General features: G+C 46.5%; 5 protein-coding genes across 19 annotated transcripts; 1 reads left to right on the top strand and 4 right to left on the bottom strand.

Moving 5' to 3' along the window:
- Positions 1-10,891: 10,891 nt before the first annotated feature.
- Positions 10,892-20,714, bottom strand: LOC113928040 (zinc finger protein with KRAB and SCAN domains 4-like). 6 transcript variants are annotated; one of them, XM_035728398.1, is made up of 7 exons: positions 20,461-20,714; positions 18,184-18,354; positions 17,211-17,659; positions 15,725-15,869; positions 14,565-14,647; positions 13,407-13,530; positions 10,892-12,509 (listed from the first exon to the last, which is right to left on the bottom strand). In XM_035728398.1, exons 3-7 carry the CDS (start codon positions 17,595-17,597, stop codon positions 11,647-11,649), a joined length of 1,602 nt encoding a protein of 533 aa, XP_035584291.1. In that variant the 5' UTR covers positions 17,598-17,659; positions 18,184-18,354; positions 20,461-20,714; the 3' UTR covers positions 10,892-11,646. The 6 variants fall into 6 exon arrangements, with proteins under 6 accessions (XP_035584291.1, XP_035584294.1, XP_035584290.1 ...); XM_035728401.1 differs by lacking the exon at positions 17,211-17,659; XM_035728397.1 differs by lacking the exon at positions 18,184-18,354.
- A 40,067-nt stretch (positions 20,715-60,781) lies between these two features.
- On the bottom strand, positions 60,782-79,776 carry PGBD1 (piggyBac transposable element derived 1). Of its 9 annotated transcripts, none has more exons than XM_035728386.1 (6): positions 79,573-79,776; positions 76,828-77,304; positions 75,499-75,648; positions 66,639-66,690; positions 64,858-64,954; positions 60,782-63,182 (listed from the first exon to the last, which is right to left on the bottom strand). In XM_035728386.1, the coding sequence occupies exons 2-6, from the start codon at positions 77,221-77,223 to the stop codon at positions 61,628-61,630; spliced, it is 2,250 nt and encodes a 749-aa protein (XP_035584279.1). In that variant the 5' UTR covers positions 77,224-77,304; positions 79,573-79,776; the 3' UTR covers positions 60,782-61,627. The 9 variants fall into 9 exon arrangements, with proteins under 9 accessions (XP_035584279.1, XP_035584280.1, XP_035584281.1 ...); XM_035728387.1 differs by having other exon boundaries at positions 76,828-77,228; XM_035728388.1 differs by having other exon boundaries at positions 76,828-77,224.
- A 4,417-nt stretch (positions 79,777-84,193) lies between these two features.
- On the bottom strand, positions 84,194-137,222 carry LOC113928037. Its single transcript, XM_027604123.2, has 15 exons — positions 137,101-137,222; positions 136,478-136,575; positions 135,545-136,037; positions 135,236-135,380; positions 130,181-130,791; positions 105,521-105,661; positions 104,883-105,438; positions 98,499-98,998; positions 98,020-98,412; positions 97,286-97,689; positions 92,400-92,811; positions 89,025-89,504; positions 88,605-88,722; positions 85,268-86,527; positions 84,194-84,323 (listed from the first exon to the last, which is right to left on the bottom strand). Exons 3-14 carry the CDS (start codon positions 135,962-135,964, stop codon positions 85,626-85,628), a joined length of 5,082 nt encoding a protein of 1,693 aa, XP_027459924.2. The 5' UTR covers positions 135,965-136,037; positions 136,478-136,575; positions 137,101-137,222; the 3' UTR covers positions 84,194-84,323; positions 85,268-85,625.
- Positions 95,934-98,556, bottom strand: LOC113926840 (NKAP-like protein). The gene has a single exon (XM_027602211.2). The coding sequence runs from the start codon at positions 98,443-98,445 to the stop codon at positions 97,282-97,284; it is 1,164 nt and encodes a 387-aa protein (XP_027458012.1). The 5' UTR covers positions 98,446-98,556; the 3' UTR covers positions 95,934-97,281.
- On the top strand, positions 105,026-112,592 carry LOC113926823 (zinc finger protein with KRAB and SCAN domains 4-like). Of its 2 annotated transcripts, none has more exons than XM_035728395.1 (5): positions 105,026-105,682; positions 107,183-107,327; positions 108,683-108,765; positions 109,722-109,845; positions 110,743-112,592. In XM_035728395.1, exons 1-5 carry the CDS (start codon positions 105,245-105,247, stop codon positions 111,603-111,605), a joined length of 1,653 nt encoding a protein of 550 aa, XP_035584288.1. In that variant the 5' UTR covers positions 105,026-105,244; the 3' UTR covers positions 111,606-112,592. The 2 variants fall into 2 exon arrangements, with proteins under 2 accessions (XP_035584288.1, XP_035584289.1); XM_035728396.1 differs by having other exon boundaries at positions 105,613-105,747; positions 110,743-112,590.
- Positions 137,223-142,047: the final 4,825 nt, after the last annotated feature.

Genomic DNA, 142,047 nt, shown 5'->3' with positions numbered 1-142,047 from the left:
AGGAGCACCTTTTATGGATTTTCTTTTTAGATTCATTTATCACCTTTCAGTTTTATGGTGATAAAACTTTGTATGCGTAACTTTTTTTAAAATTCTATTTCCCTTGGGGCGCCTGGGTGGCTCAGTTAAGTGTCTGCCTTGGGCTCAGGTCATGGTCTCAGGGTCCTGGGTTTGAGACCTGCGTCAGGCTCCCTGCTCGGCGGGGAGTCTGCTTCACCCTCTCCCTCTGCCTCTGCCTCTGCCCTCCGCTCGTGCCCTCCCCTGCCGCCTCTCACGTAAATAAATGAATACATAAAGTCTTCTTTAAAAATTCTGTTTCCCTCAAAACACACACATATATAGGTATAGGAGACCCACATTCACAATGACCTCCTTTTAACTCTTTCCCTGCTTTTACCCCTGGAAGGGCAGCCATCTTGCTCATTTAGTACCTGTTTGCCTTTTTCACCCCCTCTTCCTCTTTCCTCCCTCCTCCATCTAGTTATTCCTAAATGATAGTCCTCACTGCAGACCACAACTGCTTTCTTTCCTTCAGTTATTTGGCCTGAAGTGTAGTGAAAGTCATGAATTTTGGATTTGGAGACCTACATTTAGATAAAAAAACTTTAGGGCGCCTGGGGGGCTCAGTTGGTTAAGCGACTGCCTTTGGCTCAGGTCATGATCCCGGAGTCCCGGGATCGAGTCCCGCATCGGGCTCCCTGCTCGGCGGGGAGTCTGCTTCTCCCTCTGACCCTCCCCCCTCTCATGCACTCGCTATCTCATTCTCTCTCAAATAAATAAAATCTTCAAAAAAAAGAAAAGATAAAAAACTTTAGTTTCTTCCTTTTTTCTTGTATATGCCACTGAACTATTCTGAACTTGAATTTCCTCATTTGTAAACAGATTATAAGCCCAAAATTGGTCATTTGTAGGAATTAGATCATCAATATAAGCACCATAAATATAAGCCCAGCACAGTGCCTGCCACATAGAGAATATTCAATAAATATTTGTACCTGTCTCTTCATCTACTTCCCTTCCCATTAGATGTCTAGCAGCACCCAACCTTTACCAATGGCCATTTCTTTACATGTTTACCTAAAGGCCATCTAAGTCAAATCCAGCTTTGGCTCACTACTCCCTAAAATAACCCAAACTTTCCAGACTCACCCTTTGAGTAGGTTGGGTTATAGCCCCTTTTAGTGCTCGTTTAGGAAGTAAAAACTTCCACATAATAGAGCATATCCAGAACTGTCAGTGGTAGATAGAGATGTTTCCTAAAAACATTGGAAGATCCCAGTGCAATCTCTATCAAAACACTAAGCATTTTTCACAAAGCTAGAACAAACCTAAAATTTATATGGAGTCACAAAAGATCCTGAATAGCCATAGCAACTTTGGAGGGAAAAAAAAAAAAAAAAAAGCTGGAGGCATCACAATTCTGACTTCAAGTTCTATTACAAAGCTGTAGTATTCAAAACAGTATAGTGCTGGCACAGAAATAGACACGTAGATCAGTAGAACAGAATAGAAAACCTAGACATGAAACCACAACTCTAAGGTCAATTAATCTTTGACAAAGCAGGAAAGAATATCCAATGGGAAAAAGTCTCTTCAACAAATGGTGTTGGGAAAACTGTACAGTAACTTGTGAAAGAATGAAACCAGACCACTTTCTTACACCACACACGAATATAAATTCAAAATGGATTAAGAATCTAAATGTGAGACCTGAAACCATAAAGTCCTAGAAGAGAACACAGGCAGTAACTTCTTTAACATCAGCCATAGCAACTTCTTTCTAGATACGTCTCCTGAGGCAGGGGAAACAAAAGCAAAAATAAACTATTGGGACTTCATCAAAATAAAAAGCTTATGCACAGCAAAGGAAACAATCTACAAAAGTAAAAGGCAACCTATGGAATGGGAGAAGATATTTGCAAATGACATACCTGATAAAAGGTTGGTATGCAAAATATGTAAAGAACTTATACAACTCAACGCCCCAAAACCAAATAATCCAGTTAAAAAATGGGCAGAAGACATGAATAGACATTTCTCAAAGAAGACATCCCGATGGCAACCAGACACATGAAAAGGTGTTCAACATCGCTCACCGTCAGGGAAATGCAAATCAAAACTACAGTATCACCTCACACCAGTCAGAATGGCTAAAATCAACAGCACAAGAAACAGCAGGTGTTGGAAAGGATGTGAAGAAAGGGGAACCCTCTTGCACTGCTAGTGGGAATGCAAGCTGGTACAGCCCCCCTGGAGAACAGTTTCCTCAAAAAGCTAAAAATAGAACCACCATATAGTGCAATTCAGTAATTGCACTACTAGGTATTTACCCAAAGAATACAAAAATACTAATTCAAAGGGACACATGCACCCTGATGTTTATAGCAGCATTATCTACAATATCCAAATTATGAAAACAGCCCAAGTGTCCAACTGAAGAATGGATAAAGATCTAGTGTATATATACCACAGAATATTACTCAGCCATCAAAAAAATGAAATCTTGCCATTTGCAACAACATGGATGGAGCTAGAGAGTATTATGCTAAGTGAAATAAGAGAAACAAAATACCATATGATTTCACTCACATGTGGAATTTAAGAAACAAGACAAAGGAGCAAAGGGGGAAAAGAGAGGCAAACCGAGAAACAGACTCAACTTCAGAGAACCAGCTCATGGTTACCAGAGGAGGTGGGTGGGTGGGGGGAATGGGTTAAATAGGTGATAAGGAGTAAGGAGTGCACCTGTGGTGAGCACTGGGTGTTGTATGGAAGTGTTGAAACATTACATTGTACACCTGAAACCAGTAGTACATTGTGTTAACTAACTGAAATTTAAATAAAAACTTAAAAAAAAAAAACATTGGCAGATCTCTGTAGGTTAATCACAGAAGAGACCCTTAGGATTTTGGAGCAGAGCCATGCCATTCTCTTCAAATAATTACTTTCCTTTTGAGAAATAGCTTTTGGCTTGCTACTGGACCTTAATAGAGAATAAATGTGTGGCCATGGACCATTAAGTTACCATGTGACCTGATCTGCTCATCATGAATTGGATGTTGTCTGGTATACCAAGCCATAAAATTGGGTGTGCACAGCACCTTCATTAATAAGTGGAAGTTGTATATATATTGTCAGGCTTGAGCAGGCTTGCAGACACAATTAAGTTACATGAGGAAGTGATCCAAGTACTCCAGGCCTTTACTCCTACTACATTACTTCCTATCTGCCTGAACCTGTGGCCTCATGGGGGAGTTCTCTATGACCAGTTGAATGAGGAAGAAATAAACTGGGGCCTGGCTTACAGATGATTCTGCATGACATCTACGAAAGTAGACTGTTGCAGCAGTATGTTACTGGCCTACTCTGGGACGGTCCTGAAAGACGGTGATAAAATGAAATCCTCCTAGGAGACAGAACTTCAAGCATTGCACCTGGTTGTTCATTTTGTTTAGGGGAGAGGTGGCCAGAAGGATGAGTCTAACAATTCACAGGCTGTGCCTCTTAGTTTGGCTGAATGGTCAAGGTACCATTGGAAGGATTAGAATATTGGAAACAAGGAGGTTTGGGGAAAACTGTGAGTAGACCTCTCCAAGTAAACAAAAATGTGAAGTTACATGTGTGCCATTGAATGTTTACCAAAGGGTGACCTCAGCAGAGGAGGATTTTTATAATCGGGTGGAGAGGATGACCTGTTCAGTGGCTATCAGTCAGCCCGTTTCCCCAGACACTCCTGTCCTTGCTTAACAGGATCCTGAACAAAGCGGCCGTGGACGCAGGGAATCAGTTTAGGCACGGTCTAACTTCCGCTCAGCAAGGCCAGCCTGGTTAGAGCCACTGCTGAGTACCCAGTCTGTCAACAGCAGAAACCAACAGTGAACTCTCAGTATGCATCATTTCTCAGTGTGATCAGCCAGCTACTTGACTGAAGTACACTGGACCACTTCCACCATGGGAGGGGAAGTGTTTTTGTTCACACTAGAATACACACTTATTCTGGATATGGTTTGCCTTCTGGGCCTACAGTGAGTGCTTCTGCCACAACTGCCTTCTGTGGACTTACCATTTCCTGTATTCCACACAGCATCACTTCTGGCCAAGGAACCCATTTCAAAGCCAGTGAAGTGGGCATTGGACCTGTATTCATGGAGTTCACTAGTCTTGCCATAGTCATCGTCATCCTAAAGCACTTGGGTTGATAAAACAGTAAAATGACCTTTAGAGACTCAGTTACGGCACAGCTAAGTGGACTTAGAGACTCAGTTACGGCACAGCTAAGTGGACGTGCAGAGTTGGTACTGCCTTCCAGGGTGCGGTATATGCTCGAAATCAACATCTAATATATCATGCCATTTCTCCCATAGCCAGGATTCAAAAGTCCAGAAATCAAGGGGTAGAAATAAAAGTTACTTCACTCACTCTTACCGCTACAAGAAATCCACTAGCAATATTTTTATTTCCAGTACTGAGCTTAGTTTCTGCTGGTCTAGGGAGGGACATCCCCCTAGATGTCCCCACGTGACACAAGGATTCCATTGAACTGGAAGTTGAGACTGATGGCTGACTGCTTTGGGCTCCCTAATGCCCCTGAATCAACAAAGGACCACTGTACTGGCGGGGGTGACTGACCACCCCAAGGGGAAAGTGGGTTGTTACTAGTCTACAGTACCTGTGGGTAATGCTGGTGGACAACTGTGACAACCCAGTGCAGGCCTGAGACTGCTAATGGCTCAGACGCTTTGCGAATGAAGGCTTGGGTCACTCCACCAAGCAAAGAACCACAACCAGCTGAGATGCTTGCTGGATCGATGGGAATATGGAATGGATAGTGAAAGAAGGTTGTTATAAATAACAGTCATGACCATGCGACTAGTTGCAAAAAAAAGGACAATAGTTGTGATTGTTTTATTGTTTTGATATGAATGTTTATATCAACCAGAGTTTTTGTTTTCTCTCTCGTCCTCTTATCGTATAAAATATGTCAATGATAGTTAACTTTATACTTCAGTATTTAGGTTAAGCGGTTTCAAAAGGAGTGTGAATCAGGTAGGAGATGAATGAACATCAGTAAAGACATTTTTTAAAAGGTGGGGGAAGGGCAATGAGAGGCAGAGGACGTATCCTCTCCTGAGAAAAGAGTTAGTGTGGTCCTGGTTTTATGGGGATCCTGGTATCATTTAGATGGAAGTACAGTTTTGTTTTGTTTTGTTTTTAAAGATTTTATTTATTTATTTGACAGAGAGAGACACTGAGAGAGGGAACACAAGCAGGGGGAGTGGGAGAGGGAGAAGCAGGCTTCCCGCTGAGCAGGGAGCCCGATGCGGGGCTCAATCCGGAGACCCTGGGATCAGGACCTGGAGCCGAAGGCAGACGCTTAACGACTGAGCCACCCAGGCGCCCCGGAAGTACAGTTTTGTAACTGTCTGTATTAGGCAATTAAGTATGGTTAAGGAGATGTGTATTGGTACCAAGTTGACAAGGGTTGGATTGTGATGGCTTATGATGTGCCTACTTGCCCAAGCTGAACTACATTCCCCAGAATTCTCATTCTAGTGTGTTGCAGTTAGGGTGGGTTGCGCGAAGATTGTCTCCTGAGAGTTACTGGGCAGAAGGGGGTTACAACCATTATGTAGCATACATACATTGTTGCTAATCAGCTCACCTGGTTGGTGTGAGGCAGCACCTGGGCTTGCAGTTGCTCTCTTCCCCTGGACCTTCCCTGTGGTTTGACTCCTGGCCCGCTGTGTGTGTTTAACTCCACAGTGAAGGGCTCCATTTTCACAGGATACCTTTGTCACAGAAGTCAGAGGCAACAGAAATGGACACAGGTACTAGACGGCTTGTGATCTTCCTTTCCTGACTACCTGCTTGTGGGCTCTGGAGCCTCATGAAGACTGGTTAGCCAGCCCCCAAATGCATAAGCCTAGTGACAGATACCTAGATGGTAGGTAGGTAGGTAGGTATCATTTGTTCTGTGGTTGAACTCTGACTGATTCAGGGGAAAATAGGACTCTCTGAACCCAGAATCTTTGGCCCACACCCCCTCTGTGGTGTTTTCTTTACTTTTTTTCTTCTGGTCCTTAAAATTTGTGGCTTTGGCTTTCTTTGAAGCACATGCAAACATGGGTTCTTTTTCTTTGTCCCACTTCCACAGCAAAGTATTACCAGTGATTTTCAAAAATGAGTGTAAGCAAATCACCTGGGGATCTTGTTAAATGTAGGTTCAGATTCTATGGGTATGGATCTTAATTTTTAATAATTTTCCAGGTCGGGAGCCTGGGTGGCTCAGATGGTTAAGCGTCTGCCTTTGGCTCAGGTCATGATCCCGGGGTCCTGGGATCGACTCCCACATCGGGCTCCCTGCTCAGCGGGAGCCTGCTTCTCCCTCTGCCTCTGCCTCTCTCTCTCTCTCTCTCTGACTCTCATGAATAAATAAATAAAAAAAAGTTAAAAAAAATAATTTTCCAGGTGATGCCTATAATATTACTTGTATTCATTTTCTGTTGCCACCTTAACAGATTACCACAAAGTCAGTGGTTTAAAACAACACTTCTTTAAGTCAGAAATCCCAGTTAACTCAGCTGGTTTCTCTACTCCAGGTTCCACAAGGCCAGAATCAAGGTGTTAGCCATTTGGGTTCTTCTCGGTAGGCACTTGGAAAGAATCTGATTCCACGCTCATTCAGGTTGTTGGTGGAATTCAGTTCAGCACTAAGTTGCCCATATTCTGATGAAAGAAAGCAAAGATTTGAATCAATGGAGGCACACTGTGTTCATGAATTACAAGACACAACATAGTAAAGATATCGGTTCTCTCTACACTGATTTATGGGTTTAATACAGATCCTATCAAAATCTCACCAGGAATTTTCTGTAGATAAACTTATTCTAAAATTTATATGGAAAGGCAAGGGACCTTGAAAAAACTAAAGTTTGAGCAAGAATAAAGTGGGAGGAATCACTATTTCCAATGTCAGGGCTTACCGTCTATCTACAGTGATCAAGAGAGGGTGGTGGTGTAGACATTCAGAGATACAGAGTTCAGTATAACAGATTGGAGTACCCAGGAGCAGATCCACACAGAAAAGCCCAACTGATTCTTCACAAAGGTGCAGAAACAATTCAGTGGAGGAAGGATAGTCTTTTCAGAAAATGGTGCTGGCGCAGTTGGGCATCCACAGGCAAAATAAAATAAAAATAGCCTACATTTCACACCTTATACAAAAATCAGCTCAAAATGAATCATGGACTAAAATATATGACCTAAAACTATAAAGTTTTAGAAGAAAAGATAGGAAATCATTAGGACCTAGATTTAGGCAAAGATTCTTAGAATTGATATCAAAAGCATGGTTGATTAAAGGAAAAATTAATAATTTGGTCTTCATCAAAATTTAAAAATGTTGCTCTGTTAAAGACTGCTAAGGATTAAAAGACAAGCTACAGGGGCGCCTGGGTAGCTTAGTTGGTTAAGTGTCTGCCTTCGGCTCAGGTTATGATCCCAGGGTCCTGGGACCGAGTCCCGCATTGGGCTCCCTGCTCTGCAGGGAGCTTGCTTCTCCCTCTGCCTCTCTCTGTCTCTCATGAATAAATAAATAAAATCTTTAAAAAAAATAAAAGACAAGCTACAGATAGGGGAAAATACTTGCAAACCATATCTCTAACAGAGGACTTGTGTCTAGAATATAGAAGAACTCATAAAATCTCAAGCAACAAACAATTCAGTTAGCCCTGGGCAAAAGTCCCATACAGGCACTTGACTGAAGAACACCCAACCACGGGCAGGCTCCATTCATGCTCCACATCACTTCTCAGGCACCTTCACTCACAGGGTTACTTTAACTTTCTTCTCTTCATTGCAAGTTTTTCTCAAATTCTGTCTGATGAATTTAGACACTTTTCTCTTTTTTATAGAAATACCAAGACACTTGAAGGGTTACAACTGCCAGGAGAGGACACTGTGTGATTGGCTGGCAGCTCAGGGAGCACGGGAGTGATGTGGACGAGTCCATCGCAGAGGTGGCTGGAGCATTAGGGAGCCTTGTTTCCTTACCGGAAGTGAGGCTGGGGTGTAGGGCAGGGAAGGCTCAGAGGCACGGAAGGATCAGCTCCACACCAGTAAGCTTAGATTTATACTGACTTTCATTTTTAAGTGGCTATCCACTCAGCCTCAAGAGACAAACTTTAGTGACAGTTATGGCATGGGGCACCTGGATTCAGTCCTACGTTTGGTGACAGCCTCTGAACGTTCATGAGCAGGTAGCACATGCTACGTTGTTCTGTAACTTAGCCAGGGCAATACCGGTACAACAGTGGGAAGACTCTTCCTTGGACTCTCTCGCCCACCACAGAGTCAAGAACGTGTGCTGCCAGATCCCAGGAATTCTTAACGCATATGCTATCCTGTTGTGTGTGGCCATGTCCTTCTTCAAAAAAGGGCACTGTGCCCTTAATGGCCCCATGTTTGGCACCAGATTTTTTTAAAGAAAGGCCGACAGATTTGGTCAGAAAACAAATAGCCCCTTTTAGATTGAAGCAATGTTTAAGAAAGAATTTTTTTTAAAGGTTTATTTGAGAGAGCATGTAAGCAGGGGGAGGGGTAGAGGGAGAGAGAATCTCAAGCAGACTCCACGCTCAGCATGGAGCCCAACGTGGGGCTGAATCTCACAACCCTGGGATCATGACCTGAGCCACGATCAAGTCCGCCACTTAGCCGACGGGGCTACCCAGGCGCCCCAGCAATTTTTGAATCTGTGTAAACAGCAAAAGCAGTAATAGGCGAATGTATTCGCTCCCTGTGTCCCACAGGATGGCGCCAAAGAAGCCATGTGATAGCAGTGCATACAGTGGAACAGACTGCTGCCGAGGAGCTGGTATGGCTGCCGCTGAGTGGGCCTTACTCCACGGGAGAGGAGACCCCTCATGACAGTCTCCGTGCTGGCCAGGGGAGGGGCAGGTGGCCTTGTACAGGCTGCGCCCCGTGCTCGCCCAGTCTCACATGCTGGGTGGACCCCAGGCCTAGAGCAGCTGCTGCTGAGTCCTGGTCTGTGCAGCACCTGTGTGGACATGGGGGTTGCCAGGCCGACTCACAAAATGAGAACAGGCATGGACAGAACACCGTAAAAGAGAGTTTAGTTCTCCTGCTCTTCAAAGGAAGAGACAACTGTTCATCTTCGATTCCTTAGTGTGTGACCTAACACTGTGAGATTTGCTGACTGAATGGCTGTAAACAGAGTTTGTTTAGAAATAGGGAAGGAAAGTTTATTTCTGGAAATAAGGCTGTGAACACTGTGCTCTCTAGCAGTAGGGATTTTATGTTACTAGGAGAGAGCAAGTAGAATCAACCCATCTTCAGAATCATTCATTCGTCAGGTCTGCCAGGTGCTGAGCATACAGTAGAGAGCCAGTCATTCACCTCTGTCTCAGCTTCGTGGCAGCCCTCTTCTCTATCCTGATCTGTAAGCAGGGGATGGAGGCACAGACGTTATTTCCTAGGTTCTTACTATCAGTTGTAATAACTGCAATCAAAAGGTGGGGGGGAGTGGGGAGGAGCATGGTTAAAAGTTTCAATTCTGTAGTGAATACCCCAAACTACAGTTTTATAATGATCAGTTTTATGGGTCAACATGACCAGGCCACGGGGTGCCCAGACATATTCTGGGTGTGACTGTGAGGATGTTTGGGAAGACACTAACATCTGAACTGGTATATGCGTAAAGCAGAATCTCTTCCCTAATGTGGGAGGCACAAACATTATTCCTAGGTTTTTACTATCAGTTGTAATAACTGGAAATCAATTCTGTAGTGAATACCCCGATTACTAATAGCCTACTGTTGACCAGGAAACTTACCAATAAAGTTGACTAACATGTATTTTTTGTTATATGTATTACATACTATATATTTGAAGTAAACTAGAGAAAAAATGTTATTAATAATAAGATATACTTACAGTACTGCATTTGTTGAAAAAAATCTGCATATAAGCAGACATGTGCAGTTCAGACCAGTGTTGTTCAATGGTCACTGTTCTATAATGGTGACTTAAAGTCTTCTCACAAAACTGAAACTTTGACTATCATGAAGGAAAAAAAAGATGGTCTACGAAGTGTGCTTAAGAAAAGTAAATAGCAGGGCGCCTCGTTGGCTCAGCTGGGTAAGCATCTGACTCTTGATTTCAGCGTAGGTCATGATCTCAGGGTCCTGGGATTGAGCCCCACATTGGGCTCCACTCAGCACAGAGTTTGCTTGAGATTCTCTCTCCCTCTGCCCCTCCCGCTCATGCTCTCTCTCTCAAATAAATCTTTAAAAAAGAAAAAGGAAAGAAAGAAGATAGCCTGAGGAATTAACTTAATGGCTAAAACTGTCATCATGAATAATTGAGATGGTACCACATTGGTGACCTAGAAATTAATATGTAAGACCAAAATAGGGCACCTGGGTGGCTCAGTCAGTTAAGCGTCTGCCTTCGGCTCAGGTCATGATCTCAGGGTCCTGGGATCGAGCCCTGCGTTGGGCTCCCTGTTCAGGGGGAGTCTGCTTCTCCCTCTCCCTCTGCCTCTCCCCCCAGCTTGTGCGCTCGCTCTCTTACTTTCTCTCTCTCTCCCAAATAAAATCTTTTAAAAATAAAATAAAACCTTAAAAAAAAAAAAAAAAAGACCAAGATGGTTGCACACTAATAATGGAGTTTTGAAACCATACGTGATACTTGCTTTAAATATCTGGTATGAATCTACTGACCTGAAGGAAGTTTGAACTTAGCAGGCATAAGTTGTGATTCAGTCTACCACACTTTCCAGTGGAGTGGGTTGTGGGCAGCATAGTGTCTGTGGCTGTAGCGAGCACATGGGTTAGGCCCAAGAGGACCGAAAGCTGAGAACCAAGAGGCTAAGCATTAGCAAATTTATCATTTTATTCTGATTTGATTAATTTTCACACTGTCTGCGTAGGAATCTTTTCTCTGCAGAGAGTAGTAATATTAAAGAATGGCATTCCATGCCTGGCATACCTTTACAGTGATTTCATGATGAAGAACCTAAGGTATTCACATTGGAATGCCTAGTCTGGTCAAGAAATCTGAATTCTTTCTATCACAGTAACCTCACCCCCAACCTGCCAATCTTATGTGATCTGCAAAAAATGTGCTAGATTAACTCAGAATCTAGAGCCTCAGAATTAGACACAAGCTCAAAAGGCTATGGTGAGAAGCTCCTCAGAAGTCTAGATGATGTCATATCCAGAGCTACAGGGTCAGGCACAGTGGGCAGTGTAAGTAAGATGTCACGGATCGGACCAGCTGATGGAGGATTCTTTATAGGCAGAGCCTTCTGCCCACGAGACATCATAAAGTGCTGGCCGGCGGTGGTGAGCCAGTCTGGAAGCCCGTTTCAGTCCAGTAGGTGAGAGTAAACATTTCAGGTCCTACCCCTTCCAGACAACTCTCCTGTAACCTCCTATCAAATAAGCTGTTCCTCAGCCACCCTCCAGAACGTAGAAGAGAATCCATCTCAGCCAGACTCCGCGTCTTCTAACACAAGGTGATGGGAATGGTCAGTAAAGCCCAGCCCAGTTTCTGTGGTCAGGAAGGGCTGCGGGTGGCTTCGGTTCAATGAGGAACGAGCACGAACTCTGCCACATAGGACGTGGGTCACTGCGATAGGACTTTTTTTCCGACGTGGCTTCTCTGATGTTGAACAAGGTATGAAGTCCGGGTGAAGCCTTTTCCACAGGTTTCGCACTGATAGGGTTTCTCACCAGTGTGGATTTTTTGGTGTTCGATAAGGCTTCTGTTCCGAGTGAAACTTCTCTCACACTCGTTACATTTGTAAGACAGGGGGGCCTCGACGTTTCCCCACTGGCCTTCCGCCCTCCCCTGGCTCTCCCAGAGCTCTCCACGTCCGGGATCCTGCACGTTTCTATCGCCATGGATCCTCTGGTGTCTCAGGAGGTGTGAATTCCGCCTGAAAGCTTTACCACACATGCTGCACTGGTACGGTTTCTCCCCCGTGTGGATTTTGTGATGTTCTAGGAGGCTGCAGCTCTGGCTGAAGGTCTTCCCACAGTCCTCACACTCATAGGGCTTCTCCCCAGTGTGGGTTCTCTGGTGTTTGATAAGGTCTGAGCTGTGACTGAAGGCCTTGCCACATTCTTCACACTCATAGGGTTTCTCCCCAGTGTGGACTCTCTGATGGATGACAAGGGCAGAGCTCCCGATGAAGGTCTTGCCACAGTCTTCACATTCATAGGGTTTCTCACCAGTGTGGATTCTCCTGTGTTTAGTCAGGCCCGAACTCTGAGCAAAACTCTTTCCACATTCATGACAATAGTGCCGCCTACTTCCCGTGGCATTTTTCTGCTTTCTTGGTAACCTGCCCTCCTGTTCACCAGCTTCTAGACAGGCAGGAGTCTGGGCAACGTCTTCACGCAAGTGGCACGGTACTTCCCCAGGCTCTTGTCTTGGATGTTGCTCATCTGGGGGCAGGTCCGTGATCCCGGCCTGCATGTTACCACCTGAAATAACAAGTGGCCAGACGTGGTCACTTACGCCCTGCCACAGGGTTCCACAGACGCTGGGATGAGGCTTTCCGTGAAAGGGTAAGGGTGGAATAATGGGGGACCACGGGTGCCGGGGAGGAAGGAGACCGGAGAACAGGCATGGGGCCATCGGGAGCAGGGCGCACACGGGGAGCGGAGGAAGGTGGTGAGGACTGTGCTGGGGACACACACAGGGGCTCCAAGTCCTCGGGACGAAGGCAGGGCCCTGCGCTGGGGCTGGACGCTAGGAGGGCTGGGCAGAAGGCAGCAGGAAGCAGGCAAGTGTAAGGACTTGCAACACGTTCTGTGAGAAACGGGGCAAGTGGGAACTCAGAAAGTGACCCCTAATCAGGGATACGAGCAGTCACTCTGATCGCAGACAAGGACTGGCCTCGGTGCTGACAGATGTGAGCTGGGGCTCCCACTGTACCGGACGGGGCGGCGTGAGCCCAGACGCGTCAAGCTGTTGCCCTGTGCCCTGTCCCCTGATCTCTAGGTCAGCTCTGCTATCCATTCCAGGCCGCTTCTTGCTCTCCTGCTGTGTGGGCCCACGGCCCATTTCCTGAAGAGGACCCAGCTCTCCTCTGTCGAGGCTGGCAACGGGGAGGGGATCAACACTGCGCACCTCCTGGGAGCGAGGCCTGTGCTGGGGGTTGCATGGGCTGCATCCCACTTCACCAGAACACTGGCCGACGGGGAAGGAGGCAAGGTCACAGGGGTTAAGGAGCTGGTCACACGTGTGGGTAGGAGCTGGGGTTCAGAAATGGTGGCTCTGAATGCAAACACTTCAAACAGGTTCTCACAGCCCGGTAGGTTCTGACTGATAAAGGAAGCCCCGAAAGCCTAGGAGAAACCAGCACCCCTCCGTCTTACCCAGGGGGGTCAGGCCGCCACAGTTCTCCTGCCTCTCATCTCTGTGGAAGCTCCCCCGAGGTGAATCCAGCTGTGTCCATGCAGGGGAGAAAGCCAGGGCCACATCTTCCGTTTTCAGCAGGCCCTGAAACGGCACACGATCCCACCTAGCGCCTCTTCCCCAGTGTCACGCCCACAGCGGGGCACAGGAGAGTGAACGTGCCCCTAAAGGCTCTGCAGACGACGCCAGTGCAGCACCTTAGTACCTATTTCACCCGGTCAACAGAACAACCATGGAAGTAAACCATCAGCGAACACATGAGGACAAGTGTCTTCACGTCAGTATCTAGACAAAATAAAGGCCAACCCAGTGAAAGGACTGGAACCAAACCGAAACCTCTCAGAAGATTCGTGGGGTGATTTTCAGCAAAGTAGTGATGGGGGCTCATTGACATGAATGATTATTAAAATACAATGAAATGTAGGTCTGAAGTGAGAACAGTCAGGGAAGAAAGGGGGGCTGTACAGAGTCTCAAGGACATGAAGAACTGGATAAGAAAAGTAAAATCCAGTTTAAGTAGAGACTGTTCGGACTGTACTATTAGTTGAGATAAACGGACATGGCTCATCTGTCCTCTCAACTTTTAAGTTCCCTTGAGAGCCAGAGACCGTGTGTTTATACCCTAGTAACAGCATTAAAAAAACACAAAACTTGGGGCGCCTGAGTGGCTCACCTCTAACTTTAGCTCAGGTCATGATCTCCGCATCGGGCTCCCTGCTCAGCGGGGAGCCTGCTTCTCCCTTTCCCTCTGCCTCTCCCCTCTTCTCATACACTCTCTCTAATAAATAAATAAAATCTTTAAAAAAAAAAAACCACTTCAAAAGCACCATCACAAAAACTTCTGCTTGCATTTGCTGAATTGTACTTATTGAAGGAAATCCCACTGAAGCAGGGGCTGAGCAGAGAGACGGAGTAGGGAGGATGTGGGAAGTACAGCACCCAAGCTAGTCATAAAATAGGAAAAGGCTCTTAACTAGGCACCAAGAAGTTAGACCATGACAAACGAAACTGGCATACATGAGAAAATTAAAATCCCATCTAGGACTTGGATGGGTGTAGGATGTAGGGTGGGAGGGAGGGCCGGGCACAGGATGCACAACAGGGGGGCTCCAGCTCACCTGGGCCTCTGAGGGCAGCCTGGCAGCCACCACTGCGTCCCGTCGGCAGCGCCCTCCCGGGGCCAGCCCAGGAACCTGGAGAACTAAGAAGGAAAGACGCTCTGGATGAGATGGACCCTGGCACCCAGCCTCCCTGGCCTGTGGATTCCAAGTTCAAAAACTGGGCTAGTAAATTCCTGCCAGGAAGTTCATACAGAATGTGCTCCGTTCCCCAGTGCCTGGTCCCTACCAGCTCCAACCCTAGGGCCTGGAGAGGCGTGGTGTGCTGTCAATATACAAAAACTATACAAAAAGGGCAGGATCCTTGGAAGGAATGGTGAATTTAAGGAACATAAAACAAGCTTTTCATCTGAAGATCCTCTGAATTTTGCTTGGGAGGGGGAGAAAAATAAGATTTTGGTTAAAATGCCTTTAGTGGTTGTTAAGGGCCTTCTTTGGTTTTGAAAAACCAGAGTCAAAGAAGGCTAGAACCAGAAACGCACAGGCATCTGGTTGTATAGAACTTGCTCAGAGTCAAGAGAGAAAAGCAAGAACTTCAGGTTTCCCTGCAGGAGGCAGACTTTAGAAGGGCCCAGAACAGTTGGTTTAGGCTAGAACCTGTGTTGAGAAATGAAGACTGTGGTGGCTTCCATGTCTTGGTGCTGTGTCCTGGGAACCCACACACACGTTCGGGACATATGGTCATGTCCTGTGGAGTGATTCATGCTCTTTTAACAACAGACCCAGGGTTGAGAAGATTTATACTCTCATTTGCAATAGTCCTATAATCTGTGGGATATTCCTACTGACTTTACAGATTCTGGTCATTTTCTTCTTCGCACTTACCACTGTCTGAAACTATACTGTTGTGTTTATCTACTGTCGTCCCCACTAGAACATAAGCTCTGTGGCAGCCAGTACTGTCTCACCAACAACACTGGGCTACCATGTAGGAGGCCTTCACAATTATGTGTGAAATGAATGGAGAACCAATTCTTTCCAAACCAAGTTTTACTTATTTAGCTTTTTATTATGTCCGGGCTTGATTAGGAAAGCTTTCCACCACTGTTTAAGAGTCAGTCAGTGATGGCCAAAGTAGCAGTCAATGGACCTATTAGGTGATCCTTAATGAAGCTGGATGAAGTCTGTAGAATTCAAACTGCCCAGAAGATAACACTCACCTCTATCTGCGGAGGCCTGGGATCCCAGAGATTCGTGCTTGAGCAGAGGCTTCACTGGCTGGAACTGGGTACTCCATGGCCTCTGAGCTGGTGTCAACACCGCCATCTTGCAACGGAGTAGCTGCCTCTGGTCACCACCTGGGACCTGGAAGTCATTCACGTATTGATTCATCAAAACTTCTATTATGTTTTCTATGTGCTAGTAACTTTCTATTTTCCAGGCACTGTTTCTAAGAGCCTTATGAATATTAATTCACTGAATGCAGATAACAATTCTATGAGAAAAAAAACAACTCTATGAGCTAGGGACTATTATTACCTGTATTTTTGTACGAGGAAATGGAGGTCCAGAGTTGAAGCAACTTGCCCAAGGTCACCCAGCTAATAAGTGGTGATGCTAGGATGGGGGGTCTGGCAGAGAGACCCCGGAGCCCATGCTCTTAACCACTACCAATGCTCCCTTGTTATATACATTGTGCTCTAAGTGAAAACTCTTTGGGAACTAGTGTTCTCAGAATACTGTGTCTTTTCTTATCTGAAAAGTGAGGGCAATCATTTCTCACTTACAGGGTTTTGGGACCAATAAGATGACAATATGTACAATCACCTAACTCAGGATCCCGTACATGGTCTGTCCCCACGAAAAGCAGGCTTCCTTTTAGACATTTATAGTTAAACTACATTTTCCAAGTTACTTTCTCACACGCAGTTCAGACTTAACCACTTCTGTGAAGAATGAGGAGGCTGAAGCTAAGAGCCTTGAAACGACTGCTCAAGGGCTGGTGGGCAGCAGATCCCAGTCCAGAGCCCTGGGCTCCCGGTCAGTGCTTGGAACGCTCTGCCACATGTCCTCTGAAGGAACATTCACAAGGTGGTACACAGACGACACAATCTCATAAAAGATTGGCGAGGCAAGAAGATGCAGGGGCGTTTTTGAGCCTGAGGTTCTTGGACTCCTTCCCAAGTGGTCCAGGAAAAAAGTATTTTAATGCTTACTAGCCTCTAAGAGAAATTTGGCATTTCCTTCCATTGTAAATGGAAGCAACAAACCAATGTGGCATAAGCCACAGGACTTAGTCACCAATAGAAATTACAGATGTTTTCACACCACATCACAGCCAGGCAAACATTGTCAAGAGTCATTCATGCTTATAACAACTTTGAAACTCTACCAGTTACTGGGCCTGTCCCTAGGTCTTACTATTTGGTGCATTAATTTTAAAGAACATATAGATAATTTTATCACTAATTTGTTTCATGCTGTTAACCGTGTTTCCATATAATTGAGTTCTTTGGTAATCCTTCATGTTCTTAAAAATGCTAGTATGAGGAGGGGTCCAGGGACTTCTCCGGAGGGGCAAAGAGGTTCATGATACAAAAAGAGATTGAGAACTTCTGGATCTTACAGAAACGCCCCTCACCCCGATCTTGAGGCTTCAGGAAGAGACAGAGCTCGGCTCTCAGATACTAAGCCCTTTGCCTCTACCTGCGGCCCTGGCTCCTCCAGCTGCCTCTGCAAATACTCCAGGAGCACCACCGCCTGCTCCCCGGTCTCGGGGTGCTGCTCCCGCACCCAGGCCTGCAGCTCCTCGGGCAGGATGGTCAGGAACTGCTCCAGCACCAGCAGCTCCACGATCTGCTCCTTGCTGTGCGTCTCGGGCCGCAGCCACTGACGGCACAGCTCCCGGAGCCGGCTCAGCGCCTCGCGGGGCCCGTCGGCCTCGGGGCAGCGGAAGCCCCGGAAGCGCCGGCGGGAGTTTTCTGAACCCTGAACAGGGCTGGCCTCGTCTTCCACTTTTACGACCAGAAGCCCGATCTGGTTCTCTGCAGATTGGTCGTCCAAGGCTGTGCCTTCCTTGGATTCTCTAGCCATCCTGGGCCAAGGCGGTACTTGGGCCTCTCTCTAGTGGGCAGCTGTATCTCTGCAGAAGATGCCTGCAAGTGGGAAATCACTATTAACCCATCAAGTGCTAGCAGCCTCCCTCGGGCCCACGAGTCGAGGACATTACCAGGGAGATCTGGGGCACTGTTATGTGAACAAATACTGCCAAAGTCAGTGAATCAGTGTCATCAAGTCTCTAGATCCAAATACCAGCAAACAGGTGAAATACAAAAGCAAATTAAATTACAGGTTTTCAAACTTTGCTACACATTAGAATCATTAGGGAACTTTTAAAATATCCTGATACCTTGGCTGAACCAAGATCAATTGTATTATTAGTCTGTGGGGGAGATGCCTGGGTGTTTAATAACTTAAATTTTTCTAGATGATTCCAACATGCAGCTGGGTTTGAAAAGTAATAATTTAAAGATACTAAAAATAAGCAATCAGCTAAGTTTAGAATGTGAAACATTTTATAGACAGAAGACTGAAGCTGTTCCCTAAATAAATGTTTAAAAAAAAGGGGGGGGAAGAGAAGGAAAACTGTCATACACTAAAAGGGACTGAGTTGGGGCACCTGGGTGGCTCAGTCGGGTGCACGGCTGCCTTCAGCTCAGGTCACCATCTCCGGGTGCTGGGATCGAGCCCTGTGACGGTCTCCACGCTCAGCCCACAGTCTGCTTCTCCCTCTTCCTCTTCTTCTCCCCCGCCTCCCCTGCTCACATGCCCTCTCTCTGATAAGTAAAATCTTTAAAATAAATAAATAAAAGAGACTGAGTAGACAAGTCAACGAAATGCAAATGGTAAATTATATCTGGATCCAATAGGGAAAAACAGCTGTAAAAAGATGTATTTCAGGGGCACCTGGCTGGCTCAGTCCATAGAACATGCAACTCTTGATCTCAGAGTCATGGGTTCCGGACCCACTTTGGGTACTTAAAAATGAAATCTTAAAAAAAAAAAAAGACATTTCAAATAATTAGGAAAACTCGAACACAGTGATATTAAGGAATTACTGTTGATTTTGTTGAGTCTAATAAGACTATGATCACATTAAGGACCTTGTTAGAAATTCACACTTAAGCATCTGTATTTACGGGTGAACAGATATGATTGCTGGAGTTTTCTTTAGTAAAAGAAAGGGGAATGAGGGAAGGAAAGATGGAAGGGAGGGGAAGAAGGGAAAGGGAAAGAAAGGGGATAGAAGAATGAAAGAAAATGGCCAAAAGACAGTATTTGTTGAAGTTCAGGGACAGGCATATTGAGGTTCATGCTGAGATGTTTGAAATCCCTCCTCCCACCCCATTTAAAAACTAAAATCCTGGACACCTGGGGGGCTCAGTCATTAAGCGTCTGCCTTCGGCTCAGGTCATGGTCCCAGGGTCCTGGGATCGAGCCCCGCATCGGGCTCCCTGCTCGGCGGGGAGTCTGCTTCTCCCCCTTCCTCTGCCACTCCCCCTGCTTGTGCTCTCTCTTGCTGTCAAATAAATAAAATCTAAAAAAACAAACCACACTAAAATCCGACCTTCTTTCCTTCCTGAATAACACAGCATAAAAGCATTTAGGTGGGGTCATGGGAGGTGGGAGAGCGCCACAGCTCAGCCACTTTGGAGCCCAGGTGGTGTGAGGAGGGTGTCATGGTGGTGGGGAGGCAGGAATGACAGGAAAACCACCACCACCTATTCCACGTCCCCATGCACGTGTCACCACCTGTCCTGTTTGGGGTTTTAGCCCAAGGGAATGGGGTGAGAAGGCACTGGATTGGGAGACTTGTTATAAACAGGAAGTGTTGATCAAATAAGGAAATGTATGGAAGTGAATGAGAGCAAAGTTGCTCATGATCAGAGAAGAGAGTTACAAATAGGGAAAAAAGCAATCTGATGTGAACCCTGTAATTTGGATTGGAGTTACCGGTGTCAGTATGAACTCAGTTTCCCACACTTAGGGTAACACGTGGAAACACAGAAGTTAAGTCCTGAAATACATCAGGCTGGGACTCAGGACTCTCCTGGAGCTCAAACACTGGCACGTGTCCAGCACTGGGCCGGGCCCTGATTTATAACACCTGGGGCCCTAGACCTTCACTGTTAAAAACCATCCTTGCTCCTGCTAAATCCAGGCGGCCCCAAGGAAAAGGCATCCCCAGATTGTAAGGCCTTGGGGAGCTTAAGCGTCACAACACACAACACAAGCCAGTTTGGGTCTTTGCTTAGGGACAGGCTCCTTTCCCTCCTAAAATAGAGAAATCATCCATTACAAAGAGAACTGATGAAAGATAAGATTTAAAGAAACGTCAGAAAAGCCAAGACCACTCATTAAAAATAAATGTGCTGTCATAATTAGAACCACAGCAATAATCATGGCAAAACTTTTTTTTAAGATTTTATTTACTTACGTATTTAATTGACAGAGAGAGACCCAGCGAGAGCGGGAACACAAGCAGGGGGAGCAGCAGAGGAGGGAGAGGCAGGCCTCCCGCGGAGCGGGGAGCCCGATGCGGGGCTCGATCCCAGGACCCCGGGACCATGACCTGAGCCGAAGGCAGACGCTTAACGACTGAGCCAGCCAGGCGCCCCAATCATGGCAAATCTTGAAACCGTCCTTACGCTGTGCCTGGCACTATTTTAGGGGCCTCACGCAGAGTAACTCGCGGAATGCTCACAAGCCCGTGAGTTAGGTGACCTCATTCTTCCCATTTTACAGAGCAGTCAACTGAGGCACAGAGAGGTGAAGGGACCAGCCCAAAGCCACACAGCCAGGACGTGGCAGGGGCAGGAATGGAACGAGGCAGGCCGACTGCGAAGAGCGGCTCCAGTCCAGTACCACAGGGGAACTCAGAGACCTCGCCACTGACCTTGTCCACAGACGGAGCCAAACTGCGCGGCCCCCATCCTGGCGGCTGGCGTGTGCGTGTGACCCGAGTATCCCGTCCGCAAACGCGGGGAGGCGGCGGCCCGAGCCCGGAGGCGGGCACGGCCGCCCCGGGGAGGGGAGGGGGCACTTCCGCACCCCGAGCCAGACGCAGGGCCGCCGCACTGGCGACCGGAGCCCCCGAGGGACGCTCCGTGGACACCCGCACACGCCCTGAAACTAGCCGCCCGGCGCCAGGGGCGGGGCCGGCCCGGCCGGGCTGCGGCTGCGCAGACGACTCCCGGGCCGCTCTAGCCGCCGCCGGGCCGGCCCTCGGTGGTCTCCCCGCCACCTGTGCGCCTCGCGCCCTGGCCGTGCTGCGGGCGCGAAGCCGGTGTCCGGCGGTCGGCGAGGGACCTCCGGCTGCAGCTGGCTGCATTGGCAAATAGAAGGAAGGAAAGAGGACTTGTATTTTCCTGTGCAGTCAGAAAGAAACCCTGGGAAAATACGTAAGAAAATTAATAATTGGTTACCTGGGAGAGGTGAATGGTTAGAAACTGAGTGAAAAGGAGGACGAGGGTGAGACCTGGAGTCTTGCTGTTTTTAATGTATTTTAAGTTTTAGAGCTGATTGTGTTGCGTAACGAAAGCATGAATTATACATGATTGTTAAGCAGCACGCTGAATTGTTTGCAGAGAAAAGTTAATCTAATACTCAAATTATAATGATTAATAAGAGAGTATGGCAAGGTCGTGTAGTTTTGTTTTGTTTTACCTTTTTAAAGATTTTATTTCTTTATTTGTCAGAAAGAGACTGAGCACAAGCAAGGGGAGCGGCAGGCAGAGGGAGAGCCAGGCTCCCCGCGGAGCAGGGAGCCCGATGCGGGGCTCGATCCCAGGACCCTGGGATCATGACCCGAGCCCAAGGCAGACGCTTAACTGACGGAGCCACCCAGGCGCCCCGAGGTGGTGTAATTTTTAAAAATGTATAATCATAATTTCATTTCCTATCCCCAGCACAAGTTAGGAAACACGATTGTAAAAGACAGCAGTTGCGTGAAGGGCAGTAGGAGGTACTGCTTCCAGTTACGGAATCAAGAAGCGAAGGGAATCAAAGGCACAAGGCAGAGAATATGGTCAATGGTATTGTAGTAGTGATGTGTGGGGACACATGGCAGCCACACTTGTGGTAAGCACAGCCGCATGTATAAAGTTGTACTATGTTGTACACCTGAAACTAATGTAACAGTCTGTGTCAGCTACACTCAAATTTAAAAATGGGGGGGGGGGGAAGACAGCTAGTACAGGAGTGAAGAAATACATGAGGTACCTTAATGGAAACATTTTATAAACTTTTATTTATTAAGTGTAGGTAATGGAGTTATATATCATGTCTGTGTATAGAAGGACTCAGTATCATAAAGATGTCATTATGATATTCCTAAGTTAGTATACAAATTCAATGCAAAGTCAAGCAAAATCCCAAGAATGTGTTCCATGGAAATTAACTGTTCTTTTTAATTTTACTTCTTTTTTTTTTAAAGATTTTATTTATTTGAGAGAGAGTGAGCAACCAAGCGAGACAGAGAAAGAGAGAGAGCGTGCACATGAGCAGGGGTAGAGGCAGAGGGAAAGGGAGAAGTAGACTCTCCTGATGAGCAGGGAGACCAACTAGGGGCTCTATCTCGGGACCCCAAGATCATGACTTGAGTGGAAGGCAGACACTTAACCGACTGAGCCACCTAGGTGCCCCAAGAGTAAAGTCTTAAAAGTCAAAAAGTGAAACTTTAATACTTTTTTTTTAAAAAAGATTTTATGTATTTATTTGAGAGAGGGAACACAAGCACGGTAGGAGCAGAGGGAGAGGGACAAGGAGACTCTCTGCTGAACATGGAGCCCATCTTGGGCCTCCATCCCACAACCCTGAGATGGTGACCTGAGCTGAAATCATGAGTTGGATGCTCAACCGAGTTACGCAGGTGCCCCAAAACTTTAATACTTTTAAAAGAAAACTTAGGATCATTTCTTTGTGACCTCAAGTAGAGCAGGATTTGCTTTAAAATGCATAGACTGTGAAGGAGTAATAGATAATAAATAAATTTGGCCTTATTAAAAATTAAAACTATATTTAAAAACACCAGAAACTAGTGGGAAAGTTAAGCAAATGACTGAGAGAAGATATTTGCAACATGTGTAACCAACAAAGTTTCAGTACACTGAATATATAATGAATATCCATAAATAAATAAGGGGAAAAAAGCCCGCAACCAAACAAAAAAAATGACAAAAAAAGTGCACAGGCAATTCACAGAGGTGGAATCTTGCATGACCAGTAAACATAGGCAAATACGCTGAATCATTAGTAATTAAGGAAAGGCCAGTTTAAAACCATATCATACCCACACCTTAACAATAACATTTGTGGAAAAAAATGGAATGCTCATACACAGTTGGTAGGGGTATGAATTACTGTACTCACTTAAAAAGCAACTTTGAAATATATATTAAAGTTGAAAATGATATGCATACTAGCCCAGCAGCTTCAAAGTATTTACCTTGTAAGAGCTTTGAACTTAAACAAGAGTGTTTATTGAATACTATTCTAGGCTAGACAGCTTTTGATGCTCAGGATACAAAAGTGTCCCCCCCCCCACACACACACACAGAAAAGAGACAAAGATCCCTGCCCTCATAGAGCTAATGTTCCAGTGGGGATTGACACCCCCCCCAAAAAAAGACAAACAAAAACCAAAATTTAAACAGAATAATATATAAAGTAGAATGGTAAATGGAAGCTGATGAGCACCATGATAAAAGAAAAAAGAACAAAATCAGGGTAGAGAGATTAGAAGTCCTGGCACGGGAGGGGGCTAGATAAAATATCAGGTGGAGAAGTCAGTGTAAATCACATTGAGGAGGTGATATTTTGGCTGAAATCTGAAGGAGATGGAGTTAGCCATATCTGGATATGGAGTGCATATCTGGATAAGAGTGTTCCTGGTAGAGGAAACAGCAAGGAAGCCAGGGGTTGTGAGATAATAGGTAGTTGGTCTCTGCCCCTGGTTCCTGGCAGAGAGCTCCTAAAACCCTCGTAATTTCCTAAGTGATAAGAACATTAGGAGCATCTCTTGTTCTACTGAGGTGATTCTGGGTGGGCTCCTGGATGGGGGCTTGTTACCAGACAGACCAAGCCATGATTAGAAGCTTGGAATTTTCAACCCATCTCCCACTTCTCCAGAGAGTTAATAATGGAGAAATGGGGTTAATATTGGAAATGGAGTTGATAATTCATCATGGCTACACGAGGAAGCCTCCATAACATCCCAGATGTAGAGTTCAGGGAGCTTCCAGGCTGGTGAGCACACCGACACTGAGAAGGCAATGCATCCCAACTCCTCAGCTTCCCATCACCATCTTGTAACTCAATCCCTGTATTAAATTACTGGTATGTGATATGCCTAGAGTACTTTCTTTTCCCTGAGTGTACTCTGACTGATTTCTGAGTGTACCCTGAAGTAGAAATATTGCGAAGGCAGCTGGAGATATGAATTTGAGACTCAGAAGCAGAAAGACAGCATCTAGATCCATGAAGGTGTGTGAGATCACATAGAAAGTTAGTATAGAGAGAGGAAAAGGGAATTGTTATAGATCAGGTTTGCAGGAAGCTGACCTAAGGCTCCAAGATTTGTATGCAGGAATTTTACTGAAATATATCTTCAGGAATAAGACTCATGAGGAGATTAAGGAAACAGGACCAGGCAGAGCAATTGAACTGTGATATGGTTACAAGAGAGGCTCCAGCTGATCTTATCAGAAGCTCATGAGCTGGGATGGTCCTTAAGAATTGCCCTGCCTTGGTGCAAGGTGTCTGGGAGTAGAGAATACCCTTGTGTGAGGCAACTCTTTTTAAGGGGGCAATTCCCACAGACTCAACTAGGAGCCGTTGTCTATCAATTCTCCAAACAGCTGGGGAAGAAAATGCCTCATTTTGGGTACAGAAGCAGAGCATGTACCACAGTCTACCCTTGAACCTTCCGATCTATTTGTTTGCTATAATAAGAAGTAGGAACAACTACACCAGAATTTCCCTCTCTTCCTGGGGCAAGCTTATAAGGGTAGATGAGTAGGAAGAATTGCAGCCCCTGCTGACATAGCACGTCTTAAAGTCATAAAGAATATTCATCTTCCCCCTCCTCTACCACCCATTCTAGATTCCCCTCATCCTTGACTACTCCCTCTGATGATCTGGGGGGCATTCCTGGTGGGTGACCCATACATTCATCCCTGATAGGTCTAAACTTCTGGTCACTACGCTCCTCTCAGGCGATAGCTGTTGTATTTGTCCATTTTTTATAAAAATTGCTCAGCAAAGAACCAAGACACATCCACTCAAGTGGATCACCTGAGTGACAAACTTTTTGTTCCCTGTCTTCATTGTGTAACAGCACTCCTACCTCCTGATGATGAGACCATCAATTCCTGCCTGGGTGGTTACTCCTCTCCTCGTCTGCTGGAGTCTTGGAAAAAGGAGGCTTAAATGTCTGGGTGCCAGCCCTACCTTTAAGTTTACAGTCTCCCTCTTTCTCAAGGCAGAAGCATCCAGGAACTGAGACTTCCAGACTCGGAGGGTAGAAAGCACAAATTTCCCCACGTGGTGACATATAGTCTCTTCCCTTCCTTAACAGACCCCCAGTGCTGCCCCAACCAGCTTTTGCTGCATATAACCCTAGGAACTGACCTAGTGGCCCGATGTGGATGTGGATAGATCCTGAAGAGACATATGATGTCTTGCTGAGCAGAACCTCGACATCATCTTCAAGCAACACTAGCTTTTAACTGGGCATAATGGAATAATTCTGCAGGCCCATAGGGTTCATTGAGGAATCTGAGGATCCATGACTCTTGAGGCTTTGACTGAGCTATCCTTGTCTGAAGTCTCAGAGTTACAATCCTTCTCAGTCAGCTCTCTGGCAGTGGCTTAGCATACCTACCAGGTTTGATAATATCCTTGTTTGGAGCTCTGCTACTCTTTCAATTAAGTCCTGGATCTGATCCTCTGCTTTTTCTGCCTTCTGGCTGAAGGAGATAAGACTTTATATGGTGCCAAAGAAGCCCTCTGGATTTCACACTTTACCTTATATTAGTGGTTAATCACCCTCAGAATTTCACTGCCTTCCTTTAATACATCAGTGGCCACCAGTGCAAAACCCTGACCGTTCTTTTGGCCAAGCTATTTCTGAGAGTTGTTTATGCAGCTTGTAACTTTGAGAAATGAGGTGACATTTTCCTCTAGGCAAAGTGTAAACTTAGATAACTACATACTATAAAAGTGGCAGATTCCTGGGGCACCTGGGTGGCTCAGTCATTAAGCGTCTTGCCTTCGGCTCAGGTCATGGTCCCGGGGTCCTGGGATCGAGCCCCGCATCGGGCCCCCTGCTCTGCGGGAGGCCTGCTTCTCCCTCTCCCACTCCCCCTGCTTGTGTTCCCTCTCTCGCTGTGTCTCTCTCTGTCAAATAAATACATAAAAATTAAAAATTAAAAAAAAATTTTAAAAGGTGGCAGATTCCCTAAGCTTAGGTCTCCCCCGCCCCCGAGATGCAACATAGACTCACTGTGTGCATCTCATCCATCTGGATCCATCTTGTAACTTCTTTCAGAGTTGGGGGCAAGTGGAACTGGCACATGTATGAATATTCATGCTGCTTGCTCTCTATGAATAATGAAGTCCTTTGTTTCTGACACTGAAGTCTTATGTCTTTGAGACCATCCATGAAACATTAACAGGCTAGTTTTTAGTTTGTAAGATAAATAAAATCAAATCCTAGATTCACCTCACCTGAAATAACGCACCCCAAAATTTATTACCTCCCACAAGTATTCTACTCTCACCACCATTGAAGTTTTTAACAATTGTACTGCAACCTCCTATCAGGGCTATGGGTGTTGCCCTATGCCCTTGCCCCGGATTCTCATCACCAGTTCACATCAGGTCTCCAAGTCCCAAATCCCATTTTTGAAACTACTTCCTAGGATCATTTCCAATATCAAATGTAGGTTCAATTCTCTAGGTAAGAGATTCTGAGATGTATGTGCAAGAAATTTATTGAGTGAGTGCTGTAGAGAAGCAGTATTGGGTGGAGAGGGAAGTTGAACAGAGACATCAACTAATTCTACAAGGAGCTCTGAAACCAGAGCAATTGTCCTTCAGAGTTGTCTTGCCTCAAAGCAAGGAGTCAAAGTTGCATATACCCCTCAGCAATGATTGGCCACTGAACGTGAGATGCCATGTTTGGGGACCTGATCTTGAGCTATGGAGTTGTCATTGTGGTGAAGGACGTGTATCAAGAGCTTCTCAGTCATTGTAAGCAGCAGGGGGAATGAGTGCCTCACTTGTGACAGAAGGAACTGACCATCAAGCAATAGATTCACTACAAGAAGCAATGACTGAACTCTAACATCCCAACATTTAGAGAGTGAAATGATATAGATAGGATCCATATGGAAATGATGCAGTAAACAAGGTGGGAAAACTATGAGAGTGGTGCCCCAAAGAAGAGTGTGTTTCAAGGAAGAAGGCGTATTAAAAAATGTGAAATGTTGCCAAGAGTCTAGGGTGACAATTTATCACTAGAGTTGGGAATGTGGAGGTCAAGAAGTTTCAATGGAACGCCAAGCATAAACACATGATTTCAGTGAGTTTATAAAAGAAGGGGTATTTTTCCATTTCTGAAACATGAATCTTAATTATTCAGACCCATTCTCTTAGTAAAAACAACCCATGCAGCATACATTATTTACAAGTAAATTCTTAAAAGCATTGCAGAGCTGATAAAATAGTAAGGAATCTCAACTTAAAATCAAAGTAGAAGTGAAAATGCAGAAAGGCAATCAGATACTTAAGTTGATTTTTATCCTGAGACCTTTTGCCAAACAACAATTTCATCTTCAGTCTGATGGTCCTGAAAGTATAAGGCAAAGCCGCTGGCCTGCCTAAGGTAAGCATCTGGTAAGAGGTCCTTCTTTGATAAACCCAGCTTCCATAGGGCGGTGGCAGCGGTGAACCAAAAGTAACCCTACTCCTACCTACATCTACCTCTAGCAGACTGTAAAGGAAGTTGCCTTGGTATGAACAGAACAGAACACAACACAACACAACAGTGCCTGAGAATTGTAACTACAAGCCTGCTTTTGCATGCATTTGCATTCCAAATTCACAAAACCAAGATGGGCCAAAAAGTCTCAAATCATGAATTCAGTTTAAAGTATTCCCCTACCTACCTGACAGAGGCAAATGCAAATCTTCTCAGGAGTACCCACTATTTTCCTTCATTCTACTTGCTTTGAGTTTAGTTTGTTCTTTATCTAGTTTCTTACATTGAGAGGATAGGCTATTGATTTGAGATCTTTCTTTTTTGATACAGGCGCTTACAGCTATCAATTTCCCACTAAGCATGGCTTTAGCTACATCCCATATATTTTGGTATGTTGTTTTGTTATCAGTCATCTCAAAGTATTTTCTAATTTCCCTTGAAGTTTCTTCTTTGACTCATTGATTACTTAGGAGTGTGTTGTCTAATTTCCAAATATATGTGAATTCCCCAAATTTCATTATTCATTTCTAATTTAATTCCAGTGTGGTTGGAGAACATACTCTGTATGATTTCAATCATTTGAAATTTACTGCTTGTCTTATGACTTACCATAAATCTGTCTTGAAGAATGTTCCATGTGCATTTTAGATCTCCATGGGTTTTTATTTATTTGTTTAATGCCAGTATGATTACTGTACATTGTTATATTAGTTTCAAGTGTACAATGTAGTCATTCAACAATTCTATACATTATTCAATGCTCATCACAATAAGTGTATCCTTAATCCCCTTCACCTGCTTCACCCATCCTTCCACCCACCTTTGTTCTCTATATTTAAGAGTGTGGGTTTTTTTGTCTTTTTTTTCTTTGATCATTTGTTTCTTAAATTCCACATATGAGTGTGAAATCATTTGGTATTTGTGTTTCTCTGACTTTTTTCACTTAACATTATACCCTCTAGATCCATCCATATCATTGCAAATGGCAAGATTTCATTCTTTGTTATGGTTGCGCGATATTCCATTGTGTGTGTGTGTACACACCACTTCTTTAACCATTCATCTATCAGTGGACACTTGAGCTGCTTCCATATATTGGCTGTTGTAAACACTGCTGCTATAAACATAAAGGTGCATCTATCTTTTTGAATTACTGTTTTCATTTTCTTTGGGCAAATACCCAGTAGTTCTATTTTTAATTTTTCAAGGTGCCTGCATACTGTTTTCCACAGTGACTATGCCAATTTACATTCCCACCAACAGTGCACAAGGGTTCCTTTTCCCCACATCCTCGCCAACATTTGTTGTTTCTTATGTTTTTGAGTTTAGCCATTCTGACAGATATGACATGATATGGTTTTGGTTTGCATTTCTCTGATGATGAGTGACGTTGAGCATCTTTTCATGTGTCTGTTGGTCATTTGTATGTCTTCTTTGGAGAAATGTCCATTCATGTCTAATGCCCATTTTTAATTTATTTTTATTTTTTTAAGATTTATTTATTTGAGAGAGAGAGAGCTTTTGGGGGGAGGAGCAGAGGGAGAGAATCTCCAGCAGACTCCCCACTGAACACCGAGCCCCATGCAGGGCTTGATCCCATGACCCATGAGATCATGACCTGAGCCAAAACCAAGAGTTGAGGCTCAACCAGTTGAGCCACCCAGGCACCCCTGAAAGAAACTTGATAGAGGTTTACCCAAATAAAATGTTTTTGATCAGGGGCACCTGGGTTGCTCAGTCATTTATGTGTCTGACTCTTGATTTCAGCTCAGGTCATGATCTCAGGGTTGTGAGACTGAGCATGCTCCCATGTTACCCCCCTGTTCCGATGCTCCCGCGCTCCTCCCCCCGCCCTCCTCCGATGCCCCCGCCCTCCTCCGATGCTCCCGCGCTCCTACCCCCCGCCCTCCTCCCCCGCCCTCCTCCGATGCTCCCGCGCTCCTCCTCCATCTCCCGATGCTCCCGCCCTCCTCCCCCGCCCTCCTCCGATGCTCCCGCGCTCCTCCCTCGTCCTCCGATGCTCCCGCGCTCCTACCCCCCGCCCTCCTCCCCGCCCTCCTCCGATGCTCCCGCGCTCCTCCTCCATCTCCCGATGCTCCCGCCCTCCTCCCCCGCCCTCCTCCGATGCTCCCGCGCTCCTCCCTCGTCCTCCGATGCTCCCGCGCTCCTACCCCCCGCCCTCCTCCCCCGCCCTCCTCCGATGCTCCCGCGCTCCTCCTCCATCTCCCGATGCTCCCGCGCTCCTCCCCTGGTGCTCCTCCGATGCTCCGCGCGAGCTCCGCCAGCTCGCCTCGGTGTTCTTGGCCGCCGATTCGGCTTAGTACAGGTATCTGTGCTCTAAGTACACTGCGGTAACTACAGCCTAGGCTGACTCACAAAACATTTATTTCATTGCACGTACCCATCAGCCTTAAAGTAGTACTTGTTCACCCGCCCGCGTCTCCTCCTCGACTCCGAGAATCCAGAAGACAGTTGCAACAAAACCCTGTATTCTCAGCCCCACAACCACCGTCTCGTTTGGTGCTGTCAACACCAAGGGCGAGCGGTGGAACCCGAGAGACCAATGCGTTTCCGAAGCCGCCTGACTCCGAGGCCTGGCCCTCCCCCACGGGAGCCGGAGCTGGGCGGCGAGGTGGCCACCGAGACGCGGCGCCCTCCGGGGTCCTAGAGAGGACAGGAGAGCTCCCGGAAGGCGACTGGGCGCAGGCGGCTGACGCACTTCCGGCCTCTGGGGCCGCTCGGTTGCCGGGGTGCTGCTACCCGCCGCGGTGCCAAGCTGCCCTGGACCGAAGGTAGTTTCGGCCCGGGAAGATGGAAGGTCCGCGCCTTGGAGTAGGCGGGGAGGAGCCGTGGGCGCTGGCCTGGCCCCCGGACTCCTGCAGCCCGGGCGGGGCGGGAGAGACTCCCCCCGAGGGCGGGGCTGGGGGCGCGGCTGGGGTCCTGCTCCCCGTGGACAGCCGCACCCCCATGCCCCTCTGTTTAGCCCGTGTCAGCACTGTGAAGCACTTCCCGCATGTGTTCTTTTCTCTGAATATTTCCAGGGAGGTAACAAGAATCAGGACTTGCCATTCCTAAATAGTCCCCAGTGTGTGTCTTCAGAAATCGGCGTCTTGCGGACGCGAATCCTGACGGCAGTACCATTACCACACTGACTGCGGGAGCGGTCCGTCAAAGCACCTAACGCCTAGTTCCCCTTCCCTCAGTTGTCTTACAGGCGTCTTTTGCAACTGATTTGCACCAACTGGGATCCAGTTAAAGACCATTCATTGCATGTAGTTGTCTTTGAAAAAAAATTTTTTTTTTTAAGATTTTATTCATTTACTTGAGAGAGAGAGAGAATGAGAGATAGAGAGCACGAGAGGGAAGAGGGTCAGAGAGAGAAGCAGACTCCCTCCTGAGCAGGGAGCCCGATGTGGGACTCGATCCAGGGACTCCAGGATCATGACCTGAGCTGAAGGCAGCCGCCCAACCAACTGAGCCACCCAGGCGCCCCTGTCTTTGAAAATTAGAACAGTGCTGCCTGTCCCGTGTCTGTGCCCCGTCGGCTGCCTTGTTGCCGGGAATACCTGCCCTTCCTCTGGTAGAGGAGCGCCGATTTCTGGATGTGCCTGTTTCCTCATGGATTTAAATGGTTCCTCCATTCGTTTGTCATTGTATTTGGTTATGCTTTGGGGTTTATTTTGCAACAGAAGTGGTTGACGATTTTTGTTATTTCTCTTGTTGCTAATATGGTGAAGCTAATAGGAAAAGTGCTCTTTTGTGCTGTTTCCTCCGTGATTTTAGTTCAGTTAAGGAACAGGACGACACATTATCAAATTCTGCGATTGTATCACCCTTTATCATGTGTTTGCTGGCTGACACCTCATAGGCACTGAGCATCTGTGAAGTGAATTCTTTTGTGGGTTACAGGTAATGCATAGAAACCGAATACTGGATTTAGAATGAGCTCTCCTACTTCCTTCAGGAGTATACCTAACACGCCTCCAACATTATGGCTTTTATTTCACCAAGTTCTAATTCTTTCCTGCCTCCCTCTGTGAGCTACAAACTCCTGTGTATACCCAGCTCTTCATACAGCTCCAGAAACATCTGTCCAAAGACTGAAGCACTTTTTTACAAATAAAGATTAAGCTGTTTTGCTTTCAGGAGTATTTTTCAAAGTTAAGTTAACTTGAAGAATACAGTAACATACTTGGGTGGAAGTCTTTCTGGATCCAGTGCAATAGCCTCCACCCCCGTTCTTCTTTCAACTGGGCTTTTCTGCTTCCACCTTCATTCCCTAAGCTCATTCACCACCCAGGAGCAGAGCTTCTTAACACATAAATCCAGTTAAATCCAGTCTTTTCACGTCTCTTCTTAAAAGTCTTCCATGACTTTTGCACTTAAAATCCAAGCTCCTGTCCTGCATGATCCGGCTTATCTTGCCAGCCTAAATTTTTACCACTCTTCTCTCATTTGGCTGGATCCACTCCAGGCTCTTTTCATTTGTTTGACCACACCTTACCCTACCTCAGGGCCTTTGAACAGAGTCAGGTGCTCTTTCTGTCCCCACTTCTAGGCTTTGCATGGCTCACTCCTTTTCACTCTTCAGGACTCCACTTAGATGTTTACCTCACCTCCTACCACTCTATCTTCATAGGTCCTCCGTTTATTTGATACCTCAGGGTCTGGTTGGTTTTCCTCACAGTACTTCTGTCACCTGGTCCTTATTTGCCTGCCTCCTTACCCACTTTTGTTGTTGTTAATGTTACTTTCGGTTTGTCTTTCCTAATGGAATGTAAACTCCAGCAAACAGAGAGGTGGTTCTTTTTCACAGTTGTATCTCTAGTGCCTCGCAAAGTGGCTGGCTATGTCATAGGTGCTCAGAGAACATTTATTGAATGAATAAATGGCAACATTATCTGTCTAGAACACAGTCAGGAACCAGGACATCAGAAAAAATCAAATAGGAAAACTTGAGTGTGTAATATAAACGGCACCAAATCTACACCGTATATTTAAAAAACACAAGAGTCTTAAACAGTTGTCAAAATTTAATTTCTTGTGGTTGTATGATTGAAGTTCCTGGTAGAACTGAGGTTCTCCTCACCTTGCTGGCTGCCAGCTGGCGATTGGCCTCAGCTTGTAGAGGTTGCCTGCATTCCTTTACCCGAGGTTCCCTTCTCCATGGACAAGCCAGCAAATGTGCGTCAGATCCTCCTCTTGCTTCAAATCTGACGTGTTCTTCTGTCACCAGACAGAGCTCTTCTGTCACCAGAGAATATTCTACTGTTAAAGGGATCATGCAAGTAGTTTAGCCCCACCCAGAGATGGATCTCCCTATCATAAGGCCAACGAATTAGTAACCTTAATTATGTTGCTGGGTGAACTTGGGAGACCCCAGGCCCTGAGGCTTTGACCCAGCCTGTCCCAAAGATGTCGCCAAAGGGTCTTGGTCTCGTCACATAAAGAATTCAAGGACAGACACAACACAGTAATGATACATTTTCGAGATGTGAGAGCACCAGTGCACTGCTGCCTACTGCGGTTTGGGTTTCTTTTATTGACAGTTGTCAGTAAGGGGGTGGAATATTCATTTCTTGGGGCGGGGATTTCTTGGAAGCAGGGTTTTGTGCTGGTTCGATTGGCTTCTTGTGGCTTTGTTTTGGAGTGCTGCCAGGACGGGCCTCTGACCTTCCCCACAGCTGCCCATGACCTCCTCCTTGCTGGCCTCCAGGCATCCTGTTAGAGCCTCACTAACTGCCCACTCTGACAATTACATCTTAATTATAACTTTTGGCATGGAAACCAACAGTCAAAAGAGAAATACTAGAGGACAGAGATCATGGGGCCATCTTTGAATTCTGCCTACCACAATCTTACTATTTATTTATTATGCAGTTGATGAACATTTGAGTTGTTTCAAGTTTGGAGCTATTATGAATAAAGCTGCTCTGAACATGTATTTAGCTTTTAGTGGAGTAAGCACTTGTTTCTTTAGGATCTGTAGCTAGGAGTGGAATTACTTAGTTATGGGGTACACCTGTGTTCCACTTGTTAATAAATGATGACACTATCACTCAGTATCTGAAACTCGAAGACAGAGCTGAAGATGTATGCTGACTGGGTACAGTCCTGAACGGAAGAGATTGCTGACCTTCTATAGGAGTTTTGAGAAGCATGCAGTTCACTATTGCTGGATCTTTATGGGGTTAAGTGGGCTGACGTCGTCTGTGGAAGCGTGGTTTCATGGAACAGACTGTCGTCAGTTAGTTGGGACTCAGATGTGTTTATTGGAATGAGTTATTCTGAATTGGCTGATTTTCAAAAGCTATGGGTTGTCACTAATTGATTGACTTGCAAAAATACGTTCTCTGAAGTGAATTGTTCAGTGATTGAACAAACCACATCTGGGCTATTTGACACCATGGGTACAGACCAAGCAGTCTTTTCCTGGGAAGGAGGGAACTTTTTTTTCATTCTGAAACTTTAGTAGATAATTCTAAAGAATTTTCTAGGGGTGCCTGGGTGGCTCAGTCGGTTAAGCCTCTGCCTTGGTCTCAGGTCATGATCTCCGGGTCCTGGGATCAAGCCTGCGTTGGGCTTCCTGCTCAGCAGAGAGCCCCCCTTCTCCCTCTCCCTTTGCCCTCCCCCCAGCGTGTGCTCTCTTGCTTGCTCTCTCTCTCTCAAGTAAATAAAATCTTTTAAAAAAGAAAAAAAAGAATTTTCCAAAGTGGTTGTACATACTGAACTATCAGCATTCTTATGTGAGTGCTCCATTCATTCCATATGCTTGTGATTTACCCTTAAATTGTAAGAGGTGTATTTACCTTTAGAATTTTTTAAATGAAGTGTTTCATTGTTCAGTATTTCTATTCCCCTGACGACAGGGGCCTTAACACTGTAACATTTAACTGAACTGAACACGTACCTCATCTTGTCATTACACGCTAGAATTTTAATTTCATATCCTTCCCCTTTTGTGTAGTAAAATATTCTTATGTAAAAAAAAAAGTGATGAAGGATATTCTTTGAAAAATTGCATGTCATCCCTGCCCCCAGCCACTCCTTTTCCATCCCAAAGACAAATAATGTTGCTTGGGAATTCAAATACACATAAACACATATTTTGTATACAACTGATAGCATGTTAGTCACACTCGTTCTTCACGTTGCTCTTCCCAGTTAACTGTCTTGGCAGTCCTTTCCTATCTGTGCATAAAGAGCTTTCTCATTTTTTTAAACTGCATCGTAATCCCATATACTAATTACTGGAATGTGTATTTGCAGTGCCCTGCTGGCGGACGTTCATGTTGTTCCCAGCCTTTTCCTGTCACAAGCCGTGCCTCAGTAAATAAGCTTGTACGTACAGCATTTTACATATGATTGAATATATTACTTTTTAGGGATTTTTTGCCATAATCGTTTACATTTATTGTCATATTTTTAAGTTCTTGGGCTTATGTTACTTCTTCTTTTCACACCTTCTCTCTGAGTTCACTTTTGTTTGCTGAACTGCATCCTTGACTTTTACGAGGGGTCTGTGGGTAGCATATGACTTCCTTCTGTTTGGCTGGGGGCAGATTCTGAGCTGGCCTCCTTTCCCCACTCTGGTTGCATTCTGTTCTCCCGTTTTCATGAGCAGTCTGCTGTTTCCTTTGTAGGTCATCTGGTCAGCTTTTAAGGTTGTCTCTTTGTTCTCAGTAGGCTGCAGCTTCACTATATTTCTGTCTCGGTGTGTACTCTTGATCTGAGAAATCATGCCTTTATTTCTGGAAAATTCTTAGTTTTATTATCATCCGTGATTTATTTCTCAGCCATTCACTACATTCTCCTCTTCTGAACCTCTTGTATTAAAGTTGTATTCTCTCAACATACATCGTTTCATCTTAATTGCTCCATGGTTTTTGTCTCTTGCTGCATTCAGAGTGAAGTCTTTAGTGTTGTCAGATACTGAATAGTTAAAAGTCACTGTTATTCTTCAGCTGTATCCATTCTGTGGTTTATCCTCTAATGCATTTTCAGTGTCAAAATTTTTTTCTAAGATTTCGAATACTTTTTTATATCTACCTGATGTTACATTTTACCTGTTTTCGTTTCACTGTATTTCTCAAAATCACTTACTCTATAAATTTCTTGGACTATGGATAGAATAAATTTCATCCCAAGTGAATTTCTATTTTAATTTTTGATTGTTTTTCTTAGGGTTAGAATTTTGCATGTTTTGGAATTTCTTTTGAGTGGGAAAGTATTTTAGATTTTTCTCACTTCATTCAGCATTACATCTAAGACCCTTTCTGGGTCTTACATCTAGGGCATTCGTGTCACTGCCCCGAGTGGTTATTAGGTGGACAGACCTGGTATGGAGCCAGCAGCTCTTGGCCTTGATTACTGCAAATGAGGCTGGTCCTGTCGCTGGCTGGGCCTGTAGCTCCTGATAAAGCCACAGGCCAAGTCAGCAGCAGAGTCGTTTTTTTCCTGCTGGCCACCCCCACACCCCCATGAGTGTGGAACTCCCCTGAGGCCCCTGCCATCAGAAAGTGAGCCTGGATGCCTGCACTCTGACACACGCCACTGCCACCTTGAATCCTGAATTCTAGGCTGTCCCCAGCTGTTTGGAGACCCGTTAGCCCATAGCCTCACTGCACTTGCTACTCTGTGTGTCTGTTTCAGTCCACTGAGATTTTTATCTTGTATTTGTGCCTGGCCATGTCCTTTTCTTTATTTCTTCTTATGTATCATCTCCTAATGTTTGGAGCCAGTTGGTAATGAAGCATAACTGGTTGTACCATGTTACTCTGGAAATCTGAATCCAATCTTCGATTTGTTGCTTTTGAGCTGCCATTGGGATTTCAGGGTTATGCCCCTCTCGGGATCTAGAATTAGGCTTCAGCACACATTTGGAAGGTCACTGCAGGTCATAGTCTGTCTTGGCCTTTCTTGAATATTTCTTCCAGGATTTTCAACTATCTACTGAATATTGGTCTATGAATTCAATGTTTTATTTTGTTTGCCTTATTTTCTCTATACAAGGATATTCAAGTCATTAATACTGCTTTGCTAAGAATACCAGGTAATTAATATTTATTTAGCAGTTGCTGTGGGCCAGGTACTGTGCTGAGCTTTTCATATACATTATATAATTGTCACAACAGTCTTCTGAGATGGGTGCTTTGGTCAGTCCCACTTGACAGAGGCCACATGATTTGAACATTACTCACTATGCAACCCTGTTTCTCTAAAGACGATTTTAAAGAACTCATTCCATTTGGTTCATCAGAGGACACCAAATTGCACATAATTGAATAAATCATGTAAACAAAACATTTAAGAAAGATTCATCCAGGGTCGCCTGGGTGGCTCAGTCGTTAAGCGTCTGCCTTCGGCTCAGGTCATGGTCCCGGGGTCCTGGGATCGAGCCCCACATCGGGCTCTCCGCTCAGCGGGAAGCCTGCTTCTCCCTCTCCCACTCCCCCTGCTTGTGTTCCCTCTCTCGCTGTGTCTCTCTCTGTCAAAAAATAAATAAAATGTTTAAAAAAAAAAAGAAAGATTCATCCATAATTTCGTGGCAAATCTAAACTTGTAAATCCTCTAGGTGTTTTGTCATAAGAGGTGTTTAGGATCTGTAGCAGGTTGGAACGTGGTTGGAGTGGGGACAGACATGGAGGACTGGTTGAGAACACTGGATAACGTATACAGATCCTGGGAGCAGGAGTGGTGTGGGGAGAATCGAAAGAGGCTGTGTGCCCACCCTTCTTCCCTTCCCTTTCCTTGCCACAGCTTGATGAAATGAAAAGGGAGAATTCAGTTACTGATCCCGAGAATGTCCATGGAGCCCTTGCAGTGGGTCGGCACCGTGCCGGGCATTAGGGGTAAAGACAGGGTTCACTGTGGCACAAGACCAGGAGGTCAGTCCGTTTTTTTTTTTTTTTTTCAGGAGGTCAGTCCTAAGCCCAGCAACAGTCGGGGGAGCAGCACAGCAAATAGAGAGGCCGCCCCACCTGTGGCGGTGGGGCTGTGAGGAGTCTTCCTGTGGTGTTCCATGGTTTCTCAGTAGCATTAAGGTGCAGCCCCATAGTCATAGAACAGTTTGTGCCTGTAAATCTAACCCTGTGGGAAGCCACACTTAATAATAACGAAATCCAATGCAAGTTCATAGTTAGGAATTCTCAGACTTACAGGCTTCCTGGACTGAAGACTCAAAAACCCTGACACCCAGATGCTGCAGTAAGGAGTGAAAACAGTGCAGTCGTGGGCCTTGGACATTGGCAAAGAGCAAGCTCCACAATCTTGGTTAACTCTCTGTGTTTTCAACCCTGTAACCTAATTTTATGTGAACATTGCACAGACGTCTGTCTCTCCCACTTTAAATGCCAGGAAGGCAAGGACCAGGTCTGCTTCCTCTTACTGCTGTGGCCGAGGTGCCCCACACCGTGCCAGGCTTCTGGTGGACACACAGCATTTGCATGAATGGAATAAATACATTTTCCCACAATAAAGCATAGCTGAAAAACTTTAAATTCTCTCATACATTAATAATTTATTAACACAGAGCTGAAGTCATATATAAAACTCAAATTCTACCATGAAAGTAAACTACCAGTATAGCCACCATTCAGCCTCCCGACTTAAGTGCCACAACCCTGCAACATACTCTTACCATTTCCTTCCTGAATCGTACTCAGTATTTCTTTAAAATACAGATCTAATGCTGGGACAATGAAATAAGAGCTTCATGCCCCTCACTTTTCCATATAATAAAGTCTCAACATCTTAGCCTAGAGTTCAAGGCTGTTTTCTAGTACAGTGCATCTTTCCCCACACTTCTACCCTCACCCTGTAGCCTGCAGTTCATCCACCAGGACCCCTGCGCAGTGTGACCGAAAATAACTGAGGTCCTGTTTGCTTGGCCTGTCATGTTGAGTCCCCTCCCGGCGCCCTGTCCTTGCCTGAAAATTTCCTCTTTGTCCTTGTAGGCCTAATTCAAACACACTTGCTCCTGAGCCACATGCTTTCACTGCTCTGTACCCAGTCAGGATTATTTTTTCTACTCTTTGCTTTCCTGGTTGAATCCTCTATGATAGCAATCATCATTTGATTTTATCGCTGGTTTTGTGCGTCCTGTTCTTTACCTGATGCTACTGTATATTGATAGCCTACCAGGCTTTTCAATCACTACTATTTCTTTGTTTTCTTGCAATAAGTATTTCAAATGATACAAAAATGAGAAAAAGTACAGAGAGTATTCTGTGAAGGTAAATTTCCCTTTCTCTTTTTTGCACTTACCTAGTTCCCTCCCCAGTAGCCACCCCTGTGTGTCAGTTTTTCAGTTTTTCGTTGCCATAGTAACGTGATATAACAAACGGCCATAGAACTTTGGTGGCCGGCAGCAATCAGCATTTCTTTAGCACATGAATCTGTGGGGTTCAGCTGACCTGGGCAGGGCGGACTTGTGTATCTGCAGTGACCTGTGGGTATGCCAAGCAGTTCTGCAGACCTCATCCAGACTCACTCACGTGTCTGGGGGTGAGCTGAGCCCGGGCGATCCATCTGCCCTGCTGGGGGTGACGGGTTCTGTCCCACGTGCCTCTTTCATCAGGAAGCATCTCCTCCCCCTTGCAGTTGTGGAGCGCAAGGGCAAGCCAGCTACTGAGTCGCACAAGTACTTCCCAAGCCTTTGCTCGTGTGACTTGCCGGTGTGACGCTGGCCAAATCTGACCACGTGCTTAAGCACAGCCTCACAGTGGGCTGGTGGGTGGGGGGCGGGCTACAAGTACATGGCTACAGGAAAGGGGGAAGCATCGGGGCAACTAGTGTATTCTGCCATATGCTTTTCTCCAGATGCTTCACATATAACATAGATGATAGCATGATCGTCTTTGTTCCTGTCCTTCAGTTTTTCCCCCACTACTTTTTGATTTCCATTAATACATGATGTTTCATCATCAGGTGTGTCCTCTTAAAGGAGAATACATCAGGAAATCTTTTTTTTTTTAAGATTTTATTTATTTATTTGAAAGAGACACAGTGAGAGAGGGAACACAAGCAGGGGGAGTGGGAGAGGGAGAAGCAGGCTTCCTGCCGAGCAGGGAGCCCGATGTGGGGCTCAGTCCCAGGACCCTGGGATCATAACCTGAGCCGAAGGCAGACGCTTAATGACTGAGCCACCCAGGTGCCCCCATCATGAATTCTTAAATGGGGTTCCTCTTCACCCCAGGCTGGAGTGAATCTTCTAAATTAACCCCAGAATAGCTTCAAGAGAGGAACAGGAGGGACTTAAGATTGTGAAGGTGGAGGAAGATGTGATCTGGGACCAGGAAACCTACCATCGAGAGAACAACTTTTCTAGCCAGAAGGCCTCCTGAAAACTTTTTAGGCACTTTTGTTATCAGACTCCTGGACCCCGCGAGGCGCTGAGCCGGCTCCGGGAGCTCCGCCGTCAGTGGCTGCGGCCCGAGACGCACAGCAAGGAGCAGATCGTGGAGCTGCTGGTGCTGGAGCAGTTCCTGACCATCCTGCCCGAGGAGCTGCAGGCCCGGGTGCGGGAATAGCACCCGGAGAGCGGGGAGCAGGCGGTGGCTGTGGTTGAAGATCTGGAGAAGGAGCTTAGTGAGCCTGAGAACCAGGTGAGAGGAGGAAGATGGGCTCCCAGACGCTGAGTTCTAAACGAAGGGTGAAGTTTGCTGCCTCAGCGGGCTGGCTGCAGCTGGTTCTCAGCTGCTGTGTAATGAACTGTCCCCAAGCCTAATGGCTTAAAAAACCCAAACATTATCTCTTGGTTTCTGTAAGTCAGGATTTAGGAAGCAAGTTAGGAGGACGTTTCATGAGTTTGCAGTGAAGATTTTTTTTTTTTTTTAACTTGGCGTCTCTTTTTTACCAGTCCTGTAAGGGTGGGGCGATCTAATCCACTCTTGAGGTGGAGAGGGAAACTGAGGCACAGAGCAACAGGGCCATTCAGTGAGTCAGGGCCCATTACCCAGAACCCAGTCACGGTGAGGTGAGGTATAGTGCTGGGGTTGCAGAGCTCCTTCAGGATTGCCTGTTTCAGCCCCAGGCAGTGGGGACCCCACTCCCAGAGAGCATCTGAAGGCTTGGCCGGGCTGGTGGATCCACCTCCAGGTTGGCTCCCCTCCATGGTTGCTGGGAGGGGGCCCCAGTTCCTCACCGGCTGTTGGCAGGAGGGTTCATTCCCTGCCAAGTGGATTTCTGCCTAGGGCTCACTGAGTGTCTTCCTGTCTGAGAGAGAGAGAGAGAGAGAGAGAGAGAGAGAGAGAATGAGGAGGAGCCACAGTGCTTTGTAGGACTTGGTCTCTCCGGTCGTGTACCGTCACTTTTGCCACACATTCTCTGCCGTAGAAACGAGTCACTAATACAATTCCCTCTCCAGGAGGGGGAATTAGGCTCCACCCTTGAAAGGAAGGCGTGTCCAAGAACTTAGGAGCATACTTGAAAGCAGCACCAGCACGCCAGGCGACCTTGTTCCCCGCCATCTGCTCGTGGGCGTGGGATCACACTCTGGGCCTCGCCCTGTGCCATTTCTCTACGGAATGTGTCCTCCGGCTCCATGTGATGTCTTCCGTTGAGTTTTACCCTGGGCTCCTGGAATCCCTCTCATGAACCCAAATATCCCTACCCGGGCCCCAGACCACGAACATGGCCGTTCTGAGGCGCTCTCAGAGGATGTGCTGCATCTGAAGGCCAAGCAGGACCCGATAGCCATCCAGCTTCGGTGCATGGTGACACGGCTCAGAGGTGAGTCTTTGGGTCCCCCCAGATTTGCCCTTACAGGGTAAGGGCTTGATGGGTCCATTCGGGATCTCCGGTGGCTCTGCAGAGCGTAATGGTGACGGCTGTAGGCTCGGGGGTCAGACCTTAAACACTGCCTCTTGGTAGCTCTGCGACGTGGGGCGGGTCAGGCAGCCTCCCCGCACCGTCAGCTCACAGGTCCGTGGGCTGGAGAGGGGCACAGTCCCTCGGCCACGGGGCTGTGCGGACCTTTAGGAGTTAGCAGAGCGGGAAGGGTGGAGCCGCACCTGCGCGCCCCCCGCGAGCCTGCAGCGCCGTCGGCCCTGCTGCCGGCCCCGCTCCGTCTCAGCGCCGTCGTTGGGCCCCGGGCCTCGCCTCCGGTGTGGCGGCCCGCCCTGGGGGGGGGCCGGTGCCCAGGGGACGGAGAGGTGACCGCGTGCGCGCTCTCCCAGCTGGTGGAAGCCGGGAGCGGGCGCCGCGGCAGGAAGTCTTGAAGGAAGTGGAACGTTTTGGAAAAATAGCAGACTCCGAGGAGAGGCTCCTCTAGGCGGCGCGTCCGGGGACCCCTGTGCCCAGGGGCGCGGACTGGAAAAGCGGAGCGGGCAGGCCGCCGGAGGGAGACGGCACGGGGGCGGCGGGCGTGGGGGAGGCGTCCCTCGGCGCTCAGTCCTCGTTCAGCCCCGGGGAACCCACCGGGGGAGGAGCCCCAGAGTGTGAAAAAATGTGGGAAGACCTTCAGCCAGGGGTCGGGCCTGACCGGCCAGCGGCGGAGCCGCAGCGGAGAGAAACCCTGTCAGTGTGAGGAGCGCGGCCCCGGGAGGGGCCCCACGGGGGCGAGGCCGTACGCTGCGGGGCGTGTGGGAAGCCTTCCGCCTGAGCGCAGACCTCGTGCGGCCCCCCAGCGCCCGCGCCGGCGGCAGGCGCGGTCGGTGTCGCGCGTGCGCCGAGGCCGTCCGCCCGAACGCGGGGCTCCCCCTGCGCCTGCGCGTGCACACGGCGGGGGCGCCCCCTCAGCGCGGCCAGTGCGCAAGCGCCGTCGCCGGCGGACGCTCCTCGGGCAGCGCCCGCGGGGTCTCGGGCCGCGTGTGAGGAGCGCGGCCGGCCTGCCGCCCCCGCCTCGGAGTCCGTCCGATGCCGCACTGGCCTCATCCCATGGACCCCAGGCGCTTAGATGGGGCCGTCGTGGAAAGTGAGCTTTCACACGGCTTGCTTTGCTTTCGCCAGGTGTTCCCTGCGCCGGAGCGAGTGGCTTGTCGCAGCCCGGGTGCTGCGCCTCGGGTGGGTGGGTGCGGGCGGTTCCCAGCAGCCTCCGCCTGCCCGGGCCCTCGCCTCGGCCCCGATGATTTCCGTAAAAGGGCCAGAAGTGACCCGGAAGTAAAGTGGCGTGGAGGGGCTGTTCCGGAGTGGTGCGAGGCCGGTGCCCGTGTACACTCGTTGAAGACGGTAAGCTCGGGGGAGTCGGGCGTGCGGTGCCCGGAGGAGGCCACGTCTTAGGCGCACCGAAGTTTCGGGAGCGGGAACGTCGCGGTCCGCGCAGGGTCTCCCCGAGGGCTGTGCTGGGCACCTCCGCGGGGCTTTCGGCGGGAGGGACGGCGTGCCGCCCGGCAACGCGGCCTCTTCCCGGAGGCGTGAAGCCCGCCGTCGCGCGGCGCAGCGGCGCGGCTTCCGTGCCTGGGGGCGGGTCACTGCCGGGTCGAGGGCCTGCGTTTGTGACAAACGACGAGGGGACGCTCGAAAATGCACACGCTGCGCTCCTGCCCTCGTAGGCTTTCTGTCGGCGCCAGCGGCCGGCCGCAGCCCTTTGCAGGTTAGCCCGGTGCCCTCGCAGGCCGCCTCCGTGCGGCTCCGCGAAGAGGGGGAGCCGCGGGGACCAGCGCGCCGGGCATTTACTGTCAGAGCGACACGCGGGTCTGGCGCCGGGCGGCCTGGGTTCGGGTCCTGCCCCCCCCGTGTTAGCCTCGCGGCTTTGGGTGACTTACTCAGAGGACCCCGGGCTACAGTGTCCCCACCTGTAACGGGGGCATTAACCGTGCGCGCCTCACAGGGCGCTTGAGATTAAATGCGTGCAAACTTGTAGGACATGTCCAACGGCCCTCAGTAAACGTGCACTCTGGTTTATAAAAGAACCACCACCATCTGATGGGCGCAGGCGGAGTTGTTGGAACTTAGCCGGATATGAAATGCCTCTTCTGATATTTGCATTATCCCTTTCCCCAAGGTCAGAATCCGAAGCTGAACTTCCAAAGAGAGGAGATAAAAGTTTAGCTTAGAAGTGTACCGTGCTAAACTTTTACCCTTGAAGTTTATAAAAAGAAGTGTGTGCGTGTATATTTGGTTTTCCTTAGACTTTAGGGACCCTAGCAAAAAGAACCTTTTTAAAATTCCTTGACCGTTTTATTTGTGAATAGAACAATTAGCTAAATTCAGGTTATCTGGAATAATGCTTATCAAATTTTAGAGTATCTACAAATCACGTGGGATCTTCTTAAAATACAGAGTCTAATTCAAAAGGTCAGAATGGAGGCCAGGAATCTGCATTTTCGGCAAGCTCCCCGCGCTGCTGCTGCTGGTTCCCGAGCGCGCTCAGAGCACTAGCCTCACCCGCAGCCCTGAATACAGATGCGGCCCTTCGGCTGTGCGCCGGGTGCCGAGCAGGGCGGCCTTCTTCCCCACGCTCGCCCCCCGCTCCCGCAGCCTCCACGGACAGCAGCATGGAGCATGAAACCCCTAAACTCGTGCTCCCCGCGGGAAGATGAGTGAGCTGCCCCCGAGCGCAGGGAGCGGGTGGGTTTGAGAAATGAGGCGCCGGCAGATAAAGCCAGCTCTTCGCCCAGCAGTGTCTGCCGAGAGGAAGCTGCTCCTCGTCCTCCCTCCGGGCAGGGGCTCCGGGGGGTGGGGGGCTGCCCCCTGCTCCTGAGCACACCTCCCCGTCGGCCCTCCCTGGGGCCGTGGGCATTCAGGACACGAGGTCTCCACTGCGTCCTTCCCTGCGGTGCCAGCACAAACCACACTGAGCTCCAGCTCCGTCCCTCCGGAGATCGCCCCCCCCCCCCCCCCCCCCCCCCCCCCCCCCCCCCCCGTGCTCACACAGCCCCCTCGCTTCTCACCTTACAGAGGAGGGAGCAGACAGGAGGCCAGAGGGTAAAGGAGAAGAGCAAAGGGCAGGAGAGGCTTCCCAGTGGAGATGGGGGTGGGCTAGGGGAAGAAAGGCCTGAAAGGGCAGTCCTGCCAGAAGGAGAAAATTGAAGGGGGAATTTGGGAATGTTAATTTTTTTTCAGATTCTGTTTCAATGATCTGGTCCAAATGTTGCCTGGTGCACTGGGGAGATGCTGGGCCCTGGGGTCTCAACCCGGCCTATCCCAAAGATGTTGCCAAAGGCTCTTGGTCTCCTCATGAGAAAGAATTCAAGGACGGACATGCAGCACAGCAGGTGAGCGACACAAACCAGGAAAGTTTATTAAAGCGGACACGCCAGCTTGAGAGAGAGCTGCATTCCTGGGGTTTGGGTTTTACCTTTTATTAACAGGTTTTTTTTTTTTAAGATTTTGTTTATTTGAGAGAGAGAGCACATGAGAGGGGGGAGGGTCAGAGGGAGAAGCAGACTCCCTGCTGAGCAGGGAGCCCAATGTGGGGCTGGATCCTGGGACTCCAGGATCATGACCTGAGCCGAAGGCAGACACTTAACGACGGAGCCACCCAGGTGCCCCTTATTAACAGTTCTTAACAAGTGGGTGGGATATTCATTATTGGAGGTAAGGATTTCTTGGTAGCAGGATTTTGTGCCTTTTTATTTGACCAGGGGTTTCCTGTCGTGGCGCCACCATCGTGGGCCTGTGTGGTGGGATCCGGCTTCTCGTGGATGCTGCCAGGACAGGCCTCTGACCTTCCCTACAGCTGCCCATGGCCACCTCCTTGCTGGCCTCCAGGCATCCGGTTAGAGCCTCCCTGCCTACTCTAATAGTTTCACTAATATTTGTGAAGAAAACATTAAAGACCCAATTTCCAAATATCCCCCTTTAATTAAAATTAATCGTAAGATAGCATTATAATTCATGAATCTATTAATTAGTTATTTTCCATTTTCCAATTAGAACACGGCCTGTTTGGTGCAAAGATAACAAAAGCTACAGCAAAAACAAACCACATGAAGCCCAGAGTGTCTCTGTGAGTGTTGGTTCCTCCCAAAAGTTGGGGGCTTTACTGACTGAACCAAATGGTTTCCTTGTTTCTGATTGCTTAGTCTTATAGCTGGCTTTCAGACATGACAAAAGAACCCCATTTGGGCCATCTGAGACTCAGGTTATCCTTAAATTTTCCTGTTAGGAAGTACTTGCACATATAAGCTTGTATCCATTGTTCATAAAGCCTGCCGGAGTTCTCTGTGGGCAGTTGTTGGTTTTCCAGCAGTTTTGAAACACGGTTCCCTGTTCCTTTTAGTTTCCATTTCATTTGTAGACGATGGCTTGAGTTAGATCTAAGGATATTAGATGTGGATCAAGGGGGTGCTGCATGTGAGTGTCTGTGTCTTGGTTTCTCCCAGCAAGGCCTAAAACCACTGAGGGTGCTCAGTACACTGGATGGCCCGTCCTTATGTGTGCATCCCTGGACAAGCCAATCATTAGTCACCTTATGAGGTGGGAAGTTCCTATAGGAGAGCTCTGCATCTGGAGGAATATCCTCAGACACTTCTGCTAGGCTATCAGTCACCTGAAAGCACCACGTGCGTGTAAGTAGCAAGTGTCCCCTCTCTTCTGAGCTGAATGATTCAGTCTCATTTTTCCAGCCAGAAAATTTTATTCAAGCCTTATATTAATAACATCAATTAGTGTAATGCCAAATTAAACGACCCATAAATCACCCCCTCTAAGTTATTCCCACCTAGAGAGCATTATCAGTAACCCTCAACAGCTCAAGTCAAAGTCAGGTCTGTATATCCGGAGAATTCACCAGATACACCTGTGAGGGGCTGAGACGTCAGAGGGGCGTAAGGGGCCCATGCTGGTCCCAAGCACCCATTTCCAGAGGACCCCCCAAGTGTCTGCAGGCAAGTGGCTCTGAGATCCTACAGCTGCGCCAAGAAATGTTGACGCAAGAATGAACCTTTTAGAATTTATTTTAAAAAGGAAGAGAGTTTTTTTACTCAAGCCCAAGTTAGGACTGCTGCCCGGAATACACAATCTGCACAAAGAATGCAGTGCTCTGGTGAGGGAGTATTTGGTGTAGGGCTATATTCGTTTTTTACAGAAAAAGTACAAATCATTAGACAAAGGACATTTCCGGAAGCTGCAGAGCTTATGTTACTCTTCTAATATCTGCAGGGCTGCACGAGTCATGGCAACCAGAGAAGTTGATGCCTTTGTGTTCAGAATGCTCCTTTTTTATTAATTTAAGGAAGGAGATGCACATGGTGCTCAGGGCAGAAATGGAGCCCACGCTCTGAGGTTCTGCTGAGTCATTCCGACCTGGGTAAATGTTAGAGTAGAGCTTCCCCGGGAGCCCAGGGGCAGGGAAGGCTGGACATTTCCTTCATTACCGGTGGAGGGTGCGCCTCCCAGAAGAAGGATCAGGCCGGGGGAAGGCCCTGAGGGCTAGGATGAAAAGCTTTCCTCTGGGCTTGCGGATTGACCTCACAATCGCCCTCCAAGGGGAAGGCGTGCGTACTTCCCGCTGGCCTTTATAACTGCGTGAACGGCTCGGCTTCGCTTCGATGTGGTTGATATTTGGCGCTCGCGGAGGCCCCGTCGCCTGTTTCCTCCCCGGTGCCTGGAAAGTTGGGGTCTTCCTCCCGCTCCGGGCAGCGCAGGTGAGGCCGCACGCGCACGTGTCCGGAGCTGGCGGCCGGCGGGGCGCTCAGGGGGACGTGCGGCGTCGGGAAGGTCCCGCGGCGACAACGCAGCGTTCGGGGGGCAGGCTGAGGACGGCGGTGGGGCCGTGGGTCCCCGGCAGCTGAGTGAGCGCGGACGCGCGCCTTGACCCGCTGCGCCACTGTCGGAAGACAACGGTGTGGTGCGCCCGACTCTCCAAACGAGACCCATTCTCGTGGCAGGTGAGGAGTGGGGTGGGGCAAGGGCCAGGCTTGTCTCTAACAGGACGTCCCATTCCATTCTGGGGAGCGGAAGCAGGGAAAGGGGGTCGTTTCTAGCCGTCGGGGGCGGGGGGCCGCTAGCGAGTAGGCCAGAGAGCCGAAACAGCCTCCGAGCCCCTAGAGAGGCAGCGGAAGGTCCGTGCTGCCTCGCCGGCCGGCTTCCCACCGTTCCCACGGTGCGCTCTCAGCGAGAGCCCCCTGGGGCCGGGGTGAATGCAGGTCTCGGTTCTGGGGCGACGGCGCAGAGCACGGGGGGCCCCGGGAAGGAGAGCGCCCGCATCTCGGGCGCCGGGGTCTGGCGCTCTGCTGGCCGCTGATGCACAGCGTAAAGCCCACATGCCCCTGAGTCCACCTCCGTGAGAAGTGGGGTGTGCTCACCGGCGGGATTGGCACCGGCCTGGGTTAGCGCGGCGTCCGTGCGGCCGCGGAGCGCGTGGTCGTCAGAGTGTAATCCCGAGCACAGGCGCAGGGCGGCGCCCGTCCGGTGCAGGCGCACTCTCCCCGCCCCAGACTCCGAAGCCAAGCCCGGAAGAGTCCCTGCTGCGCGGAAGCGCTGCAGCCGCTTCACTAAACACACCGCACGGCTCCTGCGTTCGTTCTGTAGGTTGTCTCACGTTTGTCTCTCAGGTTGTGTCCTGCGCTGTGCAGAAGCCTTTTATCTCCACGTAGTCCCGGTGGTTGATTTTTGCTTTGGTTTCCCTTGCCTTTGAAGGACGTGTCTAGCAAGAGGTTGCTGCAGCCTAGGTCACAAAGGTTGCTGCCTGTGTTCTGTAGGATTTTGATGGATTCCTGTCTCACACTTAAGTCCTTAATTTATTTTGGGTTTATTTTCGTCTACGGTGAACAGAGTGGTCCAGGTTTCCCAACAACATTTGTGAAGAGACTTTTTCCCACTGGGTAGTCTTGCTTCCTTTGTTGAACGAAGATTATAAAATTATGGGTTTATTTCTGGAATCTCTGTTCTGGTGGTGACTTAACGTGTGTTTTTGTGCTAGTACCATATTGTTTTTAATTACTACAGTTTTGGAGTATAGCTTGAAATCTCAACACCTCCAAGTTTGTTCTTTTTCAAGGATGCTTTGGCTATTTGCAAACTTCTGTGCTTCCAAACAATTTTAGATTTTTTTTTTTTTAGGGCGCCTGGGTGGTTCAGTTGGTTGAGCGTCTGCCCTTGGCTCAGGTCATGATCCCAGGATCCTAGGATCGAGTTCCACATCGGGCTCCCTGCTCAGGGACGAGTCTGCTTCTCCCTCTGCCCCTCCTCCCACTCGTCCTCTCTATTGCTCTCAAATAAAATTTTTAAAAAATGATTTCATTTGAGAGAGAGAGTGCACACATGCATGCACAGCAAGGTGGGGTGGGAGCAGCAGAGGGAAAGGGAAAAGCAGACTCCCCGCTGAGCAGGGAGCCGGACAGAGGGCCCTATCCCAGGACCCTAAGATCATGACCTGAGCCTAAGGCAGACGCTTAACCGCTTAACCGACTGAGCCACCCAGGCGCCCCATAGGGGTTGCATTAGATGGGTAGATTGCGTTGGGTAGTATGGACATTTTAAGAATAATTTTCCCACTCCATGAGCATGGAATGTGTATCATCATCAGTTTCTTTCAGCAGCGTTTTATAGTTTTCACAGTACAGGTCTTTCACCTCCTTGATTAAGTTTGTACCCAGGTATTTCATTATTTTTGGTGCAAGTATAAATGGGACTGTTTTCTTAATTTCTCCTTGCTACTTCATTATAAGTGTATAGAAATGCAATGGTTTCTGTGTATTGATTGTCTTCTGTGACTTTACTGAATTCATTTATGTTTTCATGGTTTTCTGGTGGTGTCTTTAGAGTTTTCTCTATGTAGTGTCATATCTGCAAATAGTGAAAGTTTCCTTCTTCCTTACCAACTTAGATGTCTTTATTTCTTCTTTTGTTCTGATTGCTGGGGCTAGGATTTCCTACGTTGAATAAAGGTGGTGAAAATGGACATCCTTGTCTTGTTCATGACCTGAGGAGAAAAGCTCTCAGTTTTTTCACCTTTGAGTGTGATGTTTGCTTTGGCTTTTTCATATATGGCCTTCATTATGTTGAGGTATGTTCCCTTTAAACCTTTGTCCAGGGTTTGTATCATGAATGGATGTTGTACTTTGTCAAGTACTTTTTCTGCATGTATTGAAATGATATAGTTGTTACCCTTGTTGATGTGAGGTATCACCTTGACTGATTTGCAAATATCAAACCACACTTGCATCTGAGGGATAAATCCCACTTGATTATGATGCCTGCTTTTTAATATATATTCTTGGATTCAGTTTGCTAATAATTTAAGGATTTTTGCATCTATGTTCATCAGGGATATTGGCCGTACACTTCTTTTTTTGTGGGGTCTTTATCTGGTTTTGGTCTCAGGGTAATGGTGACCATCTAGAGATCTTCTCTGGAGAGATGTCTGTACATGACTTCCATTGGAAGCCTTCCTTCCTCTTCTTTTTTTTGGGGGGGGGTAGTGATTGAGAAGAATAGGTGTTAGATTTTCTGTAAATGTTTGGTAGGGGTGCGTGGGTAGCTCAGTGGGTTAAGTGTCTGACTCTTGATTTCGGCTCACGTCATGATCTGAGCGTCCTGGGATGGAGCCCCAAGGCAGGATCTGAGCTCAGCCCAGAATCTCCCTTGAGATTCTCTCTCTCTCTCTCTCCCTCTGCCCCACCTCACCTGCGCACATTCTCTCCCTCTCTAAAATAAACCTTTTTGAAAAAAAGATTTGGTAGAATTCACCAGTGAAGCCATCTGACCCTGGCTGGTTTGTTGGGAGTTTTTTGTTTTTTTTTTTTTAATCACTGACTCAGTTTCATTGCTGGTAATTAATCTGTTCTATTCTCTGTTTCTTCCTGATTCGGCTTTGGACAGTTATGTTTCTAGGAATTCATGCATTTCTTCTTGGTTGTCCAATTTGTTGGCGTATAATTCTTCATTGTATTCTCTTATAATCCTTTGTATTTCTGTGGTGGTAAGTGTCAGTTATATTTTTTCTTTCACTTCTTTGTGAGTCCCTCGACTGATTTTTATATATATACTTAATTTTACTGCTTTTTAGCTTCCTCCTTTTCTTATTCTTATGGTTTTTCTTTTCCACTAACGGAGTCCCCCTTATCATTCCTGGTAAGGCTGATTTAGTGGTGATGAATTCCTTTAACTTTTTTTTTGTCTCAAACTTTTTATCCCCTTTTATCCTGAATGATAGCCTTTCTGGATAGAATATTGTGGGTTGCAGGGTTTTTTTATTTTAGCATTTGAACATATCTTGCCACTCCCTTTTGGACTACAGTTTCTGTTGAAAAATCAGCTGATAACTTTAGGGGGTTTCTGTTGTGTATACCTGTTTTCCTTCCATTACTTTTAAAATTCTCTTTATCTTGACTTTTGCCTTTTTAATTGCTATGTGTCTTGGTGTGGATTCCCTTGGGTTTAAGAGGGTTCCCCTCTCTCTACATCTTCGCTAACACTTGTTTCTCGTTGTTGTTGATTTTAGCCATTCTGAGATGTGAAGCAATACATCACTGTGTTGTTTTTTTTTCTTTAAAGATTTTATTTATTTGACAGAGAGGGGACACAAGCAGGGGGAGTGGGAGAGGGAAAAGCAGGCTTCCTACTGAGCAGGGAGCCCGATGTGGGGCTCGATCCCAGGACCCCAGGATCATGACCTGAGCTGAAGGCAGACGCTTAACGACTGAGCCACCCTGGCGCCCCTCACTGTGGTTTTGATTTGTATTTCCCTAATGACGAGTGATATTGAGCATTTTTTCATGTGTCTGTTGACCATCTAGAGATCTTCTCTGAAGAGATGTCTGTACATGTCTTCTGCTCATTTTTTAATTGGAGTATTTCTTTTGTTGGTGTTGAGTTGTATAATATTTTGGATACTAACCCTTTATCTGATATGTCATATGCAAATACCTTTTCCCATTCAGTAGGTTGCCTTTTAGTTTTCTTGTTTCCTTCTTTGTACAGAGCTGTTTTGATGTAGTCCCAATAGTTTATTTTTCTTCTATTTCCCTTGCCTCATGAGAATAATGTTCCTGGGGCGGCTGGGTGGCTCAGTCGTTGGGTGTCTGCCTTCCGCTCGGGTCATGATCCCAGAGTCCTGGGATCGAGTCCCACATCGGGCTCCCTGCTCCGGGGGAAGTCTGCTTCTCCCTCTCCTGCTCCCCCTGCTTGTGTTCCCTTTCTCGCTGAGTCGCTCTCTGTCAAATAAAATCTTTAAAATAAAAAAAAAAAAGAATGTTACTACGATCAGTGTCAGAGAAATCACTGCCTCTGTGCTCTTCAAAGATTTTTAGGGTTTCAGATCTCACATTTAGGTCTTTAATCCATTTTGAGTTTATGTTTGTGTATGGTGAAGGAAAGTGTTCTGGGGCACCTGGCTGGCTGTGAATAGAGCATGTGGCTCTTGATCTCAGGGTTGTGAGTTCAAGCCCCACGTTGGGTGTAGACATTACTTAAAAATAAAAGCTTTCAAAAATAATTTTTTAAAAATACAAACTAAGAAGTACAAACTGATCTGTGTGTGTGTGTGTGTGTATTTTTTTTAAAAGTAATGTCTACACCCAACATGGGGCTTGAACTCACAACCTCCAGATCAAGAGCCCCATGCTCTATTGATTAAGCCAGCCAGATGCCCCCAAAATAAAATCTTTATAAGAAATTTAAAAAAGCGGTCCAGTTTTCCCAACACCATTTGTTGAAGAGACTATCTTTTTCCCATTGTATATGCATTCCTCCTTTGTCAAAGATTGACTTTAACTGTGGGATGATTTCTGGATTTTCTGTTCCCTTCATAGATCTATGTCTAATTTTATGTAGTACCATACCATTTTAATTACTACCTTTTTTTTAGTTCTGTAAGTTTTTTTAAAGTTTGTCGACCTCAGATAGTCGTGGATCTGGGGTGGCGAAGGAACTGAGGAAAAGAGACGACAGTAGAGCGAGGCACAGGGGACCCCGAGCAATCAGCCCGAGGTCCCGAGGTTTATTTTCCATAATCTTATATACCTTCTACAGCGATATAGAGCTATAATGATTTACAGCAGGGGCACATAAGGCACATTCCTCCATGTACATAGGATTAGTCCACCGTGTATGATAAGAATCTTTAAAGCAGAACAAGGGAACAAAGAGGGGAATGCACAGTGTGCTGTTTACAGCTGGCCTCCTATTTACAAAACATCTGCTGTGTACTTTAGAACAGACCACACACATCCCAAGGGCATTTCACTCTGGTCCTTTTGGGTTATTTTTAACCCTGCAATCTCGAGTTTTCTCAGAGATCTCGGAGTCTGAGCGAACATGCACCAGTGGTCATTGTGGTGTTCTGTTTCCCACAAAAATTTTATTTTATTATGTTATGTTAGTCATGGTACAGTACATTAGTTTTTGATGTAGTGTTCCATGATTCGTTGTTTTCGTGTAACAGCCAGTGCTCCATGCAGTACGTGCGCTACTTAATACCCATCACCGGGCTAACCCATCCCCCCACCCCTCCCCTCTAAAACCCTCAGTTTGTTTCTCGGAGTCCATAGTCTCTCATGGTTCATCTCTCCCTCCGATTTCCCCCCCTTCATCTTTCCCTTCCTTCTCCTGATGTCCTCCATGTTGTTCCTTATGTTAGACAAATAAGTGAAACCATATGATAATTGACTTTCTCTGCTTGACTTATTTCACTGAGCATCATCTCCTCTAGTCCCATCCATGTGGATGTAAAAGTTGGGTATTCATCCTTTCTGATGGCTGAGTAATATCCCATTGTATATATGGACCACATCTTCTTTATCCATTCATCTGTTGAAGGGCATCTCGGCTCTTTCCACAGTTTGACTATTGTGGACATTGCTGCTATGAACATTGGGGTGCATGTGGCCCTTCTTTTCACTGCCTCTGTGTCTTTGGGGTAAATATCCAGGAATGCAATTGCTGGGTCATAGGGTAGCTCTCTTTTTAATTTTTTGAGGCACCTCCGCACTGTTTTCCAAACTGGCTGTACCAACTTGCGTTCCCACCAACAGTGTAAGAGGGTTTCCCTTTCTCCACAACCTCTCCAACATTCGTTGTTTCTTGCCTTGTCAATTTTTGCCATTCTAACTGGTGTAAGGTGGTATCTCAATGTGGTTTTGATTTCAATTTCCTTGATGGCTAATGATGATGAACATTTTTTCATGTGTCTGTTAGCAATTTGTATGTCTTCTTGGAGAAGTCTCTGTTCATGTCTTTTGCCCATTTTTTGACTTGATTATTTTTTGGGTGTTGAAGGTTGTTATAGATCTTGGATATCAGTCCTTTGTAGTGTCATTTGCAAATATCTTCCCCCATTCTGTGGGTTGCCTCTGTGTTTTGTTGACTTCTTCCTTTGCTGTGCAGAAGCTTTTTATCTTGATGAAGTCCCAAAAGTTCATTTTCACTTGCCTTTGGAGATGTATCTTGAAAGAAGTTCCTGTGGCCAATGTCAGAGAGGTTACTGCCTATGTTCTCCTCTAGGATTTTTATGGATTCCTGTCTCTCATTGAGGTCTTTCATCCATTTTGAGCTTATCTTTGTGTATGGCGTTAGAGAATGGTCGAGTTTCATTCTTCTGCATGTGGCTGTCCAATTTTCCCAGCACCATTTATTGAAGAGACTGTCTTTTTTCCATTGCATATTTTTTCCTACTTTGTCGAAGATTATCTGACCATAGAGTTGAGGGTCCATATCTGGGCTCTCTATTCTGTTCCATTGGTCTCTGTGTCTGTTTTTGTGCCAGTACCATGCTGTCTTGGTAATCACGGCTTTGTAATATAGCTTGAAATCAGGCAGCGTGATGCCCCCAGCTTTCGTTTTTTTCAACATTTCCTTGGCGATTTGGGGTCTTTTCTGATTCCATACAAATTTGAGGATTGCTTGTTCCAGCACTTTGAAAAATGTCATTGTAATTTTCATCGGGATGGCGTTGAAGGTATACATTGCTCTGGGCAGCACAGACATTTTAACAATGTTTATTCTCCCGATCCATGAGCATGGAATATTTTTCCATCTTTTTGTGTCTTCTTAATTTCTTTTATGAGGGTCCTGTAGTTCCTAGAGTATAGATCCTTTACCTCTTTGGTTAGGTTTATTCTGAGGTATCTTATGGTTTTTGGTGCTATTGTAAATGGAATCGTTTCTCTAATTTTTCTTTCTACAGTTGCACTGTTAGTGTATAAGAAAGCAACTGATTTCTGTGCATTGGTTTTGTATCCTGCCACATTACTGAATTGCTATATGAGTTCTAGTAATTTGGGAGTGGAGTCTTTTGGATTTTCCACATAGAGTATCACGTCATCTGCAAAAAGAGAGTGTTTGACTTCTTTGCCAATTTGAATACGTTTTATTTCTTTTTGTTGTCTGATTGCTGTTGCTAGGACTTCTAGTACTATGTTGAACAATAGTGGCGAGAGTGGGCATTCTTGTCATGTTCCTGATCTTAAGATTAAGGCTCTCAGCTTTTCCCCATTGAGGATGATATTCGCTGTGGGTTTTTCATAGATGGATTTTATGAAATTGAGGAATGTTCTCTCTATCCCTACACTCTGAAGAGTTTTATTTTTATTTTTTAAAAAGATTTATTTTTTATTTGACACAGAGAGTACAAGCAGGGGGAGCAACAGGCAGAGGGAGAGGGAGAAGCAGGCTCCCCGCTCAGCAGGGTGTCCGATGTGGGGCTTGATCCCAGGACCCCAGGATCACGACCCAAGCCGAAGGCAGACCCTTAACCGTCTGAGCTGCCCAGGTGCCCCTACTCTGAAGAGTTTTAATCAGGAAAGGATGTTGTATTTTTTAAATGTTTTTCTGCATCAATTGAGAGGACCATATGGTTCTTCTCTCTCCTCTTACTGTGTTCTATCACACTGATTGATGTGTGAATGTTGAACCACCCTTGCATCTCGGGGATAAATCCCATGTGATCGTGGTGGATGATCCTTTTAATGTATTGTTGGATCCTATTAGCTAGGATTTTCTTGAGAATTTAGGAATCCATATTTATCAGGGATATTGGTCTGAAATTCTCCTTTTTGATGGAGTCTTTGCCTGGTTTGGGGATTAAGGTAATGCTGACCTCTTAGAATGAGTCTGGAAGCTTCCCTTCTGTTTCTTTTTTTGAAACAGCTTCAGGAGAATAGGTATTATTTTTTTGAATGTTTGATAGAATTCCCCAGGGAGTCCCATCAGGCCCTGGACTCATTTTTTTGGGAGGTTTTTGATCACTGCTTCAATCTCCTTACTGGTTATTGGCCTATTCAGGTTGCCAATTTCTTCCTGTTTCAGTCTTGGGAGATTATAGGTTTCCAGGAAGGCATCCATTTCATCCAGGTTGCTCAGCTTATTGGCATATAGTTACTGATAACAATTTCTAATAATTGTTTCTGTTTCCTTGGTGTTAGTTGTGATCTTTCCCCTTTCATTCATAATTTTATTAATTTGGGTCCTCTTCTCTTTTGCATTGTCTGGCCAGTGGTTTATTGATCTTACTAATTCTTTCAAGGAACCAGCTTCTAGTTTCGTTGATCTGATCTACTGTGTTTTTGGTTTCTAATTCATTGATCTCTGCTCTAATCTTAATTATTTCTCTTCTAATGCGTGGCTTAGGCATCATTTGTTGCTTTTTCTCTAGTTCTTTCAGGTGTAGAGTTAGTTGGTGAATTCGGGGTTTTTCTCTTTTTTTGAGTGAGGCTTGGATGGCTATGTATTTCCCCCTTAGGACCGCCTTTGCACTATCCCATAGGTTTTAGACCAATGTGTTTTCGTTTTCATTGTTTTCCATGAATTAAGTTTTTTTTTTTTTTAAAGATTTTATTTATTTGACAGAGACAGTGAGGGAGGGAACACAAGCAGGGGGAATAGGAGAGGGAGAAGCAGGCTTCCTGGCAAGCAGGGAGCCCAATGTGGGGCTCGATCCCAGGACCCCGGGATTATGACCTGAGCCGAAGGCAGATGCTTAACGACTCAGCCACCCAGGCACCCCTGTTTTAAGTTCTTTTTTGATTTCCTGGTTGACACAAACATTCTTGAGCAGAGTGGTCTTTACCTTCAAGTGTTTGAGTTTCTTCCAAATTTTTTCTTGTGATTGAGTTCCAGTTTTAAACCATTATGGTCTGAGAATATGCAGGAAATAATCTCATTCTTTTGGTATCAGTTGAAACCTGATTTGTGACCCAGTATGTGGTCTATTCTTGAGAAAGTTCCATGTGCACTCGAGAAGAAAGAGTATTCTGTTTTAGGGTGGAATGTTCTGTATATATCTATGAGGTCCATCTGGTCCAGTGTGTCATTCAAAGCTCTTGTTTCCTATTGATTTTCTGCTTAGATGATCTGTATATTGCTGGGAGTGGTGTATTGAGGTCTCCTACAATTAATGTATTGTTATCGATATGACTTTATTTTGGATAACAGATGGCTTATGTAGATGGCTGCTCCCATGTTGGGGGTGTAGATATTTACAATTGTTAGATCTTCTTGTTGGATAGAGTCTTTAAGAATGATATAGTGTCCTTCTGTGTCTCTAGCTACAGTCTTTAGCTTAAAATCTAATTTGTCTGATACAAAATTGCTACCCCAGCTTTCTTTTGAGGTCTGTTGGCATGGAAGATGGATCTCCATCCCTTCACTTTCAGTCTGGATGTATCTTTAGGTTCAAAATGAGTCTCTTGTACACAGCATATGGATGGATCCTGTCTTTTTATCCAGTCTGCAGCCCTGTGCCATTTTATGGGAGCATTTAGGCCGTTCACATTGAGAGTGATTACTGAAAGATATGAATGAATTTATTGTCTTCATGTTGCCTGTGAAGACGTTTTTATAGATTGTCCCTGTAAATTTCTTTTCTATAACACTCGGGGTCTTTCTCCTTTTATAGAACCCCCCTTAATATTTCTTGCAGGGCCAGCTTAGTGGTCACATATTCTTTCAGTTTCTGCTGCTCTTGGAAGCTCTGCATCTCTCCATCCATTCTAAATGACAGCCTTGCGGGATAGAGTATTCTTGGCTGCATGTTCTTCTCGTTTAGTACCCTGAATATGTCTTGCCAGGCCTTTCTGGCTTGCCTGGTCTCTGTGGATAGGTCTGATGTTATTCTGATGTTCCTCCCTCTGTATGTAAGGAATCTCTTTCCCCTAACTGCCCTTAAGATGGTTTCCTTGGTTCTAAGATTTGCGAGTTTTACTATTACATGCCGGGGTGTTGGCCTGTTTTCCTTGATCTTGGGAGGGGTCCTCTCTGCCCCTAGGATATGAGTGTTCGTTTCATTCCCCAGATTAGGGAAGTTCTCAGCTATGATTTGCTCAAATATTTCTTCTAGTCCACTCTCTCTCTCCACCCTCTCGGGGATCCCAATAATTCTCACATTGGAATGTTTCATGGTGTCACTTATTTCTCTGATTCTATTTTCATGGATTTTCAGTTGTTTCTCCCAGGCCTCTTTTTCCTTCTTTTCTATCAATTGGTCTTCTAGATCACTAATTCCTTCTTCTGCCTCGCTTACCCTAGCTGTTAGATTATCTAGATTAGATTGGATCTCATTGATAGCATTTTTAAGTTCTGCCAGTTCGTCTTGCTTTTCTGCTTTTAGAAAGACTCTCTGTTGCCATTAATCGATTTCTCCATTCTAGCTATTGTCTTCACAGTTGCTACCCTGAATTCCATTTCTGACATCTTGGTTATATCTGTATCCATTTGTAAATCTGTGGCAGAAGTCCCAGTCTCTGAGTCTTTCCTATATTGGGGGTGCTGCCTCCTAGTCATTCTGTTGAGGGGTGGTTGAGGGAATGTACAGAGTCCAAATTACTGACCACAACCCAAGCAAGACGCACCTGTTTTATAGGGACCTTAGGGTTGTTGGCCTCTTGTTTTCCCAGCCTGTCTTCTAGGGGAGGGGCCTGCCACACTGTTACTCAGGCAACCCTGTTTGGGCAGAGTTGCCCTGCCGCCTGTGGGGGGGGAGTGGGCTCACTGAAAACCGGGTCTTTGGGGCTTTTGTTCTCTGGCGGCTTTCCCTGGCGACTTTCCGCATCTCTTCCGAGAGCAGAAGAGATCGTTTCCAATCCTCTGCCTCAGAGCATAGATCTCAGTCTGTTCTTCAGTGAGCTCTCCAGGCCACATTATCTCCGTTTCTGTCTGTGCTGCTATAAACTGCAGGGTCCTGGGTTGTGCGCCCCTTAGCAGCGCTCCCAGTCCTCGCCTCCAGATCAGGGCACATCTCTGCCCTTTGTGCTTCTAAAACCGCCAGCCGCCCTGAGTTCACTCTCATGGCCCCGCTGCTCCAGGTTCCAGTCCAGGGGACTGCCCTAAAGTCCTTTCCCCACCGCTACCGGTCTGCGAGCCTGTGCCCCGTTCCCAGCACGGGAGGTTTTCACACACCCGAGGTGCAGGATCCTGAAGGCTCCCTTCCTCTTCCATTTATCTTCCGATATCTGTCTGTGAAATCATGGCTCCGTGCCTCAAACCTCGATACCAACTGCCTGGCATATTGTCTGTAGAGATCCAGATATATCTTCTTACATTTCACGCCGATTTTGTGGGTGTTCAGAGTGGTCTGGAAGACACCGGGCTCAATTCAGGGGACCGCTTAGAATAGGGTCCCCTTAATTACTACTACTTTGTAATATAACTTGATATCTGCAATTATAATACCTCCCATTTTGTTCTTTTTCAAGATTGCTTTGGCTATTTGGGGTCTTTTGTTTAGGAAATTTTAGGATTTTTTCTAGTTCTGTGAAAAATGCTGTTGGTATTTCGATTAGAAAGGCTTTACATCTGTACGTTGCTTTGCATAGTCTAAGCATTTTAATAGTATTTGTTCTTCAAACTCATGAGCATGGAATGCCTTTGATTTTTGTTGTCTTTAGCTCTTTCATCAGTATAATTTTCAGAGTACAGGTCTTTCACCTCCATGGTTAAATTTGTTCCTAGGTATTATTTTTGGTGCAATTGGTGGACTGTTTTCTTAATTTCCCTTCGTGTTAGTTCGTTACAACTGTATAGAAATGCAATGGACTTCTGTATATTGCTTTTGTATCCTGCTTTCCTTATGAATTTATCAGTTATAGAAGTTTTTTGGTGGAGGGGCGCCTGGGTGGCTCAGTCGTTAAGCATCTGCCCTTGGCTTGGGTCACGGTCCTGGGGTCCTGGGATTGAGCCCTGCATCAGGCTCCCTGCTCCCTGGTCCTGGGATTGAGCCCTGCATCAGGCTCCCTGCTCTCTTCCCCTCCCACTACCCCTGCTTGTGTTCCCTCTCTCACTGTGTGTCTGTCAAATAAATAATCTTTAAAAAAAAAATTTTTTTTTGGTGGAGTCTCTAGGGTTTCCTATATATCGTATCCCGTCATATACAAACAAGGAGAGTTTTATTAACTCCTTAGCAATAAACGTGCCTTTTATTTCTTTATGTTGTTTAATTTCTGTGACTAGGACTTCCAGTACTATGTTGAGTAAAAGTGGTGAGAGTGGACATCCTTGTCTTGTTCCTCATCTGAGGAGAAAAGCTATGTTTTTCACCACTGAGTATTATGTTGGCTGTGGGTTTTTCATATCACACCTTACTTATGTTGCAGTATGTTTCCTCTAGACCTACTTTGCAGAGGGTTTCTATCATGAATGGATGTTGTACTTCATCAAATATTTTTTCTGTATCTATTGAAATGATCATATGGTTTTTATCCTTTCCCTTATTGATCTGTCACGTTGATTGTTTTGCGTATATCAAACCACCCTTGCATCTGGGAAATTAATCCCACTTGATGGTAGTGTATGATTTTTTTAATATACTGTTGCATTCAGTTTGCTATTATTTTGTTGAGGATTTTTGCATCTGTATTCATCACGACCTACTTATCGTGCACAAAGGAAGCTAGCTAGGGACTTCCCTCTCCTACCAGGTTCCCACAAGATACGGCCCAAGAGCTCATGGGACTTGGGCTGAAATCTCGTGAGATTTGCCCCAAAATTATGTGAGATCTGGCAATGAAAAGAGGTAGCTTGTTTTGGGGGGTGCGAGTCCCATACAGACTGCTCTGAAGTCAACAGCCTGGGAGAGCGCTCAAGCAGTCTGCCTGTATTCTCAGATGAGCCAGCTCTCATGCACGTTGCTCCATCCTGCAATTGCTGCCCTCCTGTTTCTAACACCTCTACTTTAGTGTGAATAAGGGGCTACAAGGCCCAGTCATCCCTGTTTCTGTGCTGTAGCCTCTAGTTCCCTTTTCTTTTTTTATGGTGTCTTTATCTAGCGTTGGTATCATAGAATGCTTTGTTGGAAGTTTTCCTTCGTCGTCTATTTTTTGGAATATTTTGGGGTAGAATCGGTACTAACTCTTCTTTAAATGTTTGGTAGAATTCCTCTGTGAGGCCACCTGGTCCTGGACTTTTGTTTGTTGGAGAATTTTGATTACTGATTCAATTTCTTTGCTGGCTATGGGTCTGTTCAAGTTTTCTATTTCTTCCAGATTCAGTTTTGGTAGTTTATGTGTTTCTAGGAATTTATCCATTTCAGTTTGTTGGCATACAGGTTTTTCACCATGGGCTTTATGTCAACTTCATCCTACTGTTGACTTTTCCTTTCTTCTCCTGAAGATGCGACTGTTACCCGATTTGCTTCCTATTTCCTCAGTTTTCTTTACTCTTAGCTGCCTCTGCCAACTCCCACAGTCCCAACAGGATACACCTTTTATTTCAGTATTCAGAGGTACTTCTTCGCTTCCAATTTCTCCTTTACAGTACTCCTTTCCGGCGCCCCTGCCTGGCCCTTCTCTCCTGCCCACCATCTGATCCAGTTTTATACCAACACTGAGGTCTTCAGCCTCATCACCTAAGGTCTTTCTTAGATCATCCTTATGTCATGGGCTCTGCCTCAGTTTTCAGCTGTAGATTCAGCATCGTCCTATGGTTACTATGACAGTGCTTGCATTTTTAAAAATCTCCACAAAAAATTAAAAAGGCACAATTTCATTCTTCCAGGGCACAAATTAATCACTTTAACAAATGACTTCTCATGTGTCTCACACCAAAAATTAGTCATAGAGAAAGGTAAGTTCAACATTTTTACAGATAATTTTTAAAATTACTTGTTATAATAATGTCTTTGAAATTCTACATAGATGTTTGACTTCTAAAAAATATTACTTAATAATTCCATTATATACATCAGGTTTACTTTGGAAGGGTACAATCTGCTTTGTACCTGTAATTTTTTTGTCTTAATACTAGCATTGTGTTCATTTTATCTGCCTTAATCTGACAGATTAGCATTGTGCTCCAAATAGAAATGTGCGACATATCTCCGAAAATCCAAGAGGTCTAGAGAGGTACTTGCGTTACAGGCTCTGTGTAGCTGCCATGCATTGTTCATGGCTACATCAATTATGTAGCTTACCAAAATGGAGTACCATTTCTTGCTTCTTATTCTCACCCTGTATTTGGAAATGATTTGATCCATTTTAGCTACACCTTCCCTGCATTCATCATACAATTTCACTATAGATGGTTGAGCTATCTGATGGCTGTCGTCCTCATCAGCAGAACAACTTAGCTCACTGGCTGGTTCTATGCCTACAGCATTGGAGCACAGACTGATAATGTCATCACCATGCCAACGACACAAAATTATCTCCTCATTTTCTTCGACTCGGAAATCAAAATAGCCCTTCTTCATTTTTCTCATATGTTCTGTACTCATGAGGGGACATTTTTCAGTCCTGTTCTCACGAATTGTTCCTGTTGCCTTCACTCCTTTTTTCTTCAAGGCTGACACCAATTTTACACTTGTAAAGAAGCTATCAAAACACAGGTGATAGGGATATTGGCCTCTCTCTAAAAGAACATCAGCAAAATGCATCACTAGATTTCCACCTAAACCAAGATCAAGATCCTTATCCACCATCACTGTTGATTCTTCTTGATAGGGCTCAAACCACACCAGATAACCCTGTGTGGTTGTGCCACACCAAATTTTATAGCCAATTCTAATAGGTTTCCCATTCAGGAACTGGTCACTGTCAAAACATTCACACATTGTCTTATCAAAATAATAGTATTCTTCCAAGGGAGCATACAGGAGGAAATTTCTATTCATTTGCTTTATGAGAGGCCTCAATTTTGTAAACTTATCTTTTTGATCTAGGTGGCTATTATCTGCAAAATGTAGGTATGAGAAAATCAATTCAAATCTGTCCCTTCTAATTGCATCTCTAACCAGGTTCTGATCAGCATCAGAGATTTCCCAATACATTCCCCTTCTGGGACGCCTCACAAATCCACTCAAAAGCAAGATACCAAACACACACCTTATTTCCTGAACTGTGACTTCCAAGTTGACATTTTTCTGAGATGCGTAATTATTGGTTTCGTTGACAATCATGTTGAATATTTCATCATCAAAAAATAACTCAAAGAGCTCTACTGGGTTCAACTTCTCACTCTTGAGATTCAAAAGTCCAGAATCCAGTGCCGACCAGCTTGGGAAGCTGGGTTTAATGTCTCTTTTGGCCCAATTCTTCTCTGGCACATTTGACATCTTTAGCTTTTTTTGAGCATGGTGGGTCTCAAGCTTGTTATCTTCTTCCACATCTGAATCACCAGAAAATGCAAGGCCTTGTAGCAGTTCACTCACTCGAGCTTTGTCCTTTTTTCTCCCTTTTCGGGTCATGTCTCCAGCAGCATATTCCAAGGATGAGATGTGCATTCGGGCCCACAAGTCACCCGGGTGACGGTCCTTCAGAGTGTTCAAATGTGCAACTGTTCTTTCCGTATGGACAGAAGTACAAGGTGGCTGGGGCACACAATTTCTAGGAATGAAAAAAAAACAGGCTATAAAAATCCTTAGTCTTACTATGACATGAATCTCATGACACCTAAGTAGTCTTGTGTGGAGATGACCTGCTTCTCCCTCCTAGGACTTTGGCTTCTCCCTCCTAGGACCTAACCCTCTGGCCTCTCCCTAGCATGGTCTCACTCCTCAAGACAACTAGCTGTGAAATCTGAAAGAAGGAACCTGGGCATCTTTGTGCAGCACCTCCCTCCTCCTCAGAAGCAAGTGGCAGACACCCCAAGTTGTATCGGGCAGGGCTGTGTAGGGGGAGGTCTGCTGTGCTGCTCCTTTCCTAGCCAAGCTTCCGTCAGTAATGAAGCCAGGGTTTCCAGAATCATCTGTTTTACTCCTGTATCTCCATCATTTGGTTTTAAACTTGGACAAGGAAAGGGGTTATTTACTGGGCTCCCTCACACCTCTCTCAGAATTTCTGAACATGGAAGGATTAAGTCTTTCCTAGCTCTGCATTCATCTGGTGGACACACTGCTCTGGAGAGAAACTTAAGAGAAACTCAAACTTACTGCTGCTGAACTGGTTTTTATGGGGTTTACAAGGAAGCAAGCTAAAGTTACCAAGATGAAAAGTGTTATACACAAGCTTCTCTTTTTGAGAAATTTGCATTTCACTCACTAATGTCCTATTGGTAAATAGTCTAGTTGCAGAGGACACAAGGGGGGAAAAGCACTGAAAAGAGTACAATTTGTACTACATGTATTCAGTTATCAGCTTCAAGCATTTATCCTGGGTGTCTCCAGTGTGCACGATCCCTACCATTCGTAGAGCTCCCTAATGTTCTCAACTGCAGGGACCCTGTGCAGATGCTGCCGTGGGGGGATGAAGACATGGGGAGGCAGGTTTCTGGGCGCTAAGGTTAAATGTACCTGACAGGCACACCACCAGATTCCTATTGTGCCGGTACAGTGACTTCACAAAACGTTATTTTAGTGGGAGCCTGGGTCAGGCCTCTGGGCTTTATGAAAAATTTCATTTTTCTTAAGCTTCAAGACATTTCCATTTTCACTAAGATTTAGCTCCGATTCCCTGCTCTGAACAAATGTCCCCGCTGCTGCCTTGCGTGCCAGGCTAATTATCCCACACTGTTTCCTTTCTCCTCTTTTTCTTACCTCCGAGGAGTTAACGGCCTCACCCAAACCTAACCCTCTGCCTCTGACCAGGTCCCTCCTGTCCTGCTTTAGGAGTATCTGTGCTCCATGTTCATTCATTCATTCCCACAACCCGCACTTAACTAAGTACCTACTACTATCTTTAATATCTGTGCCATCAGCTACTTCCTAATGCTAGGTCTTTCTTCACTGCCATGATGGCCTCGCTGTCTTGTCTAAATTCTCTGCCTTTTGTGGCTTACCTGTAGCTCCGCAAAGACCTAAGGGCGCTCAGGGAAGGGTGACCAGGCGAGGTCAACAGTCAGGATAGGATTTTTGGAGGCACCTGTGCACCAACTGAAGGTTTGGTGTAATGCGGATAACGGTAGGTCACTGGGGCGTGGGGCCTCCTGTGATTACACGAGTGAGAGTTACTTTTCCTACATTACCCCAGGGAAGCAGCTTCGGACCAGTTGGTTTCTCCGGTTCCATTCTAATCTGTTCTGACAGCTGCAGGATCTGTTCCACTTACAACCATGGACACTCACCTGTCGGGTATTCCTGGGGCCTCAGCACCGTGCTCCACTTCTTGAGAAGTTTCTTTCTTTGCATTAAATAATCCATCTTTAGTTACAACTTCTTCAGCTAAAATAATACAATCATTTAAATGTCATCTGTTGCCTGAACTGAGAAAGAGGAAAAAAAAATCTCCAGAGCAGGGAATAGGATTTTCTTTTTCAGTGAGCTCTGTGCCCAAGGTGGGGCTCAAACTCACAACCCCAAAATCAAGAGTCACCTGCTCTACTGACTGAGCCAGCCAGGCGCCCTGGGAACGGGATTTTCAAATTAACATAATCATCAGCTGTCCCAGAAGTGCTGTCCCAGCGGTCCTACAAAGTCTGGCACAGTATGGGAAGATAATACATGAAAGGTCAATTAGCTGGGGAGAGAGTCTACCAAGTTCTAGATTTAAAGGAAATAATATGTGGATAATAGTCTCGGAGTGTGAAGAGAACTTCTCTGATTAGTGACAGAAGAAGATAACGTGATGGGGAGGGATGTGAAATGGTAAGCGCTGAGACAAGTCGCAGGCAGAGGACAGAGAAGGGGAATGTCGGCTCCCAAGGGCCAAGTCAGCGTTAAAGGAAACAGTGTGCCCAGACACGGGACCCGCCAGAGGCTGCCCTCACCCATCAGATGGACTTTTGTAACCTTCCCCTGAGCGGAGTCCCCACAAGGGTCCCCGGAAGCCAGACTCCAAGGAGGGGGCCGCTGCTCTGCCACAAGGGCCTTGGGCGGCTTCTTCCTCAGTCTTCACTGATGTCTGCAAAAGCAAAAGACGGCTTCCCTGTGGTAAGGATGGGGGGGGCGGGTCCCGTTGTGAAGGGCGTGGCCACCCCCCACCCCCTGTAGAGCAGTAGTGCTGCCCCCGCCCCCAGCTGCTGGTGGTTGGCAGGAGTCCATGTCCTCCAGCTTGTAGACGCGTCACTCCAGTCTCTGCCTTCACAAGGCCTTCTCCTGAGGACACCACCCCCCAGACCCCCCCTCCCCCCCAGATGACCTTATCTTACCTTCGTCACACCTACAGACACGTACCTGCAGTATGTGTTTCAGGGGGACACAGTTCCACGCACATCATCAACTATGTTGATTTAAAAACGTATTGGTGATTTTTTCTATGCAATTATTTTCATAAAGATAAAGTATTTGTTAAGAATAGAAGGCACTGAGTTTCACAGAATTAAGAACTAATTAGAAGTCACAAAAAAAGGACTAAGAGAGGACTCCACAAGGACCATGTTTTGAGAAAACTGATTCAGCAGCACAGGACTTAATGGAAGACTTAATTATTTTTTAACTAAACGACTAGGAAAATGAGTGAACCACTGAGAGATTAAGGGAAAAAAAGGTCCATTTGTGGTGATGTGAAGTTTTGTGCCAGATACACAGAACGAACATTACCATCATAAATGTTAGGTCTGTGCAAGAACGCCAAGAATAGGAAGAATCCTGGAGGCCAGGTAGAGGAGACAAGAGGCCCCCAAAGCTAAGAGTGGAGGCACTTTCTGAATGCAAGGGTCTAACTGCCCCCTCCCTCTCATACTTGAGATGTGGCTGTGCCTCCTGAACACACGGCACAAAATAGGCAACGGTACGTCATCCACACGGGCCCCCTGCAGGAGGCATCCGTGGCCTTGACACCTGTTACAAGGTGAAGGCAGAGGGGCGGAGCTGCTGGAAAAGCTCCCCCAGGTGCAGGGCGAGGAGGAGGTGGCCGGGAAGGGGGCTGCCACCCACCACATTCCCATGAGCTGGGCACCCTCCTCACCTGGGACCCGGCTGCGTCCTTGCCTCTGGCTCGTCCCCGGGGGGAGCAGGCCCTGTGGGGGGAGGAGACCAGAGTCTGGCATGAGCCACGACAGCCGGGAGCAGCGCCCTCTGGGGGCGAGGGTGGGGACCCAGCCTGCACAGCCTCTGATGTGCACGAAACACTGTCTGAGATAGAACACCACACCTGTCCCCATTCTGTCCAGAATCCTAGTTCTAAAACTGTAGGGTCTCCCACCCTCACGACTGAGTGTTTGCAAACTCTTCAAGTGCTTTATAGTGATGCACTTTCACATAAAGCAAATTTTAAAGTCACCGATGAAAATAAACAGGAGGAAGAAGCTAGTGCTAAAGGGAAACTTGAGAAGAGTAGAGGTACCCGGCAAGGGGAGACAGGAAAGCGGAAGAGAACCGAGGGAACGGGAGCAGAAAGTGGCAGCGGCTGTGCGCGGACGCAGTGGGTGGGCGGGGCGCTCTGGGAATTGTCCCCCCTCACACGCACAGAAGCCACGTTGTGCAGGCGGTAGAGATGCTGGCAATCCACCATGCTGGAAGCTGCTGATTCTAAAAGGACCCACAATAAAACAGGAAGGATGATTGCACAGTGCTGGGTACCGTGCTGCTGCTTAAAAAGATTGTTTCCAACTCAAAATAATCCCAAGTCCAGATCCTCCTCTCCATTTACCCCTGCAGATTCAGGGGGATCAGAGCTAAGTGCAAAAACAGAAGAAGGCAAGGGCCATCCAGGGAAGATGGTGGAGTGGGTGGACTCTAGCTCACCTGGTCCCATGGATACTAGATAATAACCCCCTTCAGTGTAAAGAACCCAGAAAATGACCCAAAGACTGGCAGAACAGACTCTCCAGAAGCTAAATGTAGACAAGAGGCCACATCAAAGAAGACAGGAAGCCGGAGGTGCAAGTCAGGAGGCAAACTGAGCCTTGAGACTGTCTGCAGGAAGGAGGGAGAGGGGAGAGAAACAGACCCCACAAACTGGGGAGCCCGAGGGGGCAGGGATGAATCCCATAACCTCACTTTGAAAACCAGAGCAGCCGAATTTCATACAATCAGCAGTGCTTAAGCTGGAACTTGAAAATCAGCCTGCTGGGCTCTGAGGAGGGAGGGCGAGAGGAAAAGGAGTCCCCGCCCTTAAAGAGACCACACCACAAACGGCCCCACTGGGAGAGAGCACGCCAGGCAGTCTGAGAACTGCCTGGGGTAAATGGAGGGAGGTTTGTTTACTGCTCTCAGAGCGATGCTAGAGGGACAGGAATCGTTGGGAGACTTCAAGAACAAAAGCACTGGCTGGCTCCGCTTTCCTCTGCTTCAGCCCAGCCTAGATCCACAGACATACGGGAGCCAGGGTAGTGCAGCACTCCCCACCCAACACAGTAACAGCAAGCCTTGCCCCCCCCGCCCCCCTTCTCCTACAGCCACACCCCCTCCATCCCTACGGCCTAAGGAGTTCTGGGCAGCTGCAGTCCCCTCCTGCCGTGGACGTGCACGGCCCTGCCACACCACATGCCACGTCCACACACTCAAGGGACTCCCCTATCCCAGCCTGTTGCAGGAGTTTTTTAAAGGGGGGGCTCTAGACCACCCCCCACAGCCAACCTACCCAAAAGCTGCTAACACCACGACCCTGCCCCCTCCCGCGCACCATTAGCCAAAGCCTATCCAAGCCTGGGCCACACGCCTGGCAGTGTGCAAGCAGCCCCGGCAGGGGCCAGCACCACTCCCAAGTGAATCCTGCCCCCGGGAGACGGTAAGGGAACAACACACACTGGTCTGATGGCAGCTCCACCTGTCAACACAAGCTGCTCGGGGGACAACACAGGGAGATCACCCTGCAATTTGGTGCCACTGCATCTTTGGCAAACACCCGGACTGCCTCAACTCAAGCCCCAGGCAGCCCCAGACTGGCCCACTAACACTGGGACCAAAAGCAGGCTACAACAGGAAAAGAGAGCCACTGCGAAGGACTACGCTGAAGGCAAACGCAGCTCGCCCACAACCTTAGGGCACACACAACATAGAGAGCCCCCCGAAGCACCATGTTCTGATGAACAGGGAACACCGCACTGCAGGCACTCCTGGAACTCTTCATAGGCCACTACTTACAAGAGCAGGAGATGTAGCTGACCTTCCTAACACAGAAATAGACACAGAGACAAAATGAGGAGACAGAGGAATACGTCCCGAATGAAAGAACAAGACAAAATTGCAAGACGGCTAAATAAAACAGTGAAGTATTATGCCTGATAGAATTTAAAGTAGTGATCATAAAGATAAACACTGGACTTGAGAACAGAGTGGAGGATCTCAGTGAGACCCTTAAAGAGACAAGAAACCTAAAAAGAACCAGAGATGACCAACAAATTAAAAATACACCAGCGGGAATAAATAGTAGAGGAGGAAGCAGAAAAATGGATCAGTGACCTGTAGGATAGAGGAATGGAAAGTAATCAAGCTGAACAGAAAGAACAAAGATTAATAAATAATGAAGATAGATCAAGCATAATAACACGGACATTGTAGAGGTATCCCAGGATGTGAGGAGAAAGAAAAGAGAGCAGAAAATTTCTTTAAATAAGTAACAGCTGAAAATCTCCCCAATCTGGAGAAGGAAACACGAATCCAAATCCAGGACGCACAGAGAACCCCCAATAAAATCAACCCAAGGAGGTCCACACCAAGACATGTGGTAATGGGTGGCTCAGTCAGTTAAGTGTCTGCCCTCAGCTCTGGTCATGATCTCAGGGTCCTGGGATTGAATCCCGCATCAGGCTCCCTGCTCAGTGGGGAGTCTGCTTTTCCCTTTACCCTTCCCCCTGGCCCATGCTCTCTCTTGCTCTCATAAATAAATAAAATCTTAAAAAAAAGACACACAGTAATTAAAATGGCAAAAATTCATGATGAAGAGAGAATTTTAAAAGCAGCAAAAGGAAAACCATTACATAGAAAGAAAAACCCCATAAGGCTATCAGCTGATTTTTCAGCAGAAACTATACAAGCCAAAAGGGAGTAGCATGATATATTCAAAATGCTTAAAGAAAAAAACCTGCAACCCAGAATATTCTATCCAGAAATGCTATCATTCAGAATAGGAGGAGAGACAGAGTATCCGAGACAAAAGTTAGAGGAATTCACCACTAAAGCAGCATTACAAGAAATGTTAAAGGGGATTCTTTGAGTGGAAAGGAAAGACCACACTCACGAGTAAGAAAAGCAGGAAGGACATAAGGAGTAAAATTAAGTATATCTATAAAAGTCAACCAAGGAGTTCACAAAATAAAAGGATGTAAAGTATGAAACCATAACCAAAAATGTGGAGGGGGCGAGGAGTAAAGAATGGGTTTAAACATAAGCAACCATCAACTTAATATAGACTGCTATATGCAGATGTTATATACAAACCTAAAGGTAACCACAAATCAAAAACCAGTGATATGCAAAAAACAAAGAGGAATTCAAATATCTCACTAAAGAAACTCAACAAACCATGAGAGAAGAAAGCAAGAGAGCAGAAAAGAACTTAAAAAAAAAGAAAAGTACCAAAATGGCTCTAGGTACATACCTATCAATAAACTTTGACTATAAAAGGAATAAACTCTCCAATCAAAACACAGAGTGATGGGGCGCCTGGGTGGCTCAGTCGTTAAGCATCTGCCTGTGGCTCAGGTCATGATCCCAGGATCCTGGGATCAAGCCCCGCATCGGGCTCCCTGCTCCGTGGGAAGCCTGCTTCTCCCTCTCCCACTCCCCCTGCTTGTGTTCCCTCTCTCACTGTGTCTCTCTCAAATAAATAAATAAAATCTTAAAAAAAAAAAGTGATGGAATGGATAAAAAAGCAAGACCCATCTATATGCTGCCTACAAGAGACTTCAGCCCTAAGTCACATGCAGATGGAAAGTGAAGAGGTGGAAAAGCAGTTATCATGCAAATGGAAGTGAAAAGAAAAGTGGGTAGCACCACTTCTATCAGACAAAATATACTTGAAAACAAAGATTGAAACGAGACAGAAGGATATTACATAATAATAAAAGGAACAATCCAACAATACGACATACTATTTGTAAATATTTATGTACCCAATATGGGAGCTCCCAGATATTTAAAATAGTTATAACAAACATTAAGAAACTAATTAATAGTAATACAATAATAGTAGGGGACTTTAACATCCCATGTACATCGATGGACAGAACATCAACAATGAAACAGTGGCTTTGAATGACACACTGGACCAGATGGATCTAACAGATATAATCAGAACATTTCATACTAACACAGCAAATACACGTTCTTTTCAAGTGCACACAAAACTCTCTCCAGAATGGATCACATATTGGGCCACAAAACAAGTCTTGATGACTGAAGTCATGATCATTTCAATAAATGCAGAAAAAATACTTGACAAAGTACAACATTCATTCATGATACAGACCCTCAAGAAGGTTTAGAGGCGACATACCTCAACCTAATAAAGGCCATATATGAAAAAAATCAAAGCCAGCATCATAGTCAATGATGAAAACCTTAGAGCTTTTCCCCTAAGATCAGGAACAAGACAAGAATTTCTACTCTCACCACTTTTACTCAACATAGTACTGGAAGTACTGGCCACAGCAATCAGAACAGAAAAAGAACTAAAAGGCATCCAAACTGCTATGGAAGAAGGAAAACTATTTGCAGATGACATGACACTATATAGAGGAAACTCTAAAGACCACGAGAAACCTATGAGAACTGATAAATGAATTCATTAAGGTCACAAGATGCAGTGGTCCACTGCATTTCTATACATACACTTAAAATGAAGTAGCAGAAAGAGAAATTAATAAAACAGTCCTATTTACAACTGCACCAAAAATAATGAAATCCTGGGAACAAACTCAACCAAGGAGGTGAAAGACCTGTACTCTGAAAACTATAAAACACGGGTGAAAGAAACTGACACACAATCAGAAAGATACTCATCCTCATGTAGTGAGAGAAGACTTACTGTTAAAATATCCTCACCAGGCAAAGAAATCTACAGATTAATGCAATCCCTATCAAAGTACCAACAGTATTTTTCACAGAACTAGAACAAATAATCCTAAAATTTGTATGGAACCACAAAAGTTCCCAAATAACCAAAGCAATCTTTAAAAAGAAACTGGAGGTGTCACAATCTCAGATTTCAAGCTAGACTCCATAACTGTATTAATTAAAAGAGTAATGGTACTGGCACAAAAATACACACATAAGTCACCAGAACAGACTAGAGATCCCAGAAATAAACCCACGATTTTATGGTCAATTAATTTTCGACAAAGTAGGTAGACTATGCAGTGGGAAAAAGGCAGTCTCTTCACAAATGGTGCTGGGAGAATTGGATAGCCACATATAGAAGAAGGAAACGCAACACTTTCTGACACCATACACAAAAATCCTAGACAAAAGCACAGGCAGTAATGTCTCTGACATCGTCCGCAACATTTTTTTGTATGTCTCCAGAGGCAAGGGGAAACAAAAGCAAAAATAAACTATTGGGACTTCATCAAAATAAAAAGTTTCTGTGCAGTAAAGGATACAATCAACAAAACTAAAAGAAAACCTACTGAATAGGAGAAGATATTTGCAAATGACATATCCAAAATATGTAAAAAACTTACACAACTCAACCCCAACAAAATAATCCAATAAAAAAATGGGCAGAAGTCACAAACTGACATTTCTCCAAAGACCACATACAGATGGCAAACAGATACATGAAGAAATGCTCAACATCACTCATCATCAGGGAAATGCAAATCAAAAGTACGAGATACTACCTCACACCTGTCTGAATGGCTAAAATCCAAAACTCAAAACAAGTACGGGTGAGGATATGAAAAAAAAAGTAACCTTTCTGCACTGTTGGTGGGAATGCAAACTGGTGCAGCCACTGTGGAAAACAGTATGGAGGTTCCTCAAAAAATTAAAAACAGACCTACTCTATAATCCAGGAATCGTGCTACTGCATATTTACCCAAAGAATATGAAAATGCTAATTCAAAAGGATATAGGCACCACTACGTTTAAGCAGCATTATTTATAGTAACCAAGTTATGGAAGCAGTCAAAGTGTCCATCCACAGATGAATGGATAAAGAAGATGTGGTATGTTTCTACAATGGAATATTACTCGGCCATAAAAAAGAATGAACTCTTGCCATCAGCAACAACATGGAAGGATCTCTAGATCAGTATAATGCCAAGTGAAATAATTCAGAGAAAGACAAATGCCATATGATTTCACTCATATGTAGAATTTAAAAAACAAAACAAAGGAAAAAAAATCAAAAACAGCCTCTTGGGGGCACCTGGGTGGCCCAGTTGGTTAAGCATCTGCCTTTGGCTCAGGTCATGACTCCAAGGTCCTGGGATGGAGCCCTGCATCGGCACCTTGCTCAGTGGGGAGTCTGCTTCTCCCTCTCCCCTTGCCCCTTCCCCCAGCTCGTGCTCCCTCTTGCTCTCTCAAATAAAATCTTATACAAGGCAAAAGATCAACCTAAGGAGGTCCACACCAAGACACACAGTAATTAAAATGGCAAAAAGTCATCATAAAGAGGTTTTTTTTTTTAAGATTTATCTATTTGAGAAAGCATGAGCAGGGGGAGGGCAGAGGGAGAGAGAGAAGCAGACTCCCTGCTGAGCAGGGAGCCCGATGTGGGGCTCGATTCCAGGACCCTGAAATCATGACCTGAGCCAAAGGCAGAAACTCAACTGACTGAGCCACCCAGATGCCCCAGCACCCAACTTTTTAGTGAGAGTCCAAATTTTAAGAACCCTGCAAGATATTTCCACGTGATCTCCCCATTCTTCCCCACATTCTTGCTAAAGAAACCCTACCTACCCTTTTGCCATGTTGGCCGACTTACTATCCCTTGAAAATACCAGCACAGGAAGAGGGGATGCCAATAGCCTGGGAAACTGGTCTTCAGTTCATGTGGTCTCAGGTAACCTGGAGAAATGTGCTGGGATTATAACTGGTAGGCAGGCCTTTAGCTAGAGTCTCTAGAATATTCAGGAGGAGCTAAAAGGATATATATTTTTAAAAAGCACTTGACACAGGGCGCCTGGGTGGCTCAGTTGGTTAAGCGACTGCCTTCGGCTCGGGTCATGATCCTGGAGTCCCGGGATCGAGTCCCGCATCGGGCTCCCCACTCAGCGGGGAGTCTGCTTCTCCCTCTGACCCTCTCCCCTCTCATGCTCTCTCACTATCTCATTCTCTCTCTCAAATAAATAAATAAAATCTTTAAAAAAAAAAAAGCACTTGACACAAACAATGAATCATGGAACACTACATCAAAAACTAATGATGTTATGTATGGTGATTAACATAACAATTAAAAAAAAAAAAAAGCACTTGAAAATGACAAGGCATGCTTCCTGAGGGCCCAGAGAACATTGTCATCCCAGTCACACACACACCACAGCGGTGGTGCCTCCCTATGGGGATGCAGGAAACCACAGGAGGCCACCACTCTGCCCAGAGTGCCCCGGGGTCTGGTTCTATGAGCCATCTCAGGCAACTTTTAAGCATTCACTTACATGAAACAATCTCACATCCTACGACCGCTGCTATCTTTTGGTCAATTATCATCACCATTCTGACAACTGCCCATCTCCAGTCAAAATGAAATCGCTTTCAGCAGATGTGAATGTTACATTGTCTTCTAGGTAAGTAGGAATGTCTACCCACTGTGGGGCTCTCTACCACCTCTCAACTTCACATAAACAAACCATTCTGGGGCTTTATGTAATGCTGGTTTTTCATAGCTGAAGAAATATGATAGAGACATCAGCCATGTAAGTAGGGAAATATCAAGGCCTATTTATGCTACATGATATGGTAAACACCATAAGTTATATGAGCCCTATACATTTCATCTCCCTCTGATGATTTTATTACATGAACCATATATTCTACACTTACTGTCAAAATATCAGTATTCACAGATTACCAACGTGGTGATCGGTAACCACGACTGGGGTAAATCATGAACCCTCTGAAATTGTATGCATACTTTTGCATGTACCCGCAATTTCCAGGGAGGAGAGTCAAGTTTTCAACAACTTCTGGGGAAAAACTAGTAGCACCCCTCACCAGAGGTTAAAAAACACTGCACTGTGGAGTTCTAAGATCTCCTCTTTGAACTTCCTGTGTACTTTTTCTGTTCTCAATCCATCTGCAGACTGTAAACTTTGTATTCTCTGCATGGCTTATCCTATTGCCAGAGGCCTGCACAGAGCTGAACAACAGCCAACAGCTGGGGTGGTTTACCTGGAGGTGAAGCCTGGAGATGGAAAGTGGGGGGGCCCTGCACACAGGAGACTGCATTCCAAATGGAAAACAGAGAGAACCTGCTTACGCCCAAAGCTGCATTTAAAATGACACAAGATTAGAGGCCGGGAGGATACTGAAGAAAATGTTACTATGGGAGAAAGGTAAGTTTGTGGAAAGCTACCACGTAAATACTTAAAACACCCACAAGTATCGATTTAGGTGTAGAGCAGAGGTATATAGCAGAGAGACTCTGGTCAGAAGCTCAGGTGACTTGAATTCCAGATGTTGCTCTGCCTCTGTTGACCCTGCACAAGTCATTAAACAACCTGAATTTTGGTTTTCCCAACTACTGGGAAGGGTATTGGACAAGAAGATCTAAGGATTCCAACATTTTACAATCCCACATGTCCTTAGAAGCTTGCTTAGATACAGAGTGAGACAAAGAAAAAACAAAATATAAAAAGTGGAGGACACAGATACACAAGCACCTGTCAGTGTCTGCTGCCAACGTCCACACTGAACACCCACCGGCACTCACCACTCACTTCTTGGGGGTTCCCTTGGCAGAGCTCTGGAGGTTCACACTTCAAGGTGGTTACCCGGGGCAGGAGCTGGAGGCTCTGACACTCCAAAGAGGCTCCTTGATATTCTGTCACCAGTGGGTACATGTCCTGTCCCTGAGTATAGACAGAAGCCTGAGGACAAAAGATTCACTTTGAAAAGGCATCCTGGTGGGAACCAGACTGAACAGCAGTTAGGGACATCTCCCAGAACACCAGATGGGCCCCGTGTTGTCTTTTAAAGAAGCACCGAGTAAGACAAATGAGCAACACAGAGACATTCATCCATGTGGTAAACAAGGACTGCACATGTACTAAGACTCAGACTTTTGTTCTACATGCTGGGGTGATCGTGGCAAGCAAGAGACAAGGCAGACACAGAATCTCTGCCCTGAAGAAAAACAGAACAAACCCAGATGGATACTTACATTAGTGGATGGAACTTTAATGAGGAACAGGGTATGTATGTGACCTCAAAACCTCTCCTAAGGATTACTTATTAATTACAAGGGGGAAAATGGTAACTGTAATACAGAAATCTGACAGACCCGACCTTAACCTCATCAGTAACGGGACAGCCCATCACCGTGTGCCTTGTGATGCGATGCACTAAGGAGAACACATAGCTTCTGTGGGATTCTAGCCTAAATGCACAAGCTGCATTCTATCATGAGAAAATAGAAGACAAACCCAAATTTATGGGCATTCTATAAAGTAACTGGTTAGTACTCTTCAAAAATATCAGTATGACAGACAAAGAAAGACTGTCCCAGATTCAAGCAGCTGTTCCAGATTCATGGAGACTAAAGTAAAAGCAACTAAATGCAACATATGATGCCGGACTATATCCTGGATCAGGATAAAATTGCCAAAAAAAACCCCCACTACTGGGATGATACGGCAAAATGTGAACCAGGACTACTGTGTAGGTGATAGTACATAACAATTTTAATTTCCTAAAACTTGATCTTTGTATTCTGGTTATACAAAAGAATGCCCTTGTTCTTCAGAAATACATATTGAACACTGAAGTGTTCCTACATAAAGAAGCATGGTGTCCCCAGATAATTCTCAGATGGTGGAAGGAAACACAAAGCATGAGTGTGTGTGTGTGATACACAGACCTGTGCATATGCGGAGAGGCTGAGGGACAGTGCTCGCACAAGAGGGCGCGTATCAAGAGTACAGTGTTAACTGGTGAATCTGGGTGAAGAGGACACAGGACTTCTCTGTGCTACTTTCCCAGATACTTCTGTCAGTTAAAAATTACTTCAAAATAGAAACTTAAAAATTAACAGACAGATGTTCCCCAACCTGCTGTCCTCCGTCTCCTGTGACTTTCTCCAGATCCTCCAGCACAGCCACCGCCTGCTCCCCGCTCTCGGGGTGCTGCTCCCGCACCCGGGCCTGCAGCTCCTCGGGCAGGATGGTCAGGAACTGCTCCAGCACCAGCAGCTCCACGATCTGCTCCTTGCTGTGCGTCTCGGGCCGCAGCCACCGACGGCAGAGCTCCTGGAGCCGGCTCAGCGCCTCGCGGGGCCCAGTTACCTCCCGGTAGCAGAACTGCCGGAATCGCAGGCGGCAAAGCTCCTGAGCCTGGCGGCTGCTCTCCCATGAGCCCCACGTCTGCTCCCAGGTGGGGTCCTCCTCCTTCACTTTGACAAGGCTGTCTCCATTTTCAGGTGTGCGGCCTGGCAAAGCTTCGTCCATGCTGGCTTAAAGGAAAAGGTTCACTTAGCCCAGGTGTACACTTCAAAAATGGTTTTCCACATCGGAGGCATAAGAATGGATCTGTAACATGTAAGTTACAAGAGCTTCAAAATTCCATGAAACATGTTTTTGTCCCCACTGTAAGTTATGCTCAGAAACAGCCTGCTTGCCAACGTTACCAGTGAGATTAATTAGAAATCTATCTTGAATCCAAAGGGGGTTGAGCCAGGAGGTAAGGGATGGAAAGTAAAGCATGTGAGGCAAGCAGGGTTAACAAGGATGCTTGAGCAGCCTCTACTTCAGCTGGAGAGAAGAGAATTTTATCCATGGCAGAGCCAAACATATTCTCATCTGTGTACTTCCCACATAATATTCCACCTCAAATGCAGGGGAGGGTAGACCGTTTCCAAAGTCTCCTGTCTCCTAAAATTTCTCAGGATGAGATTTTGTCACTCCTTTCATCAGGAGGAGGTGGAGTCTATTTCTTCCTCCTTCCCTTGAATCTGTGCTGACCTTTGACTTGCTTTGGCCAAGAGAACATGGCAGAAACAGCTTTGCAAGAGGAAGTGCGCAGCAGCCCTTGGCACACTGCCGTGAGCCTGCTACGCTGTGAGAATGCCCAAGCTGGCCACGCACGGGTCATGTGGGTTGGAACCTGGGGGCCCCAACTGAAGTCCAGCAGCACCTAACTCCCAGCTGATCGCAACCACAGTAACTCCACCAGTAGAAATGCCCAGTCAACCCGCAGAATCATGAAAATAAGCTGAGGATGTTTTAAGGCACTAAGTTTGGGGTTTCAACTTATTTTAATATAAGAATAGAAAATTGAAACATACTTCCAAGTTCTTTTTCTCTCTCTCCTTACTCTCTCCTTTTGTGATCTCATTAATCCCAATTTCAGTATACCTCTATTCCAAGAATACGCAAATCTCTGGCTGACTCCAACTCGCCTTTACATTCCTGACTCACATCTTGAAATGCCAGTTGGATGCCTTCCAGCTTCTCCTGGGTCGTAATTTCAACACATCCCAAGCTGAAACCGGAGTCCTGTCAAAACTGTACTCACTGTTCTCCCCGTTTCCCTTGGCATCACCACCATCCCCCATGCGTTCAGGCTCAAAACCTGCTTCTCAGCCGCCTGGGTGGCTCAGTCGTTAAGCGTCTGCCTTCGGCTCAGGTCATGGCCCCGGGGTCCTGGGATCGAGCCCCGCATCGGGCTCCCTGCTCCGTGGGAAGCCTGCTTCTCCCTCTCCCACTCCCCCTGCTTGTGTTTCCTGTCTCTCTGTCAAATAATCTTTAAAAAAACAAAAACCAGCCTCTCTACACAGTCATTCGGAGTCCAGTCAGTCCTTCCTCCAAAACACCTCTGGCAGCCATTCCCTTTCATTCCCTGTTCGCATGGACGTTCACGACAAGAACGTTCTGTGTGACCCCTGCCCCACAGGCCACTCCACCATCCCTGCGTTAGTATTTCCCAAAGCACCACTCGGACCACGTTCAACACCTCTCCCTCACCAGAAAGACGGTTCCCAGTGCTCCTCCTCGGACTGGATTCAAACCTCCTCTGGGTTTTTACCGGTTTGTCTGTCATTCGATAAACTACCGAGCACGTCCTTCTTTTCCAGGCACAGCCCCTACCCCCTTCGCAAACTCCTCACGTCACGCCATGCTGACCGGCTTGGCTCTTTCCCACCCACGCTGTCCTTCACGGCCAGGACCGCCCTTCTGGGGGGCTCATGTCCCAAGTCCCAGCGCAGACGGCCCCGGACACCTCACGTCCGCAGGGAGGAAACCCGTCTGTTCTGCAGGCCGTTCGCGGGAGAGCCAGCCCGACCCACTGCGCCCATCCAGTCCCTCCGCGGCTCCCGCCGCCCCCACGCCCCGCCCAGGCCAGAGGCCCGGTCCGCGCAGCCCCAGCGAGCCCGGCTCCCGTCCCCCGAGGCCAGAGGCCCGGTCCGCGCAGCCCCGGCGAGCCCGGCTCCCGTCCCCCGAGGCCAGAGGCCCGGTCCGCGCAGCCCCAGCGAGCCCGGCTCCCGTCCCCCCAGGCCAGAGGCCCGGTCCGCGCAGCCCCAGCGAACCCGGCTCCCGTCCCCGGAGGTCGGAGGCCCGGTCCGCGCAGCCCCAGCGAGCCCGGCTCCCGTCCCCCGAGGCCAGAGGCCCGGTCCGCGCAGCCCCGGCGAGCCCGGCTCCCGTCCCCCGAGGCCAGAGGCCCGGTCCGCGCAGCCCCAGCGAGCCCGGCTCCCGTCCCCCCAGGCCAGAGGCCCGGTCCGCGCAGCCCCAGCGAACCCGGCTCCCGTCCCCCGAGGCCAGAGGCCCGGTCCGCGCAGCCCCAGCGAGCCCGGCTCCCACCTGCTGTCCGGGCGGCCCGGAGGGCCCCTGCGGCGCACGGAGCACCCCGGAGGCACCAAGCGGGCGCGCGATACGCGCGCGTCCGACGGCTGGTCAGCGGACCAAAAGCTCAAGGAACGTGCTCAGCAAAGACGCTGCGGGCTCGCCACAGGTCCCGGGCGGCGGTGCGCCTGAATCTCCAAAGCGGCTTCCGCCGCTCGGGCAACCGAGTAGCGGGCTTTTCTAGGAACGCGGTCCCGGCCTCTCTAGGATCGAGGCCGCACTCCTCTCTAGTGCGCCGGGAGGACCCCTGCCGCCGTCCCGCGCAGGCGCGTCCCGAAGACCCGAGCGGGACCCTCACCTCTGTCAATTGTTTCAGTTAAAGACGAGACAGCAAAGGCAAAGCCGAGACTCTGCTTTTAGTATCCTCTCAGGTTGCGGGTCACATAAATGAACAATTACAATACGGCACAAGTTCTTAAAATTTAAATATGTAGATTATATATGCCCAATAAAAATCAAGTTGCTTAGAAACTATAAAATGAAAAGTACCCCATCCCCAAAGTTAACCATTGTTAATATTTTGTGTGTTTTCCCAGGACACTACCAGCCACATAGTAGCACACAATAAACATTTGTTTAGTGAGTATGTAGCTATATATATATATTTTAAAGTTTTCCCCAACAAATTTATTTATTTTAAAGATTTTATTTATTTATTTGACACAGAGAGACAGTGAGGGAGGGAACACAGGCAGCGGGAGTCGGGGAGGGAGAGGCAGGCTTCCCGCGGAGCAGGGAGCCCGATGCGGGGCTCGATCCCAGGACCCTGGGATCATGACCTGAGCCGAAAGCAGACGCTTAACGACTGAGCCACCCAGGTGCCCCTGTAGCTATATATTTTTAAACTCACGGGATCACAACATGAATTTGCACCTCAGCCTTTTCTGTTAGGATAGTTTGGAGATCTTTCCATATCAGCTAATTTTTTAACAGCCTAATAGTTTCCATTGTATGGATGCACGCCAATTTACCTAACTATCCCTACTGTTTTATAGTACATGTGTATGTATGCACAGTAAGTAATGCTGCAGAGAACAGTATCTTCACATATTTTTATAATTCCAGCTTAAATACTACACATTAGAATTGATCTGTCAAAGAGCATGTGCATCTAAAATTTTATATACAGCTCCCCTGTTAATTTTTAAGAGCACTGCTGTTTAAAAGAATCTAATAGAAAAATCCAGAAAAATGTGAGGATGGCTGTTCACAAAACCAGAATTATAAATGACCAATTCACATGCAAGTAGATGTTCAACTTTGGCAGCAAAAGTATTCTTTTAAAACCCCTTTAAAAAGATTCATTTCGTATGCACCAGATTATCAGATGTGCAAAAGAGTAATTCCCAGGTTTGATGTGGGTATGTAAAAATGGGTATTTTCACAGACTGCTAACAGAAGGCACAGATTAGCATAACCTTTATGGAGGGCAAATCTGGCAAATGAATCAAAAGCCTTAGAAAATGTGCCTACTGCTTTTTTACTATACCCGCCGACATGGGCCGTGTCCGCACCAAAACCGTGAAGGCGGCGGCCCGGGTCATCACTGAAAGGTACTAGGCGCGCCTGGGCAACGACTTCCACACCAACAAGCACGTGTGCGAGGAGATCGCCATCATGCCCAGCAAGAAGCTCCGCAACAAGACCGCAGGCTATTGTCACACACCTGATGAAGCGGATTCAGAGGGGCCCGGTGCGAGGCATCTCCATCAAGCTGCAGGAGAGAGAAAGGGAGAATTACGGGCCCGAGGTCTCAGCCCTGGATCAGGAGATCATTGAAGTAGATAGACCCTGACATTAAGGAAATGTCGAACCTCGTGGACTTTGGCAGTCTGTCCAACCTGCAGGTCACCCAGCCTACAGTTGGGATGAATTTCAAAACACCACGTGGAGCCGCTTGAATCTTTCTGCTGTGCTGTAATATCTCCAATAAACCTTAGACAACAACAAAAAATTGTGCCTACCCCTTTGTCTCATTTACATCCTAGTTTCAGGAATTGAATGAAGGAAAAGAATTCTATAAAGTGAGCAAAGTTATGTCCAAGGATGTTTACTGAAATGTTTGTGGTGACAAACTATAAACTAAACGACTAACAATGGGAACATATACTGTAGAATATTGCGCAACCTATATTAAAATTATCTCTGGGATGCTTGGGTGGCTCAGTTGGTTAAGCAGCTGTCTCAGGCTCAGGTCATATCAGGGTCCTGGGTTCAAGTCCTGCATCAGCTCCCTGCTTAGCAGGGAGTCTGCTTTTCCCTCTCCCCCTGCTTGTACTCTTGCTCACTCTCTCAAATAAAATCTCTAAAAAAATTTTTTTTTAAATAAAAATAAATGATCTTCCATGAAGACTTTTAGTTATCCGGGTGTCTTAATCAGGGATTTCTGGGTTTATTTGTTAGCAAGGTTCAGATACCCAATCAAACTGACTTAAAAGAAATCTTCGACAGAAGGAAACAAGGGTATTCCCTGGACTCCCAGGACCAGTTGGGAGTATGGCGGACCTCAGGAGCTGAGGGCCAGAGTCGTTTATCCTGAGTTTCTCTGAGCCTTCATAGGGTCCCAGCTTCAGGACTTGCTTTCGTTCTTTTACTTCTCACTAGGCTGGTTTGTTTCTATTTGGTTTTTATGTGACCACAAAAATGGTTCCAGCTCTAGATTCGTTTCTTGTTCAAGTGTCTAACAGAGACCAACCAGAATCTGTGACCCAATATCAAACTTCTGGGGGTATCCAAATGACCAAGCCTGACTTAGGGGTCCCCCACCCAATCCAATCCTCAGTGGTCTGAGAAGGGTCACGTGGCAAGCTGCCCACCCAGGATCATGGCAGAACTGGTCTAGAATGGACGGGGCAGATAGGCAAATGGACTGTCCTTTTCTCTTACAAATCAAAACTGTTCGCAATATGAAATCCAGTAGAAAAGTAAAGTGTTTCTATGCATAAAAAAAGACCAGTATCTCAAAATACTTTATTAAGGGATTGTATCTGGCCCATGGAGCAGGATGATTTGCTTTCTTTACATTTTCAAAGGTTTTTACAAAATATATGAATTTCTATCATAATAAACAAGAGTTAACTTAAGAATTTATGAAGATAAACATGGACAATTGGTATTAAAAATTAAGCAGAAATTATTAGTAACGACAAATCACAATTCGAGTATGTGTGTGTATATATGCACATTAAACTGATTATTTTTGACAGGTGAAAATTAGGGTGCTTTATTTTTCCCTTTCTTGTTTTTCCATACTACATTTATAATGGCACACTTATTAATAACTTTATCAGTTTTTTAAACAGGAGAGTGAAGAGGAAATGAAGACACACAAGGACCACTCTTTTTTGAACATTATAGGATACTATCCCAACAGAAAAGCTGATCAGGAGAAGATACTTTGCAACAGAGCTCATCCTTTCTGGGTTGCTGCCCTCTGAATCGACTCTGAGCTTTCCTTCTAGAGCCTCTATCATGTGTTGCACTGCAAGCAAAACCTTCATCAAGATCTGTTATAACATTTTGCCGTGTGTTCAATGTTTCTATATTCTTCTAGAAAAGAAAAGCATGTTATTAAAATATACCTGTATCCAGGGGCACCTGGCTCTTGATTTCAGCTCAGGTCACGATCTCAGGGTCCTGGGCGTGCGACCTGCTTGAGACTGTCTTGCCCCCACTTCCCCTCCCCGCCCCCATGCTCTTTCAAAAAAATTTAAAAAATAAATAAAATATACCTGTGTCCAACATTTATGTCCAAGTCGTTATGGGTATGCCCCCAGGGTACTGATGAGAACACCATTTCCTTTGGGACTGTGTGAGGGATTAGGTTGGTTAAGGTATCAACAAATTTAGAAAACTTTATAATGTGTGTACTACAGAATCACCACAAAGAAAGCTAAATTTTCCAAATATTTAAGGCTATATCACTCTTCATACTGTAACTCTTGTTGTCATTGCTTTTTCATGAGAATTGTTTTTTCCTTCTTAACAGAGAAGCAAACAGACATTCTCTGTTCTTTCCTTCTAAAATAGAACAGAATCGAACAGATTTAAACTATGACACAGAGCTGAATGCTTAGGCACTGACCTCAGCACAGCCGTCAAAACACTTGGGAGAAAATTCCTGATACCAACTTAATTTTATTCATCGGCAGATTGAAAGACAGATAGCTTTACGACTTCCTAAGGAATGGAACATGACTGTTTCCATGAAATTCTTTAGAGCCACAAAAAGTTGCTGCTTCTCCCACAGATTTGGTCCTCCTCCAGGAAACGGTATTAACGGTGGCACCTGGTCACACCACACGCAGCAGGTGGGAAGTGGGTCAAAGACTGCAAAGTGCCTGTTCCAGCCTTCATGCCCCCCTTTCTTCCTAGTGACAGAAGCTTAGTTTTTGGCTGGGCACTCCGCAAACCAGAATAAGACACACTCTCCCAACTCCCTTTCCCAAGTTTTGGCCTGTAGAGTATGTGTGGAAGTGACTTCTGGGAGGCTGCTCACAGAGGGCTGGCTGAGCTGGGAGGCATCTTTGTCCTTCTGCCTCTGTCTGCATTTTGCATGTGATGGCTGGAGCTTAAGCAGCCACCCAGGATCATGTGACCACCTCAGGACTGATGGTGTGCACTAGGATGTTGGAGCAGAAGCAGGATCCCTAGTGGTGTCAAGGAAACACTGTATCAGTCCTGGACTGCTTGTCTCCAGATTTTTCCACCTGAGAGAAAAACAAGCTTTTGTGAAGTCACTCCTCGTTTGTCTCTAAACTATATGCAGATGCACCAAACCCTCAACAATGCACGAGGGTTCATTCTCACGGCAGACTGAGACACTTCTTCCAGACACAATACCCTATGCAGCCACTGACAATCAGCAAGCAATGATGGTTCAGGAGTGGACTCCCCTAAGCTCAATACTCTTCACCATTACCATAACATTTTGGTATTCACAGTATAAAATCATGATCTCCTCCCAGCTGACTTTATTGTTTGACTTCCAAAGAATTCCAGAACAAGCAACATTTTAAAATTATATTATCAGGGGTATCTAGGTGGCTCAGTCGGTTAAGCATCTGACTCTTGATTCTGGATCAGGTCATGATCTCAGGGTCCTGGGATCGAGCCCTGTGTCGGGCTCCGTGCTCAGCAGAGAGTCTGCTTCTCTCCCTCCGCCCTCCCCCCGCTCACGCTCTCTCTCAAATAAATAAAATCTTTAAAAAATAAATAAAAAATAAAATAAAATTGCATTATCAGTATTAAAAGGAAAAAGTCCAATTTCTTTCCTCACTTACTAAACAGTGCCTATGCAGGAGCCAACTACCCTGGCACCGGAGGTATCAAGTAAGACAGCTGCTACCTGAATTCATTCAAATGACTTATGAAATGTCTTCCATACTTTAAGTAAAACCTCGATTTCCAACTTGAATCAGTGAAGTATTGTGGCAAGAATGGGGTGGGAAGTGGTCAAATTAAATTTTCTTTGCTTTCCAAAATGCTTCTGCTGACTGGGGGTGGGGAAAGTGGCGGATGCCAGTAGGGGGTGGTTAGTAAAACCAGTGGGGGAAAATGCCCACCATTAACCTGCACTTTAAGAGTGGTGTATTTCCAAACATCTTTAGTTTTATTTTATAGCTGCTGCTGTAGCAGATGCAAAAATACTGACCTGCTCTTGCTCTGGTCAAGACTATAAATCTGTGGATACTTGACTGACTCACTGGTGACTTCAAAGCCCTCGCTCAATCACGAGGCTCTCTACTACTTGGAGGCGTGCAATCATGCATTTACCATGTTAAAGGCTCAGAGAAGTTCTGCAGTGAAGAATGCGGCTTTGCTTTTTTCCCACAGTCCCATCGAGGATCAAATCACTGTGGTCCAAGGCTGAGCACAAGTGAAGGGACAGAGCCTCCCACTTGGCCGCCTGGAGTTCTCTGAGGCTAGAATTGGCTGGAGTGACTCTTCCGAAAGTGCTGTTTGCTTGTCAACATACTGTCCGTCATGTTCCTTGCAGAGAGGATGCCCCATCAAGCCAGACTGTGTTTGTGGTGGTATCTCTGATGCTGAAAAAGACCCGACCTCTGCCTGAAGGCTTCGCCGCATTCATTACACTCATAGGGTTTTTCTTCGTTGTGGATTCTCACGTGCTGAGCCAGGTGGGAGTTCAGTCGGAAGGCTTTCTGGCATATGGCACACTTAAAAGGCTTTTCTCCAGTGTGAATCCTGTGATGGCGAATGAGGTCCGAGGTCAAACTGAAGGCTTTCCCGCACTCGTTACAGCGATGGCTTCTGGAGTGGCTGTGGATTCTCTGGTGGTGGGTGAGGAAAAGGGCCTGACTGAAGGTCTTCCCACACTCCTTGCACTCACAGGGCTCCTCCTGACTGTGAATTCTCTGGTGTCGGTTGAGGTGGGAGCTGCGCCTGAAGTTCTTCCCACAGTGGATGCACAGGTAAGGTTTCTCTCCAGTATGGATTCTAAGGTGTTCCAGAAGGCCTGCATTCTGGCTAAAGACCTTTCCACACTCTTTGCACTGGTAAGGCTTCTCTCCAAGATGGATTTTCTGGTGCCTGACGAGGTGAGAACTTCTCTGAAAGGCTTTCCCACACTCATGACACTGATGACCTTTCTCTCTAGAGTGGATTTTCTGATGTGCAGTAGGACGAGGACTCGGACAAGCCTCAGATTCACAGAGCCTCCCTTGTGTGTGTGTCCCTTCGTGTCTAATCAGGTCTGAGCGCTGGGTGAATCCCTCCCCACAGTCTGAGCATTTATATTCAGTCTTCTCCTTGGGCTTGACCTGCTGCCCTTCCAAGTTAGGGTCCTCATGACGAGGTTCTATGGGTTCAGATGTTTTCCCAGATGATTCCACTCCTCCACAAGAATCTGGCTCTACCACCGTCTTCCCAGTCTCAATCTTTGTCTCCTCACCTGAAACATTAAATATATACTACCAATTACTTGTTTTTTAATGCTTAGGGAAGGGAATCTGCAATTAGGAGGAATAAATTTAAATCAAGCCATGTGTGCCAAGTGGAAATGCTGTGGATGCTTGCATCTGCACAGAATATACACGCAACGGTACACAAGAAATTGTTAACAGCGGCTGCTCGGGGGAGGATGGGGACTGTGGTAGGAGGCAGCTGATCTTAAGTGGTTTGAACTTGGGGCGCCTGGGTGGCTCAGATGGTTAAACGTCTGCCTTCAGCTCGGGTCATGATCCCAGGGTCCTGGGATTGAGCCCCCATCAGGCTCCCTGCTCAGCAGGGAACCTGCTTCTCCCTCTCCCTTTCCCTGCTTGTACACACTTTGTCAAAAATAAATAAAAAATCTTAAAAAAAAAAATGGTTTGAACTTGATCATGTGACATACACACAGCACACAAAGTTAGCAAGCACGCAAACAGTCTCAAAGGGCATGGCTGTACATTCTTGAAAATGGTTTGTCAGCTGGAGTATAAAAAAGCGTGGTCAACTGAGGGCCCTGGGGCCAATAAGAAAGAGAAAGTACTGGAAATGAAGAAATGCAGACACAGAGCCCATTTTATCACTGATTGGCTGTGTAATCAAAACCCTCTGGGTTCACTGTCCTCACCAACAGATCAAAACCACTGGGTTTTACCCTCAAGGGTAACATGAAGTTCACAAAAATGTCTTGAACTTTCCCGATCTCCTTGGACAGCAGCAGCTGCTTTCCTGTGTGGCTCAACAGATACCGAGTATCTTGATGCTGTAATAATTTGCTCGTATGTCTGGTACGTGAAAAAGTGTAAGCAATGTCTGATGAATAAAACCTAAGCTCAGACATACAGGGACAGGTGGGCCAGTAGAATGGGCCTTCCAAGGCCAGGAACCTGAATGAAGACGCAAAGTTGGAATGAGACAGAAAGCAGGAGAGAGGTCCTCAGCAGCACCAATAACAAGCTAGCACAAGTTCATGAGTGTGAGCCGCATAAAGGCAGCAGATCAACTGCAAAGGGAGAGCACACGAGAGCCAAAGGCAACAGTGGACGACTCGCAAGGAGAAGCCAGAGACAGCGAATCCTGTGCGAGGCACCTTGTGCACATCTTCCTGCGGCCACGCACAGGGGAGGGAGGGCTTAAAGGAAGAGAGATCCTTTTCCAGCAATGATCTAATGACATAAACAACTAAAAAGCGGGGGCGGCTCTGAAACTGGAAAACGACCTGAACTTTGAGTGTAAAACAGCATTTTCAACAGACCAGGAAGGCAAGAGACAGTGTCAAGGATCTACTATGAATACATTTACTTGTCATATTTAAAATATAAGCCCATCATGGGGCGCCTGGGTGGCTCAGTCGTTAAGCGTCTGCCTTCAGCTCAGGTCATGGTCCCAGGGTCCTGGGATCGAGCCCCGCATCGGGCTCCCTGCTCCATCGGAAGCCTGCTTCTCCCCCTGCTCCTCACCCTGCTCATGCTCTCGCGTGCTCTCTCTCAAATAAACAAATAAAATCTTTAAAAAAAAATGTAAGGGACAGAAAGAAAGAGGAATTTCAGTGACAAAGAAAATACAATATAGTAAAAAAGGAATTTAGGTAACATTTAGAAACAAAAGACAGTAATAATACTACAATAACTTGAAGGAGACAAGAGAAAATGGGCACTGGCCCACGTGGCTGAGGTTCTTTGCCTCGGGTGAGAAACTAGCGAACCTTGTTTGCTCACCCCCATGGTAACTGGAAGAAGGAGGAGATGAAGCGTGACACAGGAAGGGCCTTTGGTTTCTGCTGAACAGAAACACCAAGGAAAGGATGGGGGGAAATGTTTGGGGTGATGGTAATCTTCCAGATCTAGATTGTGGTGGTGATTAGATGACTGAGTTTTGTCACATTTGTGAAAACTCACTGACCCGGACACTTACAGAGTGATTTCTACCGTGTGTAGATTACACCTCAATAAACCTGACTCAAAACAAACACAAAAGCTGGGCCGCCGGAGGGGACACCAAAGCCCAGCTGTCACACATGAGAAGACACAGCTGTTTCTTACCCTTCTCTTCTTCAGGCTTTGGGACGTCACGCTCAGGCTGGACCTGCGGCTCCCGCGCTGCTTCCACAGGGGCTGCCTCCTCTGCGAGCATCTTCTGCTTCTTTGCCTGGTCTGGGCCCTAGGGACGGTTATGTAGGGACAGTTAGGGACATGTGGGCTTAGGAGGAAACTGTTCAGGAAACACTTCTACGTGAGAAAGGAGTCAAGAGAAACCGGGGGTCGGAGAAAAGCGGCTAGGGAATCAGTACGTTCAGTTCATCCCAGCAGACAGCAGGGGAGGCTGACCTACAGCTACGAGCAGCCGGACTGGAAAGAAACCGAACCAAAGCTTAGCAGTTCTCCTGTTACTGAGCTCATGCCCACCTCGTCGGCCCAGGCCTCAGCTCCCGCTTTTCTACAAAAAACGAATCTGCTCCTTACCACATGTTGTCCTGCTTCTCCAAGCTCTGGCTGCAAATCCTCCAGCACAACCACCACCTCGTCCCCGCTCTCCGGGTGCTGCTCCCGCACCCGGGCATGCAGCTCCTCGGGCAGGATGGTCAGGAACTGCTCCAGCACCAGCAGCTCCAGGATCTGCTCCTTGCTGTGCGTCTCGGGCCGCAGCCACCGACGGCAGAGCTCCCGGAGCCGGCTCAGCGCCTCGCGGGGTCCTGTGGTCTCTTCATATCGCAACTGTCTGAACTGTTTGCACAGCGGTTCTTGCCCAAGGCCGGTGCTGTTTCCTGGCAGCTTGAATCCCTGTTCCCAAGTAGAGCAGGGGTCCTCCTTCCCTGTCTGAAGCCCCTCCTTCTTCAGATTCAGCGGAGCTGGGGAATGGGCATTAGCCAGTGCTGTCGCCATCCCCAGCATCAGCCGGCTGGTGCTCTCTGCCCCGGAGAACTTCCTTTTCACGGTCTCCTCCTGAAAATGTAAAAACAAGAATCACAGAAACAGGTGGCTCAGTTGGTTAAGCGTCTGCCGTCGGCTCAGGTCACGATCCCAGGGTCCTGGGATGGAGCCCCATATCGGGTGCCCTGCTCAGTGCCCCTCCCCTCCCCCCAATCTCAAATAAATAAATCTTTACCCCCCCCAAAAAAAAGAATCACAGAAACAGTAGCAGTAGCAGTAACAGTAACCACAGGAATACACCTCTGTTGGCTTCATACAATTCCAATAATTACTATCAATTCCCTTCTCTCCGAAACAACCATTCCTAAAAACAGAACACACATACAAAAGGAGAAAACTCTGTTCTACACAAGACTGCCAGCTGACAGAGCAGGAATAACAAATCTGAAAAGATCACCATTTTGCAGCTTGGTGAAATAAGTAATTGAATCAAAGACCACAAATGGGTAAAGTCACTGGGCAAAAGGAGTGGGGAGAAAGGACATTCTCACAGTCTCCAAGAACCACCATACTGACTGCTTATTAATTACAAAAAAACAATGGAGACATCTGGCAGCCACAAACTTAAATGATCAAGCCCAGCAACACCAACAGTCAGACAACTGAGCTTGTGCCTATCACTTATGCAGCATTTTTACTAAATGTTTCATATGAATCTAATAATGAGGAGACTTTCCAATAAATCCTGAATGCAGCTCATCTACAACAGTCAATTTCACAAAAATAAAAAGAGGTATTGTTCTGGATTAAACAGACACCTAAATGAACGGTGAAAATTGGCTCTTGGTTTTAAAAACACTATAAAACCTGGTTGGGCTCCAAATACAGCTTTGCTGTTATGTAGTCCTGGATGTGGAGATGGTAACTCCCACCTGATATATATATCCCAGGACCCTGGGATCATGACCTGAGCTGAATACACACACACACACACACACACACACACACACACACACACACACATAGGTAAAAAATGGACTTAAAATTTAAAAAGTCAAATCCTACTGTTCTTAATAGAAATGAAAAAGTCAAAGAAAGTGATGGTTATTAGCCAGAAATAAAAGTTTCGTATTGCAACGGTTAATTTTATGTGAAAACTTGATTATGAGGTGCCTAGATATTTGGTCAAACATTATTCTGGGGGTTTCTGTGAGGGTGTTTTGGGATGAGAGTAACATTTACATCAGTGCACTGAGTAAAACAGACGCCCTCTATAATGTAGGTGGGCTTTGTCCAATCAGTTGAAGGTCTCAATAGAACAAAAAGGCTGACTCTCCCCCAAGTAAGAGAATTCTCCCTGCTTGACTGCCTTCACACGGAGACATCAGCTTTTTTCCTGCCTTCAGACTCAAATGGAAACACAGGCTCTTCCTGAATCTCAGGACTGCTGGCCTTCTACTTCTTACTGTCACTGCACCATCGGATCCCCTGGTTCTCAGGCCTTTGGACTCAGAATGGAACTAAACCATCGGCTCTCCTGGGTCTCCAGCTCAGTGACTCACCCTGCAGATCTTGGGGACTTGCCAGTCTCTGTAATTCCATGAACCAATTCCTCATAATTAATCTGTCTCTGTGTGTCTATGTCTATGTATTTCCTATTGGTTCTGCTTCTCTGGAGAACTCTAATACAGATACATAGCATAGGTTGCTGAATTAGTGGTGGTCATTTCTATGACATGACTAAATGCATCAAACACAATATATAATAAATAATATGATAAACGGACACTTCCAGCCTACTTTCACATCTTGTGCATCAGATCAATCAAGATCTATTGATTCTGCCTAAATAGCTCTCAAATCTACCCTCCCTTCTTCATCCCCCTTGCCACCATCTCCTCCTACCCAGACTACTGTGACTGGTCTTCTGACTCACCAATCTATTTCCCACACTGCAAACAGTGATATTTCTAAAGAGAAGATAGGATTGTATCTCTGCTGTGCATTTACTGCATTTAGTGACTCATCACTTACCTTAGCATCAAGTTAAAGACATCTAATATGGCTTAAAATTTTTTATGATCTAATGAACTTTCAGGTCCTCAAATTTATGATACTCTTTCCTGTTCCTGGGTCCTTCCACATCGAACACTCAACTCCCCAATTTTTTTTCTCCTTAGTGCCCATATACCCTTCATGTCTCAGAATAAAACAATAAGCCAACACAACTGTTTTATGTACTTTGAGTGTCAGTGCATTTAATCTTCACACAACTGTATCAAGACACAGTTGCCAACTTCACTGCACAGAGAAGGATACTGAGACATGGAGAGTTTAATAACTTACACAAGATCCCAAAGCTCAACCTCAGATCTTTCCTCCAAGAGCTCTTAAACCCTTGGACTTAACTTTGCCTTCTCTCTCTCTCATAATCCACATGTGATCCAACAGCAAAGCCTGCTGGCTCCGCCTTCCACGTAGATCACTAATCTGACCAGGACTAACCACTTCCACAATAATACAAGTTCAAGATAGCCTCATCTCCTACCTGAATTACTTGCAATAGTTCCCCTGATTCCATTCTTGCGGCCTTACGGTCTTATCTCATCGTGAGTTCCCAGCTACAGATGCTTTAAAACATGAATCGGATCATGTTTTCCCTCTGCTTAAAATCCTCCAAAAATTCTTCACACCAAGAAACGACCAAATTACTTCCACAATAAAACGCCCACTTCCACACACCTCCTCCCGCTCCCCAACCTCTCAATACGGTCCTCTACAAACCCCGCCCCCCGCTCCTGACGGTCGGGTCTACATGCCCGGTCTCCTTGCTATTGCTCGAGAATGCCCAGCACCTCGGAGGCCTTTGCACTTGCTGTTCCCTCTGAAAGCGCGTGCCCCCAAAGGCCACACAGGTCTTTCCAGGTTCTTCAGGTTTCTGCTCAAGCACTGCCTTCTAAGGCTTACCTTCCAACACGTGTTTAAAATTGCGCTCAATGGATGAAACAAGTGCAGCCTAAGTTGGGCCCAGGTCAGCAGATCCGCAGCTTCAGGACGCCCCCGGCCCCAGCCCCGGCCTGCGGGCCCTCTGTCGCAGCACCTAGGGCACCAGCTGCTCCCCAGCCCGGGTCTGCAGGGCCTTCCCAGGCGGAGCGCACACACCACGCACCCAGCTCCGACCCTCAGCGGTGGCCTGGCGCGCTCCAGCACGGTCCGCGACCCTCGCCCAGCCCCAGACGCCCGCCTCCCAGCGCACCGTCGCCTCCGCTCTAGGCACGCGGGAGGACCGCGGCTCGATGGTGTCCGGCTTCCGGCGCGCGGCTGGGGGCGGAGCTCCGCCCCCCGGCGGCGTGCAGGTGCGAGCGCGGGCGGTCCTCGTCTGCGCGCCGAAGTTGGTTTTAGTAGAGTGAGAACGGGCCAGCTCGGTTTACTGTTAGCGTGAAGAACCGGCATCTCTACTTTGCTCACTCACAAATTAAACACAGACGCGTACCTTTCCATTTCTCCCCAATTTAAAAAGTCGTCAAACACAGCGGCAAAAATAAATGACACCGTTTTGGCGTTTTGTGTGTGTGTTTTTTTTTTTTTGTAGTATCAAAGAATTGAAGATTAAATTGAACAATGAAAATATATTTGTATTGAAATACTTAAGGTAGGGCGCCTGGGTGGCTCAGATGGTTAAGCGTCTGCCTTCGGCTTAGGTCATGATCCCAGAGTCTTGGGATCGAGACCCGCATTGGGACTCCCTGCTCAGCAGGGAGCCTGCTTCTCCCTCTGCTTCTCTCTCTCTCTCTCTCCTCCTCTGTCTCTCATGAATAAATAAATAAAATCTTAAAAAAAATACTTAAGGTAATGAAAAATTAAGTAGATTACTATAAAAGTATAATCAGCAATACTTTGCAGAGAATGTAGGTTTCAAGGGGAAAAAAACATATCACTTTACCAAAATAATTCTACAGAAGAGAAATATTCCTTCTTATTCACCTTACCAAAAACTTTTTTATAGTCTTTGAATAAAATAAATCCTTTTAAAAATCTAAACAACTTGTTTAATTAGTTGATAGTTTTGAAATATCATTAAATATACTAATCATTGTTTTATGACAGGTAATTTATTTGGTGTTTTCAGCATTGAAATTATCACAGCAAAAGAAAAAAACACGTTTCATTACAACAACAAGGAGAGTTAACATTTCCTCCTTGGGTACCAGAAGCTTGGAAGTATCTTTTAGAAATAGCAATTAAATATATTCACCCTAAAACTTCCTTAGGCAAACAAATGCAGTCAATGCAAATACTTTACTAATTAGAAGTTAACATTTTTTTTATAGAAAACTCATATGTCTGGTTTTCTTTCTTTCAAAAGAAGGGCTTATATATTTTTCAAAAATTATGTAAGAGATAAACAAAATTTAATTTAAAAAGGAAGTAAATATATCTTAATTGACTGCCCCTTTCAAACTCCCTACCATGGCTGGCTTCTTAAACATCACTCATAGTATCAAGGCTTAGATTATTGGCATTGTATTGAATAACCCATGAAATTCAAAAGGTAGGGGCACCTTGGTAGCTCAGTCATTAAGCTTCTGCCTTCTGCTCAGGTCATGATCCCAGGGTCCTGGGATCAAGCCCTGCATCGGGCTCCCTGCTCGGCGGAGAGCCTGCTTCTCCCTCTCCCACTCCCCCTGCTTGTGTTCCCTCTCTCACTGTCTCTCTCTCTGTCAAATAAATAAAATCTTTAAAAAAAAAAAAGAAAAGAAACGTCAAAATGTAGTTTAACGCACAGAGTTAAAAAAAATTCAAGATCTGCATTTTTAAGTAGTCTGTACTTTTGGAAGGGGTAGAGGTAGATAAGAATTAATAAAGATGCTATCTTACAGGACAGACTACATGTTGCTAATTTTTAAAAATCAATTTTCAAATTTGAGATTATCATTTTACAGGATTATCTTTATTTTTGTAAACAAAATGGTGGTCCGTATGTTTTCATCAGGTCCATTCTTAAGATATTCAAAATGAAAGCTTCTTTTTCTATAGGATCTGTAGAGGCACTATTGCATTACAAGTCATGCTACCATGCTATAGCATAAGATAGCCGTTCTTATCTTTTTGTAATGATGCTTTCTGCTTTTCTCTCTGCTTCCACACATTCAGCAAAATATTATTCATTATTCTGAATTTTAAATAGAAAATTATGTGACCAGTGATTGTTCTAAACAATAAAAAACCTACAAATGAGTCCAATAAACTTAACTCATGGTTTTATATGAGGAAATCTATAACTTTAAACCATCATATGAGTAAACAAAGAAAAATCCTAGGGGCGCCTGGTTGGCTCAGTTGGTTAAGCATCTGACTCTTGATTTCAGCTCAGGTCCTGATCTCAGGGTTGTGAGATTGAGCCCCGTGTTGGGCCCTGCACCCAGCGGGGAGTCTGCTTAAGACTGTCTCTCCCTCTCCCTCTCCCCCTCCCCCAGACCCGCTCATGCTCTCTCTAAAAAAAAAAAAAGAAAAAATGAAATGCCATTTTTCACCTATTAGATTGGCAAAGATCAAAAGGTTTAGTACAATGTTGTTGGTGATGTAGGTGTGTAAACTGGTACATCTTATTTACAAAGCAGTACCAGTGTGTAAACTGGTACTGCTTATTTAGAAAGCAATGTTGCAAAATCTATTAAAATGTAAAAGCACATAGAACATGTGACATTCTTAGATTTTTCCTGACCACCCTATCAAAAACCTCCCCCTATTATTGTCTCTAGTCCCTTATTTTCTTCATAGCATGCCGCAGTTAATACATACTTGTCTGGTAGTTTTTTAAAGGTCTATCTCCTCCAGTAGAATGTAAAATTCTGTTGTGATGGCAAGGATCAAACTTAACCTGCTCTCTGGTTTGTACCCAGTACCTGCCATAGTGCCTAGCATATAAAAAGCACCTAATAAATATTTTCCACTTAATCCAAGAATTCCACTTATAGGTGGCCATTTTTAGATGATCCAAAGAATTCTTTTTGACCCAATAATTCTATTTCTAGATGACAATGCTACAGATAATATTCTCACATATCCACAAAGATTTTCACTTCAGTACTGTGTAATTGCAAAATATAGGAAACATCTTAAACATCCAATAAAATATGGTCCTTTCATTCAGTAGAACATTATAAAGTCATTAAAAAGAATAAGATTTATATGCATCGATTAAAACATCTCCAAGATGTACTAAGTGAAAAAGGCAAGGTGTAAGTTCATGGGTGAAATGTGGTATGGTTTGTTTCTAAAGATAGAAATATACATATGTAATATTGGCTTTTACCAGTGCTCCCCAATACTCTGGGGAAATTCTCAAGGTAGTGTGGTCCAGTGCCAATCAAGTCATCTACTAGGATGAAGGTGCCCTTCCACCTCATACTGCCCTGTGAGATTCTAGAACCCCACCCCTTCACCCTCAGCTCTGTGGGGCTCCATAGGGTCTTGAGCCTTGAAAAGGGGCTCCCTTTTTCAAATGAGATAGTTTGCTTAGCGATGAAATGAAGTCTTAGGATTCAGGCAGATGTCACTGGATGACAATGAAGGCTTTGTCACGGACCATGAACGGAGCTCACTCTAAAGCCCTAACGACGGAGACGGAGCCGGGCTTTCAATGCTTAACTTTGTTGTCCATGGGGTCCCTCCTGATCTGACCTTTTCGGGAACTCCACCAACTCCATTCTTTATACCTTCTCATTTTTTTCTGTCTCTTCTTAGTCTAAGGTGGCACCTGGTCTACTCTTTGGAAGACCCAAGCACAGTGGACCTTCGTCTTTACTTTTTAGATCTATTTTTATGGATCAACCCTATGTCCCCTTCAGCCAGGTATTCCCCGATAGTCAAAAGCAAGCTTCAGGAAAATTTTGGCTTTCAGCACATGAACTGTGTTTTTTAGAAAGCCTTCAAAACTATAGTGGGCATTTGTCGGTCGACTATACACCTTCCCAGCATTACCCTGATTTTCATTCAGGTATCCACTTCCTCCCCATGTAGCCTATAAATTGACTATACTCACAGCTCCAGGAGGAGGCCTATCTCCGCAACAACAGTACCTTTTTTGAGAGTGGGCATGTGACCTAAGCTAATCCAATTTGGGTCAATCTCGGGATTCTTGTTTGGAATGCCAAGACAGAAATGTTTTTGCTCCTCAGAGGTGGACCAGGAAGTATATAACCGAACTCAGGACCTTTGGCAACCCTTTTGGAAACCAGGCTACGGAGGAAAATGACCCATGGAGAAGAAAAAAGTCAAGGTCCCATAAAGCCATGCGGGAAACCCATTTTCCTGCAGGGCTTTTCAGTTACACAAACCAATAAACTTCCTTTATTTTTTAACTCAATCTGTTAACTGCAACCAGAAGTATACACTCATTTGAATCCTTTGTTCCTTCTGGGATTCTTCTGGTCCTCCTGGGGGCATGTGAAGGGCTCCATGAGGCCCCTCGAGAGAGAGAGGTCAGGGTCAACAGGGAAGATAATCTTCAGGTTAGTAACTCCAACCTTTATCCTGCAATGTGCTTGTATGTACACAGAACTTACGTGTATAAAAGACATCAAACAGAGATCTCTTTGGGGAGAAGAATCAGGGACTACGATGAAAGACCTTTTATTAACTCTCCGACTGCAGTATTTGAGTATTTAAGCCATGTGCACATATTAAATTAAAAATAACAAAATAAATCGGTAACGAGATCTCAAACGGCAGCTTTTTCTCGACGGACTTTCTAACATAGTCGATACAGTAGCACCATGAGGTCTTTTCACACTACTTTGGTCATGTAAAATTGTCGTCAAAAGTCCTGCTGAACAACAGAGAGCCCTTACTTGTCATCTTTCCCTTTCGTCTTTCTGTACACCATGTCCCGGAAGCTGGCTAGAATCTTGTTCTCTCTCTTCCGTCTCTCTTCCTGGTTAAAGGATGCAAGGGCTCTCTTCTCATCGGCGCTGTAGATCTGGTTCTCTTTCCGCAGCCGTACAGCCTCCATCCTGCGATGCCTGCTACCACTCATAACATAACCTGAGCATTCAAATGAAGCAATCTCTTCGCTCGTCAGCCCAATTTCACCTCTTCGTGGGATTCGCTTTCCAGCTTTTACGTACTCAGCCATCGCCGCGCCCTCCCCTGGGAGCAGAGCGTGGCCATAGTTGAGAGGCTTCTCATCCTGGGCGCTGTATGTTACAGGTGCTTCTGGACCCACCAGATCCGTGGGACCGGCCGTCTCCGCCCGCTTCAGCCGGGGGTCTTCCGGCAACTCCCCTTCTGAACCTCTGAAGCTCGAGTCACTGGATTCTTTTTTAGTCTTCTTAGTCTTCCTTTTCTTGTTTTTTTTCCCCCTGTGTTTCTTTGTCTTCTCCTTCTTCTTGGCTTTTTTGGCTCTCTTTTTATCATCATCAGAGCTAGAATCCGTGTCGGGGTCTGAATTCCTATCACTATTATCAGAATATTTCCTATGCTTCCTTTTGGACTTTTTCTTTCTTTTTTTCTTGCTTTTTGAACGACTGCTCTTCCTTTTTCCTTCGGAGCTGGAGTCTGAACTGCTGGTCTTCTGAGTCTTTACCTCATCGTCCTCCACGGGGGTGTGCTCATCGGAATCCGGCTCAGGAAACTTTGGGGACAGCCCCCACACCTCCGGCGCTCCCACCTCCCCGATCCTCTGTCTCTCTCCCAGCCTCCTCCGCCGGTCGCCCACACAGTGGTGGTGGTGGTAGCGGTACCCGCCGCAGGAGACGGAAGAGGAGGAGAAGGCGTAGGTGCGGGACGCCGGGGCCTGCTCTCGAGGGCGGCCGGGCGGGCAAGGGGCGCCAGCGCCCGACCCTCCGCACGGGGGCCGGAGGCCCTCAAGGCCGCGGGAGTGCGAGCGGGCACGGCCGCCCAACGGGGAGCGTCTGGCCTGCGCGGACGGCGGGCTCCCCGACGAGCCGCGTCGCCACCCCCGAGAGCCCGCGGTGTCCTCGGGATAACGGGCCCGGGACACCGGGGCCATGACGCACGCCCCCACCGGCGACCAAGGGACCAGCGCGGGCCGCTCCCGCAGACGCAGCGGCCGCCCGCCACCGCCCCCCGCTCCGGCGCGTCAGCACCGCGGCTGCCGCGACTTCCGCTTCCGGCGGATTTGCTCGGCGAGGCCGCCGCGCGGGCGGGGACGCGAGACGCCGGCGTTGGAGGCGGCGCTGGGGCCGGGGGCGGGCGGCGAGGCGGCGCTCGCGCCTCGGGTCTGCGTCTGTGCCCTGCGCCGCGGTCACAGAAGAGGGGCTTGTACCGGTGACCCCGCTGCTGCTCCGACGTCGTCGTCGCCGCTTGGATAGTCGCCTTCAACCGTCTTGGTGTCCTTCGCTCCTCCTTGCTGCCCTCGGCGCTCTTTATCATTGCCCCTTGGTGGGGGGTTCCTACTTCCCACGCTCCTCTGTCGGTCCTCGGAAAGGAACCTGTCCGCCGTCTTCGTGGAGGAACTACTTCGAGGGAATTGCAAACCCCACTTGGGCCTACTGGAGGCAAGAACCAGAACTTCTTCTGGAATCGAAGTTTAAGCTCAGCCTCTGAGCCAAGCGAAGGCCAGAGTTAACGATTTTAATCGCTTCTCGGCCTTTTGGCTAAGATCAAGTGTGACTTTAATTCTTAAATTCACAGACTTTTCTACCCCTGAAATGCAGGGAGGCCTCCAACCCAGTCTTGTAGATGTCTCCTAACCTGGTTAATTTCTCCAGAAACTTTGTGATTGGGAACCACTTTCTGCACACACTTTGTTCACTCTCTGAAATGTGACCATTTGCGTTTCGTGCAAGATCATTTTTCTTTGATCTTAAAATGTATGTAGGCATATACCATCATCTTGGTTCTCTATAGTTAAGTTGAATATCCAGTAGAGGGGGCCTCCAAGCTAGCTGCTGACTCCTTCCTCCTGACCCTCTACTGAAAAAGTTCAGACACTGGGCTCCTACCCTGGAGTATTACAGCGGCTACAAGACCTCTGATCTTCACCCCTTGGGCAAGCAGTTGAACATCCTGCTGATTTTGCTTCTTTGTAATAGGCTCAAGACTGTGCATTCCAAGTATTGTCACCAGGTCTTCTTTGAAGTCACCAAAATCTCTCCCTGGGACATGTGGAAGCTGGAGGAGATTTTGAACTATTACTTATTCTGAGGCTTAGAACCAGCACTCTGGCAGCAGCCACCAGGGCCAGGCAGGCATTTAAATAGGCTGCATTTATTCTGTCTCTGAATTTGTCTTTTGATCACTTTGCTCCATTTTTACTCTTTGTCTTCCCAAACTGATAATGTTGTAAATATTTAAGTCTTTTAATGAAAGGAAATAAATTATTATAGTATTTGATTAGAAACTTAATAAAAATTACACAGGAAAGTAATAATTGATACACTTTTTGTAAGACAGGTTTTCTAACGGGAAGAATAAAAAAATTGAGGAATAACATTTTGCTTAATTGGGGCGCTACCATTATAGGACAAACACAGCCATAGATAATATGTAAATGAACATGAATGTGTTATAATAAAACTGTAGTCACTGAAATTTGAATTTCTGCAATTTTCACATAGTCTTCTGATTTTTCCTCAACAATATGAAAATATAAAATAATTTCTTGCTCACGCCATATAAAAACAGGCAGTGGGCCAATTTTGGTCTGTAGACAGTAGTTTGTTGACCCCTGATTTAGTAGAGAAAGCAGTGGGACAAAAAATATGCTGATAGGAATAAAAATAAATGCCTACCATACCTTTTTTGGGGGAGGGGCTTTTATTTTCTTAATTTTATTTATAGATGAGCAAATATAGAGCACAAAAATGTATTTGAAGATATTTTTTTAAAAAATGGTAGTTTGGGGGGCACCTGGGTGGCTCAGTCGGTTAGGTGGCCAACTCTTGATTTCAGCTCAGGTCAGGATCTCAGGGTCCTGGGATCAAGCCCTGCGTTGGGTTCCATGCTCAGTGGGGAGTCTACTTGAAGATTCTCTCTCCCTCTCCCTCTGCCCCTAGGCTTGCTTGTACATGTGGCTGCTCTCTCTCTCAAATAAATAAATCTTAAAAAAAAGAAAATAGGTAGTTTTTGAAATAGCAATACATTCTAATCATTAAGAAAAGCACCAGATGTTGAAAGCTCAGCTAAAATGAAATTGTTCTCACAGGTAATATTTTACGATCTTTCTCAAAATTGTTTTCCATAAATTTTCCTGGTGTGGCGGCTGCTGAGCCCAAGCCTCCAGGAAGGGGAAAACCACCTGGGAAGAGTGCTGCCCACAGTCTGGGTTTTTTTGTTTGTTTGTTTATTTTTACAATAAATGCACATGCAGTATTGTAAATGTATTTTCTTTCTTATGATTTTGTGAAGGGTGGACTACGCATGGGCCGGCGCTCCTAACCACCGTGCTGTTGAAGGGGCGATCCTACAGCCGTTTTAAAGCTGTATTCAGGGCGCCTGGGTGGCTCAGTTGGTTAAGCGACTGCCTTCGGCTCAGGTCATGATCCCAGGGTCCTGGGATCGAGTCCCATATCGGGCTCCCTGCTCAGCAGGGAGTCTGCTTCTCCCTCCGACCCTCTTCCCTCTCATGCTCTCTATCTCTCATTCTCTCTCTCTCAAATAAATAAATGAAATCTTTAAAAAAAAAAAGCTGTATTCAACCTCTTCTCTGCACATTATCATTTTGTAGTGTTACTTTCTGTATTTTTAGGTTTTGCCTTTTACTTTCTCCCTGATACGTTTCTAGGCATCGCAAAGTCAAGAATCACACTTTTCATTTCTTTTGTGATTTCTCCCAAACTCCACTTTGTATCTGGGGTGAAATAAAATAAACACGCCTGGATGAATGAATTAATCAGGGACCCTCTCACTGTAGAAACAAGACTCTTGCTTAAACGTGCAGTTTCTAGGAAAGAGACTGGTAGTGGAAGTTAGGAATAGAGTGTGAAGAGACATGAGGGAGACTCCTAGCAGTGCCACTTCCTCACCAATGGAAGTCGGAGGAGATAAATATAAAAATGCTTAATGGATTCTAATGTTGTGTCTATACAGAGCCAGGAGTAGGGTGAGGTGAGAGAGGCACTGAGGGCCCAAATCTAAGGACACATTCACTCTCTTAAATTCTGTGACCTAAGTGCCTCTCTCACCTCACCCTACTCCCAGCTCTATAAACAATAGGTGTAGACAAAGGAGCATCCTATTTTTCCTGATGCAACATATAAAAGAAACTCTGTTGAATTATCTATAGTCTCACACAGAGGATACAGAATTAGGAAAAATACTGCATAATTTTGGAACTAGTACAGTTCATGTTGTAACAGTTTTGTAAGAATCTATACGGTTGATTCCCTTAATACAAAGGATGGCAAAATACCTAACACGTAGGCATTTTTAAGGTTTCTGTGCAGGTTGGAGAATTGTTTCTTCTCCATTGTTCTGAAGGTTTCTATATACTGATGCCTAGAAGGGTCAGACCTGCCTCTAACAGTTAAAGCAACATCTCAACTGTTACTTGGACACTTAATTTGATCTTAATATTACCATTAAGGTGTGTCAGGATTAAGTTTTTATGTCTGTAAGCAATAAACAAGAAGAAATATACCATCTGAGGGACTTTTGGAGACCTCAGAATTAAATCAAAGATACCTACTTACAGTTTTCAACATAATGAATATAATGGGGAAATATAAGCACTTGGTGTAATGTACTTCTTTCCCATGTTCTCAAATTCTATTTTCTACTCCCCTGAATCTGCTTCTTCAGGTATGACTGAAATTCCAGTCTTATTCATGGGACTCTAAATTCCCCAAGCTGAGAGAGTAACCCTTGTTACCTGGACAGTGACTGATGAATAGTATAGGTGAGGGGCACTGTTCATGAGTTCATGAGAAACAATAATGGGTAAAAATTTCACTGGGTAACTGAAGCTCTGAATAACAAAGCTTCTAGTCCTAACTTTGCTACCAATTAGGTGAGGAACTTGACCAGCCCCTAAATTTCTCTGTGCTCAGCATAGAAGTGAGTCTTTTAGTTTCTAGGGAGCTTTAAAAGCTGATCATATTGGGGTCCTTGGCTGGCTCAGTCAGCAAGCACGGGACTCATGGTCTCGGGGTTGTGAGTCTGAGCCCCATGTTGGGTGTAGAGATTACTTAAAAAATAAAATCTTAAAAAAAAAAGTTGATCATATCTTTAAAAGGTCATATAGCCATACTATCATTTTTTAATCTTCTCTGGCAGCAAGGTGACTGCTCCTCAACAGGTAAAAGCAGTGTAGCGGTTAAAATATGTCTACAGTGAGGCACCTGGGTAGCTCAGTCGGTTAAAGTTAAGCATCTGCCTTCGGCTCAGGTCATGATCCCAGCGTCCTGGCACCACTTAAAGGCTTTTGGACTGAGTTATTCAAGAAAGAAGTAGTACTTCGTATACTTAAAAGGTAAATTTCTGTGGAAAACTTCAAATATGTACAAGTGTAAAGAGAATATTACAATGAACCCCTATGCCTCTTGCTCAACTTCAACAGCTATCGTGGTACATTTCTTTGTGTGTTTTCTCTAGTTCTGAGTATTTTATGTATTTATTTTAGGTAGGCTCCATGCCCAGTGTGGAGCCCAACGTGGGGCCCAAACTCAGAGCTTAAGACCTGAGCTGAGATCAAGAGTCTGAGGCTAAACTGAGCCACCCAGGTGCCCCTAGTTCTGATTATTTTAAAGCAAATCCAGACATTATATCAGTACACCCACAAGTACCTCAGTATAAATTTCTATCAAATGAGGACTTTTTTCCTTAACATAACCCCAATATCATTATGACAACTAAATTGATAGTAACTTCTTAATATCATCGTGTTTTAGTTTTCCCAGTTGTCCCAAATGTGTTTTTTACAGCTGTTTTGCTCTGATCAGGTTCCAAATAAGGTTTGCATTTGGCTGATACATCTATTCAGTCTCCTTTAATCTAAAACAGTTCCCGTTTCTCTGCTGCCTTTTCAAAAAATGCCATTTATTTGTTGAGGATCCAGGTTTTTCTGTCCTATGGAATATCCCACATTCTGAATTTTATTTATTGCTTCTTTTAAGTACCATTGAGCTCATTAATTCTCAAACGTACCTGCATATCACAACTACCCATGAAAATTTTATAGTTATGCACACCTAAGTTCCATCCTTCAACCTTCTGATTGAATTGATCTTGGTTGCAACCAAGATATCAAGCTGTTTTAATGCTCCCCAATAATTCTAACGTGCCATGCAGTGTGAAAAATGCTAACCTGCTTCTGAATCTCACCGATATGCAACTATTAGGATCTAGAAATCTAATTTGATTCAGGTTCACTTATTTTGCCAACAATACTTCATAGCAATGCCTTGTACCTCTTGTGGCAGCTCATCAAGAGAAAAGTATTTTCTAGTAGTTTTCATTTGTAACAGCCTTTGGGACCTCTCATTTTCTTAAGTCCTATCCCTTCCTTACCCTTTGAACTGCAGAGGGATAGACTGAGGAATAAAAACTCAGGAAGGTACCAGCATGGTATTTTTCCACTTTATAAACTTCTATACCAAACTTGCATTCCACTGAGTAGAAAGGGGACTCCGGACATCTCAGTCCAGCAAAATAACTGCTGTCACTTCTGGCTTAAATCTCGTCCCCTCTGGCTCAAAGGAATCTCAGGGTTTCCTTCCATTTTAGTGAAGGCCTAGCTTACTATAGGTCAGCCATTCATTATTCTAAGAACTTTACATACACAAAAAACTCATTTACTGCTCACAACATCCCTACCTACTATTACTACCCCCAGTTCAGATTGGAAAAGTCAGGCACAAAGAGGTTATGTAGTTAACGGAGGTCACCCACCTCGTAAGTGTAAATAAAGCCAGGATTAGGAGCCCAGGGATCTTGACTTCAGTCCGTGGATCTACTCACTGAGCTAGACTCTGAATGGGAACTGGGAAGAAACAAAAAGCAAGCAAGCAGGAGGGAATCGGGTCCCGAAAGCAGGGACAGCAGAGCTCCCCGACGTAGGGCGCCGCACAAGCCTGGCTGCTGAAAGGAGGCCCTGGAAAATGGAAAGTGGTAACTGGTGGGGGAGGGCGCGGACTTCTCGTCAGGTCGGCTGGAGGGGTCGGAATGGCTTCGCGGGCGGTTTGCTGCCTTCAGCGTGGGAAGGATGAATGGAAGCCGCCTGGACGGCGATAGGGAGGGCGTTCCTCCAAGCCTTTGACCTTACAGGGCAGGATAGTGACAGCCGGAGGCCGGCAGGGACCCGGGGCAGCCACTGCTCTCTCCCGAGCAGGCGCCCGGTGATGGCTCCGGCTGCTTGTGCAGGCCCTCCTGCCAGGCCGCTCAGCTCGCCGAGGAAGCGGACCTCCTTCTGGACGTTAGTGTCCGATGCACGCCAGCTCCTTAGCCTAGCTTCCATCAGAGCCCCGGGATTTAAAGCTCAGGTCTTACTGCCTCCACAGAGCCGGCCTCGGTCCGCGGCGGGCCCGGCAGCTGAAGGGTTAACTCGGCGCCGCCACCGAGAGGCGCGTCCTAGAGGAGCCGCGGGCAGGGCGCGCGCCCCCGGCTTCCGGTGCGGAGCGTCCCCGGCCTGGGCTGCGCGCACTCCCGCGCTCAGGGCGCCCGCCTGTGCCGGTCCGCCGCGGGCACCCTGGCGGCGGGCCTCGGGGGGGCGGCGGCGGAGGACGGCGCGGCCGGCCTGTGGCCGCGGGAAAGCCGTGCCCCGTGCAGCCCGCCGTCGTGCCGGCCGGCAGCGACTCCACGCTCGAGGATCCGCCCGGAAAGTAGGGGCGCTCGCCGGCGCGAGGCCCGGGATGGCCAGAGAGTCGACGGCCAGCGCGGCCTTGGACGCCCACTCTGCGGAGGAGCGGCCGCGGCTCCTGACCGGGCTCCTGACCGTGAAGGCGGAGGAGGAGGACGCGCCCGCGCCCGCGGCAGAGGCGGGTGCGCCCGGCGGCAGCCCGGCCCCCGGCCCCGAGCGCTCGCGCCGGCGCTTCCGGGGCTTCCGCTACCCCGAGGCCGACGGGCCCCGCGAGGCGCTGAGCCGGCTCCGGGAGCTGTGCCGTCAGTGGCTGCGGCCCGAGACGCACAGCAAGGAGCAGATCGTGGAGCTGCTGGTGCTGGAGCAGTTCCTGACCATCCTGCCCGAGGAGCTGCAGGCCCGGGTGCGGGAGCAGCACCCCGAGACCGGGGAGCAGGCGGTGGTGCTCCTGGAGTATTTGCAGAGGCAGCTGGAGGAGCCAGGGCCGCAGGTAGAGGCAAAGGGCTTAGTATCTGAGAGCCGAGCTCTGTCTCTTCCTGAAGCCTCAAGATCGGGGTGAGGGGCGTTTCTGTAAGATCCAGAAGTTCTCAATCTCTTTTTGTATCATGAACCTCTTTGCCCCTCCGGAGAAGTCCCTGGACCCCTCCTCATACTAGCATTTTTAAGAACATGAAGGATTACCAAAGAACTCAATTATATGGAAACACGGTTAACAGCATGAAACAAATTAGTGATAAAATTATCTATATGTTCTTTAAAATTAATGCACCAAATAGTAAGACCTAGGGACAGGCCCAGTAACTGGTGGAGTTTCAAAGTGGTGCTGAATGACTTTGATAGTGTTTGCCTGGTTGTGCCTACTTAGGATTATAACACTTTGGTTTGTTGCTTCCGCTCATAATTGAAGGAATTGCTAAATTTTGCTTAGACGCCAAAAAAAAATAGAAATATGTTTCCTACTTAAATTCATGGAACACTTGGAAGGGAGTCCGTGAACCACAGGTTAAGAACTCCTGGGTTCATTTTTATCTGCATCTTCTTGCTTTTTGTAGACCACTTTTTAAAAGATACTATTTATTTTTAAAAAATATTTATTTGACAGAGAGAGACATAGTGAGAGAGGGAACACAAGCAGGGGGAGAGGGAGAAGCATGCTGCCTGCAGAGCAGGGGGCCCAATGTGGGGCTCAGTCCCAGGACCCTGGGATCATGACCTGAGCCAAAGGCAGACGCTTAACGACCGAGCCACCCAGGTGCCCTGTAGACCATTTTCCCTGTGCATTATCCTGTATTTTTGTGCGTTCCTTTCAGGGAACACATAACCAGAGTAACTGGTGACTAGGAGACCATACTACTTGCATTGGCAGTAGTGCCTCCGAGCCCTATAACAGTGAAAACTTCAAGGATCTTAATATCAGGTTGTGCGTTTATATATAGAGGATTTGGGAATTCTAAGCTGCATATAAGCTAATGATCATGAAAGTGGATTCAGAACTAATTACAAATGCCTGGAAAGAAACATGCACTTAATGAGGATGAACCATGTACCAAGCCATGTGTTAGGTTATTTCACATCTTATTTACTAGTCCTCCAGACCTTGTAAGCTAGAAAGTATTATTTCTATTTTCAGTAATAAAAATTATGAATATTCTGAGAACTTAACACTAGTTCCCAAAGAGCACAATGTATATAATGAAGGAGCATGCGGTAGTGGTTAAGAGCATGGACTCTGGGTCCCCTCTGCCTGACCCCCCATCCTAGCATCACCACTTATTAGCTGGATGACCTTGGGCAAGTTGCTTCAGCTCTGGGCCTCCATTTCCTCATTACAAAAATACAGATAATAATAGTCCCTAGCTCATAGTATTGTTATCTGCATTCAGTGAATATTCATAAGGCTCTTAGAAATAGTGCCTGGAAAATAGAAAGTTACTAGCACATAGAAAACATAATAGAAGTTTTGACGAATCAATACGTGAATGACTTCCAGGTCCCAGGTGGTGACCAGAGGCAGCTACTCCGTTGCAAGATGGCGGTGTTGACACCAGCTCAGAGGCCATGGAGTACCCAGTTCCAGCCAGTGAAGCCTCTGCTCAAGCACGAATCTCTGGGATCCCAGGCCTCCGCAGATAGAGGTGAGTGTTATCTTCTGGGCAGTAAGAATTCTACAGACTTCATCCAGGTTCATTTAAAAGACAGATCTGTTGACAGGTGCTTTATATGCCCATCACAGATCTACTTTACTTTTAGACTGAGATGATAGGGAAATTTCAAACAATGGTGGGAAGCTTTTCTAACCAAACCTGGACCTAGTAAATATAAGACTATTAAAACTGGTGTTTGGAAAGAATTGATTTTTTAATAACAGAGTGACCTCCATTCATTTAACATGAATTTATGGAGGGCCCTCCCCCCGCCCAGGGTGGTAGCCAGTGTTCTGGCACCAGGAATAGAGCTGTCAGTAAGACAGATTTCTTGCTTCGCTGGAGCTTACATTCTAAAAGGGAAGATGGCAAAGAATGTAAAGATGAAATTTTAGTTATTGGTAAGTGCTATGAAGAATATAAGGCAAGAAATGTAAATCCCAGACATTGTAGGACTGCTGCAAATCAAAGAGTATAAATCTTCTAAACCCTTGGTCTGTAACTAGAACAGGGTGAGAATCACTCCATGGGAAAGCAACATATGTCCCCTGTATGCTGTGCACATTTGGGTGTATTCCCAAGACACACAGCCCTGGGACACACCAGCCAACACGCAGTCTTTATTTCTCCACACAGGTTCTGACCTAAACTGTTTTGTTCTCTGCCCCTTGCAAAGTTCAGCTCTTCCAGGAAAACTGGAAGTGACCCTTTATTTCTCTCAAATCTAAGCAAGTTCCATGTAAGCGTTATTCATTTTCTTCTTTCTAGGCCTAACCCCATCTGACTCTTAGTTTTTTAAAACTAAAGCAGAAACACCCTAAGAGCTAGTAGAGTTGTTTTAACATCAAAAATCTTATCCATTCTCTCAGCAAAATTCAAGACTGAAGATCTTCAAATGGAAAGCTTTGTTTTCTTTCTTTTTTTTTAAAGATTTTTTTATTTATTTGAGAGAGAGAGAATGAGAGAGAGAGAGCATGAGAGGGAAGAGGGTCAGAGGGAGAAGCAGACTCCCCGCTGAGCAGGGAGCCCGATGCGGGACTCGATCCCGGGACTCCAGGATCATGACCTGAGCCGAAGGCAGTCGCTTAACCAACTGAGCCACCCAGGTGTCCCAAGCTTTGTTTTCTTTCGCTGTTGCTTTCATGTCATGCATATCTGCAGGAGCACACCACGCCTCTCTAGGCCCTAGGGTTGGAGCTGGTAGGGACCAGGCACTGGGGAACGGAGCACATTCTGTATGAACTTCCTGGCAGGAATTTACTAGCCCAGTTTTTGAACTTGGAATCCACAGGCCAGGGAGGCTGGGTGCCAGGGTCCATCTCATCCAGAGCGTCTTTCCTTCTTAGTTCTCCAGGTTCCTGGGCTGGCCCCGGGAGGGCGCTGCCGACGGGACGCAGTGGTGGCTGCCAGGCTGCCCTCAGAGGCCCAGGTGAGCTGGAGCCCCCTCCCCAGCACTCCTCACTGCTGTTGGGCTTCCCGTTAGGCCCCTTTCTCCCACCCCCCTCCCTCATCCTACATCCACATGGACTTGGAGTTTTCTCATCAATCCCGAGGTTGCTTACTATTATCTGCCTTTATTTTACAAGAATTTTTTTGCTGTACTCCTAGCGCGGGGTGCTATCTGATTCCCCAGTCTTCATGCCCCATCTGTTTGGTCAGCTTCTTTATCAGTGGGATTTTCTTCTTCCACAAGGCGATTTAGCAAATACAAACCGAACACTTTGTTGTAATGAAGATTTAGCTTTGTTTGTTAAAGATTCATAAATTGTGCTCTTAGTGCGAGTTATAAGCACATGGCCTCTGCCCTCTAGGAACTTAAACTTGAAGGAACAGATGAGACATACTCTTTAGTCTAAGGTTTAATATTGCAATCTCAGCACTCTTTACTTAACCTCTTCACTTTAATACCTTACCCTGTCTTTCATGTCCTGCTTGAAGATCTCAGTGTTTGAGGCCCTATAATATCTATGTTTTCCCTGTTTTTTCTTTTTCCACTTTAGACCTAGATTTCATTGTATATTTAAAATCGTTAATATAAATAAGCCCCCAGGCCACTTTGCCAAAGCACAGCACAAATATTTTGAAAGGTTTGGGTATGTTTCTCTTCCTTGCCCTGTACTGTCCCTTGTTTTCCAAACCCTTTTACGTTCTGAACTATTTAGATATTTATATGAAAGTATTTTTCAAATGTGTGTGATATTTCTTCCTTAATGGTTATATATATTTTTTTGAAAAAAATGTTATTAGAGATAGGGGTAAATAGGTATAGTGCACCACACTTGGTCTTTTTAAAGAGCCCCTTTAGGGGCACGTTCACTCTCCTGTGCCCCGCTGTGGGCGTGACACTGGGGAAGAGGCGCTAGGTGGGATTGTGTGCCGTTTCAGGGCCTGCTGAAAACGGAAGATGTGGCCCTGGCTTTCTCCCCTGCATGGACACAGCTGGATTCACCTCGGGGGAGCTTCCACAGAGATGAGAGGCAGGAGAACTGTGGCGGCCTGACCCCCCTGGGTAAGACGGAGGGGTGCTGGTTTCTCCTAGGCTTTCGGGGCTTCCTTTATCAGTCAGAACCTACCGGGCTGTGAGAACCTGTTTGAAGTGTTTGCATTCAGAGCCACCATTTCTGAACCCCAGCTCCTACCCACACGTGTGACCAGCTCCTTAACCCCTGTGACCTTGCCTCCTTCCCCGTCGGCCAGTGTTCTGGTGAAGTGGGATGCAGCCCATGCAACCCCCAGCACAGGCCTCGCTCCCAGGAGGTGCGCAGTGTTGATCCCCTCCCCGTTGCCAGCCTCGACAGAGGAGAGCTGGGTCCTCTTCAGGAAATGGGCCGTGGGCCCACACAGCAGGAGAGCAAGAAGCGGCCTGGAATGGATAGCAGAGCTGACCTAGAGATCAGGGGACAGGGCACAGGGCAACAGCTTGACGCGTCTGGGCTCACGCCGCCCCGTCCGGTACAGTGGGAGCCCCAGCTCACATCTGTCAGCACCGAGGCCAGTCCTTGTCTGCGATCAGAGTGACTGCTCGTATCCCTGATTAGGGGTCACTTTCTGAGTTCCCACTTGCCCCGTTTCTCACAGAACGTGTTGCAAGTCCTTACACTTGCCTGCTTCCTGCTGCCTTCTGCCCAGCCCTCCTAGCGTCCAGCCCCAGCGCAGGGCCCTGCCTTCGTCCCGAGGACTTGGAGCCCCTGTGTGTGTCCCCAGCACAGTCCTCACCACCTTCCTCCGCTCCCCGTGTGCGCCCTGCTCCCGATGGCCCCATGCCTGTTCTCCGGTCTCCTTCCTCCCCGGCACCCGTGGTCCCCCATTATTCCACCCTTACCCTTTCACGGAAAGCCTCATCCCAGCGTCTGTGGAACCCTGTGGCAGGGCGTAAGTGACCACGTCTGGCCACTTGTTATTTCAGGTGGTAACATGCAGGCCGAGATCACGGACCTGCCCCCAGATGAGCAACATCCAAGACAAGAGCCTGGGGAAGTACCGTGCCACTTGCGTGAAGACGTTGCCCAGACTCCTGCCTGTCTAGAAGCTGGTGAACAGGAGGGCAGGTTACCAAGAAAGCAGAAAAATGCCACGGGAAGTAGGCGGCACTATTGTCATGAATGTGGAAAGAGTTTTGCTCAGAGTTCGGGCCTGACTAAACACAGGAGAATCCACACTGGTGAGAAACCCTATGAATGTGAAGACTGTGGCAAGACCTTCATCGGGAGCTCTGCCCTTGTCATCCATCAGAGAGTCCACACTGGGGAGAAACCCTATGAGTGTGAAGAATGTGGCAAGGTCTTCAGTCACAGCTCAAACCTTATCAAACACCAGAGAACCCACACTGGGGAGAAGCCCTATGAGTGTGAGGACTGTGGGAAGACCTTCAGCCAGAGCTGCAGCCTCCTAGAACATCACAAAATCCACACGGGGGAGAAACCGTACCAGTGCAGCATGTGTGGTAAAGCTTTCAGGCGGAATTCACACCTCCTGAGACACCAGAGGATCCATGGCGATAGAAACGTGCAGGATCCCGGACGTGGAGAGCTCTGGGAGAGCCAGGGGAGGGCGGAAGGCCAGTGGGGAAACGTCGAGGCCCCCGTGTCTTACAAATGTAACGAGTGTGAGAGAAGTTTCACTCGGAACAGAAGCCTTATCGAACACCAAAAAATCCACACTGGTGAGAAACCCTATCAGTGCGAAACCTGTGGAAAAGGCTTCACCCGGACTTCATACCTTGTTCAACATCAGAGAAGCCACGTCGGAAAAAAAGTCCTATCGCAGTGACCCACGTCCTATGTGGCAGAGTTCGTGCTCGTTCCTCATTGAACCGAAGCCACCCGCAGCCCTTCCTGACCACAGAAACTGGGCTGGGCTTTACTGACCATTCCCATCACCTTGTGTTAGAAGACGCGGAGTCTGGCTGAGATGGATTCTCTTCTACGTTCTGGAGGGTGGCTGAGGAACAGCTTATTTGATAGGAGGTTACAGGAGAGTTGTCTGGAAGGGGTAGGACCTGAAATGTTTATTCTCACCTACTGGACTGAAACGGGCTTCCAGACTGGCTCACCACCGCCGGCCAGCACTTTATGATGTCTCGTGGGCACAAGGCTGGGGGCTGCTGCTCTGACCATTTTGCCTATAAAGAATCCTCCATCAGCTGGTCCGATCCGTGACATCTTACACTCCCCACTGTGCCTTTCATATAGGTGCTTATAAACATTAAATATACCAGTGAAGTGACCTCCATAGCTCTGAAAATCTAGTGTGGTCTAGATTTCTGAGGCCTTTCTAACTGAGGCCACTTGTTTTTGTGTATAATTCTTGGAGATTGTGGGTCAGTTGTGTACTTATGGCCACGTACATAAGATCGTCAGAGTTGGGGTGGGGGAATCCGTATTTCTTCATCAGCATAGTACTTGTAGAAGAATGCCTTAAGCCGCTGGTCATTCAGATGTGGTGAGACCTCTCCATCCAGAGAACTCCATTCTTCGATGTTAATTATATATTTGTTCACATTAATTTTGCTACTTTTTAGTGGGAAACCTTTCACATTCAGGTAAATAAAAAGTGAATTGATCAAGTCAGATCCAACTGGTTATGAATTTTGATGTAAATTCTTTGATGTTCAACAGCTTGTTTCTCACCTTTTAGTTATCTGGGGCCCAACAAATTGCCAAGACACCATCTGTATCCCTCCCTCCCAACTTCGAGCCAATTTGAATCACAGCTTATGATTTCCTCCGGGTGAGAGGATTCACACCATATATTTATAACAAGCTTCATTCATGTTTTCAGAACTGCTCCTTGGATGCGTCAGGATAGGAAGATAAAGTCAGAGGCAGCCAATGAGGATGGGAACCCAAGTATGGGCAGTAGGAGAAAATGTATCTGTTCAGAATTACATTGGAATCGTTCTCGACAATGTCCAAAGTATCAACATGTGAAGCCACAATAAGAATTTTGTGATATCTCTTGTTTTCACCCAAATCACCTTCTACTGAGTTCTTCAAAGGCTGACATCTTCCTGGTATCACCAGCTTCCAACTTTACCAGGCTGTGCCAAGAATGGATTCCATTTCTCATGGATCTCAGGGCCATGTTTTGTTCAGTCACCAGCATAGTGTTTCCTGTGCTCTCAAGTCCCCTTTCTGGGTTCCTACTCTGAAGCAACACAGGCTAACAAGAGACTTTGCAGGTTCTGGGGCTTTCCCTCATCACTTTCCTGCAGTCTTTCATTGCCTTCATTTCCCCTCATTGCAGTCTAATTTAAAACTTTATAGCTTTCCAAACTTTTACAGGTTTTCTCCACTTAATCTTTTTTAGCCTTTTAACATTTCCTTAAATTAATCTTTTGTTAACTTCCACAAAGCTAGCAATTTCCTTTTCTCTATTTTTCCTAAATATCGGCTCATAGCCTTGATCTTAAACATTGTTCATTTTTCTTCGGTATTTTTTTTTATGTCATGGGGAGAAATGCCTGTGAAAGCTTTTTATAAACCAGAAAGCATTATACACGTGTAACTTAACTGGGATTAACGGGACCACTGTGCCTCCTTCACTCTGTCTGCTCTTTCCCAGCCTTAAAGCCTTCTCTGTAGAGGAGGAAATATTGTAGAAAAATACTTCCAAGTGCTTAGTATGTCTGATAATGAAAGATAAAACATATGCACACATACATACCTGGGCTTAGGGTTGCAGTATACTAAAGTTGATAAGACGTGCACATAAATTGGACAGTGCCATGAGAAATGCCTTGGGAATGGTGAGCTGAAAGACAAGGAATCTCAGGAAGAGGTTATTTCTGGCAGTGAGCTGTTAGCACGTGGATAGGGTGATGTGTGAAAGAGCTGGGATTACTAAAGGAGTTTGTCAGATTTAGGAACTAAGGCAAGTTTGAAATAGGTACATTGTAGGGGTCTTCAGTGCCAGAGCAAGGAGTTTAAATTGTATTCAGTAAGTACCAGGGAGCCACTGACACGATCAAAGTATTATCCATCTGGCAGTATTGTGTAATTTCAACTTAAAAAATTACTTTGCTTGTAGTCTTGGACACCTTGCTTTTGTATAAAGCAAATGTATGTTTATGAAGTAAATTATAAAATGGCTTCAACCCTAGCCTATTTAATAGTGTGGTCAAAAAATTATTTCCAGATGAAATTAAATCCAGGACAATAAGCTGCTTAGTTAAGATATGGCCAGTATTTAAAGTAGAATAAAATGCCACTTTTGTGCTGTTTTAAAAATTGTTTTTATGAATTTTAGTGTTGATTAGTCAGCCATCTACTTCATTTTTCCAACTGCTGCAATGCAGAAAAGCTCCATTTTATTTTTTCTCCCTTTGCATGAGTAAGTAGCTGGTTATAACATTTTTTCCATTTGGGTAGAATGAAGAGTTATTAGGAAAGGAGCTTTTGATGAATAGCCCTCCTAGATGTGTTCTTAATTTTGGTGAAGTATATAACCCTATGAAACACTGTTTTCTCCTTCAGAAGGAAAAAAAAAAAAGGGACAGATTACCCACAGGGTTGTGAGGACCACTTATACAAACAAGTGCTGGGAAGTTCTGGTTCAAAGTGGCACCATAGGAGACCTTGAACTTGCTTCCACCCAGAGACACATTGAGTCCAGCTAGAATGGAACAATTTCCTCTTAAAAAACAAAGGTTGGCTGAGTGACAACTACACACCTGGCAAACAAGAAGAAAACCACATCGAGGCATGTAAAAGAGTTGGAACACAATTTCACAATAAAGCCCACCCCTGGCACAGTGACCCACAAGTGGGAAGGAACTCAAAACCTGGAGCTTCTCCCTGAGGAGCAATGTGTTCAAACCCACGTCAGGTATACCAACTTTTAAGACATACACTTGAGAGACAACTCCTCAAAACATACACCTGAAGACCAACAGGGGCCTGCGTCCCAAGACCCAAAAGACTGATGTGATCTGAGAAACTGCTCTTACAGGGCTCAGAGGCAGCTGATAGCACTCAGATCAAAGGTGAAGGAGGCTCACCTGCTTCTATTAAAACATTGGCCTGAGGAGCAAGCATCTAACTGAATATATACCCAGGAGTCTGCTGGAACATTCCAGAGAGGAAACTGGCAGGTGCCATCTTTGCAGTCTCCCTTTACCATGCTCTAGAGCACCAGTATCTCTCATAAACAAGCTTTTACATGCCTCTGGTGTTTCCATTTTAGTGGCTGCCACCTAGGGGATGCTTCTGGATCATCTGGCTCTGGAGGCCAGGGAAGCTTATGTTCCTGGTCTCATGGGACTGTAGTATTTGGCGTCACCTCCAAAAGGAGCTCATACCCAGTCTGGTGCCCCAATTTTTGTGACTGCAAGAAAAGAAGAGAGGAACTACAAAAACAGAAAACTATTAACAAAATGTCGATAAGCACTTACCTATCAATTACCTTAAATGTAAATGGACTAAATTCTCCAATCAAAAGACATAGGGTGGCTGAATGGATGAATGGATACAAAGACAAGACCCACCTATATGCTGCCTACAAGACAGTCACTGTAGATGTGAGGACACACAAGACTGAAAGTTAAGGGATGAAAAAAGATATTCCATGCAAATGGAAACCAAAAGAAAGCTGGAGTAGCTATACTTATATCAGATAAAATAAACTTTAAAACAAAGACTAATAAAAGACAAGGACATGACATAATGATAAAGGGGTCAATCCAACAAGAGGATATAACATTTGGGGGCACCTGGGTGGCTCCAGTCAGTTAAGCGTCTGCCTTCAGCTCAGTTCATGATCCCAGAGTCCTGGGATCAAGCCCCGCATCGGGCTCCCTGCTCAGCAGGGAGTCTGCTTCTCCTTCTCCCTCTGCCTGCCGCTCTGCCTACTTGTGCTCTCCATCTCTCTGTCAAATAAATAAATAAAATCTTAACATTTGTAAATATTTATGCACCCAACTTAGGAGTGCCTAAGTATGTAAAGCAAATACTAAACAGGCACGAAGGGAGAAATAACTCCAGAAACCAATATTACACTGTATGTTAAATATTTTAAAAAGTAATAAAGGGAGAAATAGACAGCAGTGCAACAACAGTAGGGCCTTCCATTGATGGATAGATCATCCAGACAGAAAATAAGGGAACATTGGCCTTACAGGATATGTTAGACCAGATAGACTTAACAGATATTTACAGAACATTCCAGCCTAAGGCAACAGAATACACATTCTCAGGAGCACATGGAACATTTTCCAAGATACATTATATGTTATGCTACAAAACAACTCTTTTTTTAAATTAAATTAGCCAACAATGTATAGTACATCTTTAGTTTTTGATATAATGTTCAATGATTCATTACTTGTGTATAACACCCAGTGCTCATCACATCATGTCACAAAACTAGTCTTAATAAATTCAAAATGATTGAATCATGTAAGTATCTTCCAACCACAATGGTATGAAATTAATTACACAAGGAAAACTTAAAAACTCACAAATATGTAGAGATTAAACAACATGCTACTGAACAACTAACAGGTCAAAGATATCAAAAAAATACCTTGAGACAAATGAAAATGGAAATGTAACATACTATATGGGATGCAGCAAAAGCAGTTCTAAGAAGTTCATAGTGATAAATGCCTATCTCGAAAAATAAGTCTCAAACAATCTAACTTTATACATTAAGAAACTAGAAAAAGAAGAACAAAGGAAGCCCAAAGTTAGTAGAAGGAAGAAAATAATAAAGATTACAGCAGAAATAAATGAAATGGAGACTAAAAAGACAGTAGAAAAAAAATCAATGAAACTAAAAGCTGGTTCTTTGAAAAGATAAAATTAACAAACCTCTAGGTAGACTCACCAAAATAAAAAACAAGAGGACTGGAATAAAAATCAGAAAGGAAAGAGATGTTACAACCGATACCAAAGAAATACAAAGGGTCATAAGAGACTACTATGAACATTACAGGCCAATAGCTTGAACAACCTAGAAGAAATGGGTAAATTCCTAGAAACATACAACCTAACAAGACCGAATCATGATGAAATAGAAAATCTGAACAAAACAGTTACTAATGAGATTGAATCAGTAATCAAAAAGGTCCTAACAAAAAAAAAAGTTCAAGACCAGATAGCTTCACTGGTGAATTCTACCAAATATTCAAAGAAGAATAATGATTTTCTTAAATTCTTACACAAAAAGAGAAGAGGAAGGAATTTCACACTCCTTTTATGAGGCCTGCATTACCCTGATATCAAAACCAGACAAGGATGGCACAAGAAAAGAAAATTACAGGCCAATATCCCTACTGAATATAGATGCAAAAACCCTCGAAATATTAGCAAACCACATTCAATAATACATTAAAAGAATCACACATATGATCAAGTGGCATTTATTCTAGGGATGCAAGGATGGTTTGCAAATCAGTCAATATGATACACCACATTAACAAAATGAAGGAGAAAGATTGTATGATCATCTCAATAGATGGAGAAAAAGCATTTGACAAAATTTAACATCATTTATGATAAAAACTCTCAACAAGGTGGGTATAGAGAGAATATAACATAATGAAGGACATATATGACAAGCCCACAGCTAACATCATAATCAAAAGTGAAAAGCTGAAAACTTTCCCTCTAAGATCAGGAACAAGATATGGCTGCCCACTCACCACTTTTATTCAACATAGTATTGAAAGACCTAGCCAGAGCTATTAGGCAAGAAAAAGAAATAAAAAGGTATCCAAATTGGAAAGGAAGAAATGAAATTGTCATTATTTGCAGATGACATGGTATTATATATAGAAAATGCAGGATGCCAAAAACAAACCAAACCAAACCAAAACAAAAAAAAGAAAATGCAGGACGCCTGGGTGGCTTAGTCAGTTAAGCATCTGCCTTCAGCTCAGGTCATGATCCCAGGGTCCTGGGATTGAGTTCTGCATCAGGCTCCTTGCTCGGCAGGGAGCCTGTTTCTCCTTCTGCCTGCCACTCCCCCTGCTTGTGTGCTTGTGCTCTCTCTCTGACAAATAAATAAAATCTTAAAAAAGAAAAGAAAAAAAAATGCTAGACATACACACACAGTTAGAACCACTAAATGAATTCAGTAAAGTTATAGGATACAAAATCAATACACAAAAATTTGTTGTTTCTATACACTAATAATGAACTATCAGAGAAATTAAGAAAATAATCCCATTTATAATTATACCAAAAAGATTTACATACCCAGAAGTAAATTTAACTAAGGAGGTAAAAGATCTATATATTGAAAACTATAAGACATTAATGAAAGAAATGGAAGACAAATTAATGGAAAGATATTCAATGTTCATGAATTGGAAGGATTAATATTGTTAAAATGTCCATACTACCTGAAGGAATCTACAGATTCAATGAAATCCCTATTAAAATTCCAATGATTTGGGAAGCTTTTGCCTTGGATGGAAAATGGAATCATGGATTCAGCATGCCATGGTGGCACACTTGCCCTTTGCTCTTCCCTCTGGATCAGTACCTGTTGTTTCTCCTTTCAAAGACAGGAATTTTTTTCATCTGAAAGAATTCTCCTTATTTAAATAAAAAAAATTTTAGTTCCAATGGCATTTTTCAAAGAAATAGAACAAACAATTTTAAAATTTGTATGGAACCATAAAAGACCCTGAATAGCCAAAGCGATCTTGAAAAAGAACAAAGCTGGAGTCATCATGCTCCCTGATTTCAAACTATCCTATAAAATTATAGTAATTAAGAGTATGGCATTGGCATAACAACAGACACATAGATCAATGAAACAAAATAGAGAGCCCAGAAATAAGCCCACCCATATATGATCAATTAATTTATGACAAAGGAGCCAAGAATATACAATGGGAAAAGGACAGACAGTCTCTTAGATAAATGGTGTTGGGAAAATTGGACAGTCACATGCAAAATAATGAATCTGAACCACTATGTTATACCATATACAAAAATTAAAATGGATTAGACTTGAATGGGAGACCTAAAACATAAAACTCCTAAAAGAAAACACAGGCAGTAAGCTCTTTGATGTAGGTCTTGACAGTGATTTTTTGAATCTGACACCAAAAACAAAAGCAATAGCAACAAAAGCAAAAGTAAACAAGTGGGTCTGCATCAAACTAAAAATCTTCTGCACAAAAAAGGAAACCACCAACAAAATGAAAAGGCAACCTATGGAATGGGAAAAGATATTTGCAAATCACATTATCTGATAAATGTCTAATATCCAAAATACATAAAGAATTCATACTACTCAATAGCAAAACAAAACAAACAAAAAAACAAAAATCCAACTACTAAAAAATGGGCAAAAGATCCGAATAGACATTTTTCCAAAGAAGACATACAGATGGCCAACAGACACAGGAAAAGATGCCCTACGTCATTAATCATCAGGGAAATGCAAATCAAAACCATAATGAGACATCCCCTCACACCTGTTAGAATGGCTATCATCAAAAAAGACAAAGAAATAACAAATGTTGGCAAAAATGCAGAGAAAAGGGAATCCTCATGCACAGTTTGTGGGAATGTAAATTTGGTGCAGCCACGGAAACAGTATGGAGGTTCCTCAAAAAATTAAAAATTGAACTACCCTATTATCCAGAATTCCACTTCTGAGTATTTATCAAGACAACCACCAACAACAAAACAAACAACAAACAAAAACCAAAAAAACACTACTCAAAAAGATATATGCACTTCCATGTTCACTGCAGCATTATTTACAATAGCCAAGATACGGAAACAAGCTAAGTGCTCACTGATGGATAAGTGGGTAAAGAAACTGTGGTATATATACACAATGGGATATGATATGATAGTGGTTTAGAAGGGCTATCTCTGTAGGCCCTCTTTGTTTAGGAACCTGTCTTTGTTGGTATCACATCCAGCAGTTCGGCATCATTAACTGGTGGCTGATTGCTCTATTGTTTTCAACAATACCTTGTGCCATAAAATATTCAAGTATGATACAATTAAATTTAAACCCCTGTGTAGGGATAGTTTTGAGGGCCAGTATGTATAAGGTTTCTTTCTGACTCCAAGAGGGTTCTTCTTACTTGTCTTTTTTCCTGGTTCTCCTTGGTAAACTAGCCAGCCTAAGATTTATTACTTAGCTTTCATGGAGTTATCAGCTTCCTTTAAATTGCCTAATACCAAAATCTACACTGTTTCAGAGAGTACCTTTAGGCTTGACCTTTCCCATAATCTGTTCCAAGTACAGTCAGTTCCATTGGGGAGAGCCTCAAAGCACTCTGCTCTTACACCCGCCCCTTCACCGGGGCAAAATAAGAGTCACTGCTCCAGAGCTGAGGACAGGGACAGTGACCCACTTCTCTCAGTGACACTTCTGCATTATGATTAGGGTGTAGCCTCTAGTCTTCCCAGCATGGAACCTCGGCCCTATAGCTTCTGTGAGGGCTTTTGGGGCTCCAGTTCTCTCAGCCTGCCATGCCTGAAGTAGACCCTCTGCCCATGAACGGGGGCTGGGTGGGGGAAAGAGCTCTTCATAGACCCTCTGCCCGTGAACGGGGGCTGGGTAGGGGAAAGAGCTCTTCGTAGACCCTCTGCCCATGAACGGGGGCTGGGTGGGGGAAAGAGCTCTTCATAGACCCTCTGCCCCATGAATGGGGGCTGGGTCGGGGAAAGAGCTCTTCTGGACTTACTGGTCATATTTGCCTGGAGTTTAGTCTCTGAAAAAATAGAGCTTTGAAGGGATTAAAAACATGCTGGTACCTTGTCCCTCTTGGGGGAGGGGGGTGCCGTAGGCTTTGCTTGAGCCTGGGGAACTGGGAGCCCCATGTTCTTAGACAGAAGCACCAGACTGGAGCTTCCCTCACGCTGAGCCCGTGGATGGGGATCGGACAGGAAGCAGTTCACGGCACAAGTGCTACAGATCGTGTTCTTACCAAAATTTAGTAGATTTTCTTGAACAAATGTTTCCTTATTTGCTGTGTGCTCTTAGGACAATTTCCAGAGACTGTCAGTGGTAGTGTTCACCAGTTATGACTGTTTCACTCTGAGTGGGTCCTTGGAGCTCCTCATGCTGCCAATTTGGAAGTTATTTTTAAGATTTAACTTGTAATTATTTATTCCTAGTTTAATAATGGGTATTAAATTTTTATCAGTCATAGTCCATCCTTCTTTCAATGTGCTCTGGACCTTTTGGGCTAGTATTTATTTAAGAGTTTTGAATATTTATAAGTAAATTTGATTGGTAGTTTTCTCTATGCTAGTTTTGACAGGTCTTAATATCAATGTAATATTTACTTTATAAAAGAACTTGGCTTAAACTTATACAGTGATGTATGTCAATTATTTCTCAACAAAACTAGAAAAAAAAACCCTATTTGGAATAATTTCCTTTTTTTCTCTATGCTCCAGGAAAGTTTAAATAAAAACAGCTTTATGTTCCTTAGAGTTTTTATAGATTTTACTGTGAAATTCACTGAACCTGGCACTGTCCTAGGGCTAGAACTTTGATAATTTTTCTGTTTCTTCTCAGTCTGCGGCAGAGATTGCTCACTGTCCACCCAACATCCATTTTCCCTTTCCTCCTCAGAGCCATAATCCTGATTCTATCTGAATGCAGCACCACTGGAATATGGGACAACTTTTTACAGTCTCCCAAGCAGCTGATCGTAGCCTCGAGACTATGTTCAAGTCAATGGGGCACCTGTGGAAGTGCTCTGTGGGGCTTTCAGAGAAGGACCTACAGGGAGTTGACTCAGCTAGGGCTGGACTTTTATTTTTCATTCTGCTTTCCTTACTCCTTTACTCTTATATTGCAGATGTGATTGCTGGAGATCTAGCAGATTCACTGGATCCTAAGTTGATCATGAGAAATGTCAGCAGATACCACAGTGGTTTAACAGAAATGTATAAGCCTATATCCCTGGAAACAATGTGTGTGTGTATGTATGACATAATGGAGCTGCCATACCAGTCCTAAACTATCTGTCTCTATATTTCTTTTATACAAAAGATAAATGAAGTTTTATTTAAGCCATTACTTGAACTACGTTATCATATTTAATCAAACTTGATTCTAAGAAATATGTAGTCTCTTTAAATTTTCTATCTTTTCTGGAGTTAATTTTAGTAATTTATAATTTTACAGAAAATCATGTTAGCATGGCCAACTGGCACAAGTAAATGATAAAGTATAACAACAGAAAATTTAAATAGCTGAGCTTCAAAGAAAGAACAGGAAATTTCCCAGGTGCCAGAAATGAGGAGGGAACATGCAGGTACCAGGCACGGTTGTGAAATGGTGCTAAAGAAACCTTCAGCGATACTACACTTGATATAGGCCACCAGTAAGGCAGTGTGTTGAGCTAGCTCTTTCATTTTTTTTTTTAAGATTTTACTTATTTATTTGAGAGAGAGAGCATGAGCGGTGGGGAGCAGAAGAGAGAGAGGGAGAAGCAGACTCCCTGCTGAGCAGGGAGCCCGATGTGGGACTCGGTCCTCGGATCCCTCGGTCCTGGGATCATGACCTGAGCCGAAGGCAGACACTTAACTGACAGAGCTATCCAGGCGCCCCTACCTATTTCTGTATAACTCATTACTTCAAAACTCTGTGGCTTGAAACCACATTTATTATCTTTTACAATTTCTGTAATTCAGGAACTCAGGATAAGTGGGTAATTCTAGCTCAGGGTCTTCCTTGCGGTTCCAGTCAAGGCTCAACCAAGGCTGCTGTCATCCTCAACTGGGGCTGGAGGACTTCCTTCCAACAGGGCTCATTAGCATGGCTGGCCGGCAGGAGGCCTCAGGTCTCCCAGGGCCCATCCACCCAGCTCACTGAGTGTGATGGCATATGGTGGCTCACGTCCCTCCCGGGAACGGCCTGCGAGGCAGCTGGACACCCCGCTCTTCAGTGATCTGGCCTCAGGTGTTACACAGCCCCCCCCCCTCCGCCCCAGTCTAGCTGTGAGAAGCGAGTGGCTGACCTCTGCTTACACACAGCGTCAGGTTCCTGGTTCTACATGTGAGGAGCTTGCGAGTTGCCAGTCTGTCCTGAACACACTGAGAAACCAGTAGCTCTTTTGGATGCAGGGAGAGGGGAGGACGCGACGAACCGCAGGCCCGTGACTGGACAGTCAGACGAACCCAGGAAGGGAAGGTGTGGGAAGCAGAAACTCCAGAGTAGTAACTGCCTGCTACCAGGCGAGGGTAGGAAAGCCCGAATACGAATGGAGGAATGGCTGGAGGCTCAGTGCGGGCAACCCTGAGAGATGAACACTCCAGGGAGCTCCGGTCACAGGGAGGCCCCCACAATACTGTGTGTTTTACCTCCAGGAGCTTGACCAGATTTCCATAGGAAATAGTAGAGAAAAATGCCCTTGTGCTTCCAGCTGGAGGAGAGGAAAGGGGACCATTTAGATATGTCAGAGCATTCTGTTCTTTTTAATAAGGCCTGCCTTCCAGGAGAGACTGGCTATCCTGAGCCTAATCTGCTAGGGTGCTATCAGATCCTCACTGACCTGGGGGAAGAGAAATCCCCAATTCAGCCAGCTCTAGCCTTTCTTGTGGGAGAAAGGAATCACCAGTTTCAGCCACCACGTTCCATCGAAGACAAGGGGGCACTGGGGAACACTTGCAAAGTTCAGTCCAGACACAGAGGCTCACTGACAGCAAAATTCAACTGAGTAAATTTTAAAGATCTCATTGGCTTCATTCAGCAATTTGTGAATTGGGCAGCACCCCATCTATCAGATGGAGAGAAGCTGTACAAACTGAAAGACTTAAAGGCAGAAGGGTCTGGGAACAAGGAAGATACTCTGGGCAGAAAAATCAGGTTGGTCATTGCAAGGCCACTTTCCTGTAGGGGCAAGAGGCACCTACCAGGCACGTTCCCTAACTAGTGCTGACCAGCTGATTCCTGATCGACTGGTTTATGATTCCAGTTCCAGGAGAGCTGAAGCGGTATTTAAGTTACATCTCAGTTTGATGATGTGAGGCTTAGCATAAGTGATTGCATGTGGGGCCTGCTGTCTTATAGTTTGTTTTTTTTTTAATATTTTATTTATTTATTTGAGAGAGAAAGCACAAGCAAGGAGGAGCAGCAGGTAGAGGGAGAAGCAGACTCCCCACTGAGCAGGGGGACCAACACAGGGCTCGATCCCAGGACCCTGGGACCATGACCTGAGCCGAAGGCAGATGCTTAACGGACTGAGCCACTCAGGCGCCCCTGTCCTGTTTTTAATAATAGAATCCTTTGGGGGCACCTGGGTGGCTCAGTTGGTTAAGTGCCCAACTCTCGATTTGGCTCAGGTCATGATCTCAGGTTGTGGGACCGAGCCCCAACTCAGGCTCTGTGCCGGGTGTAGAGTCTGCTTGGGATTCTCTCTCTGCACACCACCCCCAACTCTCCCCTACCCTGCTTATACATGCACGCTCTAAGACAAATACATACATACATATATACATACATACACACATACATAAATAAAAATAGAATGCTTTCCACACCTTGCTACCACATTGCTAAAGGCCATTTTAAAGCCCTTCCTTCTACTTAGTACATCTTGTCTGGTTTTCAAGAAAAAAATGACAAGACACACCAAAAGGGAAAAAACACAATTTGAAAAGAAAGCACAAGCATCAGAACAACCCATGGCAGGAATATTGAAATTATCAGACCATGAATTTAAAATAACTACGAAAAATATGCTAAGGGCTCTAACAGATAAAGCAGATAGTGTGCAAGAACAGGTGCGTTGGCGATGTCAGCAGACAGATGGAAATCTTAGGAAAGAACCAAAAAAGAAGCGCTAGACATCAAAAGCACTGTAACAAAAATGAAGAGTGCCTTTGATGGGCTTTTTAGAAAACTGGGCACAGATGACGAGGGAATCTCTGAACCAGAGGATAAATTCAGCTCACACTCAAGAAGAATGGAATTAGACTCTGAATTTGGAAGGCAGGAGGGTAAGGGAATTTGTGGATATATGTTAAAACCACAACAAACAGGGGCACCTGGGTGGCTCAGTTGGTAAAGCCTCTGCCTTCAGCTCAGGGCTCAGGTCATGATCTCGGGGTCCTGGGATCGAGCCCCGCATCAGGCTCCCTGCTCCATGGGGGTTCTTCTTCTCCCACACTCCCACTCCCTCTGCCCCTCCCCTTCCTCCTCCCCCCCCCGTTCTCTTTCTCTCTCTCAAATAAATAAATAAATAAATAAAATATTTAAAAAAAGAACAACCCCATAGTGACGCTTCCATGCCCTACAACAAGGGCACTGCCACAGATAAAAAAATATCCGTCTTGAGAATGTGCAATGGCAGAAAATAATGGACCACAGGAGTAAGCATTTACCCTGGAAAAAGTCTGTAGAAATGAGCAGCGGAGTTGGCTCCCTAAGAGCTTCAGATATATAATGGTCTGAAGGCAACGGGAAGCTGTATTTAGAACATTTAAATATGTTTTAGGCGCCTAGAAGGCATAAATGGAAGAACATGATATAAAATGAGAAGAGCAGACTGATTTGGAAAAGAATCAAATAAAACATTAGGAAATGAAATATATAAGCATTGAGATGAAAATCTATGTTAAATAAACAACATATTAAATATGGCTCATGGAGAATAAGTAAATTGTAAGACTGATCTGAAGACATATATCACAGAGAGATGAAGATCAGCAAAACACGATGGGAGTAAGAGACCTGGCCGAGAGTGCGAGAAAGCCCAATCCATACAAGTAACAGGAGAGCCAAGAGAGCTTTGAGGGAGACGTTGAGTGAGAATTGCAGGAATTGATGGATGACCTAAATCTCAAGTTGGAAGAAACACTTCAAAGTGGTGAAAGAAAAGAATAGTCAGCCTTCTAAGCAGACTGAGTTCATGAGAGCTCTCTCACTGCAAATACACGGAAACCAATATTCAAGGGGGAGAGTGGAACGAAAACATGTTCACACAAAGCCTAACAGAGCTTGCCAATGCCAAACCACCGAAAAGCGCGCTCCAGTGACAACAAAAGCGAATCTTCGAGAAAGCCTAGGTGAGTAAAACCAATGTGTTAAAACACATACGTGAAAATCTAATTAGTCGTTGATTATAAAAACCCACTAATAACAATAATTATAATGACAAGCTCAACTTGAGGTCAAGTGTAACTAAAATCCTAATCAACAGTTGGAGCAGGCTCCTGGGAGGCATTCAAGTTTTGTGCAATATCATGCAGATGGGCACACACAGAGATTAGTTTCATAATCTCACAAGTCAGGTGGGCATATTGAAATTTCATGTGTCACCAGTGAAAAGAAAGACTAAAAATGTGTAATTTTCAAACATGTAAATGGGGGAAAGAGAAGAAAACATAAACTAACCAACATAAAACAGGAACTGAGAAAAAAATTAAAGAAAGATCATGGTAGAAAAGACAAAATTGGGTGGTAGCGATAAACTGATAATCATAATAAACACGACTGGATTAATTGATGAGTTAAAAGACAAGACTGAACATAGGAAATTTTATAGTTATTAAAATCAATTAAAAATTATAGTTCTTAGGAATAGGAAAGCAAAAAATTATAAAATCAGGATTCAAGATGATGTCCTTTAACTGGGAAATTCGGGTGGCAAAGATGAGGGGTGCCAAGTGATTGGCCATACAGGTGTTTTTCAACATCTTTTGTTTTGTTTGTGTTTAATGACACATTAATGAGTGCTAGGTACTAAATTAACTACCTAAGTTACCAACCAAATAATCAAAATCATGGCATTCAAGGACCAATGATGACAGTGTGTCATGAATCATACCAAGGACTGTAATTAATCCAATTCTGTACATAGGATATCCAAAGGAAATAATTTTTGAGAAAGTAAAGGATGGGAAAGAGGTACTAGACTAATATTCTCTAAAAGAAATCATTCATGATAAAGAATTTTTGCAAATGAGTAGGGAATATTCTTAATATTATGAGGATAATTATCAGAAACACACAGAAAATGTGATTTTTTGCCAAATCATCAGATACATCCATTCAAAATTAGGAATAAGAGGGTGACTATTCGTATGACTTGTGCTCCACACTGTGCTGCAGAGATTGGCTAGTGCATCACAATTAAGAGAAACGAGCAAAGGAAGAAGTAAACTCCTTATTCACAGTAACAGGGTTATATAAAGATGCAGGTATGTTTAGTTCTCAGGCAGAGCTGAAAAACCAGATGGAGACCTGTTGAGAGCAGCCACTGGAAGCAGTGGGGTCATGTGATGGACTATTTGTGTGTCCCCCCCTTACAGGCATATGTTAAAATTAACCCCACAATGTGATGGTATTTGGAGATGGGGCCTTTGGGAGGTAATTAGGGTCAGGTCAGGTCATGACGGTGGGATTAGTGCCCTTTTAAGAGGCTTGCTGTCTGTCTGCCCCTGTCTGTCTCTGACTCTTGGTTTGTCTCTCCGTCTCCCTCCCTCCCTCCCCCAGGCACACAAAAGAGAGGTCGCGTGAGCACAAAGGACGGTGCAGTCACCTGAGCCTGAGCTGGTGCCTGGATGCAGGCCTCTCCGTCTCCAGAACTATGGGAGATACAGGGCTGCTGTGTGAGCTGCCCGCCTGCCCTGTGCCGTGATGGAGCCCGAGCCCCGTGCCAGCCTGCCAGGCCCGGGGCGATGAGCAGGAGGGGAAAGCCCCCGGGAGGGGAGAACTCCCACACCAATTTAATGGACAGACTGTTGCAGAGCACATTTATGTTACGCATGAACTAAATGCTCCCAGTTCAGGGAAAACAGGGAATTCCACTCAGGACACGTCTTCACTTTTTAATATCAACTTACGTTCTTCTCTCTGCTCCCCTGATCCAAATTAATTTATTTCTAAAGCCCACGTGACAGCAGTCTGTAAGATACTTTCTTAAAGAACTGAGGTAAAAGTCCCCCAAACACTTGAACTCAGGAGGTCTCTCACTGCTGCCCAGCCCTCCTTTTGCCTCGTTACAGATCATATTCAAGGTTAGTAATAACGTCCCCTTCTCTTCACTTGATGTGTATTCTGGAGATCACAGTGTCCCTTCCTCTCATTGCTACCTGCTGCTCCTCAGAGAAACCGTGAGAAGCGGGCAGCCAAGCGCAGGAACAGGCCTGAGAGGCTGAGCTCGCTGAAAGCTGCCCGTGTCCTGTGCCCTGCCCCGCACGCAGCCAGTGCCCCCTTCCCCTGGCCACCGCGAGCGCCAGCTGCTGAAGGCTCAAAGCCACCGCTTCTCGGCAGAGTTGGCCTTGGACAAGGGCAGCTGCGCGGCTCTCCGGGCCGCCCTCGATTCATGAGTGTGAGTGCGGACACACAAGGCTAGCCCCTGGCCTCCAAGGTGAGTTTTGTTCCAGACACCCTTCCCCCAAATTAGGCTACAGCTAGACTCTGAGACCACGTCTTGCTCAGCCCTCTCCTCCATGTCCTGCTTCCCCTGCTGCCCTGCAGTTGCCCCTCTGCAGTAAATGCCCCGGACCTGAATCCCTGCCCAGGCTCTGCTTCTCGGAAATGCACTCCAGGTGACTTCTCCAAGGCCCCACCCTGCAGACCTCACTGGGCAGGAACTCCATCCCCGGCGACCTGGCTCCTGGTCCTTAATGCCCCGCTGTACCACACGGTTTGGAGACACAACAAGGCATGAGGACAGGCAACTTTCAGAGTTGAACTTTTGAATCTCAACTCACTCAAGGCAGGGAGCCCTAATGTAATCAGCAACAGCCAATCCTCGGACCATTCCTGGATTTCATGCCCAACATTTCTATCAGATGGTCTCAGGGCCTATCTTTAAGCCTGCTAGGATGCAGAAATTCATCTTGGGCTTCTCGCAGCAGGTAGAACTTTCCCCCACAGTGAGGGAAATGGATGCCCTGCCTCAAGATGGCGTTGTGTGGAATTTGTAGGTAATGCTGTGCATTCGGTAATTTATCTCTGTGACGGGAAACTGTTCGTAAGACCTTTGTTCATAAGACTTCCTGGGCCACCCACTCAGTAGAGAAATGGGAAAAAGGAGAGGGAGACTGGATCAAAAGAGGCTCAGTCTGTTGAGCAGCTACTTTCAGCTCAGGTCAAATAAATAAAATTTTTAAAAATAAATAAATAAAGGGGCGCCTGGGTGGCTCAGTCATTAAGCGTCTGCCTTCGGCTCAGGTCGTGATCCCAGGGTGCTGGGATCGAGCCCCGCATCGGGCTCCCTGCTCCGCAGGAGGCCTGCTTCTCCCTCTCCCACTCCCCCTACTTGTCTTCCCTCTCTCGCTGTGTCTCTGTCAAGTAAATAAATAAAATCTTTAAAAAATATAAATAAATGAATGAATGAATGAATGAATGAATGAATAAAAATATAAGCACCTTATGTGGCTGGTGACCCAACTCCGCAGGGCGGCCTTGGACTCGGGACACAGATGGCCTGCAAAGCTGCAGATGTGACGGACGAGCACAAAGGGACTGTTGGGTGACCGAGCTCCGCAGACATAGCCTGACGACCCCAGTGAAGCAGGACAGCACCATAAACTCCTGGGGAGTGAAGCCCAAAGCCGGGGCTTTAACTAAAAACACGGGTGGGACATGAAGAGCATATGAAAGCTCTATCATTTCTATTAGCTTAAATTATCCCAAAACAGAAGCCCAGGTTTTTATTTTTTATTTTATTTTATGTTTTTTGATAGAAAAAGGCACAGTGAGAGAGGGAACACAAGCAGGGGGAGTGGAAGAGGGAGAAGCAGGCTTCCCGCGGAGCAGGGAGCCCGATGCGGGGCTCGATCCCAGGACCCCGGGATCATGACCCGAGCCGAAGGCAGATGCTTAATGACTGAGCCACCCAGGCGCCCCAAAAGTCCAGGTTTTCAAACCCTGACTCCTCACGGCTTCCTTGTCTTTAAGATGGACAATGATGGCGCCATTTCCCCGCCAGCTGTGCTTCAGAAATGGATGCAGTCTGCAGACAGCGCTGGTCGGGCACCGGAGAAGCGAGTGGGAAGGGGGTCGGCCCCGTAGGTACTGGTCACAGGGACACCACAGGCCCATCTACTGTAAACCATCAGCAGTCCTCTATGTGCTCTTAAGGAACTCAACAGATACAGACCTTCAGGCGTGTGGCCATGGCAGCGCTACTGATTATGTGATGGGGAAAGTTGTGCAGCCGTCCCAAAGCCAGTACCTACGAGGGATGGGCGCACGGCCAACCCGGGAACAGCTAAAGGAACCAAAGGGAAAGCAGCAGCTTCAAACACCTGCACCTTCCTCTTCAGATGTGCCCAGGCCTCAGGTCAGTACTTGTTCCAAAACGCACCTAGTGGGACATGAAGAAAGACGTTTTCTAGCCTTAACCTCCCCCGGCGACTTGGCCAGTGATCCAGGAAATCTGCAGCCAGCGACGATTAGGCCAGTGCGGCCGCCGTGTGGGTCTTCTGATGGCGGATGAGGTTGCAGTGGCGGTTGAAGCTCTTCCCACACTTGGGGCACTGGTGTGGCCGCTCACCCGTGTGGCTCCTCTGGTGCTCGATGAGGAACGAACGCCGACTGTAGCTCTTCCCACACTGGCCACACAGATGGGGCCTGTCTCCCCGGTGGGTTCTCTGATGCTGGATCAGACCCGCACTCTGACTGAAGGCCTTCCCGCACTCCGCACAGCGGTACCGTTTCTGTAGGTTGTGGATCCCTCGGTGATTGAAAAGGCCAGAGCTCCGACTAAAGGTCTTCCCACACTCACTACACTCATAGGGTCTCTCCCCGGTGTGGATTCTCTGATGGCAAACAAGGCCTGAGCTCCGGGCAAAGCTCTTCTCACACGCGTCGCACTTGTGCCGTCCCTCCCCTCGGGGGCTGCCCCAGTGCCCCACTGCCCAACCCTCAGGGTCCCCGAGCTCTCCGTGTCGGGGGTCCTGGGGGGGATCCCCCCAGGTCTGTCCATAAAATATCTCCCCATGGGACTCCACTATCTTAGGACAGTCTTTCCTCAGCACCAGCTCTCTGTCCTCAGCCTTGGTCATTCCATCTGAAACAGAAAAGACCAGGCACATGTCACTTGTTCCCTGAGTCTACGGGAGGGTCACTGCGTGTGCAAAAGGAGAGGATGCTTCTAACCTGATGTGACCCCACATCACAGAGCAGCAAGGAGCTTAGGAACAGCAGCGTCGGCATGCTAACGCCTTCCTCCAGGTAACAAGGAAGTCTGGCCTCTTAGGCAAAATGCGCCTAGTCCAACCTTACGTGGTCTGAGCCTGGAAAGAACTGCTTCTACCTCTTCACGGGGAGGGGCGGGTCGAGATCAGGGTGGCTGCTCTTAGGTCTCCCTTAGAACTCCCTCACCACGGGGCACCTGGGGGCTTAGGTCACGATCTCAGGGTCCTGGGATTGAGCCTCACATCAGGCCCTGCACTCAGCATGGAGTCTGCTTGAGAGTCTCTCTGTCCCTCTGCCCCTAGCCCCATTCGCACACACACTCTCTAAAAAACAATAAATCTTAAAAAAAAAAAAAAAGTCCCTCCCCCTTTTGAGGTGGGGAGCCTCACAGTGACCAAGGGAATTCACCCCATGCACTCATTCATTCCTTTATGGGACAAGTGTTCAATCCTGCCAACCAGGGGTCTCAGGAGTACTCGACAAGTGTGAAATCAGCACCACCCCCGGTGTGTTCCCCGCACAGACCTTTATGGGCTCTGCTCAGATGACAGCAAGTCTCCCTCCCTCATTCCTTCAAGTTTTCCCTCAGCTCCTACTTCCTTACTTCTTCTTACTACTGCGAGCATCTCACCACCCACCACACTCACAATCTCCCTCCCCTGCTCCTGTTCGGTCCCATTCCACAACCTACCACCTTCTAACACCCTGCATCACCTCCCTCTTTGTCCGCCCCCCCCTTGCCACAATCTAATCTCCATGACAGCGGGATCTTTCTGTTTTATTCCTTGAATCACAGATGGCACAAGGCAGTTTTCAATAAATATTTGTTGAATGAATAAAAGAAAGCATTGAAACCAATCCACTACTATGGCCTCAAATGACAGCCCAGGGACAGGCACCTGAGGCAAACACTCCCAACAGAACCGGCCCATACTGGAGAGTTGTCCAACCAACCCCATCAGACTTGGAGCAGTTGAAGGAAAGAATGGAGACAAACAGACCCAAACTGTCTAAACACTAGGGAGCAGCCCTGTGGTATCCTCAGGATGTCTCAGGCTCTGCGGATAGGACTGTTCGGGGAAGCCGTCAAGAAAACATGACTGCCAAGTGACCCGTGAGCTGGACCCTGACCACTGGAAGCGCCTCACCCCCTCCTCTGTCCCTGGAATGTGAATTCCACTTGCCTGCCCCATTCCAGGAGCCACCCCAAGGTCAGTGACAATGACAGGGGGCCAACACCATCTGGACAGTACACACAACCGAAGCAGGTAAGGCGTCTGTATAAACTTCCATGATTTGGCAGCTGGGTGTGGAGATCTACTCACGTTGCTGCTACCCAGGAAGAGCCTCCCGGGGAAGCCTCCTTTGCTTATTAAAACCACCACCTACCCGCTGTCTTCAGTCTCTCCCTGGCCCCCACACGAGGGGGCTGGTTTCAGATTACACCTGGGAAGCTCCCAAGGAGCCTGCACACCAACAGACTTCCCCCTTGCAACCAGAGAGCCCAAAGAGATCAGCCTCCAGCCCTCCTCTTTTTACCAGAACACCCAGCTCTTTCTCCCACATCTGATTATTGTCCCTCACGCACCTGAACAGGAGCCTCTGCGGACTCCTCTCTTGTTAGACCACGTTTTCCCGCTCCTTTTAGCTGGGGGATGACAACAGGTTTGGAAAACAGAAATGCGTCTTCAGAGAAGAAACAGGCCACGAGGGGGATCGGTATTGCCCTTCTGCCCGGACAGCACACTTATATTTGCAATGTACAAGAGAACTGGGTAGACCATAAAAACAAAGACATCTCTCACCTTCTAATAATGACCATTTATACAGCCGTCCGTGACTAACGAAGCACTGTCACCTATGTTATCAAACTATGCACCACAAAACCCCCTGATGTTATTACCCCACCTCTTGAAAGAAGTGAATAGCAAATAAAAGACAGACAAATAGCTAGACAGACTCTGTACATATGTAGAGAAAGTCTGGAAAATACACAGCAATTTGACAAGAATGGTCACTCCTAGGGAATAAAATTTGGAGAACTTTCATGTTTTAATACATAAACGTCTATATTATTTGGAATTTTTTTTTTTACCATCAGCAGTTCTGAAAGAAACTCAAACTCAGTGATACAAAGTAACCTTAAATGTTCCTTAGTTAAAAAAGAAAAATTGAAGGAGCACCCGGGTGGCTCAGTCAGTTAAGCATCTACCTTCGGCTCAGGCCATGGTCCCGGGGGCCTGGGATCCAGCCCCGCATCGGGCTCCCTGCTCTGAGGGAAGCCTGCTTCTCCCTCTCCCACTCCCCCTGCTTGTGTTCCCTCTCTCGCTGTGTCTCTCTCTGTCAAATAAATAAAATCTTTAAAAAAAAAAATTGAAGAGTTGGAACTTGGATTTGGTCCTTGTAACCTCAAACACTTACTATGTTGCTTTGCAAAACTGGCTTTTCCTGAAGACACATACCTGCAGTGATAGTCCCACTAAGAGAACTCTGATTTGTAGACGCTTTCAGGATACTCTCCTGGGGCCACAGGAAATGCTTAATGGATGACTGGATGGAGGGAGGGAGCGATGGACAGACAGGAGGAAGGACTGGCTCAGATGTGCTTCCTGAAAGAAGGGGTTCCCAGTAGGGTTCTAGATGCAGTTTGGAAGGCAGAAGAAAGGAAAAGATGGCTGGAATATAAAAAGTTCAAGTTCACAGGGAGACGAGGAAGAAACGAACAGATTGCAAAGATGTTCATGAAGGAGGAAAATGAAACCAAAGGACTTTTTTTAAGACGTATTTATTTTATATAGAGAGAGTGCACAAGTGTGGGGAGGGGCAGAGGGAGAGAGACAGAAAATCTCCAGCAGACTCCCCGCTGAGTATGGAGCCCTGAGGTCATGACCTGAGCCGAAATCAAGAATTGGATGCTTAATGGACTGAGACACCCAGGGGCCCAGAAACCAAAGGACTTATAATCTGATGAGGTCACAGAAGCCAGAGGAAGGAGGTCTGTAGAGCAACAGAAGTCACTCAAAAACATCTTTTTAATTTAAGTCAAGAGCTGTGTTCCAAGTGGCAGAAATCCAGGATAACCGTATGATTGCTAGGGCAGGCAGAATAAACACAGGCAGGAGGCAGGGCAGCAAGGGAAGTCTGGCTTCGATCCGCATGGGGCTGGTGTGAGAGCGGCAACAGCCGCACGCCGACTGTTAGACGGCTAACCAGCAGTGAGAGGCGACGAAGTCTGGTGTGAGAAATCGGACGGAAGCTGGGCCAGCTGTGGCGGGGGAGCCAGGACAGGAAGGCAGCCGGCTCGGCCCCACGTGCCCAGGACGGCACCCACACGACGTCACCTGACAGGAGGGGCAAAGGCTGGTTCCACTGGACTTCCCCAGCCAGTCTGCCACCTACTGAGTGCGCTCACAGCTTTGCCCTGCGAACGTCGGCCAGACTGGCAAAGGCGACCCTGAGGGACAGCCCGCCAAGTGCTTTCCGTCGGCTGCTCGCGTTCAGTGCTCACAACCGCCTTCTGTGGTGCACACCTGCTCGACTGAATTGTGTCATCTCTCTTCCGCCCAGTCACATGTTGAAGCCCTGACTGTATTTAGAAACAGGGCCTTTTAGGAAAGGAATTCAGATAATTAAGGGTGGGCCCTAATGCAAAAGGACTGATGTCCTTATAAGGCGAGGAGACACCAGAGCTTTCTCTTTCTCCCTCCCTCTTTCTCTCCCTCGCCCCAATAAGCACGTGCACAGAGAAAGGCACGTGTGAGAACAAAGCAAGAAGGTGGCCGTGAGCAAGCCAGGAAAACAGGTCTCACCAACAACCCACCCTGCAGGCACCTTGATCTTGGACATCCAGCCTCCAGAACAGTCTGTTGTGTAAGCCCCTCAGCATGTGCTAGTTCTTTCATGAGAACCCGAGCAGACTAAGGCAATGCTATGATCAACCCCATTCTGGAGATGAGGGAACTGAGAGCAAATGGTTAAGTGACCTGCCCACGTACAAGCAGCTTCCAGAGGCAAAGTCATGATCTGACCCTATTACACCGATTCTCTAAAGCCGCTGCCCACAGTGCTTCCTGGAAGTCTCCCTGAGGTGCCACGTGCCAGGAGACCAGAGAGCCTCCAGGATGGGACTCGGGGGGAGCCTGAGTGTGGGGCAAAGGGACACAGTGAGCACACTGTGCACTTGGAAACCCGGAGCATTGCTGTCACCTGGCAAAGGGACTCCTGACCCCCTGGCTCCCCAGGTCCGGGCTTTTTATTTGTTTTTGCTTGACAAGGGGGGCTCATATGTTCAGCACCAGAAAAATCCTGTCCCTCACCTGTCTCTCCAATAGGGTGGGGCTGCCGAGCAGTGTCACGGGTGAGGGATTCCTCAGGCCGGGACTGGAGGCTCAGTGATGTCTGTGCTCCCAGAGGCACTGTCTCTTCAGGGAGGACTTCTTGCCCCTGCGTGTGGGCTACCACCTGGAAACAGAGAGATGAGATTTGACTTTTGAAGAGGAAACTGTCTAAAGAAACACTTCCCAGAAAGAAGCAGAAAGCAGGATTAGAGTTAGTCAAGGGGGTATAAGACAAAGGACTCAAGGGTCACACATATATACGTTTTCCTGGCAAATCTCCCTTCCTACCTCATGTTGAGGTTCATCGAGCTCTCTCTCCAGATCCTCCAGCAAAATCACAGCCTCTTCCCCGCTCTCTGGACAGTGCTCCCGCACCCAGGCCTGCAGCTCCTCGGGCAGGATGGTCAGGAACTGCTCCAGCACCAGCAGCTCCACGATCTGCTCCTTTGTGCTCACATGTGGTCTCAACCACTGGTGGCAAAGCTCCTGGAGTCGGGTGAGAGCCTCCCTGGGTCCAGGGGTCTCCTGGTAGCACAGCTGTCGAAAGCGCCTTCGGAAAATTTCCCTTGCCAGGGGATTACTACATTTCAACCTGGATTCCTGCACTTGGAGGCGACTTTCCATCTCCATTTTCACTGTCAGAAGTTCTTCCCAAACCTCAGGAACTTGCACATCCAGGGGTAAAACCTCCTTTGAGTCCGCATTCATCTTGTCCTTGAACAGTTTAAAAAGCACCCTCCAGCTGGAGCTACGTTTTAGAAACACCTTTGAAGATTCCCTCCTAAGCAGTAAAAATCACCGTTTACATAGAAAAATGGCAATAGCTAACGATAGGCACTGATTATATAAGCAACTGTCACAGGTCCCAGGCTCTTCACTGAAAGTCAAGTCGCTTGGGGACCAAAGGATGTGGGAAGAATGGGAAATAGAAGGTCGTAACGTGCAAAAGGCATACACCTTCAAGTCACTCAGAACTGGATTTTATTCTGGCTCTAACATTTACTAATTGTGTGATCTTCAGCCAACTTCTTACCTTCTTTCAATCTCAGTCTCTCGATGTGAAGAAATAGCAATAAAAATACCTTACAGCGCTCATGGAGAAATTAGGGGCCACACAGTTCACTCAGCATGGTTAAAAAGCTCAGACTCATTACGTAAAAGTGAAATTAGACAGAGAAGAGATAGAAACTGTGCTTGTCCTTGACTAATGAATGAACTTACTTTCCTGGGACTCCTGCTTTCAACACCGGACCACAGTTAATGTTCACGTGACCCTCTGAGGTTTGATGACAACCGCTACTTCAGGAGATAAGAAACGGCTGTCGGGGGAATTCAGGTAGGCCGCCTAAGGTCAAGTTCTTTAGGAGGACAGTCCTTAGAATCGGCAGAAACGCAGGCAGTGCCTGCGACCCAGGAGACCTGTACGTCTGCACAGTGTCAGCAAGTGCAGCCCTGCCGCTGAATTCCCGCGGGACAGGCGCTGTGGCGGCCTCGCGCGGAGTGGGCGCCCGGGCACGCGGGCTGGCGACAGCACGGGGAGCCCCGGCGCCCGCACCGCCAACAGGCTCCCCGTGAGTGCGCGCACGCCAGGGCTCCAGGGTCCCGCACCCGAAAGCCAGTCCGCTCACAGCCCCGTAACCCGCTCTCAGAGCCAAACCTGAGGGACTGAACCCTGTGCTTAACTTCCCCGCGCCCGAGGCCGTCGCACTCCAGGCGCTCCCGGCCCAGGCCGACCTGCGGCCGCTACCCCCGGGCACGGCCCTCCAGCCTCGCGCTCCTCCCAGGCCCTGCCCGCGCCATGTCCCCAAGCCGGGACGACGCGCCCGCCGCGGGCGGAGGCTTACCTTCCACGGCCCTCTCCCTGCCACGCCCGCCCGCCCCGGGGTCCCGGCGCCGACTCTCGGGAGCGGGACGAGGCCCGGAGGCGGAGGCTCTCGGCGCGGCGTCGGCGGGAGCGCGCCAGCCGGCACAATGCGCCGCAGCGAGGAGGCCGCCCGCCGCGCGGGGCGCTCGGGGCGGGAGCACTTCCGGGCCGCTCTAGGATCCCGCGTCTCGTCTCCCGCCGCCCGCGGCGGGGCACGTGGTTGGAATCTCGCGCCCGGGAGCGCGCGGGACACGTTTAAAGGGAAGAAACGCGTGCAGCCTCGGCCGTTAACTTGAAAATGCTTATTTTTAAAACATTACCTATGATTTTTTAAAATTCTCAGGCAAGGCCAAAATTAATAAAGCGAAAGGTGAAATCCCATCCTGTCCCTCGTTGGTCCCACTTCCCTGGGGCGGGGTGAGCTGGGGGTTCGCGCGTGTAATTCCCATCTCTCCGTCACAGCTAGATAGACAGGCATGAAGCTATTTGACGTTTAGCTTTTTCTCCACTTATTTTAACGTTTTCACTTCACGTACTTAGACCTCTTTATTGCTCTTGTAGCTCTAACTCCTTTGGTGGCTGCATAACAGTACATCAAGCGCGTGTACTGCAATGTATTTGTCCGGGCCCTGGGTCTTGGTAGACTTCCCTCCTTCCTTCTGCTTTCCTTCTTTGCTCCTTTGCCCCTTTCCTTCCTTCCTTCATTTTTTGCTATACAGAAATCTCTTGGAATTTTGGTGGGAATCCAAAATCAACTAAATTAGCTTTATTGGTACAAAAGAGCATAGTTAGTACTGTTAGTCATCCATCAATTTTATCATGCCAACCAGAATGATGGTATTGCATAAATTATGTTTGTTTTTTTTTAACAGAACCTCATTATTTATCACAGCAGTAGGAAAATATCTTGCATGTTAATGTAAATTCTTTGATGCAGTATTTTAACTCCAAAACCATAGCTTTGTAAATTTCTGTGATTGTTTTACTCAAACTGGCCATCTGAGGGCATTAAATAAGGTCAAGTTTCATCCTTTATTTTAATTTCTTCTAAATATCCAATAAGTGTATAATCTACCAGCATGAAGAAAATATGCTCAAAATCCTGATCACTTTCTTCAACACACTCCCAAAGCCCTCAGTACAAACTTTCCCAACAAACTATATAATGACTGTAAATTTTCAGCTTTTCTTTAACTGGAATACCATTCAAATACGTTATTCTCTTACATTTTGGATGCCCACCTGTGACAAGTAAACCGTTTCTATTGGCATGAAACTCTCAAACGTGTCACTGATAGTTGATTAGGCTCTCTAACTGGATCATGTGTGCTCCTTAAGTAGGTCAACTATAGCACTCAGGCAGCCTCCACCCTAGGATCCAGTGGATAGTGCACTGGACTTCCCTGTAGTTAAACAGCTCTGAGAAAGACGGGCTCCCGCTTGTCTGTGTGGAGGGAGATTCCCCTATAGCAATAGCAGTACCTTGATGATTGTCTTGGGACAGAAGGGATTACTTTTTACTTAGAATTGGGAATCTCTACTGAAAATACTTCAAACACCACTCCGCTCAGACAAGAAGAAATGCTGACTACAAGACTAAGTATAAAGATTGAGTGTTACCTGAATCTGGAAACAGGTATACTGGGATTGCGACTCTTCTGCAAGTTATGTCATGAGCTTAAAAAATGTGAAGAAGGAGGGGGAGGAAGTGGAGGTGGAGGAGGAGAAGGAAAGGGAGAAACAAAAGGAGAAGGGATGGAGGGAGAAGAATTAAGAGAATTGTTAACAAAGAGCCTGAGGGAACTAGCTGGTATGTGGATAGACCCAAGTCTAAAAATATTTATGTCCCATATGAATCTTCACTAACCCAAGATAGTTTCAGTAAGTGGGCAAGTGATCTGCCCTGTGCATGTCACCAACCAATTCTAAACCCTAAGTATGATGTAATATCCCAGTGGGAATAGCAGTCACCTGGTGGCAAGTTGATTACATTGGACCCTGTCTATGATGGAGAGAACAAAACATTGCTTCAAAGTATTAGACACTTGTGTTGAACTTCTATTGGCTTTCCGTGCCTACCATGCTATCAGTATTGATTGGATGAAAGTCCCACCCACTCACACCAGCCCTAACTTAGTTGGGCATTAAAATGAAATGTCCCCCCCACCCCAATCTGTACTTTCAACTGGGTTCTTGAAATAATCCTTCTTTCCTGTCCTTTAGTGATATCTTGGGCAGATCCCATAGCTTTCTGGTCAATTTTAAGTATCAAAGATCCCATTCAGTTTATTTTTAATTTGAAAATTTATTACCTATTGAATAAGTTACATAGCCACAGATTCAAAGTTTTACAAAAAGTTCAAAAGGGCATACGTTGAAAAATCTCCCTCTGATTTTTCTCTTCTGTTGAGTTTGATAATGATATTGTAGTTCCATAGGAAAATATCCTTATTTTTTAGATGAATACTGAAGTGTTCAAGAGTGTTATGTGTAATGTCTATAATTTACCTCGAAATACTTCAGCAGAGGGAAACAAAGCAAATATGGCAAAATGAACAATTATAAATGTAGGTGAGTACATGGTGTTCATTCTATATTACACATAAACCTTTGCAAGTAACTGGGTTTCTGAATTCAGATTTTCTTAAGACTAACGAATTTCAATCCACTTCAAGATATGCCCCAGATGACCGGTGCGTTGGGACGCAGAACCCCAACGGCTTCTCCTCCTCCCATACGGACAGCCACGTGCCCAGCCCCAGAGCCAGGGTCACCACGCTGTCCAAGCCTGTGGCAGTCTTGGCCTCCAGACGGACCACGCCCAGAGGTAAATGGGGCAGCGTCTGAGCAGTGGGCGCGGGGTGGGCTCGCAATGACGTGGGCAGTGACAATGCTACCTTCACCCTCTCCCTGGCCAACGCCCCCAGCGCGCGAGCCCCCCCCCCAACACACACACACTCCGGGGCTTTCTGCGCCCCAGCGTACAGCCCTCTACATCACTGGGGACAAAGCCCATCTCAAAGGTGTGCAGCACGGGGAGCTGGTGCCCATCGAGGTGTTGGAGGCGCGGCAAGTGAAGACCAGCCTCAAAATGTTGCTGAAGGCTTGTTTCCGGGCTGTCCGGCCGCAGAGTCGGGCCCCGCCTCCTTCCCCGCACTCGCTGCGGGACTGAGTGGATCCAGATCCACAAGCCGCCGCGGGTGTGGATGGCGGTGGAGCTCCTCATCTCAGGCTCCTCCGTCCTGGTGAGCCTGGTGGACGGCTGGGACATCAGCACCCAGCTGCTGGCCCTGGCGCGGCTGTTCTCGGACCCCTTCCACCACACTCAGGGGGGCTTCCGGCCGCTGGTAGACGAGGAGCGGCTTCAGCCGCCGCGGGGCGCACACGCCGGCCCCGCAGAGCAGCGGCTCCACACCCGGGGTCCTGCAGTTCCCGGCCTGCGTGCTCCAGGTCCACCTGCAGTTCCCCCCTGGAGTTCGAGTTCAGCCCCTTCTACCTCAAGTTCCTTGGCTACTCCCGCCGCCTCCGGACCTTCCTGCTGGACCGGGACTGGGAGCGCCCGGAGCCGGGGCTGCCGCACCAGGAGAAGGGGGGAGCGCAGGGTCAGCAGGCGTGCAGGCCCGTGAGGGATTGCGTGCACGAGCCGAGCGGGAGGATGCGCGTGTGCCACCACTACGCACCCGATGACACGGAGGTCTGGCGGCCCTCCTGCAACGGGTCCAACCTAAAGGTGTGGGATTTCTGCACCGACGAGACGCTGGCCGGGAGGACTCCCCTATGCCTGGGAGCTGGCCCAGCCTCCCCCCACCCCGAGCTCCCAGAGGGGGATGGGGGGGTACTCCCCAGAGCAGGGGCCGCGTGGGGGGGCCCTGCTACGACAACAGCCCCAGCCCCGCCTGACGCCACCCCACGCCAGCAGGAGGAGCCGCCGCGGCTGGAAGACCGAGCTGGGCCGACCCCTGGGATGGGGGAGGGGGCGGAGAGGCCGGCCAGACGGACGTGGCACCCCCAGCTCCCTGCTGGTGTCTAGTGTGCCCACCACCGCCGCTCGCTAGGTGCGCACCTGCAGGAGGCCCCGGGGCTCCACTCCGAGCCTCAGCCTGGAAGCGCCCAGAATCGCGGCCCGACCGCGGCCCGTTCCCGCCGCACAGCCAGCCGCAGCACCAGCACTAGAGCCAGCTCCAGACAGCCGAGAGAGAGACAGGTCCTACAGGGCACCCCGTCCGAGAAGGGGGCCTTCGTGCTGGCCAAGCCTGAGCAGCAGCTGCGCCGCGGTGACCGCCGTGTGGATACGGAGTGCAAGGGTGCCACCGACCTGGCACCCCCACCATGGGCTCCCCAAGACCGTGGGCAAGGAGGCCTCTGTGACGTGAAAACGCGTCGCGTTTACAACTTCTGAGCCCAGCAGTGGGTGGACCAGATCCAGAGCGGCCTCTCAGACGCCGGAGCCCGCCCTGCTCCGCTGCTCTGTGTCTAGTGGTTAGAGACCACTACGGGTGGCCCCCGCTGCCATGCTTACAGCCCCCACCCTCCGCAGGATGGAGGCCCGCTCCCACCATCTCGCCAGCTCTAACTTATTTTGGGGTTTTGGGTGCGCGCCGGCCGGGAGGCGGCGGGGTGTCCCCGCCGTGGGCCGGTCAATAGGCCACCTGCGCCCAGGCCTTGCGGCGGGGGGGGGGGGGGGGGGGGGGGGGTGTTAGGGCCGGGCCGCCGCGCAGGCCACCGGTTCCCAGAGCTAGAGTCTCTAAAAAGAGAACAATAACAGAGATTTGCCCCAGATGAAGATGATTTACCAGTTTTAAGAGTTTTCAGAATTTTATGGATTTTTGAAACTGGATAAGGGATCTTGGATATGTACTAGTCTTTCTCTCTCTTTCTCTCTCTCTGTCTCTTTATATATTTAAACATTTTCAAAACAAAAAACTTT

The sequence above is a fragment of the Zalophus californianus genome, chromosome 7 (genome assembly GCF_009762305.2).
Source record: "Zalophus californianus isolate mZalCal1 chromosome 7, mZalCal1.pri.v2, whole genome shotgun sequence".
Taxonomy (NCBI): domain Eukaryota; kingdom Metazoa; phylum Chordata; class Mammalia; order Carnivora; family Otariidae; genus Zalophus; species Zalophus californianus.
Note: the sequence above shows the minus strand (reverse complement) of the source record. Positions and strands in the feature narration are given on the sequence as shown.

Bases quoted from the DNA above. Each gene is read 5' to 3' on its own strand.
- LOC113928040 (XM_035728398.1), bottom strand. From the start codon at position 17,597: ATGGCTAGAGAATCCAAGGAAGGCACAGCCTTGGACGACCAATCTGCA. The intron at 13,531-14,564 runs GTGAGCTGGAGC...GTGCCGTTTCAG, and splicing joins GGCTGCCCTCAGAGGCCCAG to GGCCTGCTGAAAACGGAAGA. The intron at 12,510-13,406 runs GTAAGACGGAGG...TTGTTATTTCAG, and splicing joins TGGCGGCCTGACCCCCCTGG to GTGGTAACATGCAGGCCGGG.
- PGBD1 (XM_035728385.1), bottom strand. From the start codon at position 78,814: ATGACAGACAAACCGGTAAAAACCCAGAGGAGGTTTGAATCCAGTCCG. The intron at 75,649-76,827 runs GTTGGGGAACAT...TTTTGTCCTCAG, and splicing joins CAGGAGACGGAGGACAGCAG to GCTTCTGTCTATACTCAGGG. The intron at 63,183-64,857 runs GTGAGTGTCCAT...TTTCATTCCTAG, and splicing joins GCCCCAGGAATACCCGACAG to AAATTGTGTGCCCCAGCCAC.
- LOC113926840 (XM_027602211.2), bottom strand. From the start codon at position 98,445: ATGGCCCCGGTGTCCCGGGCCCGTTATCCCGAGGACACCGCGGGCTCT.
- LOC113926823 (XM_035728395.1), top strand. From the start codon at position 105,245: ATGGCCAGAGAGTCGACGGCCAGCGCGGCCTTGGACGCCCACTCTGCG. The intron at 107,328-108,682 runs GTGAGTGTTATC...TTTCCTTCTTAG, and splicing joins CCAGGCCTCCGCAGATAGAG to TTCTCCAGGTTCCTGGGCTG. The intron at 109,846-110,742 runs GTAAGACGGAGG...TTGTTATTTCAG, and splicing joins TGGCGGCCTGACCCCCCTGG to GTGGTAACATGCAGGCCGAG.
- LOC113928037 (XM_027604123.2), bottom strand. From the start codon at position 135,964: ATGAATGCGGACTCAAAGGAGGTTTTACCCCTGGATGTGCAAGTTCCT. The intron at 135,381-135,544 runs GTAGGAAGGGAG...CTCTGTTTCCAG, and splicing joins TCGATGAACCTCAACATGAG to GTGGTAGCCCACACGCAGGG. The intron at 105,439-105,520 runs GTGCGTCTCGGG...GCCTCGGGGTAG, and splicing joins TCCACGATCTGCTCCTTGCT to CGGAAGCCCCGGAAGCGCCG.